We start from the raw sequence: 144,179 nt of genomic DNA on the forward strand, positions 1-144,179 counted from the left end.
CATAAAAATGTTCAAGAAAACTAATTCCTATGATATTACTAGATGAATATTTAATACTAGCAGGACCCGTGGAAATTCCACAGAATAAGAAATATATCTAATCAACAAATAGGTTTTGATAGAGCTAATATTTTTCTGGATAGTGCAAAAAATTAGTTTTTTTAGACAGAAAAACCAATAACAGTGAATATGAGTTTAAAAATAGTATCTATTGTATTTTAAATATAAAACTGACCCAAATGAGATAAATTAATAAGTACTAATAAATACTCAGAAGATATTGTGCTACATAGTTCAATACAAATAATAAAATTATGTTGTAAGAGACAGTTTTAATTTACTCCTTCAGTCCAGCATCTCTTTGCAGATAATATTCTTTTTTTTTTCAAATTTTTTTTTTAAACGTAACATTTCACTGACTTTCTTCAGTGAAGGACTGTTGCATGTAGAAATTACAAGTTCCTTTCTCACACATTACAACAAGGATCATATATTATGATTATTATGATGATATTAAAAAAAGGAGGCTACATCACAGGGAGGTCACTTATTCTTGTCTAGGATTGCCAAATTGGCCTTTTTAAAGACAAATTTTGCATATTTGAATTTTTTGGAAGAAGTTTAATATTCAAATTTGTATTTAGCCTTTTTCAAAGTATAACATATGGACTAATTAAGGAAAAAACAGATTATATAGATAATAATAATCAGATCCTTTTTAGCTAAAAGGATGATCCAAGTTGTCCTCGATGACTATATATCTAAACAATATGAAATTAATACAGGTGTGCTCCAGAGGTTATTTCTTGGACCTTTATTATTCCTGATTTACCTCCCTGATGCAATCACTAGGTGTATCAGAATTTTTGTAGGAATTTTTGACACCCCTAACACGAAACTGAATAAAATATAAAAAACTCGTAATTTCTCTTTTGAAAGTGGGTTGTTTATTTTCTTTATGGATTATACTTCCAAAATAAACTATTAAAGTTGTATAAAAAAAATAGAAATATTATTTTTTATTTTTTAAAAAACAGTAATGAAATTAATTGAATTTTACGAGTTCAGTATTTTTCAATTTTTAAACTTTAAAAATCTATCAAAATTTTTCTATTGATTCTATTTTTACGACATTTTCAGGGTCAATGTGAAATTTTATGCTCTTTCCAGTAAACCGAATATAATATTTTAGACAAACGTTTTTTTTAAAATTCACGCCCCCCCTATTTTGAAATGTCTATTAAAAAGTAAATAATTTATGTGCCAAAGTTATATATATCACAAATTGAAGATAAAAGATCAATAAATAATATATTCTAATTTAAAACAAAAAAAAAAGAAGTTTTTTTTTAAATTTACCTGTAAAGTCCGAAGTTTAAAACCTTTTTTTTTTTTTTTTTTTTTTTAAACCACATTGTTTGTATTTTTTTTTTTTTTTTTTTTTTAAATGAAACCTTGGTCCTTGCTCCTTTAATTGACAAAAAAAAATTAGGGTTTGAATTACATTTTTCAAGTAGTTATAAGGTTGGAAAGACAGGGAGTCGAATTATTCAATATTTTTCACGAAGTTTCTGACACACCTATGTATAATATATAACCCCCTCTTCTCCTGGAGCCGGGCCGCATCCGTCGCTATCCTGGTTCACTGGAGCATACTTGTGATGTACTTCTGGCCGTGTTCGTCGCTCCCAGCTCACATGACCATAGATGCAACCCAGCAGGGCTACATTCTTACTTGTCTAGTGGTGGACCCCTCAAGGGTGATCAGACTCTCACTGGTCACTGGAAAATATCTTCTGCTGCTCAGGGCACGCAAAATGTGCATGACCCTAAGTCCGTGTGGCAACATTGTCGATTTCGGTCGTCACTCTGGCTTCGTGCTGGATCCAGTCTATCTCTTCCATCATCTGGCGTCAGGGCCTACCTGAAATAAACTGCATCTTCATTTCAGGCCGGCAATCAGGAAACAAGGAAAAACTCTGGGACATTTTTATATAACGAAACAAAATAATTATTCATAAATCATTTTACACTTGTTTAAAAGTCGAGTTCTTTGATTCAAGCTTCATGATGCAGGTTGTATACTTAAGTTCCACTAATCAATTTCCCAGCTAAGAACAAGAGCTTTTCGACTTAGCTCTTATGAGAGTTTCGCCCCCCCCCCCTGGCGGGGTGAGAGCGATGTGTACGTCTCGATGCCAGTCAGGAAAAAAGGCACTCTGGACTCTAACTCCAAAAAGTCAATCGTTTTTATAAAATCAGAAATTCCTCCCTCTGCCTTTTTGGAGTTATTCTTCTCTTTTCCATTATCTTATTCTTTTCTTTCTCTCGTGAACTCATTATTTTATTCTTTTCATTTTCTTTTTCTTTTCTCTCTTCTTCGTCTTTCATGACCATATCTCTCTCTAGGTTCAATTTATTTATTTATCTGTCCAACTAACTTATCACTGGCTGGTTATCTGGGTGTTAAAATACAACAGATGGACCCAGCGACAATACCTCCCAGACACCAAAAGAGACCTTTTGAACCCAAGTCATTGTACCTTTCAACAAAACATTGTTTCTTTAATAATTTGAATTGTTGTTCTAACCTAAACCAGAAAACGACCCTGTATTGCTTTTTCTGCCAACTCGAGAATCTCATTATCACATTTATTTATTTCTTTCCCATCGAAATATTCACTATTTCTTCTCTCATTGAAATATTTACTCTTTTCTGTGGACAGGAATCTCATAAACATCTGTTTTTCCTCTCCCATCTTCTCTTCCTCTATTTGAAAAGCAAGATCATCTGGTGTCGCCAGGGATCTCGTCATATCGCAATCATGTCCAAGATGGGCATAGTCACTGATGACACCATGTTCTTTTCTCAATATAAGAGCAAACCGAATGCACACGTATCAAAAGCAGTGGCCGAATTCTACGAAAATGAGCTCCAATCTGAAGTGAAATGGTGCCGTAAATGGGGGGGGGTCATATAATGCTACTAAAACAAAGCTCCTTTCTTTTAACAATTACAAGAAACTTTACAAACCATCGATTGCCATGGCTGATGGCATCCTTAATGAAAGCCTGACATTCAAACTCCTTAGCCTAATATTCACAAGTAACATCAAATCAATTGGAATAAAAACACAGATGCTGCCAGTCTGCTGCAAAGAAGACAGGTTTCCTCTACTAGGCTAAAAAACTCACACCTGCTAGTCTTCTATATCCCTACACAGCCACCATTCAACCATGTATGGAGTATTGTTGCCATAGCTGAACTGGTGCACCAAGCACTAGTCTCCCCTTAAAGATTAAAAAAAACCAGTAGCTTTTAACCTAATAGGTCTCGCACCGTTTACCAAACTCCAGCTCTTGTCTCATCACCACAATCTTGCTTGCATGCCTAGGCATATTTTACAAGTACTTCTGGCAAATGTACTCTAACGAAATTGCTGCACTTGTGCTTCCTCGGCATAAATACTCCTGATCAACTCGTCAAGCAGCAAAATTCCAAAAGTGACAAAACGCATATGGTCTTCAAACAAGGAAAAATATCCAAACGTGTGAGGCACAAAAAGTCATAACTTCTCTAATTTTAATCGGATTTAAAAAATTTTAAAAGATTCTTACTTAGCTCATGAAGCTCTATTGAAATATGTTAAGCCATTTTAATTTTTTCACTACTACTAATAGCTTCTTTCCTTTAATTGCTTGCCTTTGGAATTCCCTGCCTGCTTCCAACTTGTATCAACATGTAGAAATTTAAATGTGATATAAACAAATCTTGCTACTCAACTCCCCACTTTGATGCCCTCTATAAATCGGTCCCTAATTCACAGTAGCCAATTGCATCTCAGTGGCAGCGTGCCTTGTTTGGGGTAATAATAAAAGTAAAATAAATAAATCTGCAATGAAAAAAAAAAAAAATGTTGCGTTTTTTTTTTTTTTTTTTGATAGTCCACTTTTTGGCGTGGGTAGCATTATAAGTATATAAGTTTTTAATTTTAATATATACTTTTATTCATTTTTTTTTTTGTTTCAGAACTTCCGAGAAGAGGATTGACAATTTGTATTCGTATTACTAATCTCATCTTGATTATTATTTTTACGTTTCGGTCGATGTAACCTGAGATTTTACAGGTGTATTTTTCAAACTTGGAAACCTGTATGGAATTTTAAACCAGATAGGGTAGATCATTCTCGTTCTGTCATCCATGACCGGGCAGAAGTGTTAATTTTTATTTTATTTTTATTTATTATTGCCTGTATTCACCCTTCAGTAAAACTCACTTAGAACTGAATCAAGACCTTTATCCGTTCTATCACAAGTTAATTAACACTTCTATCCAGTATCGATTGATGGAAAATAATCTACCCACTAAATATTAAATATAGGGTTTAGTCTGAAATTCTGTGCAAGTTCCAGAGTTCGAAATAAATATTCCCAAGTTTGAAAAGAAGCACCTGAAAAACGTCAAGTTAATTTTGTGAAAATAACAAAAATAATAATCCGAATTAGCCATTTTTTTTTCTAATTGAAGTAACAATACTTTTTTGATAAAATTCCGATTTTAGCCATTTGATAATCTATTTGTCAGAAATGCAGGTTACATATTAAAAGGGTGGATCATCTCCATAGTTAAAAATGATTTATGCTGTGGAATATGCTAAAAGAGTTATGATGTCACATGACTCAAAAAGAGAGAGTAAGAACTGGACGTGTGCATGATCGCCGGGCACAAGATATAACTAATTAGTGATCTTGATTACACTTATTAACACTTATCCTCGAGTGGCCTTTAGGCTTTGATAAATGGTGACACCCTTTAGGTGTGTCAGAAATTTCGTGAAAATAATGAATAATTCCACCTGAGGTGGCACCTCATCTTTTCAAGCTTATAACTCCTCGAAAAATGTAATTCAAGCCCTAATTTTTTTTTTCAATTAAAAGAGCATTAAAAAAAAAAAAAAATAAAAAGTGTTTTTTTTTTAAAAAAAAAAAAAGGTTTTAAACTTCGGACTTTACAGGTAAATTTCTAAAAAAGCGATTTTTTTTTTGTTGTTTTAAATTTGAATATATTATTTATTGACCTTTTCTCTTCAATTTGTGATATATAAAACGATGGGACAGAGCATGGACCATGCTCTGTCCCATCGTCGCAAGGCCGCATCTCTGTGCTTGTCTTACAAGTACTTTATGGAATGTGCTCCGACGAACTAGTAGCATTTTTGCTCCTCGACGTAAATACCCCCCCCCCCCGACTAATCCAGCAAATAGCAACAAAATCCCATCCTTCACGGTTGAGATACCTAGATGCCAGAAAGTTTGTAGTTTCTTCCTTCAAACTGCTAAGGTTTGAAATTCACCCAGTTTCCCTGACTGTACTAACAAGTTGAAATTTAAAAAAAATGTAAAGCGAAAATAGACAACTCGCTTCTCAACTCCCTTCATAGTGCCCTCGTAAATCTAATCCCATCCTTTGTTTGGAGTGAATAAGAGTATAAAATAAAATTTGAAAAAAAAAGTTAATAAAAGAAGAAAAAAGTATAACTCTTACAATTAGTATTGGCACACGAAACTTAGAGTTAGAGAGAAGAGTGCATTCATTGACATGTCTTGCGACTCTTGCGTTTGGTAACAGTTATATATTTTTCAACAGTTTTTCAGTTTTGTAGACTCCAAAATGACATCAAATTATCGATTCCGTAATAACATCTGGTGTTATACAAATTAAAAACAAATAAAAGCTATTCTCGAGGATGGTGGCCTTCTTACAAGGTCGTGACGTACCGTACCTCCACCATTGCAGGAGATGAAAATGCGCAGTTTCGTTCGCTGCCGCGCCCTTCTCATTTGCGAGGGCATACCGGGGATTCCGGTAATTTGTCACGTTTTAAATTCTTACATAATTTGCGTTATTATGCAATCTTTCCTTTAATTAGAAAATTATGAACTTGAGTTATCGTTCTACCTAAGGTAGCCTATTTCTTGTCCAGTTTATAATGATGGCGACTATATTTTTCTACGTACTTATCCAGAATACGGCTAGTATTATTTTTTTTAGAAAGATTTTTCAAACTGTATCTTTTGGTTATTGTAAGGTGAAAATACAGAGTAGTTACAAAAATGCCCTCCCCAGGTTAAGAATGAGTTTTTAAATTATAACGTTATCTCAGCGCGGTCCATAAACTGCACATGTACCTATTTCAGCGTTCCGCCGTTCCACGTGTATGGTGAAACCTTCAAGCATTTTAAAGGTTATTATTGCGTTTGTTTTACAATCCACAGAGATTCGGAAAAAATATAAATAAATAAAGAACAAATAAATGTTACCAAAGGCAAGAAAAGTTACTCTTTTACCAAGCTGGATAAGTTTTTAGTCTCTCTTTCTCTCTCTCTCTCTATATATATATATATACACACACACACACACACGTGTGTGTGCGCGCGAAATGTTTATTCCGTTCGAAAAACACTGCGTGGTATCTCAAATCTTTGAAGACTGGAACACGAGTTAAAAATTTAAAATTATGCAAAATACTGTTAGTGTTTGAAAACCACCCAGTAAATCTCCCAAAAGATTTATTGCGTTGGGTTTTAACAGTATTTTGTATAATTTTTAAGTCATTGTCGAGACTTCAAAGATATGAGATACCACGCGGTCATTTTTGAACAAAGTAAACATTTTATATTAAATAAAAATAGTGGGTTTGTATTACTGTACACAGATTCGAAAAAGTTGTCAAAAAACAAATATATAACAAATAAATGTTATCAAAGGCAAGATAAAATACTAATAACTTAACCAGCTAGGTAGAAGAGTAACTTATCTTGTCTTTGATAACACATATTACCACTTTTTCGAATCTGAATTGTAACACAAACCATTATTATCATTTACCTCTTTTTTTTTTTCAAATAAAACTAAGTTGTTTGGGACTAATGCCAAATACACGTCGAAATCCATTTCATTCTAAATAATTTAGTTGACTGAAATAGGAATCAACCAAGAGTTAACAAAATTAAATTAATTAATCAATTAAAATAAATAAAACAAGCAAATCGTTACGTAAAATGAATGACGGTTTATAAGTAAAAAGAATGCGTTTTACGCACTTACATTTTTATGGTAAAGTGCCACTGTTTGAATCCGAGAATCAAACATCGGTTTCAGGCTGTAACGCAATGATCTTAGCATTGCCATAATGTTAGCAAGCTTTGATATTTTGTACGAAAATGTTTGTTTGAGAACAGATCAAAATGTCGTGTACAAGCCGCCCGGACAAAAACAAGCATGAATGTTTATATAATAAGATCTAAACGGAGAAAATCACTTTACTATTTCTAGCAATAATTGCGTATCTACAGTTATTTATTTATGATCTTTATTCTGAATACACGTATTTTTCGTAATAATTTAATATTTTAAGTTAAAAATAATTTTCGTTGGTTTTGTTATTTGATAAAATATACAATTATGTGATTTATTTTTTTTAAAGAAATGTAAACAAACTATTATAAACTACGAAAGTACGGATACGACTTTCTGAAATGACCTTAAACAATACTTTGAAATTGAGATTAAAAACGTCTGCTCGGAATATTTATAAAATGAAAACCGATACACATCCATCAACTTTTCGAGATTAAATTACGCTTGGTACTTCTAAAGTTTACGAACCGTTTTATTTTTTAGATAAACTTTTCCAGTTAAATTCAATTTCTGCAGTAATTTTTAACAAAACCCATCTGAATGGTGTTTACTTTAAGCGAAAAAAGTCAAAGATAAGGGGCTGTAACTCTTACATGACTGGACGGGACATTGGCAGGGTTAACATCGTTTATCTTTCATGTGATTAAAATTTAAATTGATTGCACGTGTTACTGTTACACTGACAAAATAATTTCTTTTTTTTAAGTCCTTTTTTTTTGTTTTTAAGATTATATAATTCTTTTGGGTAATGTCCTAAATTAGGGTCGCTAAGAATGTTTCAATTTAAGGAGGGGTAGATAGATAACTTTCTGTCTTAAATTAACGTTGTTATTTTAAACCAAGTACAGTAATATATAATTTATTGTTTTTCTTTTCGTTCAAAATATAATTCATTGTAAAAATACTAAACATTTCGGTAAAAAGGAAATATCGTTCAGAAATAAGCTATAAACAATTTTGGGTAACTTATGCAACTTGTTTTTCCTTCCCATTTGTGATCGATTTGTATTCAAAAATGTTTGATATTTTATATCTATCTAATATTTTTTTTAAGTTTTAAGCATTGAATACAAACTTTTATTTCTATAAAAAATCAAAAAATTAAGTTTGAACACGATAGTAATAAATTCAAGCAAAAAGTTTAATAAACATTTCTATAAAAATTGTGAGATTTCTCTCACAAGGGTTTTGCCCTCGGCAGAATGGAAGAAGACCAAACAGAAATTACAAGCTCACCTTAAGACTTCAACGTAAATTTTATTAAAGTAAAAAAGGTCCATGTTGCAAAAGATGTGTCATCTTCAGCTATCTGCCACTATGGGCTGGTAACGACCCCGAAGGGAATAATAGTTTGTCTTTGATAAAGGCTGGGTAGAATTCCTGACAAAGGCTGGGTAGAATTACTGACAAAGTAGTGCGCAGGTTGGAGATGTTGAGGTGTCTTCCAAGATGAATGCTGCTAGCTGGGCATACACGAGGAGTCCTTCGATTCAGTCCAATGGCGGACAAGGCAGGTCAAACTGTGGACCTTAATTTCGTCTTGACAGACATTAAATTGTAGCACAAGTGTGCAAATATAAATTCGCCCTACATTGCATTGGTAATTGCAATGATAAAGTTCCGTTTCACGTTTAGGCATTAAAACGTCTCGAAGCAACAAAGTTTCGCTGCCTCGATTCGAGGGAGAAATCCACGTGTGTCCAACTCTGCATCTTTCTGGATTCTGATCTGAAAAGGGAATTTGGCGCCGAGGGTGATATCCCGTCTGCAAAAAATGATTAGGGGTCTTTCCTCCTACCCAACAACTTTGACAGACACTGTTTAACAGTCTTAATCAATCTTTCCCATGCTCCACCATGCCAAGCAGAGTAAAGGGGAATGGTATAATGAACAATAGTAGTTGATTTGAAATGTTCTTTAAATTCATCAGAGACAAGTACGTTTGACAATATAATACCCGATGCCAAGAATGATTTAGCATTCAAGTAAACAGTAGGACATACATTTTGACATCCTGATTATTATTTTTGACAAAAAAGTGTTGAGTAAAGTCCACACCCACATATTTGAAGGGCCTGACAAAATTTACCCTATGAGAGGGCAGTTGAGACCCGGAGGGAGCCTTGTATGGTAGGGAATTGATTCTCTTACATATGATACAGCTACGGAGAAGATTTTACCGCTTGTCTCCCTTGGGGGAGCCAAAAACCAGATAGCCTTAATTTGCTAAGGGTAGAATTTGCTCCCATATGACAACAATTCAAGTGAGATTCAATAATGACCAATTTGGTCAGGTGACTATTTTTCCCTAACAGTATAGGGAATTTTACATTATATGGAAAAACATCGTTCTGAATGCGTCTTTGGGTTCGCATCAGTCCATCCTTATCCAGAAATAAGCCAAGGGCCGTCACCCTTGCGCGTGCAACTTTATTTGTTGGTTGCTTGAAATAAACCAATTCCAAGGGAAAAGCTTCATTTTGCATATGAGAAAAAAGCAACAATTTAGCTCTTTTAACGGTGTCAGTCTTTCGTGTCGTAATTTGTCACCGAATCTAACAACTTTTTCTAAGACATTAATCGCCTTAGTTAATGTGAAGAAATAAGATATTTTAATTGGTAAACGACTCTCATTTGAATCAGCTTCATCCGAGAACATACATGTTACAATTTTTTTGTTACTGTCGTTAAGACAGGGTAAGGGAGATATGGGCCAGCAGACGTTAACTTGATCAAAGGCCGGTAACTCTTCCTTAACCTTTGCATTGAAATTCAAAAATTTAGACCCCCTCACTGAAGAGAATTATGTACTTGGGGAGTTTCCATGCAGAACCTCCCAAACATTTAATTAACCAGAGATTATCTATGTGTGGAATAAGGTCCAGGCCAATTATGCCGTGAATAGCAGACTTATTCAATTCAGAGTATCCAGGACAAAGACGAAAACCCTCTTTAGTCAATTTTGACGTGATCTCATTATTTGTCCACTTGAAATTTTAACCTCAAATCATCTGCAAACAAGGAAGAAAAAGGAAATGAACTCTGATGTCCCAATTTAAGAGACACTTCCAGCTCCCTAAGTGTTAATGAATTAGTCCTTACAAGAGTATTAACAGGCATTTCCATCATCACTGGTTTTAATTTATTCCCGGGACTTAAACGGTTTAGAATTATGCCAGAAAAGAAGGATTTCTGGCTACCCATATCCAAAAGACAGTAAAAATAGACTGGGCACCCTTTCTCCTTCATTGATATTTTGAGTACAGGAAATATACATTTTTCCTGTCCCGATAATGATGTACGTCCCACAAAGGATTTGGGACTTTTTAGGCACATAATAGAAAAATGGTTCTTAAAAACACAAACGGTGCCAGGATAAGGAGAACCCTTTATCTCATTGCAAACAGTCTCAGAGTGCTCACCGAGGCACCTGATACATAATTTGAGTCCTTTGGCTCTTATAATTTTGGAGTCAAAGTCTCGATATTTGGAACAAATTTTAGTCAGGTGATCAGTAACCCTACATAATTTACAAAATTTATTAATCTCGCCATTATTAACGAGAGTTGTTATTATTAACGAGAGAGTTATTATTACTCTTTTTTGAATAAATCTGTTTAGGCTCGGAACTCTTCGCCATATTAGATTTTGGATCCGAAGAAGAAGGCAACATTTTTGGTGGGCTATTTTCTTGCCTCGGCACAACTAATGGTGATGCCATCAATTTATCCAAAATGTCGAAAGTGTACGACATGATGGAAGAAAGAGAAGGGAAACGTTCGTTAGATTTGTTCATTAGCTCTCTGTGCACACTGTTTGGAAATTTAACAAACAGAATGTGCACAACCATAATTCCAGATGTAGAATTATCTGAAAAAAAATCTGTACTAAAGGACTTGTCCATCTCAGTCAATTCAAGCTTAACGCGCTCGAGAAAAATCTTAAGGTCTTTAATCGATAAAAATTGCTCTGGTCGAGGAATAATATCCTCAAAAATTTGATTCATAATTAAAGATGAATTTTAAAATTTCCCCTTCAAACAAGCCAAGGCCTGCTCTTAATTTTTGGGGTTTATATCCAAATTGGATATGAGATGGAATGTCTTTCCCGTCAATTTAAATTTTAATAAGAGTAATTTATCCGCGTCATCCAAATTAGAAGTACAAAATTCAAATTTTCTAAGGAAGCTACGAATTTGAAGTTATTTGAACTCAGATCCCCACTGAATAGAGAGCACTCTAATTTCATTTTCATAAGAACAATAGCTTTTGACTTTCCCTGGTCAGGTTCGAAACAACTAAATTTCCACTAACTCTTGCCATAAATTCACGTCTTCTCACAAGTAAATCAACTATAGGCGAATCCATCATCAATGTAATTTCAATAAAATCTAAGACTATGCTAATAAATCTGTTATACGATAAATTAGTAACAATTACAATTTCATTAAAGGACAAAAGAGCTCAGTTCACAAATTTCACAACTGAATCAAACATGCAAGGTCAAGAGAAAAAATTTCTTTTTGCCAAATTCAACAACGCACAAATTAAAATAATAATGCCAAAATTTCCTTTGAAAATTTCCTGTAAGATTATGCTGTTAACAATTTTCCATGCAAAATACTATGAATTCTGTATGCATAATAAGAAAAATATATATTTAAGATGAAAAAAACATTATTTGTTTAAAAATTAAGAAACTATATGCATAGTGAGAAAAATATATCCATTAAATATTTTAAAATCAAGAAAAAGGTTTCTTGATCTTAATTATATTGCAAGAAATAAGTTCGTTTATTGTTCTCTGACTTAGAATTAAAAAAAAAAACGGTCGCTTGAATAATTATATAACTCGTGCATCAATTGAACAAGAAATTTATTTTAAAAAGCCAAATAATAAAAGACAATGCAGAGACAATAATAAAAGGGCAATGCAATAATAAAGAGAAATTGTAGGAGTGAACCTAAGTGACCTCAGGCCACATACTACTACCATGAAGAGAAGACATTGTTTCTTTAATCCTCTCTTTCTCTAAAAGAACTCAACTAACCAAGATACCCAAAAATCTATTCCCTTTTCTCTTCTGCTGTTGCTGCTCGCTCACCCACACGCACTCTCTCTCTCTCTCTCTCTCTCTCTCTCTCTCTCTCTCTCTCTCTCTCTCTCTCTCTCTTTGACCGATGATTGACCTAAAAAGGATTGGACAGTCAGTTTCCAGGCTTCTACGTTGTCACATGTGTCCTGCGAAGAGCAGACACAGAATTCTAAAAGTATGTAAAAACTAAGAAAATAAAATATTCCTCTCAAGCTAATATTTGTATCCACTTTGTCAGTTATAACAACCAATAAACAAATATTACAAAATATTTAACACACACACACAAAAAAAAAAAACTACTCACAGTTTGAGTTTTTACAGAAAAAAAAAATTCTGAATCAATGCCTTGAACATTTGTGTATTTTCTTTGCTTTATTCTTTTTTTTTTTTTTTTTTTTTTTTAGAAGTGGACGACATTTTCTTTTAGCATAAAGATCTTTTTTAGGCCTTTTTTTTTACATAGGCATCACCACTTATCAAGGGCCAGAGGCCACTCCAGGATAAGGGTTATAGAGTGTACAGTAGTCAATTGGACAATCTAAAAATCGTTAGTAATGGAAATTTGGTAAATTTGTTAACTTAAGTGGAACGGCTCATCAAGAACTTGTATATTGTACCCAGGTCAACTTCATGGTAGAGTTTTTTTTATGAAAGGATATCAAAGCTCAAATGAATCAATTTTGAGATAAATCGTCTTGATTTGTTACTGCATTTTATAAAGATTTTAACGAAGAAACATTTTTTTAAAAAAAGGTGGAAATGTTTCTCTGAAGGCTAGAAAAGGGCCAAATCAAACAGTTTGGAAATATTTTCCAATCTGATAATATTTGATAATTTACTAACCAGCAAAACACCGGTGGTCTTGTTTACATCACGTGACTCAAAACAGTCAATAAGAAGGCACCAAAAAGATAGTCTGCCAAATTGAATAAACCGCCCAAAATTCACACATCTTGAAAAAATCTTAAATCCGTTAAAAAATAAATTTTACAATCTTTTCTTCTTTTTGCTGAGCCCTTCTGTTTTAAATGAAAGGAGCCATTTCAAATGAATTCTGAAGATATCAAAAGATTCAATTATTACAATATTAAAAAAAAAAAACTGCAAACATTAATCAAAGTGGCCCTTCGAAGGTATTCTAAATGTAATAAGCCATTGTTTATTTTTTATTTAAAACTAGCAGGGTTACCCAGCATTGGTCAGGTATTGGGCATTTTTCATTGAGTAATGCATACCACAACACAATAACAAAAAACGAAGTAATTATTTCTTCTAGGACATGCTGCAATTAGACACACCTGCTCTGTCTAGGATATTGAGCACTTTGATAATCTCAAGTCGTTCCCCACTTCCAATAATGATGAAGAATGACGTCATAACCGGAAGTAACCCCACTTTTAACCCCTCCTACTCGAATAAAAAGGAGAGGAGATGAAGTCTGGGAGGATTGTCTATTTAAAACAGTTATCAATCCATGTGATGATAATCTCAAGTTGTCCCCCATTTAACACCATAATTTGAAGAGGAATGACGTCATCACCGGAAGTAACCCCCCCCATCAGCCAATCACCCTCCCTACTCGAAAAAAAGGAGGAGAGTCTGGGAGGATTGTCTCATTAAGCACTCTCCAATCTGTGATGATAATCTCAAGTTGTCCTCCATTTACCAACATAATTTGAAGAGGAATGACGTCATCAACAGAATTACCATCCCTACTCAAATAAACAGGAGGAGATAATATCTGGGAGGATTGTCTCATTTAAACTGTCGCCAATCCATGTGATGATAATCTTAAGTTGTCCCCTACTTACCACAATAATTTGAAGAGGAATGACGTCATCAACAGAAGTTACTGCTCGCCTGCCTATCATCACATCTTACTCGAATAAAAAGGAGTAGATTAATGTCTGGGAGGATTGTCTCATTTAAACCCTCGCCAATCCATGTTATGAAAATCTCAAGTCATTCGTCACTTACCACTATAATTAAAAGAGGAATGACATCATCACTAGAAGTTACCACCCTGCCTATCACCTCCCCTTCGAATAAAAAGGAGATGAAGTTTGGGAAGATTGTCTAATTAAAACAGTCATCAATCCATGTGATAATAATCTCAAGTTGTCCCTCACTTAACACCATAATTTGAAGAGGAATAACATCATAACCAGAATTTACTCCCCTCTCCCCTTGGCCTATCACTCTCCACATACTCAAATAAAGAGGAGATAATGTCTGGGAGGATTGTCTCATTTAAACAGTCGCCAATCCATGTGATGATAATCTTAAGTTGTCCCCCACTTACCACCATAATTTAAAGAGGAATGAGGATCTCATTACCAGAAGTCACTCCCCCTGCCTATCACCCTCTACTTAAATAAACTTATAAAAATTATATATAAAAAATTATAACGTTTTATTTAATAATTATTTTCTAATAAATATTTATATATACTAATCTTAATAAAACCTAAATAAAATTTTATTGTTGCCACATTTACCTTAATCCAATTTATTATATTGTCTTGAAAATTGAAACTTAATTCAATGATTTAATCGCTGGTAGCCACTGCTTTTAATTTTCTTGCACTAAAAAGATTTTTACTTACAAATAAAAATGTAATACTACAGAAAATTGGCAAAATTGATTTACAAATTACAGGTGGCGAGCATCATGTGAGAACAAGAAAAAATGGCTGACACAATAGGGTTACATCTTTAGAGTCTCGATAATGACTTAAAAATAAAAAAAATAAAACAAATTACTGGTAGAAATTCAGCTATTTAAATGTTATGGTAACATTATCAAGCCTTTAAGTTAAGGATAACTTTCGAAACGATCTGTAGAACCTGAAGACGGGGGGGGGGGATTCTTTGTTAACTATTTTGTACTTTCACCTAACAATTTAATAACTAAATAAACTTCGAAAATTTAAACTCTCACTGGAAGTTACATTAGTTTAATATCAAGGACAGAATCTGAGCAAACACCGTTTGCTGTTAATTTGGAATCGGGTACACTTCTGGCTTGCCAATATTCATAAAATTTTTGTTTTGTTTTTGTTTGTTTATGTTTTTTCCCAATTCGCAATTATAACGTTTTTTGTTGTGAAAGAAAATTAGTTATTATTAAAGTTCTGGGTGCTTATGCAGAATAGTACAGAACATGCTTTTATGACATTATTATTTTAAAAATCATTCTCTATTGAGAAAAATCCTCCCAAATTGAACTAGATAGTTTTGGGTTCAGTATTGATGAGGGGGCCTCTAAGCAGCTGGTAAAAATTACAGGTTTTTGGGCAAAAACAAAGAACATAAAAAGGGGACAAACAAGCATAATAAATATTAGTCTTGCTGACTTGGCTAGGGTTATAAATTATGATGAAAGAAAAAGAGTGGAGAACAATTAAATGTAATATTCCTTGTCTCCCCCCCCACCCCACAAAGACTTTTCACACTGGCTCCCTAAAAGAATTAATCAAACTATCTGAAAGCATTGGTGACCGTGATTAGCCCTATTTAAAAATAAAATAGAAAGCTTAGCCCCCACTCCTACCAGTATAAAAGCCTATAAAATAATAAGGGGTGGGGGGCGTAGACCCATTTTAACCTAGAGGAATGGGAGCTAAACCTCTACTTCTCGAACGGTCACTTTTGCCATTTTTACCGGTGCCATTTTACCTAAATTCCATTATTACATAAGGAGTCATTTTGAGTAAAAAGTTAATTTATTTTACCCATCTAAAGTCCTTCTGTTTCACTCGATCTTAGTTTTTGATCGCAATGTCAAGACTGCTACTAAGCTACTTGCTCTACGAAATTGCAGGTGACAGCCATCTTCGTTCAATGTTTACACATTTTAATCGTGCATTTCTCGAGTTTAGGTGGTTAAAATAAATAATTTTTTTTACTCAAAATAACTCATCATATAATAATGTTTAAAATAAGAAAGATTTTTAATGCCTACACGGACTTGTTGGTATTTTTTTTACATTACCCAGCGTAGTATAAACACTCCCATGTTAAGAACATCTTTCGGAAATAAATACCCTCAACCTCCCCATGTTAAGAATGGTTGGGGTGTTTATTTCCAAAAGCCGTTCTTAACATGGGAAGGTTGGGGGTGTTCACGTTGGGTATTTTTTACGACCTGCCCCAGCGTAGTAGGTATTTATTTGCTTCCCCACGTAAGCAAAATGTGACACAAGGTCGGCTTTATGTGAGGTGAAAGGGGAGGGAGGGGAAGGGGATGGTACCTATAGGGTTACCCCTACATGTACCAATAACCAATTGCCACAAGGGCAATGGTCACAAAGTGCAACATCTGCCGGAACAGATGGTATTTATTTGCTCCCCCACTGAGCAAATTAGGCACAAGGCCGTTTTTAATGTGAGGTAAAAACCAGCTCCCCTAAAAGTAGGCAAAAAGGGGGCACTCTGGTTACCAAAAATAATAATTGTCCCAGTATAGAGGGTTTCCCCTCCATTGACTGGTACAAATTATCTTAAGTGCAGTATCTGCCGGAACAGATGGTATTTATTTGCTCCCCCACCGAGCAAATTAGGCACAAGGCCGATTTTTAATGTGAGGAGTGAAGGGAGGGAGAAGGGAAAAAGGGGACCAACTCCCGAGAGGTGGGAAATAGGAGCTGGTTAAAGGTCAGGCATGTGGGGTTGCCCCCACATCTGGTCTTTGCTAGTCATAGCTAGTCATAGCTTGCAGTATCTGCCGGAACAGATACTACACTTTGCTCCTAGCAAATGTGCCAGGTAGTAACCACCCCATGTTAAGGACGGCTTTCGGAATAAACATCCCCCAACCTCCCCTCCTTAAGAACGGCTTTCGGGGTTGAGGGGTGTTTATTCCGAAAGCCGTTCTTAACATGAGGAGGTTGGGATGCTTATAATACGCTAGGGGGGGGGGCACGTCGTAAAAATTTACCCTACGTTGGGTAGTACCCAACTTGGGTACTCTCGTAAAAAAAATACGTACTTGTTTTCTCATATCACCCACAAACTCTATTTAGTGACATTACCCACTAATCTGCACAAGCACTGAATACTATCATTCTGATCAATAGCCAGCCAGCCATTAAAGAATGGGGAAAATAGGAATAGACATTGATTTGATGTATCGCGGAAGTGACCTTAAATTGGTATGCCGCAGTAAAAGCGTGATTATGGCGGGAATTTGAACACGTGTTTCTCTCCTGGCAGTTAGAAATTGTTGTAAAACTCGAATTTTCTCTTGCAATATGAGTCAGCAACTAAATGATACCGAAGTAGATGAGTTCAAAGGTATCTACACGATCATTTATAACTTGTTATTCGTTTCATTTTTATTAATATGTCTTTGTTTACTTACGTGTTGATTCTGCTTAGCTTCTAACTTGTCTTGTGGTGTTTATTATTTACCTACATTATTTCCTCGTGGTTGAAAAAAAAAAAATCAAATATTGCGTCTATTTTTTTTTTCTCTAATGTTACTATTCAAATTAAGATATTTAATTTTAATCATTTAAGTTGTTTGTCGAATTTTAGGTTCCTTTCCTTCTACAACTGAATAAACAAAATAACCAGAACCGGAATCCTTTCGTTAATTTCTATTCTGTAATAAGACAAACGGGTCGAGTAACTAAAAAGTACATTTAAAAACACGTATTTATTGTTTCTTATAATAATAAAAAAGGAGCTTTGTCCAAGTTCTGCATGTTTCCGTTTTTTTTTTTTCCCCCCGACCGTTCTGCTTCACGGTGAGTACCTTAAAAAAAGTCCGTTATGATTGTTTATCTTTGAAATATATTGGTAAATTTTTACTTTGACTGCAACTCAACACTCACCTTTAAATTGACGATTTTTAAAGGTTTTCGCATCTGAAAACGAATACCACATTCAAATTTAGGACAGACAAGTATTTTTTCCTAGATATTAAAACATTTTTCAAATATTTTACTCAATGAATTTCAGTGGCCTGGCCGTCGCCATTCTTAATATGGGAATGGGGCGTTTTGTAACACGCATGCGCATTAGTACTTGTTCAGTTGAGAAAAAACGTTACCGCCAGTGAAAATAGGAGAATAAAGATCTTAATATCTAGAAAACTATTTGTCAGCCTCTGATTTTGAATGTGATATTCGCTTTCAGCATACACGAAAACCTATAAAAGCCGTCAATTTAACGATGAGTTGCAATTAAAGTTTAAAAAAAATATATACCGAAATATGGGTAAATATGTTATCTTGAAAAACAGCCAAGTTCGTTTGTTTATTTTAAAACTGGTAAACATTACCCAGGGTAGACTTTTTCAGGGCATTCATCGTGAATCAAAACGGTCGACAGAAAACGGAAGTAAACAAAACATGCTAAACTTGAACAAAGGAGAAAGGGTTTCTACGAGCTTCATTAAGAGTTTGCTTAGCGTCTTTTTAAATATTTTCAAAATAATTTAATATTGATCTAAAATGTGTCGTTAAAAAAAACGCTTTTTATATGTTAGTTAAATTTTCACTCTTTCTATTTGTATAAAGTTATGCAACCACTGTTTCTCGCATTTACGTAACTTCTACATTGTTTTTTTAATATCAATCAAATATTTATTGAAAAAGTAAGTGTAAGAAAGATCCTTACATCATATGCCACTTTACCTTCTCTGCAAAAATTAGATACTACTTTTTTAGGCGATTACGTTGTAACCAGGCTGAAAAACTTGGCGGTTAAAAACAAAACAGAACATTTCAGTGCTTATTATGCAGAGAAAACACTGTGCTATAATAATAACGTTGCCATTTAGGAACCTATTGTTTACATGGTAAGAGAAAGGGTGTTTTGTAACTATTTTGTACTTTCACCTAACAATTTAAAAAAACAAAACATACCATAAGAATTGAAGGTCGACCTAGACGAGAGGATCCAAAATGGCCGACCAGGACTGAGATATGACACGTGCCGTTGTTTCCTTAATAAATTATTTCAGTTAGAGCCGATGAATTGTCAGATATTTTTTTTTTTTTACTTCGTTTTGTTTTGGTAAGGTTTCATTATTATTTAACATTTATTTGTGTGTAAGTTGCTATTTATTAGTATAAGCTCGAGCCGTTGTTTCCTTAATAAATTATTTCAGCTAGAGCCGATGAATTGTCAGATATTTTTTTTTTTTTTTACTTCGTTTTGTTTTGGTAAGGTTTCATTATTATTTAACATTTATTAATACATGAGATATTTCTTCCTAACTGAAATAATTTATTAAGGAAACAACGGCACGTGTCATATCTCAGTCCTGGTCGGCCATTTTGGATCCTCTCGTCTAGGTCGACCGAATTGAATTTAACTTGAAAATAAAATAAATAACACAGTTTGTATTTTGCATAAGTAGCGTATTTTCAAGTTACATTCAAGTAGTACAGTATATTTTGTTTATTAAATTGTTAGGTGAAAGTACAGAATAGTTGCAAAACATTCTCCCCCTCTTCATGTTAAAAATGGGTTTCGAAATAATAAAGTTATTTCAGTACGCTATCTTCTTTGCATAAATACCAACCTTCCTTACCCCTAAGTTCGGATGGCAATAGACCTCACCCAGACACACAATTTTCAAAAAAATTAAGAAACGTAATTGGATATAAAGAAAAATTGATTATATCTCCTTATATATGTTATCTGGTTGGGAAATGGATGATCATTTTACGTTCAATTTAGGTATATTGAAGCTGTTGGCTCCCACAGACGCTGCCACAGTTTGTCAACTAGGTTTGTATGCTTCAAAGCAGACACAATGAATGCACATTAGTATAAATATTAGTTTTTCTGTTTTTTATTTTGTTTTTTTTTTATTTGTATATAATGTAAATCATCATTTATTTCATGTTTAATAAACACTCTTAATAATATTTGTTGCTTACAAAGTAAAACATACTCTCCCTTAACATTAACCTTAAGTAGGAGTGGCAACACCTCCACTCAAAGAAACACAGGCGAATGAACCGAGAAAAAAAAATAGTTATCAGGAAACAAATTGCTGTTTGCAAAATAAAAATAATTACAAAAAAAGGAGGGGAGCTGAAATTTGCACAGTGACCGCTACAAAAAAAAAAACGACAATGTGATAAAATATGGCAGCATAGTGTTTCTTCGATATTAGAACCAAAATCGAAATATTGTATTGAATACAATATTTTGATTTCCACATTATAATCTGAAAAAACTATATCCCGGGGTTATACTGTATTTCAATTTTCGAATTTCGCACTAATAATGAAGACTCGATGGCAGCATCTTTGGGAACCAATTGCTTCTCAGTTTAAATCTATATACAAAACTGATCACCCACTCTAAATTCTAAGCTATATATTTTCAAGTTTTTGCTGCTAATTTTTTTTTTTTTTTTTTTTCAGGGTCTTTGCACATGATAGCCAAAAATAGAATCTTATTTTCCGTTTTTGGTGAACTAGTATATCGTATAAGGCAACTATAATATCAACAAAAGCAAAACGTATATATACGAAATGCATTACAGGCAGTTATCCAGAAAAAAAAATTGTTGGAAAAAAAAAAGTTATTATGTAGAATATGGACAGCATTATTACTGGTATGTTCCGGACAGGTTACGTAACTAGACAGAAGGTGCTGAACAAAAACTTCATTTTTTCCCCCCCTGAAAACGTTTTACAGAAATTGCTAGCAGTTAAACATTAAAGAAAAAGCATATTATTAAATAACAGTCATTGTATGGTAATTTCAACGGAAAAAAAAAAAAATAAGGTACTTGTGTAGTTTATGGACCATGCTGAAATAATTTTATTATTTAGAAGCCAAGCATTTATTAGTATTAACAAAAAAAACGAAAAATTTGTCAAGAAACAAATGTACAAATAAATATTACCAAAGGCAACATAAGTTACTTTTCTACCTAGCTGGATAAGTTTTTTGTGTTTTAACATATTTTAAAGTTTATTTAGGTTGACAAAAAAGTAGTATCAAGAACATAAGTTAGAATGACAAAAAAATGACGGGCATGAAACGGTCGTCTTTGGAGTTTTGATAGTCTCAAAAATCGAAAATTAAATTAAACACTGATAAAAATTGGCCGATGAATTTCACTGCCAACAGTTCATCTCTAATGCTACTGTTAGCTTTCTACAAGTTATTCTCCTGAAACATTTTCTCCTGCCCAGTTGTAAAATACGTTAAAAAAACAAAAAAAAACAGGACTTTGGTGCCATTAGCCAGAAACAAAACCAAAAGCAAAATTTTGTAACAGAAAAAATTAAAAAAAAAAAAAATGCTGCATGATGGACGTAAACTCGCAGCAGTTAAATTTGTAAGCAAACACATTATCGACCGGACTATGATGACACAGATGTTATGACGCTGCAAATTTAGCTTTTTAAAATAAAAGAACCTGCGATTTACAAACAGTATCAATACCAACATTTTTACCCGAGTTCCACTCTTTCAGACAAAATGACATTTCTACGTAAAATAATTGACAATTTTTTCTAATTGTTCAATATTATGTGTCTGAGAGATTGCTCTTTTTAACGATAGCACGTTCATGCTGCTTCGATGCAGTTGACAAAAGTTTTTAGCAGACAGACAAACGCACTAATGCACACACACAAGCACTGATGGCTGAGACTTATATAATAGATGATGAGAACAAGAGAAAGAGGGTGATAGATACATATTAAATACCAAAGAGACTGAAATATTGTTTTAAAAAACTTGATGTTGGTCAAGTAAATCTGATCTTTTGCACCTGTCACTGATTGCTTTGACATGGCTGAGATTTTATAAACATCTGTCCATCTCCGCAAAGCCAGAGATCACCATCCTCGTCATGTTTTCCATAACACATTTTTCAACTTTACTCCCCCAAACAGAACTCTTATCATTGTGCCACAGTTTTAGGTATCGTAATAAGGCAGGAGACGCAATCCCCTCTCCAGTGGCTTATACATCAGTGTGGTTTGCTCTGGTGAATCATGCAGGCAGATAGTATGCCAACGTAAATTTTGCAAATTGTTGAAAGTTACTATAGGTCTATAAGGGCCTATATACAGGCCTACAGTGAAGAGTCAAATGTTTGAGGTCAGTCATTTGACAGGGTTGTGCCCTCCCTCTTACTCTTTTCAACGATGCGATCGATTATATCCTGAACAAAGCTTTTCAAGGTCATGAAGGGGTTGCGGTTGGGTGAAACATAAGCGTGTCTAACCTTGTTCACGCAAATGATATTTTCTTGCTTGCATCGATTGGCAAGGAGGTACAAGCTGTGCTCAGCCAAGAGCAGACTGTTGCTTGTATCAGGGCCTCCAAAACAATGGTCATGTCCTTGCTGATTGACCAAGGGAGTAGAAAATGGAATTTCCTTATTTTCTTTTGGTTCTGACATCTCCTTTCCTTGAATCTATTGTGGAAAAAGTAGATAACTCCCCCCTCCCCCATTCATATACAGCATTTGACATCCTGAAGTAGATCAAATAAGATGATTTGTGATTTTTTTTCTTTCACAGCTATTCTGGAGAGGTACAGCATCGATAACCATAAGGAAGATCTTGTTCAGATTCTGCTTTCAGATAACACGGATGACCATTTTCCTATTGTCGTGGAGTAAGTTTTGCTTTTCTTTTTTTTTAATTGGAATTGACATTTTGAACCAATGATAGACTACATAATAAAAAAGGTACTCATGCAGAGAGTGATCCGTGCTGAAATGATGTTTTTATTTAAGAAGCCATTCTTAACATGGGGAGGGGAGGGTGTTTTGTACCTATTCTGTACTTTAACCTTACAATTGAATAAAAAAAACATAAAACTTTAATTAAACGTGGAAATATGATTTAGAAAATAGCGCGGATCACTCTGCATTAGCCCCCCCCCCCAAAAAAAAAGCAATGTCAGTAGCATTCAGGCAAAATTTAATTTTCTGTTTTTGTAATTTTTCATATAAATTTTAATACAGGTTCATAATCCCCCTGCAATGAAAAAGTAAAACTACCAAAAATAAAGAAAAGTCTATATGGTGTACACCAAAAATCATGCAAATCCATCAAGTCATTTTATTTTCAAAAAAGAAAATAAAATTTTATTGCTTAACTGACGATCTCTCAACCTCATTTTGCAGGACAAGGGAAATAATTTCAAATAATTCAAACTTTTGTGAAAGAAGTCATTCAATGCTTTTCTTCATAAAAAAATATAAAATTACTGGATCAATTTACATGATGTTTAGTGTATAATATTTTCTTTCCATCATGGATACATATAATATTGAAATTTAAAAAAAAATTTTTTCATGAGGGAAGTTATGAACTAGCACCTAAATATTTTCATCTCATCGGTTCAACATTTTATTCAGACTGTTAAACTTTTAGAGATCATTAAAGATAAATTTTGTGGCTGATTTTATTTGTATCCCCATGTATGTACACTATGTTACCATCTTGGATATATCTTCTTCGTTGCTGGCATTTACATTGGGATGAATTGGTGATTGCAAATAGCATAGCATATTTGAAATATTAATTTATCAACTCAATTCAATGTAATCATCACCAGTTAATTGTTTAAGGTCTTTTAATTATCATCTCCTTATTCAAGAAACTATGGAGAAAACCATCTAACATGGCCACCTATAATCTTGCTTTTGTCTCTTTCCAACTGCTCCAACTATTGAGTTAACCAATAAGTTTGTTCGTCTTTTTTTTTTGGGTGGGGGGTATGCTTCTATCAGTTTATGGAGAACCTGAACATCAAGTTTAGAACTATAACAGAATTTATGCAAATCATTTTCCACACTCGATTTGGAAATCTTGGAAATGTCTGCAGTTTGTCTGGTTGTCAAACGGCAAGCTTGTTCAATTACGGTTTTCACTATTGATCATTTTTTAACGAGCCAGAGCGAGGAGCATCTTTCTCTCAAAAATTTATTTTTGGAAATCTAGCAACCCATTTCTGGCACACCTGTTCTATGACAACATTCTCCTCATACAGAAGGCATACAGATTTCTATTGCTTTTTCACCTTTTATTAAATAAAAAAAAATCCTAAAATGTCGGTAGTGGTCTTCTTGATCTTCCAATTCAAGGCCTTAAATACAAGCAAAAATGTAAGAATTCTTCTTCTTTGGGGTTTATTACACATTGATAGCAACATAGCCATTACACCAAATACAGAATTCGAAGAATAGGAATATAAAACGATCATATGAATGCTGGAAAGATGGCTGACTCAATATTTAAAAAAATAAAAATGTTCTTTAACGTATCACATGATTTTCTTTAACCAATCACAAGTCTTCCTTAGTCTCTTTTTACTTTCTAACATTATAACCAGTGAATGTGATTCACATTCAACTGAATATCCATAAATTTTTAATATTCAAAATAGTATAGTATTCAAAGCCAAAATAAGGTCAAATCAACAGTTATATACTGACTACAGGGTGGAATGATAAAGTTGTTGCCCTAAAGAAAACAATACTACAGCTTTATTTAAAAACTTTTATTGAAAAAAATCAATTCAGGTAACTTGAGGATGTAGTAGAGGCGGCATCTATTCAATGTAGCCGCCTTCAGCCTCAATTACTGTCTCGATATGGGTCTAGAACTGGGAGCATGCCTTTTCCATAAGCGCCGGTGGGGGCTCGGCAAATACTTGGTGGATGGCAGCAAGCAGGCTGGTTTTGGTGCTGTGCGAGTTCATGTTGGTGATGTTCTCGACGTATGACCAAACAAAGTAGTCAAGCAGGTTCAGGTCAGGGGAGGAAGGGAGCCATTGAGAGAAGGGTACAAATTTGTAACACTCCTTCTGAAGCCAAGCCCGGGTCTCTTTGGACTTGTGGGCTGGTGCCAAGTCCTGCTGCCACACCCAGGGTCTGCCAGCAACCACCTGATTGTACCAGGGAATTAACACACTCTTCAGCACATCCAGATACACTTTGGTGTTGACTTTCAAGCCGACTTCTAAGATGTGAGGTGACATGATGTGGCCCTCACTTGAAACCATACCAAAGACCATAACCATAGGTTGTCCGATGCGTTGAGCTGTGCCCTTAAGTGTCAAATCGTCCGGATTTGCATTTTAAAGGTGCTGGCAATGGTCCTGTTGTCATAACTTGGATTGGTAGAGAGCATGAGTTGTACAATGGCACATCTCCGATCGCACTCATTGAATATTGTGTCACTTTCAGACATGATAGAAGCTCCTATCGCTCTTGGGATTTGTATTCAACTGGCCAACTAGTAGATGGTCTGCAACACAAAAAGAAAACCGGTTTTCATTAAACAGAAATGGAATCATGTCATCTTTTCTACAGAGACAATTTCCACCCTGTAACTTGTCTAAGTTTTGCTCATGAATGGCCAACAGTGTTTGTTTTATAGCCATTCAGTGACCTGCTTGAAATGTACATCTCTGCATTGCAAACACATCTACATACACTTTAAAATCAGGGAGGGGTGGTTAGGTCTGGTGAGTGTGAAGTGCATTTATAATTACAAATTCTACTGATGAGATGATTACTAAAGCGTCCTCTGTGTATCATTGAATGATGATAAAACAAAAGCTATTGAACAGTAATGACTGAAACTTTGTGGACAAGTCAGGTATGAAGTGAAGTTTATTTGTTCTAAATACGATTGTATTGCAGAAAAGATTATGAATTTTATTAAAGACTGCAGGAGGGAGTTTTTTTTTTTTTAATTTGTTTCTTTAGTCACCCTGGTATTATTGGTACTTTGCATCTACCCTCATTTTGATTAATTTCTTTAATTCCTATTTACACAGTGCTCCAACCTTATTTGAGAGTAACATCCCAGTTTTTGATGTCTTGATTCATAGCCCAGTTCAGTTATTGCCATTGTTTGATGATGCGTTGGTCAAAGCTCAGAAGGCAATCCATGAAATTCATCCTGAACGTTCATATATGGTAAGTTATTTTCTAATTAATTTTGTTTTAATCATTTAATTGGCATATAAGAAATGATTAATTATACCCAAAATGTTTTTTCTAATTACATAGGATTTTTAAAATATCAATATTTATCTCCCTTGAATAAGGGTAATCTAGACTTATTTCTCCTTGCAGAACAAAGCTTTTTTTTTTTATGCATGCATTTGTTCTAGATTCCATTGCCAGCCTTTTTTTTTACATTCAAAGTAACTTTTGTGTTGCAACTGCCTGTGTTGAGGGTAAACGGAGCTCTGCTTAGATAGATATCAGTTGAGGATAACCAAAGAAATGTTAGGCTAAACTAGAAACAGTTAAAAATGACCTCAAGCAATGTCATGTTGAAACCGTTGTAAATGATAAAATTTCATGGAAAAAAATCACTTTTTATCACCATGGCCAAGGTGTCATCCATATCTGATGTAGAAAAGTATAATTCAAGGTTAAAGGTAGTTCTGTCGGTGGGGCATTAGAATATGCAGACTGCTCTCCCTGCAGAAAGTAAGAGTCCCTCAATGGGTCCATCTGTTCGTCGTAGGTGGCGACTGTGGCATCTAGTGGTTGAAGGACTTGGAAGATGGGTTTGAGAACCTCTTCCCCACACATCACTTTGGCCCTTTACCTTGTCTAGACGAGCAGGTAGATAGGCCTGATCCAATCATTCGGCTGGTCAGGTCAAACTCCAACGTCTGCTAAACAAACTGAGAATTCAAAAATTAATAAAACAGAAATCCTCTCTCACAAAATAAAATGCACATAACCCCTCCCACCCCACACACAAAGTAGATGTTATAAGGTGCTGGCTAAGGGTTAATCAGCAAGTGAAGAACACAAATTCCAGCATGGTTCTAAACTAACCATTTTTTCACTCAAGATTTGGGTAGTGAAACAAATCTGGTGACATGCTTGGGATTTCCCACTTAACTGAGTATACTGCCCTATGTAGCTCTAACTCTGTCAAGGTGAATGGGTTTCCCCCTATACAGGTCCCAATACCAGACTCTGTGGGTGAGGAACACAGGCAAAGAAAGTACGAGACAAACTTATGTTGAAACAAAACAAAAAATTCCTAACGCTCCTTATCGGATTCTGAAAGTGAAAAAAATTTGGAATTCCCCAAATTCTATATAATAGAATCACTGAGAGAAATTCTAATGTCTTAAATGTCTCCTTTTCTAATCCAAAAAAAAGTACTGTTAAATAAAATTAAAGCCAAAAATGGTTAAAAAAAAAAAAAAAAGACAAAAGATGGCAACTTATTAATCAAAACGATAAGCCAAAACCTAGAAAAAAATGAAAACCTTTGATAACATTAGCATTAAAGTCATCCCACACAATAGACTTAATCAATCCAAAAGAGTTATCTGAAGCAGGAAACTATCACTTGCCTCACCAGAAGAAATCCAGAATGAACTGAGCAACTAAAAAAAAACAAAACACTTCTTTAGCCTTAAATGACCATACAGCTGTTAATAAGCCAATAAACTGAGCAATCAATCAATCAAGGTTAAAGGTCTCCAAAAATAAAAAAAACATGAAATAGGAAGTTTAGGTCACTTTATAAGTATCATTATTTGACCAAAACAGTAGCGTTGTTGTTGTCGTGAACATGTAATTTGTTTACCTAAAATTAAATAAAAACATCAGTAAAACAACTCACTAGTTATTGAATGCTGTCGGCAAGACAAATCAGCTACTTTAAACAAATATATTCCTATCGTGGGACATATCAGGAATGTTCCTCATTTAGGATGCTTTCCTACACTACAACCACTGATCATAACTTTGGTCGTGGTTCAGACAGGGAATACACAGCCAGTATACTCACATTAAATATAGTTTTGAGTACCTTAAAAAACTAATATTTAGTAACATGAATTCAACTGAGTTATTTTTCTTTATTTTATTTTGTAGACAGTGAAAGAAAAGATCCATGTTCGTATTTCGGCATTGCCTGACTTTCCAGAATTGCAAAGGACATCCCTTCCGAAGAATGCAGACATAGGAAATTTTCTTTCAGTTACAGGTACAATTGTTTTACACACACACACACACACACACACACACACACAAACACACACACACACACAAACAAACACACACACACACACACACACACACACACACACACAGAGAGAGAAAAGAAATTAAACAGGAAGAAATCATAAAAACGAGAGATTTACTGTTTTTGTTCAAATCAATGGGAAAAGTGAGGGGAGGGTATAGAAAAAGGAAAGTAAGTTCTTGTCAAGAATTCCCCCTATATTCAAAAACAAAAATAAAGAATCTGTATGATATATGTACTTATGATGAAATGAAAATATTGTTGGGGACAAACTGTTCGCAGCAGACACGGAGAATGCATTGAAGTTTGCGTAGGTCACTAGTCTGCATAGGCCAAGTCTCGCAGCCATACAGGAGAATGGTGCAGATGAGAGCCTGGTAGATTCTGACTTTGGTGTTCAACCTTATCTGTTTCAAGACCAGAACTGTGCTAAATAAACCCGCAAATTACCCTCTGGCAAAGCAAAGAACTTGGAAATCAACCCGCTAGATTATCATGAATCATGGGAAGCAACCCATTGTAAACATGGATAAAATGACATATTTAGTGGGTTAGTGGGCAATGCATGCAATAACAGACTTGCTGCAAGTGAAAAATATTTAACTAAGAGAAAAGAGACCACACAAGAAAATGGAAATATCTCTGATTTTAGGTTTGGCCACCCAGAATTCCATTTGTCCACTTGAGAAAGTAATGTTCGCTTAGATACAAGGTTAGCTGCTTTTATCATCTATAAATGAACATTGTATACTACAACCTCAGGTTTCTCATATTGATAATATATAGGGTGAAACAATAAAGTTGTCGCCTCAAAGACTGCAACACTACAGCTTTATTTTAAAACTTTTAATGAAAAAATCAATTCGGGTAACTTGATTATGTAGTAGAGCTGACATCTATTCTATGTAGCCGCCTTCAACCTCAATCACTGCGTTGATACAGGTCCGCAACTGGGAGCATGCTTTTTCCACAAGCGCCGGCAGGAGCTTGGTGAATACTCAGCAGATGGCGGTGATCAGGCTGGCTTTGGTGTTGTGGGAGGTCATGTTGGTGATGTCCTCGATGTATGACCAAACAAAGTAATCCAGCGGGTTTAGGTCAGGGGAGGAGGGGGAGGCAGTGAGGGTATAAAGTTGTAGCACTCCTTTTGAAGCCAAGCCTGAGTCTTTTTGGAGCTGTGGGCTGCCACACTCAGAGTCTGTCAGTGTCCACCTGATTGCACCAGGCGATCACCACACTCTTCAGCACATCCAGGCACACTTGAGTGTTAACTTTCAAGCCAACTTCTAAGATGTGAGGTGGCATGATGTGGCCCTCACTTGAAACCACACCAAAGATCATAACCGTGACCGGAAAGTTTTTCTTCATCACCCTGGGCACATCTCTGTTATTCGTGGCAATCCAGTGATGCATTTTGAGGGTGCTTGCAATAACTTGGATCAGTAGAAAGCATGAGTTGTACAGTGGCACATCTGCAATCTCACTCGTTTAGGGATTAAAGTGTAGCATCTGTTCTTCAGATGCTACACTTCAATTTCTTATTCTCTGTCAGTGGAGGAGAAAGAGTCCTTTACGACTGAGACAATTTTTAATTTTTGTTCCTTTTTTCCACGTTAAAAAACAATCCTGGTGTCTAACTCTGTCCCGTGGGGAGGCATTGTAAATAGGAACTAGTAGATGGTCTGCAACAAAAAAAAAAAAAAAGAAAAAGAAAAGAAAATCAGTTTTCATCATATGGAAATGGAATCATGTCGTCTTTTCTGGGGCGACAATTTTATCGTTCCACCCTGTAGATATTATACAGAGGAAAACTCTATTTTGTTGATTTTCGGCAATACGATTTTGATGGCAGTTTTTGCAAGTTGTCACTAGGCTCAGTTTTATTTAACTTTGACGATCTAACAAGAATTGTTCATATTATTTGGATTCTACGAAGTACTGGTCTCGGCTCGTGACCTCCGACCTACTTCAGGTATATCATGTCTGGAATCTTTTTGTCTGCACAGAATTTCGAACGGAATCCTTCATTTAATCCAATTTAATTTAATAGCATCCCATCAGCCATGAGTAATTTGCAATTGTATTTTGAGTGTTTTTAGGATGCTACATTTAGAAGAGTGTAACGTTTTATGATTGAATTTTTGCCATATCCACTAAGTCATTGGTCCTTGTGGACAATTCTAGTATGAATTTTAAGAGTTCTAAAGTTATTTTGTTTCTAGACTTATTATCATATATCATTGTTTATACTATATATGTTTTTTTTTTTTAATGGAAATTGCTCCAGACAAGACATGAAGCCACTTGATGTAAGGAGTTAAAATAATAATAATAATAATGATAATAAAAAATACTACTTCAAAGTCAAAAACTTGCCAACAATAAATGTTAGATGGAATAGATTCTAACCTAGAAAACAGCAATTCTTCTCTTTGTCAGAAACATCGATCCTGGAATGTGAGGACTAAAGGACAAAATAAGAGAAGTGAGAGTTACGCGATTGTCAAAAGTAAACTCAAGGTCCACTTTCTACTCTTCTATTACCATATAAATTTCTGTGTAGCTTAATTGCCATATATATATATATATATATATATATATATATATATATATATATATATTTTTTTTTTTTTTTTTTCTTCCAGGAACAGTGATCCGGACTACTGTCATAAAAATGCTGGAATATGAAAAAGATTTCATTTGTTCAAAGTGTAAACATGTCTTTCAAGTGAAAGTAAGTATAGTTTATCTTGGAATTTATTTTTCTACACTTTTGTAGTAGTAATGCTACCAACAACCTCACCTCAAAGAAGCAAAGAATATGCTTTCTCTGCTGCCAGAGCAGAAAAACCAGTTGAAGACGCATGTTTTAATGTTTTATGGAGAAGGACGAGATAAGTCATATAAAGTGACAAGGGTTGCTGAACATAAATGACCAAACTCTTGGGGGGGGGGTCAGTATTTCGCTCAAACTTGATAAGTAAACCTTCATCAGCAAAAGAAGTGCACGTGTATAATAGAAAACTGTGATCAAGGAAAAAAAATACCCCCCCCTCCTTTACAAAGAGTTCCAGTGCTTTGAGTAATAATTCTCCAAACTCTACAGAACAACTTTTGGCGGACCTGAACCCCCACCCCCACCCCACCCCAAACTGCTTTCAGAATAAACACCCCCAACCTCTCCCATGCTAATGGCTTTCTTTTTTTTTTTTTCTTTTTTTTTTTTTTTTTTTTTGCAATTTTTTCTGTGGATTATTATTGATTGAACACTAATATATGTAGGGTGCAGAGTGATTCTCATTCAGGTCCACCCAGCTTTTCTGAATTCCTTGCATACTGTCTAAATCAGTGGCTCCCAACCTTTTTAAGATATTATCAATAGTCCTGATATTGTCATGGATTTTAACTCTCATGTTATCTTGCTCTATCCTCCATCACACTTGGCAGGTCTTCATAGGTGCATTGCAAGTCCTCTCTTATTTGGTGTTAGTTTTGTATCGTCTCCCATTAGACCACATCTCTGTTTTGGCAACCACAAAAGAACATCACTGATGATTTCGTCCTTAGCTCTTCAACAGTAATGAGCAAATCTAGCTCTTTCTGTTCCTTTTGGGATCCTACCTCCAGAAAATGTTAAGAACAGCTCTTAGCATTTTAGTGTAGACACCATCAAGTTTCTTTTCCAATTTTTTTGTAAAAGTTCCAGCAAATACTTCCACGCATAAAATGATTTAACAATTCCTTTAAAGAAGTCATGTTTCATCTTTGTAGGAAGATTTGACTTTCAAATTGCTTTCCCTATGTCCCGACCTTTTTGATTTGCATGTATAATTAATTCTCTGTGCAATTTTGCTTTGAAACTTTACTGCCAGAATAGGTAAACTCCTCGACATTTTTGAGATGTTCAATTTAGGGAGGAGATATTTCCATGTTGGTTTTAGAATTGAAGGTTTCCCTCAGCACCAAAGCCACCAGAGTCTAGACCATTGATGAGATGATTGACCCTTTTGGCTGAGGTAGGGACCTAGTTCTGTGCAGTTCTAGGAGGCCCACCCTCCCAGGCTTTACCAGAGAAGATGGACCTCAGAGAACATTCCTGAAAAAAAAATTTGAGTATAAAAGATGGTCAAGGTTGTACTTATTTGCTTCCCCACTGAGCAAATTAGGCATAAGGCCGTTTTTAATGTAGGGACGGAAAGGGGGGGGCCAGCTCCCGATGAGTGGGAAATGGGAGCTGGATAGTGACAATTGGTATGAAGGGTTTCCCCCACATTGACCAAGGTCTGATATGTGGGGTTACCCCCACATATGATCTTTGCTTGCAGTATCTGCCAGAACAGATACTACACTTTGAGGTATTTATTTGCTCCCCCACTGAGTAAATTAGGCACAAGGCCGATTTTTAAAGTGAGGAGTGAAGGGGAAATGGGGACCAACTCCCCGGGGAGTAGGGGAGCTAGATAGTCACAATTGGTATGAAGGGTTGCCCCTACATTGACCAAGGTCTTATATGTGGGGTTTCCCCCACATATGGTCTTTGCTTGCAGTATCTGCCGGAACAGATACTACACTTTGAGATATTAAATCTTTTATTCATGTTAAAAATACAGTCAAAATCAACGATGAACAAAAAACTTAGGCACATGGCCAACTCAAAAGGGAGGATTTTGGGGGTCGTTGGTCATCCTTGTCACTCCAGAACTAAACAAAATCAAAAGTTTCTCCCAGCTAGTATCTTCTTTCTCCATAATACCGCATTCACCCTTTCATATTGGGGGACGTCCTACTTAACTCCCAGTTTTTAAAACATTTTTTATTGACGTGTAAAAACAAAAAAGATAACAATAAAATGGTACAATAATTCATTTGTGTTGAGCCACGTCAAGGTTCTAAGAAAAAAAATTATTGAAAATGTAAAAATAAAAAAAGTTTCTATTTACAATACCTCCCCACAGGGCAGAGTTAGACACCAGGGTGGTTTTTTAATGTGGAGAAAGGAACAAAAATAAAAATTGTCCCAGTCATGAACGATTTCTCCTCCACTGAGAGAAAACAAAAAATTGAATGAAAAAGTTAATTAAAAAAAGAGAACGTAAAGTAATATTAAAATAATAATAGATATATTTAAAATATTTCCAGGTAATAAAGATTAAAAATATTCAATTATTTATATTGAGGTACATTCGAAATATGGCAGTTTAAAATAAAATAACAACACATCTTATGTATATACTTCTTTATTGGTAAAAAATAATTTTCAAGCTAAATTATCTCTGACCAGATTTTTATTTATTCACTTTACTCTGAAGTTCATTCTCATCATTTCCCACGTTTTTTTTTTCCTATCCCTATGAATTGAGCCTGCTACCTGAACTGTTTTCTATTTTACTAGCATATGAACTCTTCTCCATTCTTTCAACGTGACCAAACCAACAAAGTCTCCCATTCTGTATGCATCTTCCTATATTGTCCAGGTTTTATCTCCCTTTGAGGTCAACAGATCTAAGCTTATCTTTATTGCACATCCATTGTATCATTCTCATATAATTTGTTTCTATTCTGTGCGTGTCCTCAACCCTCAAAGCAATTGCAATCTGTAAAGGAAGTCAAAAATAAGGATATATAAAAATAATTGAAGAGTTTTTAATTTTTTTTTTTTTATTTATTACATTTTTTTCACCCCAAACAAGGCAAATTGCCACTTTGGTGTAGGGGGCTACTATCCGGGGCAACAACTACTGGGGTACTATGTAGGGATTTGGGCAGCAAGATGTCGGTTCACGTTACACTTGAACTTCTGCACGTCAGTACTGTTGGGGAAGCAGGGACCTGGAATGGAATTCCAGAGTCTAGCGGTTCTGGGGAAGAAACTATTGGAGTAAAAAGATCTTTTATGAAAATTTTATTATTGCAGGCTGCGATTGAACAATATTATAGCTTGTCTAAGCCAAAGAAATGTCCAAAGCAAGATTGCAATTCTGTGAATGTATTACCAGTTGGTGAACAAGGTGAGTTTTATGATATACTAGGTTTACCTTCCTAGTGTTTTTCCCAAGAGTCTTTGTACTTTTATCTTTTGCTTTCTTTTAATTCAAAATATGCTCTTCTTCCCCCTAAATATTATTAAAAACACTTTTAAAAATTTAAATCACAGCATCAATTGATCATTAAATTATAATGAAACTAAATTGTCTTTAAAACTATAACTAATTTTATTACAATAATGTTGTTTAATATTTATGTAATGAAAAGATTATTTATAATTCATGTGACCGAAAGATGTATTTAAGCAATTAATTCCTATTTCAGTCATGTAAATTATTTTGATTATTTTGTGTTCTTTTTTTCCCCACAGTAAAGATGTTTGTTTTTCACATAAGCAGCAACAGTCCTCTTTTCTTTTCTTTTTTTTTTTCTAACCAAAAATAAAATTACATGATGCACAAGGTGGCGTTCAAAAACTAAAAGCAACAAATTTGTCTTTTATGCTGCCACTTCAGATTCACAACATTGCCTAAATTTGTATAATTTCATTATCCTTGTATTTGAAGTATTCCAGGTTTGCACGCCTACATCAGGCACATGCCAACCATGACTGCTTATTTCTGTATTACCGCAATTTATAAAACTTTCAATCTTTTGCTATGTGAGGATTTTCTAAGAATTTTAAATCCTTTCAAGGAAAACTACTTTTCAGAGGAAAAATTGTTACTTTCCTTTCATTATAATGAATGAAAGCAAAAAGTATTCATTCTAAATGTTTTTTTTTACCCGGAAGAAGTATTTTCAGAAAGAAACATACATTGGGTCTTATTTTGAAAAATCCATGAGATAACTATATTTTAGATATACTAGACATATGCATGACATGTAGAGTCTCTATCACTGATTATTCTGATTTGATTTCGTTAAAAAATTTATAAACTGTGAACATATTTGTTACAACATTCTTCTAGCATAACTAAAAAAATATAAGTTTCTTTACTTCTGTTAGATAAAAACAGGTTCATCTAGAGCAGGGGTCTCCAAAGTATCTAATCAGGCCCGCAAAGCTCTTGTGGAAAACATTCAGGGAAAACATAAAAAATTGAAAATGTGTGAAAATAGTGTGGTAGTTTTTCTTTTTGTTCAGCAAATGATTAAATGAATGAGGTTTTGAAGAATCGGTTTCACTAAAAAGCAAAGCTAATGATCAAAACACTATAAAATACGTCCAGTTCATTTTTTTTTTTTTTTTGACCCACATAGCTCTCAAAAGTCAGCAATATGACCTGCTGTTCAAAAACTTTGGAGACCCTTGCTCTAGAGAGTAGAAACATTTTGAATTTAACAGGGAAGTAACTATCATCTTTCTTGCCTCAAAGATATTTTGAGAAGAGTTATGTACCTTGTGTTAATTTTGAGAGAGCAGATTTCAATGGGTGTGCACCACACAGCAGCTTCAGTTAATGTCTTCATCATAAAAGTAATTTCTTTCAGTTGTAAATATATTAATAAATATTATTGTTGATTAATACCTAAGACTTTTTTATCCAAATTCATTTAATATATTCGTCTTATGTTTCACAACATCACTTCAATAACCAACATGGTCACATCAACTTCAATATCGTCTCTCTCTCTCTCTCTCTCTCTCTCTCTCTCTCTCTCTATATATATATATATATATATATATATATATATATATATATATATATATAAACTAGCAGTTCAACCCAGCCCTATGTATTGCTCATAACTTTATGTCCTTATGTATTGTAAGAAATTTCTTCCCTACACACCCAATTTCCTCCCTGCAGATAGCAAATGAAACTCCACAAACAAAAGCCATACCTTTTCAAACTCAAATTTTATTCAAGATGTATCAGTAAATTAAAGTTCTTTGGTTCATGGTAAGTCCCTTGCAAAAACGGTGGCTGAATTTGCTATCCATACACAATGGAGCCTTTAGTTATGATTCCTCTGTGTGAATGTTAGTTCAGGTTTCCTTTTAGAAGGATCCATGTTGTACATGGTTTAACACGGTGTGAATGTTGTCGCCCAATATGGCATATTTTAGGACCTTGTGGTCTCTGGAAGAAATAGGAATAATTTCCCATAATCAAATATATCAAGCCGAACACTATAGAATATCTTCATTGGGTAAAATAAGTTCAATTATGTTGTCTCTGTATTTAGAGAAATGTCCTTCGTCCACCCACTGCATGGTGTCCAATGAACGTAAAATCCTGGCACTCTATGATGAAGCACTGCTGTGTGAGTCCTTTACTGTTTCGTGTTCATTGTCAGACTAAAAAATAACGCACATGTAATACAAATTGGCACCAAACTGGCGCATTCAAATTGAACCAATCAAAGACTGTCTAGCAAATCATGTTAGGCGGGCAAACAAAATGGCGTTGGTTATGGAATTTCTCACAGTATATATATATATATATATATATATATATATATATATATTAAAAAGTTTGACTCATATCCAGGTAACCTGCGTCTAAAATTTCAAGTGTTTAGACCCAAAATTGGTGGAGGAGTTTGGTAGAGTCTTCAAAGGTGAACTCTTTCAACTTTGACCTTTGGCAGCCAAATTTTCGCCCAAAAACTGATTACCCTTTATGTAAAATTTCAAATGTTTAGTCCCAAAATTGGCTGAATAGTTTGCTAGAGGCTGCAAAGGTAAAATCTTTTGGACCATAACCTGTTGGCAGCCAAATTTTCGGGCAAAAACCAATTCAAAAGTTTTCCCTATATATGAATACACTTTATGTAAAATTTCAAATGTTTAGACCAAAAATTGGCTGAGTAATTTGATAGGCTGCAGAGGTCAATTTTTTTTTTTTTAACTTGACCCCAATTTTGACCCCCTAACATTTATTATTTTGGGCTCAGATCAAATTAAAGTTTAGTCCATGTCGAAGTAACTTACATCTAAAATTTCAAGTGTTTAGACCCAAAATTGGTGGAGGAATCTGGCAGAATTTTCAAAGGTCAAATCGTTGAACTTTGGCAACCAAATTTCTGTCCGAAAACCGATTAAAAAGATTTTCCCAAATCTCCATACCCTTTATGTCAAATCTCTAGTCTGTAGATTGAAAATTGACAGAGTAGTTTGGTAGGAAAACACACACACACACACAATTTCACTTTTATAAATATATAGATATATAAGTTAAAAAAAAACTTATTTTCCCATCTAATTTACATATATTTTTATGGTATGTGCAGAACACACTATGTAAATTAGATGACAAAATAAAGCAGTTAAGAAGCAATGCTGAAATGAATCACTTTTTCTATTAATGTTGAGACGATGAATTAGAAATGGAAAAACTCAGAATTTTGTAGGTATCTGAATTGGAAAAATTTGTGCTTATTTTTCGATGCTCAAAATGCTTCATTTTTTTAAACTTAATTTTTCATTGCTGATCCTAATGATAAAACGATAAATATCTAGTGATTTGAAAATATTGGTGAAACTAAAATCTAAAGATGATATTCTACAAGTTTACACATTATATGCACATATTGCACTGTTTTCTTATGGTAATCCAAAAAATTTTAAAAAAGAACACAAAACAATTCTTAACTAACTACATTTTTATAAATTTAAAAAAAAAAGAGTCAGAATTGGTAATTGTATCAGATTCAGGAATTTAGAACAGAATCGTTAATTGTATGGAAATCTGGGAAAAAGATTGGAATTATCTCATCACTACTTTCTCTAAATGTTCAGTGATTTAAAAAAAAAAAAAAATATTAGATTGATTGAATGAACATACACTAAGAAAAAGGGCCATAGAAATATATTTCTACTAGTATATAAAAAGAACTTTGACTGCATGTGAGTTTGTTCCTTATGGACTCTGAAACGGCTGGGTCAATTTCTTACGAAATTTCACACAAATGTACTTTGTGTTTGGCAGTGTTCTTAAATAGGTTTTCTATCGAAATGTCTTTGAACGGTATCAATGATTGAAAAAAATCCGATAAAAGAATGAACCGGCGATTTTGACCAAAGTTAACACCTTATGCAGCCTAACATCACAAGTGTCTTTGAAAATTTTAATTACCACACAAGCAGAAAGGCCTGGTAGATTTTTTGGTATGATAGGGGTGCATTCTAAATGAATGTTTCTGTTTAAAGCATAATTGAACCATGATACTTGACTTAAACTTAATAAACTTTAATTCTTTAATCACATTCATCTACTGTATTCAAAGCTCTTTCATTTCACTCTGTTTATAAACAAGTTTTATCGTCATTCGAAATAAGAGCACATTTTTTTTTTGAGATCCCATATATATATATATATATATATATATATATATATATATTATTTTTCCTTTTTACCATGGGATCAAAAGGAGCAATTCCTGGAAGATGCAAGGATTACCAGGAAATAAAGATCCAGGAACAAGTTCAGCGATTGTCAATGGGTACCATTCCTCGTTCAATGTGGATCGTTGTAGAGGATGACCTTGTGGACACCTGTAAAGCCGGCGATGACATTACAGTTTGGTTAGTCTAAATTATTATCTTTTTTTTTTCTCTTCGCACTCACAAATTTTTCTGCAATTCAATTTGTTCTTTTATGAAGCTACTCAATGTTCTCATAATGGAATGTCTAGTTTTATTTCATTAGACGTGTTTTGTTGTATGGGATCAACAAAGAAATTCTTCAAGTTTTTTTTTTTTATATTATTTTTTCATGTGCATTCGTGCATACTATTTTTATTTTATTTTTTTGATAGAATAAATGAAATTTCCAAGTAATCTCTTCCTTAATTATCCTGTGTATTCACAGGACAAACACTCTAAATATGTATTACAAATACAAGTATTTGCAGGCTATCACTGAGATTAAATTTATTAGCTCAAGACACTGTTCATTGTTAACAAATGTCTTTCCTTGTTTTGTGTCTGCCATGTTTGATCAGACTATGTGCACATTTTACAATTTGTTTAAGCTTTGAACAAACTATGCAGTTCTTCATCGTTATCTTCAGTAATTTGGAAAAATTCTTAATCTCTCGGGGAAATAAACGCATCAATGAATTTGTCTGCAGATTTTGATTCTTTAATTTATGGTTGTTTTCAGACAATTCATGAGGCAACCATTTTCTAATTTTGGAACCTTTCCAAGTTGTTAAAGATGATGATGAACAGTTGTATAGCTTGAGGAAATGTTCGCTGTTAATGCTTGAAATGATATTCCAAATTATACATGAAGAATCCTCATGATTCCAGAGTAGGGTGGTGGAGATTAAACTGTTACTATTATAAATACTAATTATAAACATTTATAGGTTACAGTACTATTTGAAAGTGTAGCACCAGATTTAGTATAAAGAGTCCATGGAACTCTAGATGTAATGTTAAGTATAGTAATCATTCTTAAATAAAGCTCTGATAACCTTCTGTGAGAGCTAAATTAAAATGCACCTTTTGGGTTGCTATACATTTTGCAGATCTTAAGTTGTAATTTATGTTTGCCTATCAACAATTTTATGAGACAACCATTTTTTTTCAAGCTTCGAAAGCTTTTCCAAAGTTGTTAAAGATAATGATAATGAAAAGTTGTATGGTTTGAGGAAAACTGCATTGCTAATTCTTTAACTGTTACTGTTAAGTAATATCACATAGATATCTTCATCAAATTCAACTGGGTGCCACGTTTGGTCATCACCTTCAAAATTGTTATTAGTGATCAAAAGTATACTACTGCTGCTTTTACTATTAATCATAGCAAACACTTAGAACCTCTAAAAATATTGTATAGATTTTTAATGAATTATGCATAAAGAACCCTTATGATTTCTGAGTTGGGAGATTAAAATGCTACTATTATGAATACTAATTATAGAATTATACTGCATGATCACATCGGTTCCTGTTAGATCATCAAAATTAAGCAACATTAAACCTGGTCAGTACTAAAATGGGTGACCATTTGAGAATATCAGGTGCTGTATGTGCTCTCCTCTTATCTCAGCCGTCTTAGATTTCTCTTTGCCACTGGAATCAAGCTGTGATTACTCATTGATGATAACCAGTTTTGTTCCCTGGAGTCTGAGTGACAAGTCTTCCCAGACTTCCAGGATTCTTTGCCTCTTTTAATAACCATTACAAATCACTTTGTGACATCACAAAAAACTTTTATCATTGATTTTTCTGGAATTTGAGTGGCAGTAAGCCTCTCCAAGATTCCAATACTTTCCACGTTCTTCTATTGTCAATCTATATAGTATTTTCTCACTCTCCTTTTTTCCATTCTCTTTGACCCTTCACAACCATTTTGTGAGATATCAGCCAAGATTGGCGCCACCATCTATTTATTCTTTAGAGGAAGGAAGGGGGGGGTCAGATTTTGAGATTTCTGTCACTTTCAGTTTCTTTCAATTTGTTTAACGTTTTATTCTTTATTCTTTTTGCTCCATTTCTATTTCAACTTACTGGTGGCTTGTCAGTGCTATATGGGTTGGTTTCCACATTCAAAGATTTTCCTTAATATTTCAACTGTTGTTATTATTAGTAGTAGTACGTGTTTAGTTGAATCAAGAGAAAAATGAAAATATTGAAAAAAATTATCTATGGAGTTAAGTTCTCCTAAAAAAATTTCACTTAATTTGATCAAGTAGATTTTTTTTTTACAGAGGAAAATCAAATTTTAATGAGATCGATTGTCTCATGGCCATCTTGTCTATTTCGCAGACGAGGTGGGGGTGCCTTTAAACGAAAAATGAATTAACAAAATGAAAAAGGAATTGAAACAGGATAGAGAATCTAAACTAAAATTTTTATCTAGGTATTTTTTCTGCTCGTCAAATTTTGACAAACTTTAAGCAGTGATAGTTATTTCCCTTAGCGCCTCCCTCCGCCTCATCCGCAAAATATTAGGTTGGTGCAAAAACAATATCGTTTTCTCACATATGTTGCTTTTATATGGTTTCTGAATTAATTCATTGATATATATATATAGTCGTGTTATATATCATTTTGAAGCTCTATTGAATTGTGGTATTCATTACTATTCTTGATTTCTTTGTTCATTTTTTTGCAGGCTTTTGGACAGCATCAACAAAATTCAAATCCACATGATTTTCTTGTTTCAGTTCAAACTAGGCCAAAAAGCTGCCGAGACAGCTCGTGATATGCATTTGGTCCAGAAACCACTAACGAACGTGTGGCACAACGGTAGCTCAAGAAATTTCACAATGGTGACGAGAGCCTCGAAGATGAAGACAAACATTTCCTCGCAAAACCACACAAGAAGTTACTGTCGAGGTCGACCACTCAACAGTTGTTTGCCATTTAAAGCAAATAGGGAAGTCAAAAAAGTTGGATAAATAAGTGCCGCATGAATCGAATGATAATAAAAAAAAAAAATGATCGTTTTGAGGTATCTCCTACGCTCTTTCTGCGCAACAAAGACGACCCGTTTCTCGAGCGGATTGTGACATGTGATGAGAAGTGGTTTCGCTATGACAACTGGCAACATTCAACACAGTGATTGGATGCCGGAGAAGCTCCACAACACTTCCTGAAGCTGAAATTGCACCAAAAAGAGGTTATGGTGACTGTTTGGTGGTCTGCAGCTGGTCTCTTCCATCACAGCTTCTTGAATCCGGGCAAAACAATTATGGTGGAGAAGTACTGCAGACAAATTGACGAAATGCACCAGAAGCTCGAACGTATGTGCCCGAGATTGGTCAATATGAAGGGACCAATTCTCCTTTATGACAACGCATGCCTGCATGTTGCTCAAATGACCCTGCAGATGCTGAACGAATTGGGCTCTGCCTCATCCGTCATATTCACCGGGCCTCTCGCCCACCGATTACCACTTTTTCAAGCATCTCGAAAACTTCCTGCGCGAAAAATGCTTCAAAAGCCAAGATGATGCCGAATCCGCCTTCAATGACTTCATCGCTTCCAGAACTCTGGATTTCTATGATAATGGATAAATAAACTTGTTTTTCGTTGGCAAAAATGTGTCAATTTTAATGGTTCTTATTTTGATTAATAAAGTTTATTATGAAAAGAGTTATGATCTTTTGAAGTTGAACGTGAAAAAACATTATTTTTGCACCAACCTAATAGGCAAAATGGCTGGGATACAATTGATCTCATTAAAATTTTATTTTCCTCTGTAAAAAAAACTGTTTGATTAAATTAAGTGAAATTTATTTTATGAGAACTTATTTCCGTAACAGGACATAAAATATAATTTTATTTCAATATTTTCATTTTTTAATGTCTTGATTAAGCTAAACAAGTACCTTATTATTATTATTATTATTATTATTATTATTATTATTATTATTACATTACTCTGGTGCTATCAGATCAGGCTGTTTGAAAATACTAGCTTCCTGACCTAAAATGCACCAAACATTGTTGCTTTTCATTTCCTTTTGCAAATCTTTCATGTTCTTTAAAGCCATAAACAAAAGCAAAATTTTTCCTCTCTCTTTTTCTTTATTTTTCTCCTTCCCCTTTCTTCTATTCCAATGGTACAACAATTTGCCATGGTTGACAACCTATGATGCATAAGGATGGCTGAGCAGTCCATAACCCTGGAAAGTGGATATGCACATTTTATTTCACTTTGACCTTTACTTGGGCTAGACGGGCAGTCGGAGTGGCCTAATTTGATTAAGCAGCTGGTCAAGTCAAATCTTACCGTATAAATCTGCACTAACCTACTCATAACAATTAATATTCCTATTCCAATCTTCACTAATAACTACTAATAATTATCTCTCAAAATATGATGGAAAGCAGTGACTGAAGATCAATTGTTTAATTGAATATATAAAAAACTTGAAGCACAAAAACTTTAACCAAAATGATTGGCTATATTAAATAATTCAAAAAAGGTTTGATATGCCATGAAACAAAACAACAAAACCAAACATCATGAATAAATATTTGAAGATATAAAGAACTTGATGCATAAAAATTTTTACCAAATAACCAGATTTGGCATTAAATATCCTGACAAGGATCCAAAAACAACCAAACCAAATGTTTACTTTACAGTTTTTCCCCCCTTCCCTGCTGCATGACACCTTGAAGATACTTCCTGGCAAATTTCGTAAAATTATAAGCATTTTCTTTAGCATTAGTAGTTGTAGCATCAACTTATGACACATTCAAGTGTACTTCATAGCCAAATTTGGTGCAATTCTCTCAGATAGTTTTGGAGCCTATACATGACTAATACATAGACGAACAAAAAATATTCAATTGTGCATTCAATTATTCTCAAATAATATTGTTAAAAATTTCATCTTATTAATTATTATTTTAATTTGTTTTAGCGGGATAGTCATGCGCCGATGGCGTCCTTCAACCCCAGATATACGTTGTGATATTGAACTTTTTATAAAAGCCAATCACATCCAAGTGACCAATGAGAAAAAAAGCACCCTTCTTGTCACCAAGGAAATGGTAATAATTAGTTTTTAAAAATTTTTTTTATTATTGTTATTAGTAGTAGTAGTAGTAGTAGTAGTAGTGTGACCATGCTGTTAAAAAATGATGGCAAACATTTTTTTATTGGTTCTCTTTCTTGCATAATACTTTTACACAATGCAGACGAGTTTTGTTGTTTGATTGCAAATATTGGCGCTTCCATATTATACAAATGAAAAAAATAAAATATTGAATTTCAAGTGAAATAAATGGTACTTACGTAAGTGTCAGGTCTGAAATAGTAATATTCCCAATAATTACGAAAATTGATAAGGTAGAAAAATAATTATTAATGAAAAAATTAATTTGTGAAAAGAAGCAAAATCACTATATTCCGCTTACTAAAAAGAGTTGGCAGACGAGATAATTAAGTTCTGTTGCTTTCGTCATGTGATGAACGTAATTCAAAATGTCAGACAAAATTCTTCCCCATATAAACTTTATTGAAAACAGTTTTTCATTAATAATTATTTTTATACCTTATCGTTTTCCATAATGTTTGGATATGTTATTATTCGCGACATGACAATTATGTAGGCACCATTTGTTTTACTTGAAATTTAATATTTTTTCGTTTGTATATTATAGAAAACGCCCAAAGATTAAATAATTTTGTCAATAAACTAGTTGTGTGCTTGTGTAGTTTTTGGATTTATCAGGCACTTGTTAGGGCGATCATTCTCTATGACTATGGAACTTGGCCAATGAGAGCTTCAGATCTCAAAAGTTTCATTGTATTTGACTCTTTTGAATTCTGCAGGTTCGCTGGCATCATTTTGTCTCCCATACACAAATCTGGACGTGATGCAAGCTCATTCTTAATCAAGTTTTTTGGTTTGGCCACGTTGTGTGCCACAACACAGGAAAGTTTGTTCATGAAGCAATAGCTCAAGAACTACTCCAAGATTGGCAAAGATGCTTGGGAGACCAATTGAAGACGTGGTTACTCGCCATCAAAGCTGATGCTGAAGAACCTACTTCTTGTCTACAGTGTTTGCTGTTTGTCCCGAAACTGGCTGTGCATAACTATCTTGGCCACTACAGACCATCATATGTGGTTTGATTTCATTTGGGATGTTGTGTGTTCTATGGAAAGAGCCTGCTCTTCTCATCCTGGTTGAATGTTATTAAATCATGTATTTGCTTGTAATTTAAATTTAAAAAAAAATTTTTTTATGTACAAAATGAACAGAATCTACTGAATGAATAAAGAACTATGTCCTTCTCTCTCCTTAAAAAAAACATATGGTACAATTTCATGACTTCTCTCCCCACCAAAAAAATAAACAAAAAGAAAAATCTTTGCTGTACATACCCTTGATGGAAAGAAAATATTTTATATAAAAAAATCATGTAAATTGATAAAGTAGTTATATTTTATAAAGAAAATTATTTTTAAGCAAATTTGAAGTTTTTCTAATGCAACACCCCTCCCGATGTTAAAAACGGTTTTTTAAAATCTTACAGAAGTTTGAATTATTTGGAATTATCTCCCTGGTCCCGTAAAATGGCATTGAGAGATCATCGGTCATTGTTCAACCATAAGATTTAATTTTCATGCTTGCAAATAAAAGTACTTGATTAATTTCAATGATTTTTGGTGTATGATATTTTCTTTCCATCATACCATAGTTTTTTTTCAGTGCTTCTATAACATGATTCCTACCATCATTTTTTGTTCCTACCTAAGATGAGAGGAATAACAGACAACCCAATACAAATAGATGAGGCCAGATTTGCAGGATGTCAGAAATACAATCATGGACGTCTTTTAGCTGGAGATGAACCTGCTGAAAAAAAACATTGGAAATCCTGTTCAAAATCATTGGAACCATAGCACACGCAACACACAACATTAAACAAGTTTTTGTTAATTGATATTTTTTGCTAAATTAATGCTTCAATTTTTTACTAAATTATTGCTTCAATTTTGCAATATTGACGACCAAAGTTTATTCTAAGTTTGTTTTATGGATTTTTCAGCATGTTTTATAGAATAGAATAAAATAGTGTCAGTCAGGAATCACGCTGTAGTAGAATTTTGAGGGTAGGAATCACACTATAGTATCATGGCTGTTCTTTATTCTTGGTGTTTTTGTTGTTTCATTGGAATGGGGTTATAATTTTGCACCAAATATACATGTTTTTTTTTTTTGTTCTAAACAAAGGCAAATTATTTAAAAAAAAAAAAAAAAAAAAAAAAAAAAAAAATCCGATTGTTATCAGAAATGATTTTGACCTGGTTAAATTATTTTCAGGAAGGAATTCAAAATAAATTATTGATCCAATAAAAAAAATTGTCTAATTACAAATCAAAGCTATTGATGATGAAAATTAGAAAGCTAACTGACTTTACTTTATTATATAGAAGAAGAAATAGGATTGGTTCTTGTACAGAATTCTCTCTATATTAAAAAAGCAAGAATAAAGAAAAATCTGTACTTGTGACGAAACAGAAAATATTATCTTCCAAAAATCACATAATTGATCAAGTAGTTTTATTTTCATAAAGAAAATCATTTTTAAGTGATAAATGGAAATTTGTAGGAATTACAACATAAATCTGGTATGAATTATTGTTTAGTTATCTTCTTTTTGTTTCTTGATATTTCTTCAAAATGTCGATGTGAGACAGTCACTTCTCAGATACTCATAAAATTAGATTTTCTTAAAACTACTTCATTTTGTGATTTTTGGAATATGATTTTTTTTATCGTCATGTAGATCTATATTTTTGTTTTTTAATATAGGGGTAATTCTGAGCAAGAATCAATAGATGATGTGATGTCAATCCTCAACATCCAAAAAGGTAAATAAAAAGAATAACATTAAAGAACAAGCTGCACTTGTTATCACTTTGCAAAGTTTACTACTTAAAATACTTGAAATAAAATATTTTAAATCATAAACACAAAACTTTCATAATTTTGTAAACAGGTTTACAAAAAATGTAAGACCAAAATCATGCCCACTCAATGTATGACAAACTGTTCCTGCAGTTTGTCATATAGAAACAATGTGTAAAGTTGCTTGAATCAGCAGGAGCCAAATCAAACATTTAGTCATGCCAGATTTTGGTTGTACATAAGGAGGTTTACTAAAAATATACAACTAAATAATGTACTATTATTTGCTCCTGCTACTGATTTGCTATTGAAGCAATTTTGACATGATGAACTGCTGGGTTTATCAGCACAAAATATTGTAAAAATTTGCTGTGGTATTATTAAAATAAACAATAAAATGAATTTACTCACAAGTTTCAGCCGAGAGGTTATTTTTTTTGGTAAATATATTTTTAGATTCATATAAAAAGTATGTACAATTATTTTTAAAAATATTCTCTCTTACGACAAATAGTAAATAGATACATAGGTATTTATTTACATAATGAATTCCTTAAAAACTGAAACAATTTTTTTCCAATTCTGTGTGCCACATTTTTTTTTTTTTTTATAAAAAAAAATAAACAGGTTTATTTTTTTAGATTAGTTGTGCTTTCAATTTACTAATTAAGTTTGCAGGTTGAAACAAGTAACGTAGAAAGCAATACAAATGACGACTCAACAAACAAAGGTAGAAAAAATAAGAAGTGTATTAGGAAAAGGTATATTTACAGGATATTTACATAATGGTGTCAAATAAGAGAGTCCTTGCTGGAGAAACATATCTGCTCTCGGCGGCCTTCGGTGGCTTCTTGTGAACACACACTCAGACTAACTTCCTATTTATGTGTAATTACTATCCACATATGCAAATGAATGTGTGCCACCACAACACCCTCCTCCCAAGATTTGAAGTCGCACAGATTTCAATATCTTTTTCTCTTGGGATTTAACATTAATGGTTCATTAAACTTTCTTTTTCTACCTGATCTTCAGGGTTCAGGTGTATATTGAGGCGGTTCCAAATTAAAGGATTCGTATATGATGTCCATGGTTTCCTCCTCTTCGACTGCTGTTGTATAATCACCATCTTGAATGTGGCGTTTTTTTATTTGATCAGGTGCCTTTTATGTATATTTTGTGGACCTTTTTTAGCAGCTCATTTAAGGGAGCTCGCAAATTATGCATCCCTTCAATAAAAGATTGGTAATAATTTGCGAGTCCTAAGAAACTCTGCAAGGTTGTTACGTTATTAGGTGCTGGCATGTTTTTTATTGCCGCAGATCTTTCTGGGTCTGGACGTCGCCCATGTTTATTTGATATATGTCCAAGATACTTAATTTCGCTCATACAAAAGTCGCATTTATTTTCTTTTACTTTAAACCCGAATTCTTGTATTCGAGTGAATACTTGTTTTAAATGCTCCTTATGTTCTTCTAGGGATTTGCTCCTGATAACAATGTCGTCCAGGTATGCACATGCGCACTCAATACCACTTAGCATGGTGTCCATCGCTTGTTGAAAAATGGCAGGCGCTACTTTGATGCCAAAGGGCAAGCGGTTGTATTTGTACAATCCCTTATGTGTGTTGATGCATAGTATTTTTGAGCAATTCTCCTCGACCGGTATTTGTAAATACGCGTCGCTCAAGTCTATATTGGAGAAGATATTACCACCATTCAACTTTGTGAATATTTCCTCTGGGCTTGGTAGAGGGTAATGGTAATCTTGTAATATGGAGTTTAGACTTGTCGAAAAGTCTGTGCACACTCTAATTTCATCATTCTTTTTCTTTACATATACGGTAAACGGAACATTTCGCTTTTTTCTAAAAATTGGGCTGGTGTTTTCTTTAAGTTCAAACGAGGCCTTAAATTTATTGCAACGGCCTAATTTAGTCATAAATACATCAGGGAATAATTTTTTTAAGTCCTCTTTTATATTTTCTGTTGTTGGAGTAGTACATTCTATTTTTTTACAGAATGTATTAATTGGCTTATCCCAGAGTCCAAATTTCTCAATTAAATCTATTCCAAACAGGTTTTCACTATTTTTCAATACGAACATTTTTAATTTCTTCGTAATCCCTTTCAATTTTATCAGAAGGATAACTTCTCCTTCAAATTTTATCTCACCACCAGTTACCGTCCGAGCTGATTTACTTGTTTTCATCATGGTTGGTTTACCCAACTTTTTCCATGTATTCAAGTTTATTATAGAAATATCGGATCCTGAATCCAGTTGTAATTTTATTGGCATTTTAAATATTTCCGCTTTTATGTATTTTCGCCGATTTTTGTCTAATTTTTCATTTGATTTTGTTTGCTGTACTCTCTTTCTGGTGAAATCTTTATATCTGCAACAATCGCTTTTGTGTCTGACTTTCTTGCAAATGTAGCATTTTTTTCTTCTTATAAGGGCAATCCGATTCCCGATGTCTTTCTGCGCATCTCTTACAGTTATATCTAAGAGACTTGTTATATTCTTTACTATAATTATAATTATTATATTTAGAATATCTCGTTCCGTTTTGACTGCTTTTATTTATATAGTTCTTGGTTGGTGTGTATGGTTTTCTAACCTTTCTTACATATGCCACTCCGGATTCTTCTATCTTTTTTTAATCCATTTTTAGTGTAATGGCCCTTTCACAATCCTCTGCTAATTTCTGAAGTGTTAAATCTTGCTCAGCTTAGACAACACTCGTCTGCGTATTTCTGCATTTTTCGTGGAGACTAACCCTTGTGCGAAGATTAGGCATTTGAAATCTTCTACTGTTAGTTCTGCTAGCTTAAAATTATCACAGTTCCGCTAGCTTAAAATTATCACAGTTTTATGCGTATGTCAAATAATCTTGGTTGTCCATCTTCCTTAGATTCATACACAACAATCTCTTATGAAAAAGAGATATATTCGGATTAAATAATTCTTTTAGTAATTTTACAGCTTCCATGAAATCTAATTCCGTAGTTTTTTTAGGTAGTATATAATCTACAAACTTGCTGTGTTCTGTTACACCCAACTTCCTGAGTAAAAGGCTCACTTTCTGGCTATTTGGCCAACTTTTGCAGTCCAGTTGAAAGACATCCTCATATCTTGTATAGTATGCTTCAAAAGTCTTTTCTTCCTCCCGCACATAATTAAATGTGTCCATGCTATTAAATATAGTTGTATGCGAGAAATTAGTACTGTCGACATTTTCTCGATTAGTCTTTAATAGTTCCAGTGTTTTAGCAAAACGTTCACATTGCCTTTCTTCATATTCAAATTGTAATTTCTTCTGCCTTTCTTCTTGTTCCATTTGCCATTTCAATAATTTCTCCTCTCTACGTGCATCTAGCTCGGATTGCGCCTTTTGTTGCGTCTGCAAAAATTGCATTAACATTCTAGATAAATCTTCCATTTTTTTTTTTGTATCCTTCAGTAGCAGTAATGCAGTTAGGAAGAAAAATTGTACAATTTCACATGCAACACAATATCCGTACCATATAAAATGGCTTGTGTTACAAAAAAAAATTGTTCATAGTTCCTGTTTTCAATAGTAATATCGCTGCTCGAATAATATTTTCTCACTTCGCTAGCGAGTCAAGCTCATCCAACCACAACATAAGAACTGAGGCTTTTGCTGAAGCCACAAAATACGATTTACTTTTCCGTTTTAGGCATTTCCTAATAAATAACAGCCGAACTTAAGTACAACTCTTTCCATAGAAAAAAAAAGTTTTTCAACTCTAGTCACAATTGAAAAAAAATAAAATGTATGGACTACATTTAAATTTTTTTTTTACTGTCTTATATCCGTTATCCAGTGACAACTTTAGTTTTAAAAAAAATCTTTCCTTGATTTTAGTTTAACTGGTATTTTTTTTTTTTTTTAAATACTGAAGAGAAAAATTTGGTTTACCAAAAAGTCTTTAGTTGGTATTTACAGCAGTTTAGGAAATCCACTGGTGAACTTTTTTTTTCTTCGTATGTTACTTCCTTGTAATTTAGTAATACGAATCTGTTCTTCGTAATTTAGTAATACGAGTCTGTTTGTCGTTTTACAAAAATTCACTTTTACAGTTTGTTTGTTTTTTTTTTTAAGATGGATTCCACGGGAAACGGCGTAAATCGTTGCTTTTTTTTTTTTGCCACGTTCAAGTTTTTTTTTTTTTCTTTGAGACTGCAATTAAAGGTTTTGGTTTGTCTCTTTTTTTTTTTCCCCCCGACTAGTATTTTAGTAAATAAAATACTATTAATTGAGGTTACTTTTTTTTTTTTTTTTTTTTTTTTAACCTGAATGTAGTTTTTGTTCTTGGAATTTGGGAAACAACCGTTTCTTTCTTTTAGTGTTGTACTTCGCGAGGAAGATATTTTACAGTTTTCCAATGTTTGCTGAATTATTCATTTTTTCCACTTGAGTCGAACATCTCTTTAGCATAAAATCCGTTTTTACGACTATTTCATTTGTCAAAACTTGTATTCCTTAGAAAGGTCAACCGTTGCGTTGTACTTTTTTTTTTTTTTTAGTGAGTTTTTTCCATTTCTTCGTCAAACTGTTATATTTGACGTTCATCCTCGTCGTCACTGTTAAGTTTTCAGGTTGAAACAAGTAACATAGAAAGCAATACAAATGACGACTCAACAAACAAAGGTAGAAAAAATAAGAAGTGTATTAGGAAAAGGCATATTTACAGGATATTTACATAATGGTGTCAAATAAGAGAGTCCTTGCTGGAGAAACATATCTGCTCTCGGCGGCCTTCGGTGGCTTCTTGTGAACACACACTCAGACTAACTGAGTCTTCCTATTTATGTGTAATTACTATCCACATATGCAAATGAATGTGTGCCACCACAACACTAATCATGCATGACTAAAAATTAAACACGATTTTATGTATGTCTAATTAAATCCTAAAAGACTGAGATAATTATTTGGGGCTCTGTATTGTAAAAAATAATTTTCAGTCATTAAGAGTTTAATTAGTCAAAGTAACTTCAACAATTTCAAGTTTAATTTAGAAAACAAACAAATAAAAAAACAAGCAATAGTTGATAATAATGATAAGGATTTTTTCTACTTTTTACAAAGATTTTCTAGTGTTACATTGTTATTGTGTTACAAAATTCAGATTTTAAAGAAAAATGTCAATTGTAAAATATAATTTGCCAAAAAAAAAAAAAAATAAATAAATAAATTTGTTTATTATTATTTTTATTTCTTTTTACAAAGATTTAAAAAAGAAAATTAAGAATTTGACTTGATAGGGAATTTTTAATAAAAATTGGGAGTTTTCATTAGTAAATATCTTAGGTTGTTTTTGTTTTACAGCATATCAACCCTTTTCAGGTTATTTAATGCCAAATCTAAAGATTTTGAAGAAAACATTTTTAATAGAATATATTTGTTGTTTTTAAGTCGGTTTCTATTTAATCCATAGTTGGGATCCTAACAGGTACTACCACTCCAGGTCAGAGTGGACCTGGGAGCAATGGCAATTAAAGGGTGGCTCCACACTCCCCAAAGCCCGCAAGCTGGGGCCTCATCACTGGATATAGTGTAAGGTCATATCTAGGACCGATAGCTTTTTAGGTTTGGATTTCAAAAGATATTTACCAAAAATAATCTCTTGAAACTTCTGAGTAAATTTGTTTTATTGTTTATTAGAAGATTGTTTTACCATATTTTATGCTGATGGACCCAGTCAATCACTTGTGTGCGAAGTTGGCAATTAGTTGTACATTGATCGTACATAATTTTTAAGCGTACATTTTTAGTAAAATCGTTGTAAACACAAAATAAAAACTTTTGCATTTATTTATGTCAATAAATATTGTTAATATAAATATGAGGAGTGTTCCAAAAGTATTGCATCTTAGTTTTTAACTTAAAAAAAAAAAAGTTCAAAAGCTTTAAAGTATGGAAGTGGTACCATTAAAATAGTGAGATTTTGTGCTCCAGAATTTATTTTTCTAGATAGTCCTCACCATTCTCAATACATTTTCGCCAGCAATGAACAATGGCTGTGCATGAACATCTGGAGCACACTTTGTCACTCACATCTCTTTGAAAGTGATGAACCCATCTCCTAACTCTGCTAACATAAATTGTATCAGCTTCATAAATGTTCAACAGGCACCGGTGAATGTAAATTGGTTCAATTTTTTTCTGCATGAAATAATTCAATGATGCATCTCTGCTTCTGATGCATGCTCATGAAAGGGGTTGCTTTCTTAGTCTCACTTTGTCAATATTTGCAATAGAGAGATGAAACTTTCAGGACATGAATGCATAAGTTCAATCATCATAACAATATGCAATCCCTTCTGATCCATGCAGGCAGGATAAAAAAATAGGAGGTATTACTTTTGGAATGCCCCTCATAGATAAGCATGAACATTTTGATAATTTTTATACAAATGTATTTTTCTTTTAAATTTGACCAAGAAGAAATCATTTTGCCTGTGCAATTGTGTGTGTGTGTGTGTGGAGGGGGGGGTAATTTACAATTTAGAAATAGATTGCAACTTGTGGAAAATCCAGTCAATTTCTCTAAAGAAACGTTTGGAAAGGAACACTTAAAAAACAATTATTTTTTTTTCTGGAAATCACTTCTAACAAAACAAAGCGACTTTATTTAAGGAGCTAAAAAATTACTATCTCAATGTCAAAGACTTGCCAGTGATAAGCGTTTGATGGAAAAGATTCTGACCCAGAAAACAGCAATTCTTCTTCCTTTGTCAGAAATATTGCTCCTGGAATGTGAGGACTAAAGGCAAAATAAAGGAAGCAAAAATTATGCAGCTGCCAAAAGTAAACCCAAGATCCACTTTCTATTCTCCTTTATTGAGATCTATTTTTTTACTAAATGGTCATCAAGGCCCGAGGCTATTTGAGAATAAGAGTTCATTCAGTTATGATCACCTCCACAAGTGGATCTGAAACAATGGATTGAATGGACAGAACAATAGACCGTGCAACAAGTATTTGTTCACATGTTGTAGGTGGTTGGGAAGCAGACTTATAGTATTTTGTTCTGCAGATAGGATGTTCTAGGAAACAGGCTTTGTTCGTAGAAGTTTCATTTGTTTTTGTTTTTTTTGTAAGGAGAGAAAGGAAAGTTCTTTGTTGTTGTAGCTAAATGGTTCTTGCTGTGAATGTTTTACAAGGGGTGCTAGGTTTTGGAGCTCAGTCGAACACCTCCCATGAACATAATGATACAGTACAGACAGGTTAACACCATCTCTTCCGTGCGTAAGGGGCTTAAGAGAAAAGAAAACATCTCCCATTAGATTGGAGAGAGTTGTTAAAAAAATATATTTTCAATTTGTATAGAATTTGGTTGGTTGGTTGGTTGTTTTGTTTTACGGCATATCAACCCTTTTCAGGTTATTTAATGCCGAATCTGGTGATTTTGAAGAACGATTTTTTAATATAGTATATTTGTTTTTTAAGTCGTATTCTATTTAATCCATAGTTAGGACCCTAACAGGTACTACCACTCTGGGTCAGAGTGGAACTGGGAGCAATGACAATTAAAGGGTGGCTCCACACTCCCTAAGGCCTGCCACTGGGGCCTCACCATCGGATATAGTTTAAGGTCATATCCAGGACCGTATAGAATTTGCAGATATATATTAGACAAGTAAGATTCTCCAAATTTCAATTTCTTTGAATAACTAGCAGGCCGTCTGGCATTGCCCGGTTGTAAAATACACTTAAATATATTTTGATTAATGTAGATTTCATATTTATTATTATATTATAATGTACCCAATATATAATAATGATTTAAAAAGTAAAAAATGACTTATGTGCTACCACCGAGAATTGAAACCAAAACGTTTAGTTTATGATTTACTTTTTCCTTTGACGTTAATGCCTGAGTTATGAAGACATTTTTGCTGCAGGGCTAAAAATTAACACATGAACCAATGGCTATTACGTTATGCATGCATATTTGTAATGCTATCGTACAACCTTCACCTGGCAAATTCTATTTTTTTAAATTTTCAGACTTTTGCACAGATTTTCCCTGGCTAAAACCTAAATATTAAGTTTTGCATGGATTTGAGTAACCTATATATCAAGTTTCATTTCTATAGACCAAAAACTGACGAGAGTTTGGTAGGCAAAATTTTTTTAACAAAGAAAGAGCTTTGTGTTTACTACAACTGTTTTACGCAAATATTATGCAAGTATAAATCATGTAGAATATCTGCCTGAATATAATTACATGTAATAGTTAACTAAAGATGATCATCCTGTAAGAAAACCAAAAAAACTAATAGGGAATTAATTAAAATGAATGTTTAAAGGAATATGCAAATTAGCTAGATCTTTTGCAGATAAATGCAATCCCACAACCCATATATAAGAAAATTGTATTTTCTTTTTAATAGAAAAATAGAAAATAGGGTTTTTAATATGAATATTAATACACAAAACATCCCAAATTTATAGGAGTATAGATAGATAGATTTGAAGATATATCAGGGACATCCATACACATGTCGCACACAGAGTTCCTTAGGTACATTTAAAAAAAAAAAAATTGTTTTTTATTCATTTTTACTCCAAGCAAGCTACATTGCCACTTGAAACATAAGGGGCTATTATTTGGGATCATATCTAACAGGGGACTGTGAGGATTTGAGCAGTGAGATGTCTGTTCACAGTACATTTAAACTTCAGCTGGTTAATACAGTCAAAGAAAGCAAGAAATGAGGGGGGGGAATTCCAAAGTCTAGCAGTCTAATGGAAGAAACTATTAGAGTAGAAAGCTCTCCGACATGTAGGAACATGAAGAGATGGTATTTTCCTGCTTGTCAGCTTAGTCAGGAGTGTGTATGTTGAGGAAGTCACATTCCATTAAAGTACTTGTTGTATCCCTGTGCCTGTTTTATATTACAGCAATGGGACAGATTCGTTGTTCACAAGGCCTTCAGTCAAAATTGACAAAAGGATATAGCAAGTACTTTTTCTGTTGCCAGATCATCCTTGAAAATATTATTAAAGGTTGTGCAAGCATAACTTTCAATCAATCCCCACCCTTCTCTTTTCTCCTGTTCAAGCGATCAGCTGATGATTTAATGTAGGAGATCAAAGGTGGAAACCAGTAACTGACGATGAGTTAAACCCTTGACATGTGTTGAAGTGGATAAGGAGTGACTGACAGGCGTTTTCCCTTCACTCTCTTTCTTTCCTTTTATTATTATGATTATGCAAGAGATGGTTAATGGAGTATCTCACTCTCACTGTTGATTGCTATGATGAATAGTGGCTGATAATGAAAATTAAAATAATAGAATTTAAATTATATTTAATAAGAAAAGGTATAAAATTGTCTTTTTTTGTATTCTAGTCATTCCATTGTAGCTTGCAGGATTCAACCATCTTCCGTCTCTCAGGTGAAGACCACAATTCTGCTTTAACATTGCAGAGCAGAAATGAGCAAACACTGATTGACGTTTATTCCAAGATGTTCAAACCAGTGGTACCAAAATTAAAGAGATTTGTCGTTCTTAGTTACAGAGTGGGTACAAAACTATAGACATAGAACTGATCAAAATGAATGTGACTTTCGTGCCCCCCCCCCCCAAGACCGTGCAATTGTACCTGAAATGGTACATTTGAAGATTCCACATGAGGGTGTACAATTTCTCACGCACGCAATTGAAGTGTTTTTATTTGTATGAAATTTTTACCATAGCTATTAGACATTAATTAAGAAATATTCTTATTTGGATTCTTCAGGCTACATCTTGAGTGTTATTTTCACGTTTTGGTCGATATAACCTCTGGCCTTCTTCAAGAGTATCTTCATGGAATTTTGAACGGAACACTTTATTTAATCCACTGGGGTAGCATGCTCTTTTTCCATCAGTCATGAATGACTGGATAGAAGTCCTAAGCAATTAAGTCCACAAGGACTCTGCATAGTGGATAAAGCACTTTGTAAAATTCAGTTGTAAAGTTACTCTCTTCTGGAAGTTAACTGTTCGATTCACAGTGTGGGTGACACTCAAAATACAATTGTGAATGACTTAGGACTTCTACCCAGTCGTGGCTGATAGAACAAGTGCATGCTACCCTCCCCCATGGATTAAATAAAGGCTTCCATTTGAAAATTCCATGCAGATTCCCGAGTTTGATTGAAAGATTCTCAAGTTTGACAAAATACATCTGAAAAAGTGATATCTTGTTACGTTACATCAACTAAAACAATGTAGAAATAACACTGAAGATGAGAACAGTAGTTGGAAGAATCTAAATAAGACGAATAATGAGTCCTCATCTCAAAAATTCAGAAACGTAATAAGAAATATTTCTCCCAATTTTTTTTAATTTTTTTTTTTTTTACATTAAGTTATTTATTCTAGTGAATTGTCTTTACTGTAAAAACGTCATCCTTTTAACATTTAGCATTCCTTTTGTAGAGAGAAGAGTTTTATTCTTTCTGGGAGAAATACAAAGATCAACCCCTAACCGGCCGGAATCATATTCTGATGAGTCTCTGCCCACAAGTTTATGGTCTGTATGTTGTGAAACTAGCAGTCATCCTTGTACTCACAGGTGGCGTTCAGGTAAGCAATGATTTATTTTTATTTTGAAAATTCCAATAAAGTCTTGACAATGTTTTTATAAAGTGTTATTTATATGTCTTGGACGGTTATCTTCATTGGGATTTTTATATTCACAATATTTTAGCTGTTATACATTCCAGCCTTTAAACATGTTGTCATGGAATTGTTATTTTGTATTTGTTCTGTACTTTTTTTTTTTTTTTTTTTAGCTGCACTGATTTGAAGATCAGCCTGTCAGTGGGGCAATAAATTCATCGATTATAACCCCATGCAAAGGGGTACTCCCACCCTCATCTTTACCCAAATGTAGAGCAACCTGTAGGATGTGTGTCATGATTGTGATGTCTTAGAATTGGATCCTTGTACCTGAGCCATTCTTTCACTTCGGCCCTTACTTTGGCTAGACAGGAGATCAGTTGGTCACATCATGCCCTAATATTTGTTTTCATTCTTAATCCTATTATTCAATCTGATTCTTCAAAAAACAATTACAACCTTATTTCTTCCTTTTATTTTTTTCTCCAAATAAAAATACTAGAAGTTAATGCCTGAGGATAAGTAAAGAATATTACCAATACCAATGAGTAATGTAATGAAAGTAATGTTTTTCTTATAGAGTAATGTATTCACAGAATATGAATAATTATCCTACCTTTATGCTTTGTCTGAAGTGATTTCATAAAAGACAATAAGGAATATATTTCCAAAAGTCATTTTTACCAAGTGTAATGCAGTGTATTCTGAGAGCGATATATTCTAGGAATATAAATAATTCAAATATCTATTTAACAACTTTATTACGCATCCATCAAATGATCCATAGATGGTTGATATGCCATAAAACAAACCAAACCTAATTAGTTTGGTTGTCTTGTTTTATGGCATATCAACACTATTTGGGTTATATATATATTATTTAATTGGAATTCATTATTGAGATGAGTATTATTTATTTATTGTGGACTATTATCTTCATCTTTATTAGTTGTTGTTTCACAACGTTTCGGCCAATTATTCCTCTGGCCTTCGGGGCCTGTGGCGCAGTGGATAGAGATGTTGAATCTCTATGGTTCCAGGTGAGAATTGTCTGAAGATAGTGGTTTCAATCCTACCCAAAGCCGGCCAGAGGCTTACTTGGCCAAAAACGTGGTGAGACGACAACAACTATGGTGCTCAGGTCAAGCAACTGACCTTTGACTTCCTTCGGAAACTGTGCCTCATGATGTCTAGTCGTCCGGGAAACCTCCACATTAATTCTCAATGCCTCTGTGTAGAATTCTGCTGAAAGCAAAAGGCAAAGCTTGCATGCCCTAGAAAGAAAGACAGACAATCGGGGTTTTTTATCTACTAAAAATTAATTTCACAAAAATTACAGTTCTTTTTTACATATATACAAAATTAAGTTATTAACACATTGTAAGTTCACAAATCTCTCTCTTCATCACTGGATTACTACTCAGGATAGCGGAGAGGGAGGTTCAGGTGTCAGGAGCTGTTCTTCTCTCGTGATTTCGGCGCAAATCTCCAATCTCCAATCTGTCCCCCAAAAAATGGGTGCTTGTTTTTATATTTAGGGACCGGGTGGGTCGGACGATCCACCCAACCAATCAGCGATACGTTTCCCGGGGGATTCTCATATACATTTGCGTGTGTGCACTTCCCCAATAGTCTAGAGTTTTACAATCTGAGACCAAAATGAAATCATCTTCACATGACCTGGGAGGTCAACCCTTGTCAATTTCCTTGCTTAGAACCCAGGACACCTGGGCCGGAGTTCTCCAGGCCAGACTAATGTCATTGTCCCTTATTCTAACATTTCCTGTCATTTGTTTTCAAACAATAAAATATATATCTGGCTTTAACAATAAAATAAAATATATATCTATATATTTTAATTCAAGTATTTTTGATATCTGCTGTTGTCCGGGATTCAATTAGACAATCTTAGCATATTTTCCTCAGGTCCCTCACGTCACAATTGCTGAGAATGCAGTTAGGAGATTGAGTTCCTATCCCATTATGGTTACCACCTGATGAAGGCCAGAGGAATAGTTGGCCAAAACATTGTGAAACAACAACTAAGAAAGATGAGGATAATAGTCTGCAATAAACAAATTACTATTTGGCTTATTTAATACCACATCCAGTAATTTTGGTAAAACATTTTATGCTGTAAGTTTTTTATATCTTCAAATATTTATTCATGGTGTTTGGTTTAGTTGTTTTGTAATGAGAAATTGTTATTTTTATTTTGACCTTTGCTGAACATGATTTGAGTTTTGTTTGCAAGAACTGCAGGCTTGTGGAATTCTCTTCCTACTGATTGTTTTCCTCTTAGCTGTAGCCTTGATCTTTTCAAGATGTAAGACCAACAGGCATCTCCTTTCTTTGTGATAATCATTTTTCTTGTTAGCTCCTTATATCAAGTGGCTTTATGTCTTGTCTGAAGTGATTTCATAAAAAACAATAATGAATTTCCAAGAGTCATTTTTACCAAGAGTGATGCAATGCATTCTGAGAATGATATATTCTAGGAATATAAATAATTCAAATACCCATAGAATTATATTTGACATTAAATAATCTATAGATATTTGATATGACGTGATACAAATCAAACAAAACATTTATTCCTCTGACCTGGTCTTACTTGAGATAGAAAAAGAAAAGAATCACCAGAATTCCAATAAAAAAAAAAGCATACAATTTATCTTAACTTTATTTAACAATTTCGTTAAACAGTCTAGGAATCAAATGGAGTTAAACAAGAAGGTAAGATGAGTCGATTTGGTTGCTTTTCTTCAGTCATGATGTAATGATTTGAAAATACTGCCATTGTTGTTGTTGCATGAATCATCTTCCTCATTGCATCGAGGGGAGTCTACAGATCATCTCTCAGGATTGTTGTTGACCATAGCTATTGTTATCCTGTAATATTACAGGTTTTACTCACAACACCAAGGCTCAGTGTTGCATACAAAGTCTGAAAGTTTGGCCTAGAACACACAAAAGAATGCCAGACAAGGTATGATGCCACTTGATGTAAGAAGGTAACAAAGACAAAAGATGATGGTCAATACCTATTGACTTTAGACTTGAAAATAGCCAAGGCTATAGGTAAGAGTTAAATAGTCAGCAGAAATAGTTCCACAAGTTCTTGGAAAGAAGATATTAGAATAAGCAACTGTATTGCAGTGAAATATCAGAACAGTGAATTGATGGAGACCACTAGAACCAACAAGTTAAATGCAACAAAGGAAACAGGCAACAGATCAGATAACTCTGAAGAACACATGCCATGATAGGGCAGGTCGATTTTGGAACCCTGGTGAGACAATGGTGATGATAGTTGGGGTTTGACATAGAAAAGACCTACACAAAATATTTTCCTCCAAATCGTTATCTTTGCTTGAGGAAATGACTTTAAAAGTTGAAAAATTGAAGTGATTAAAAGTTTTTCGGTGAATTTTTAAGAACGTCCTGTCATCAAAATAATCCATACTGTTAAGAAAATGGAATCATTATTTAGAATATATTTTAAACCACATTTTTAAATAAAATGAGTGAGGATAATGAATTAATAAAATAAATATTAAGTGTAAAGGCAAAATTGTTTTTTTAAAAATAATAATGACCCAAGTTCGATTTTTCATTTCAGGAACTTTTTTGGGGTGGAAACATTTTAGATTTCACCGTTGCAAAACACACTCGTTATTGATATTGAAAATTAACGTTTGTTTATTATTTAATTTGAAAACATTACGATTTATGCTTAATTATTTCGAAAGGAAAAACGAAAAAGATTTGTTTAGAATATATATTATATTTCAAGTTTCTGCAGTGAATTTAAACATATTCATTTTATCTTTTTTAGTTTGTGTTTCTATTAGGTTGGTGCAAAAATAATGGCATTTTTTGACGTTCAAATGAATGTCAAAAATATTATTTTTGCACCAACCTAATATTTCACATCAAATTCTATTTGAAATTTTTATTAAAATATGGTAATACTCCAGTTTTATATTAAAACAAAAAAAGATAGTCCATACAATTTTATTCTACACATTCTTTACAAAACATAACCACATAAATTTTCAAGTTTTCTACTTATTAAAAAAATACTTTGCAGAAAATTAGTGTCAAATTTTAATTTCTTTTATTTTTAGGGAGTAATTGTTTTTAAGCAGTGTTTTTCTTCTAAAATTATAGTTTTAAAATCAGATCACCCACAAAGATTAATATGAGTAAATAAGGAAACTCCTTTAAAGGTTTTTCGTTATTTGTGCATCTATCTTATTGTGCTAAAATAACTTTGTTATTTAGAAAGCCATTCTTAATATAGGAAGGAGGTTGTATTGTAACTATTCTGTACTTTCACCTAAAAATTTAATAAACAAGAATTTCATAAAATTAAATTTAACTTGAAAATACTATTAAAAATAGCATAGTAACATAGATGTACAAGTACCTGGTTTTTCAAACTCTAAACACTAAACGCCCGTTTAAAATGGCACAACTACAGCAAGAATGAATCTCTTTATGGATAAATTCATGTTATCGAAGGAGGAGCTAAAATCTGCTAAAAATGTCTAAACTAAACACTACTATGCCTGTGATTTGGTTTGGTCCTCTCTCTTCAATACATCTAATTCAACTCTACAAAGTTTTTCATTATTTCTTATAACTAGCACTTATTTTTTTACGTATGAAACTGAAAGATAGCCTAATACAGTTTCCTTCAGTTATAATCCATTTATTTATTTTACTTTTCATATTAGAATGTCAGTAAAAGTATGAGGTTCAGTTTTAACCCGTGGTTCACAAAATTTGCTGGTCCATCTTGTCATTTGGATGAAACAGCACCTTCAAATTCACGACGTCATCCAGTTTAGTTATTTCCTCGAAAACAGTTATCCCCACTTAAAAAATAGTGAGATTTCTAAGTTAATTGCCAAGGAAATAATTAGTATTCGGCAAGCAGTCAATCCACAATTGCCCTTGTTAGGGTAACATTATATAGGACAGAAGGTCAATATATTTTGCTATAAGAGGGCTAAACAGATTGATAGGAAATCTCTTGCAGCAATCAAAGTGAAAAGAATGAAAGAACAGTTAGACAGACTGTTTGATATATCTTCTTGTAGCTGTAAACTTTCTGTCTTGAGATGTGATGACTTTGCAGTAAAGTGCAAGACAGAAAATTGTCAAACAAGGCACATAATCTGCACTTAACCTCTAACAAGGAGGTAAAATTAATTCTATAGATTCACTTGCAATTATGTTTCATTTTTGTGGAAAATAAAATAATATATTGGTGTTTATTATGTAATCTGGCTCTATTATAAAACATGCAAATTTTTCAATTTTCAGGTTCCACTAGAACTGCCATTTACAGCAATTTTTAAATTAATTGATGGAACAACAAAAAGCCTAAGATTTACTGGTCCTTTGGGGAAACTTGTATCAATAATTATCAAAATTTGCCTCAAGTAGAATTCTAAAAAATTAGTGTCCCTCCCGATCATCATTATCTGACAGCAGAAAAAACAAATAATTTAAGTGTGAAGACCAGAGGCTACTTTTTGAGTATGCTGTTGGCATTTCTTGTGGAGAAGTTAACTTAGAAAATTGGGCCCTTGAATCAAGGAAGATGGCTAACATAAACCACAATATTAATGTGTTTATGGACTAGAGTTGTCTATCCTCAAACACTATGATAAATTAAACATTTTGGTCAAATTTATCATCCAAGTCTATGCAGTTAGTTGGTTTGAGATCAAAACCAACAATATTTTTTTTAACCAACAACAGTATATTTTAATATGATTCAGAGAACAAAACAGTTAACTGAAATCCAAATTACTGTTTTAAACTGTTCCAAATATCGTGCTTTTGCACTACTTCCGGAAAATATAATATCGATGATAAACTCAGATGAATTGGATGTGAGAGAAGAGGGCATTCAAAGGATTTTGTCCATTAAGTAAATAAATATTTATCCTTTAAATTTTATTAGTTTTCTTAATTTACTCAAACAATAGTTAGTTTTCATATTACATCGCAAAAATATAAAAAATAAGTGTTTTCAAATAATTGTTTTGCTTCTTTTTTTTTTTGTTGCTTTTTTCCAGAAATAGTAAATAACTAAAAAAAAAAAAAAATGAAAAAGATTACTACTATCAATTTTGCAGCCATACACTGTTCAAATTTGATTGATTTTTCTCAAGAAGTTGTATATGGGCAGGAAGCAAGACATAGACACATTATTACAAAGTCATTGTGCCAGCAAATTAGACCTTCATTTTCCTCCAAAGGAAATTATAAAGAACAAATTAGTTCTATTATAAGTTTACATTATTGCCTCCAATAAAAAATTAAAATACATGGTTCTGTAACTTGTATCAAGTTGTTATATTGTATAATACGTCTCCACATATCTTTTTCAATTGTGAAATTTAAAAGACTTAGTTGCTAATTAGCTTTTTTTTTTTACAATTTTTGTTTAATCAATGCAATAAAAGTTTAGATATTTTGCTAGTTATGATTCATAATTAAAATTATAATTCATGTATTTATTTTTCTTTCAATGTATTTCATATAAATATATCAATTTTAAATTTCAAAGTCAGTGTTATGAAAAATGCTATGAAAGTGAAGGATTTTTCAGCATTTTTCTACACGATTTTTAAAATTAAATGCTCAATTTTCTGTTCAAGATGGAAATCTAATTTCTAGTATATGTTCTTATCACATCAAATCCTAACTATCATCACCAGTGCCATGTTGATTTTCTGAAAAAAGTTGCAAATCGACCTGCCCTAATACCATGATAGTACAGTTTAACCCGGATATAAGGGACCCGAATATAAGAATGGATTTAATGAGATTTTGTCTGGTCCCAAATTAGAGCCTGTGTTAATGTATAGGATAACCCGAATATAAAAAAACCCATACATAAGTACAACCCGAATATAAGAGACATGTAAGGTCCCAGTAAGAAGTATCTTATATCCTGGTTACACTGTATTTAAAAAAAAAAAAAAGAAAGACTGAGATTATCCACACATTGTGAATTTGCCATTCCACTCCTGACACGTTCTTGCTTGCCCACGCAGAGGCAGATGACCAGGGGACAACAGATTCTGATGTGGATTTTTATCAGTCACGAGAGCTGCCTTAGCTGGATGGCTTTGACACATTACTATGTTGCTATCACCCTTACTATTGTGAGGAAGGGCTGGATTTGTGTGTGTGCAGGGGAGATAACTGTCATCGCATGTCAGTGGTTTCCGTTTTAAAAAAAATATATTTAAATTCTTGTTTATTTTTATTTGGTTTTGTAGCGTCAAGACATAACGGGAACTCAAGTGCGAGGGGAAATTCATTTGCTGTTGGTTGGAGATCCAGGTTGGTTGAAATCGATTCTTCTCCTTTATAGTGTTCTCCGATTTACGCTTCACACCCTTGCATATTTATCTACATTTACCTAGCATGGTCATCGGTATCGTCTGGGAACATGAACAACAATATAGAACAGTTATAAAGTGTGTAATGTAACATCTCTCTACCTTTATTATTATTATTAAATGCCCTTTGAAGAATCTAAGATCCTGGATATGACTTTAAACACATCCAGTGATGAAGGCTCATTTGGGAGCTGTGGAGAATGTGATTTACCCCTTGGTTATCCTTGTTCCAAGGTTGACTTTGCTCGAGTAGCACCAGGTGCTACTTGAGCAGGCTGTCTGAAGATATTAGCTTTCTGACTAAAAATACACCAAACATTGGTATTATTGTTTTTTGCCTTTCCCTCTGCAAAGTAAAAAATTAAAACAATTTTCTTCTATAAAACAAGCCAAATACCACGAATAAATATTTGAAGATATAAACAACTTGAAGCATATAAACTTTTTTCCAAACTTACTATATTCGGCATTAAATAACCTGAAAATGGTTGCTATACCATAAGATAAAAACACCAACCAACCCTTCTTCAACTGAGAACAGAAGTTTTGGTAATGGTGCATAAAAGGAGACAGGAAGTTGGCACACGCGTCTCTCAATGTAAGTATGGAAGCACAGAATCAATACAATTTTCGATTATATTTTATGTTTATTTTTTTTAACTTAATTAAACATAGTTATTTAAAAAAAATATGCGACTAAAAAAAATAAAACAATTGATAAAAAAAGTTTATGTATTTTTATAAATTTTTTGTTAATATATTTTTTCAAATATTTAGGTTTTGTTTTTTGGGTTTTTTTTTTCAAATATAGTTAGTTCTTTTATTTAAACCTATGTAATCTTTTACAATCTTTTTGTATCAATTATTATTTTTTATTTTTTAATCACATACCTTTTTATCAATTTAAAAAATTTTTTTATCTCATATCTTTTCAAATAACTGTTTATTTAAGTTAATATATTATATATTTTGTCAAAGTATTTAAATATTTTTAAAATATATTTATTTAAAGAAATATAAAAAAAATATGAATGTGTCACAGTTTTAGCAGTTTAAAAAGGGGAATGGGCAATAGAAAATAGTTTAACAGTTTAAAAATGTGAATATTTCACATATGTTAAAAATGCTAAATTCAAACAACATAATAAGTGCGAATAGATTACACAGATTTAAATAATAAAACTATATTTGAAAAGAACAAAAAAAACAAAACCTAAATATGCTTGAAAAAATATATTAACAAAAAATTTTTTAAATTTATAAAACTGTATAAAAATACATAAACTTTATCAATTGTTTTTTTTTTTTAATCACATATCTTTTTATGCGATTAAAGAAGAAAAAATATAATTGATAAAAAAGTTTACATATTTTTATTATAAGGAAGTGAAAAAAAAAGTAAATATAAAATATAATTGAAAATGGTATTGATTCTGTGCTTCCATGTTTAAATGAGAGATGCGTGTGCCAACTTCTGGTGTGTTAAAAAGTTCCTGTCTCCTTTTATGCACCATTACCAAAGTTTTATCTAATATTGGAATGATTTATTGGAATTGGGCATCAGAAATATTTTAGCCAAATTTCATATTCAAAAACAATTTAAAAAAAAAATTTTTTTGTTTTTTTTGTTTAAAAGTAAATTTTTCTATTTCTAGTATTAACAATAAAATGATAAATACTTTTTGCTTTTAAAGTACACTTAATACTAAAATTTGTAGATTATTCTGATGAATTTAGGTAAAAATGGCACCAGGTGAAATGGTACGCATGCTTAAATACAAAAAATTGGCACAAGTGAAAAATATAGATGTTATTTTCACAATTAGTTTATCAAATTATTATTTTCAATCAATTGCGAGCAGTTATAGTCAGCTAATACAGTTCTAACTTCCAGTGTAGTGCCACCGGAAGCAGTGACAAGGCAATTAAACTCCTTCACTTTTATTGTTTTTCAGTATTTCTATTGTGAAGTGATTTATTGAAATATAGGTGCAGCTTAGATAAATAGGTCCTGCAGACAAGCCTCGTTCTGAAAAATCTGAACAGTTACGTCACGTGACATGTGACACTGGTGCTTCTACCATTATTGACCCTTTTTATGTTGACTTACCTTTGGTTGCAATTATTTATTTATTTATTTTCACTTGTTCTTGTTCATTGTTTGTTATGTTTATAGTAATAAATGTTCGAAATTTCTTTGAATTTTGTCTTTCTTTAATTTTTAATTCTTTAAATTGCTTCTTTTTTAATTTTTTTTTTTTTACTTTTAGCTTAACTCGCTTTTATATTTCACCATTTCGTTTTTTAGTAATAAATGCTTCTCTACATTAAAAACTGACCTTGTGTTCAACTCTATTCTCATGAGGAGACAAGTAAATAGGAATAATATGGTGGCTGAAAAACGTTTTTCGACCCCCAATAAAAGCATTATAATACATGTAAACTCTGAAGAATTTCCGCCATGCACCCTTGTTAACAACTAGCCACTACTTGTGTTTCAAACTTTAAAAAAAAAAGAAAAGAAAAAGCGCTTTAAAATAGTAAAAGCACTAAAGCTTTTTTCGTTTGTTGTCTTTTTTTGGAAGGGGGGTTTGAGGCGTCCCTATTATCCCAAAGAACCAGCTATGTAAACACTTTACAATATTTTTCAATAATTAAAAAAAAGTTCTTTATAATAAATTTTTATTTAAAATAAAGAAATTATTTCCTAAAATATTTTGTTTATATGTTTACATTTTGTTTTTAAGTAAAATTAAGAAATTAATTTAAAAAATATTGTTTATATCCATCTTCATTCAAAAGGGTTACTTTTTGGTAGCTTCGGTTGTTGACCTAAATTTTCCAAATGTCAGAACAAGGCTTGTCTATGGGGCCTACTTATCTAAGCTTCACCGAAATATAATATAAGAAAAGTACATTATCGAAAAGTATACAATAAGAATTAACAAAATTATACAAATTTTATCACACAACATATAAAAACATGTGCGATACCTTGTCCTCATCAGTCGCCAACCAGGATGATAACACGGTTTCAGTAGCTCAAGGCGGTATGATCCCAACATTGTGTGCCATGAATTTCTTCACCTTTCTCCTCTCTTTTGGCCATGTCATCATCTCTCACATAGGCCCATATGCACATGTGCATAATGAATAATTAAATAAACAATTATAATTGCATGTAATATTATACAGTTGGTCCAGGCAATGCCAAGTTAGTTGGACGATTATCACTATGATCGTTATTGATATTTGTAAAAATCGAAACAGAAAGAATGTTATCAAGACGAGAGGTATTTTTTTTTAGGATAAAAATTATTTATGTTAAAATAGTTCCCAAAAATGTTAACTTGGTGAAAAAGAATGTTAACTAACGTGAACAAAACTACATGACAAAAGCGGATCATCTGATTTGTGTCTTTCTTTTAGTAAATTTGTAGAATTAATGACGTACTGAGATAGTTTAGAGATACATGTAGAGAGATTAGTTAGCAGACAAATGGGAGTCTTGCGCTCCATGGTTTGGACTTGATGCCCGTGGAAGTCAAAGAGGCGAAATAGCATGGATTCCCTGCTCAACAACGATAGCCAACCCCAATGTTGTGTCCTGTGAATTTCTTTTCTTTCGTGTTCCTTTCTTGTTCTTGCTGTGTCATCGCCTTTCACACATTGGTGACTGCTGAGGAAGTGTACTGGCTCAAATAAAACAAGAGAAAGAAAAACAGACGCTGATACTTTTTGTACATATTAGTTGCACTCTGAGTGTGTGTGTGTGTGTGTATGACACCATCTACCCTCTGAACTCAAAGTCCACATCCACATCGACATCTATTGTTGAGGTAATAGATTAATTAATTTCTTTATCTAGATCTCCTAGATATCTTGATCTTGTCTAAACCGCAGTCTGTGTTCTACTGTGTATAACTTGCAATTGTCCTCAACTGTTACTGTTTTCAACTGTCACAACCCCAAGACTTCTGTATACCGTTCCTAACCGTTGCAAAAACTGTCTCATTTAGGTCACTCCTAAATGTGATCATAAACTAACTCTAACCATATTGATCTTCTTTATCCCAATCATCATCACTCCTTGACCAACAACCCCACCTCAGCTTCCTTTTGTCTTCCTTCGTGAACAACTGCCTATCCATTGCCTTCACACCAACCCTATTTCCTATACTTTTGTTTTTCCTAAATAAGCTTATTTGATTTTTTTTTTTTTCCTCTTCTTAAACCTTGGGGGAGAGTGAACCTCGAGAGTCTCACAGGTTTGTTTAGAGAAAAAATGAAGTAAAATAAGCTTTACAGCCTGAGCATTGCATACGAAATGTAATTAGCAAAACAAAAATGGAAGTAAAAAATGCCCCCAGACAGCACTGATTAGGTACAGCCAATTTAGTGATAAAAAAATAAATTATAATTGTCTTTATTTTTTATTTCTTTAATTTTTCGTGCTTATTTAGAATTAAACCTATTTTAAAACCTGTCATAATGTACGTACTCATCACGGAACAAAATATTATATTCCAAAATGTACATAAATTAATCAAGTAGCTTTATTTTTAATTAAGAAAATCAAAATTTATGAGTAAGCAAAAAGGGACTGTCTTGCCAACCATCTTAAAAAAAAAAAACGAGCAGATAACTCCACAATAATTCAAGCTTGTGCGATCAGCCTTGTAATGCTAATGATGTAAAATTGTTTAAAAATGATTTTCTTTATAAAAAAAAAATTGTTTGATGATTTTTACATCTTTGTTTCATGACAAATATGTATATCGCAAATATTTTTCTGCAATTTAATTTTTAAAATAGGTTAAATTCTAAATAAGCGCCTTTAAAAAAAAATTTTTTTTACTCCTATTACCTCCAAATAAAGCAAATTGCCACCGAGATATAAGGAGTTACTGTGAATTAAGGGCTAACCTACAGAGATATTCTAAAGAAATTTTTTTTTTCTTTCTTGCTAAATGTCTTAAATTTCTCGTTTTGAAAAGTAAATATTTCATTTGTTTTCAGCTGTAGGGAAATTATGGTGGTTGTTTGGAATAATAACAAAAATCCAAAAATTTAATTTCAACTAAAAACAATGTTATTTACTTAATTGTCATGTCAAAATTAGTAACATGTTACTACATTACATAAAACATTTACTTTCATGATTCAGCGATCCACCATTATTCTTTTGAAATGTAACTTAAACAACGGAAGTAACTCAAAGTTTGGAATCTATTTATTCTTTCAGTAAAACTTGCAATTTTCTTCAATAATTATTTTTCTACTTTATCAATTATTGTAATTTTTAGATACATGACTAATTTCAATCTGGCAATTAAGTAGATAACATTGCTTTTAGTTGAAATTCAATTTTTCGCTTATCGTTATTTTTTCAAATAACATATTAAATTAGGAAGCCTTCTTAAAAGTATAAATGATTAATTTTGAATTTTGATATCTGACATTAGATTATAAAAGTGAAAAAAAAAAGCCACCTTCACTTGAGTTGACTTACAAATGAGAAATATTTTTAAAACCCTATACAGATAACTACTTCAACTAGTTATTATATCAACTGAAAAAAAATCTGTTGATTAATTTGAGAATATTTGGTGACTAGCTGTACCTGTGCAACCACATCCTCGTCCACTCAACAACCAACGACCCCCAACGTTGTTTCTGTGGTATTCTTATCCTTTGCCTTCTTTTTTAGCTGTGTCATTGTCTCTCATATTAGCAGCTGCTGAGGGGGCACGCACAGGTTCACAAGTATAAAAATAAAATAAAAAAAAAACACAAAATGCACAACCTCCAACTTCCATCCTGGAAATATCAGTTGCACTCTGGGTGTGTGTGTGACACCATCAACCTTCTACATGCTAACGTCTATATTTACGTCTTCTGCCAAGATCGTGTTTGTCAGTCGATCTGCCACAATTTGCATTTGACTGTCTAATTCGCTATTGTCCTTAATAGTCACAAACCCAAAGCTGTTTATAAACTGTTGCAAAACTCATTTTTGTTCCCATTCCATGCTACACCTTGATTAATAATCCTATCTTAGCTTTCTCTTGTGTTTCTTTGCGAACAACTTCCTTTTTTTTTGTTAATAAACTTCTTTTATTTAATTTCTAATACTTTGGGGGAAGGGGGGGGTTAATAGTATCACATACTTATTCAGTGTTGCAAGAAAGTCATTTTAGTCTTTTAATATTTTTTTTATTATATTCTTCAATCTAAAGTATAAATTACTCCCCTTGCTGTTTTTTTTTTTGTTTTTTTTTTAAGATGATTATGTAAAAATATTTCATACTAGCAGTTTTCTGAGTGGGACGAAATAATTAACAGAAAAATAAATTGCAACAAAATTTGTTATATTGCCAATAACATGGTACAACAATAACAAATTAAAATTGGTTAGCCAGAAGCAAAGTTTGATTTATCAGTTAAAATGTTATTTAGGTCCAACTTATAAAATCTAACTCGACAACTTCATATGTTAGATAGTGATATTAATTTTTTTTTCTCTTTCTTGAAGGTACCGGTAAGTCACAGTTCCTGAAATATGCAACTAAGGTGATGCCTCGGGCTGTTCTTACCACAGGAATTGGTAGCACTTCTGCAGGTCTTACTGTTACTGCTGTCAGAGTAAGTAATTTTAAGAATTTAGTCCAAATGATTGATATTTTATTTTTCATCTTTGATTGATATTCTTATAATTAATTTATCTAAAAAAAATACATTGTTTGCTTGGTTTCAAATTACTAAAAAAATATCTTAAAAATACAAAGCAATTTGTGTGATATATTTCATTATTCAAATGTGTGGTACTTATGGAGAATAGAGATTGCTTCACAGTCGGCATATTTAGGTCAGGTTACGCAAACTCCTGGAAGGTACGAAACAAACCTTTGTTTTTTTTTTTGTTTTTTTTTTTTAATTTTTAAGAAAACACCAAACAAAAACTTTGTTTTGTTTACTGAAAACGATGGCCAATGTTTAAAACAGTAACAAATAGTTAAAAATTAAAGGAAAAGTATAATTATAATCGAAAACAGTCATTGCATGGTAATTTCAATGAAAAAAAAAGGTAATATCAATCATAATAATCATAATATTTTGCAAAATTAGTTGTCAAATATGTCCAAGCCATTTTGGATAGATTTGAATGCTGAGCTTTTGGTGATTGTTGATTCTAATTTTATCATGCAAGCGCTATACATTCTTAGTACAAGGTTCATTCCAATTTGGAGAATTATTTTTACACTTCATTTCAAAAGTATATTACTACCAGATAATATTTAACCTTAATTAACATGTATAAAGTATAGACAGTGTTCTTGCTATTTCTTTGATTTGAATAACTTTGTTAACGAAAGGTACATACTTAAATCTGTTTAGTCAGTAAGTTTTGGCATGTATTAGTAAAAACAAAAACTTTATTTTCAATCAGTTTCACTGATTTTATATTTAATCCTGATCAATATTTGACTTTTTGTTAGTCATGAATGGAGGAAAGAAAGGTTTTCACTCATTAATTAATCATAAAATTTTATTTCCTTATATCTTTTTAAAGTAGAGTTTCATATTTTCTGTTTTGTCTTCCATGATTTCTAAATATTTCAAGTCAGATTATTGTTATTTAAAAACCTGAAAGCACAAAAATTTTGTGATTTTTTTTTTTTTTTTTTTTTTTTTCCTTATAATAAAAAATCAATGGCAAGTGTATTTTATTCTTCAGTTAATCAGAAATGATAATAATATAAAAAAAAATTACTAACGCAGTTGTATGATTTTATAACAGTTATGAGAATTATTTTTCATCCTGGTGTGTTGTGCTTTTTTTTTTTTTTTTTTTTAGGATGGTGGTGAATGGATGCTGGAAGCCGGTGCTTTGGTTTTGGCTGATGGAGGAATTTGCTGTATTGATGAATTCAACAGCATCCGTGAAGCAGATAAGGCAAGCATTCATGAAGCAATGGAGCAGCAAACAATTAGTGTGGCAAAAGTGAGTGGCTTTTTAACCCTTATCCTCAAGTGGCTTTTGGGTCTTAACACATTCGCTGCTAGCTATAAATCTATTCAGTTTATTTTCGTTGCCAAGGGTACAAGTATACTCATAGTTAGCAGCGAATGTTTTAATAAGTAGTGCCTTCTGTTACATGTCTGTCCAAGGATATGAACGAGCAACAAATTAAAAGAAAAAGAAACTAATAAAACTCAAAGTTAAAATAAAGAAATATTTATTTTAACATAAAACAAAACAATACAAATAATATTTACAAGTAAATACACTTACTTAGTATTACTGCTACTAGCTTTGAAAGTGATTATAAGGTCTATAACGTTGATAGTAAAAGGGAGATAACTACTAACTTAAAAATCAAATGTTTCATGTATGGGTAAAATCTAGTAATAAGAATATTGAAATATAGTTCTTTGATCAGTGAGGAATATACAAAAATCTTTGTATTTACCGAAATTCCAATTTCTTCAAATGATGCAGTGGTTAACTTTTAAGGAGTTTTTTTCAGTTGGATCCTAGAAACATTACCAGAGTTCTTAACAGCAAATCAGCAACTTAATTAACAACTAATGCAGTAGAATTTAGTAGTAGTGGAATTTTCTTCATTATTCCAGATTGTTCCTTTTTATAAGGAAAATGGAATGTCATAACACTTAATTTATCTAAATAAAAAATAATTATTTGCTTTGTTTCAAATTACTAAAATCTGCTGTAAAATGCTCTCTCATAACACTCCTCAGTAAAAAATATCTTTTTGATAATATATGAAGCCAATGCCCATCTGTTCATACAATGAAGGCTTTGCTATTTTGAGACTGATTTCAACTAAATTTTCAAATAGTATTACGGTCATCCCTGGAAATCATGTCATTATCGACTTTTTAATCTTTTTTAAAAAATGTTACACAAAGGCAATAGTTTTGTGCTATAATTTTGAAAAGATGTATTAATACAAAAACATTTGAAAATGGTGTTTAAAAAGAAAGACTTCATAAAATTACATTTAAAAATAAACAATCCTGAAAATAAAAAGAAAAACAACTAACTATATATCATCATTGTGATCCCTTTTCATGCAACTTCGGACTTCACCAACAGAAGGTATTGGCTATGGGCATTACATCCACGGCTGAAGAAGAGCAACAATTGTTTCAACAAATCTTTCAGAAAATCTCTAACTGCTGCAATGGGGCAGACGCATTCTAATCTGGGGCAAAGACACAAGAACATAACAGAACTTTAGATATGGTATTAGGCACATTGAAAGAAAACAACCTCACAATTGCACAATATAAAAGCATATTCCATAGTAAAGAAATCAAATTCCATGTTTTTTTTTTGTTTTTTTTTAGTGTTCAATACAGGGATCAGACTGACTCAAAAATAAAAGCAATCGGAAATTTAGAAATTCCTAAAACATTCGGGATATTCAGGGTATATGTAGTTTCTTAGGTCTCATCAATTACCTTGCAAAATGTGTTCCACAACTGGCAACACTCGGTGACCCTATATAAAGTTAATGCAATAAAAAAATGGAATGGCCATGGATTGAAGAAGAAAATTTTCAATTCAAAATAAGAATAGACAACAATGTTATACCTGTTGCACAACCGATATGAGAGACACCATTTCATATTCAGTTTAACATTTTTTTTTAATATAAAGGGAATATTTGCTTCTTTTTTGAATGACATTTTTAAACGTTTGTTTTAATCAATTTTCCAAATTCTAGCAAAAAACTGTTGCTTTTGTGTAAGAAAAATAAAAAAAGAAGCAAAAGAAATCAATAATAACAGATAATTCCTAGAGATGACCTTAATACTATTTAAAAATTTAGTTAAAATCAAAATAGCAAATGAGCAGCAACTTTATAAATTATTGTTGACCAAGGAAATAGTTTATTGAGCCATGAGTTTGCCAAGTTCCAATCCACTGACTTCAGTGGAATACTTCTATCAAATGAGGCATTTATTATTTTTAAACAAAGAGAATATCTGTTGGGTGTTCTCATTGAGATATTTTCAGCTTTTTGCATCCACCCTCCCTCTTCCTCTGGCTAACTGCTCTCCAACATTCAACTCCACTCTTCTTTCTCCTCTTCAAGCTATTCTCCTCTCTTTCTATTCTCCTGAGATTGCTTTATCCTTGGCTCATTCTGGTCTTTTGTTGGTGGTCATTGTTCAGCCGCCCAGAGGACACATTCACTGAACATAAAATACAGCTGCTCTCCAGACACAAAGCTGACTTCAGTGAGACATTTCTATCAAATCATTTACTTTTTAAAACAAAGAGAATATCTTTTGGATTTTCAGCAATAAAGTGGTGTCCTGTGACCGATTTATTCAGCATTTAGCACTATAAAAATTGGAAGTAAGTGCTGGTCTACTCTGCATTTGAAAATGAGCTATACTTACATTGGGATTCAAACTCTGTGGTTTTATTCCTTTTTAAATATTTTCTTATTTTTATGTCGGTTTCTATTTTCAGGCGGGGATGGTTTGTAAACTGAACACAAGAACCACTATTCTTGCTGCTACGAATCCTAAAGGACAGTATGATCCGGATCAGGTAATATCTCCCCTTACACTTTCTTAATTTTTCTTGCAGATCAAAATAAAGCAATTTCAGTTCACTTACTAAAGGATTGATTGTTTTTGCTTGTATTTGTAGAGGTCTACGTAATGATGGGCCAGATCTCTTCTTTTTTTTTTTTTTTTTTTTTTTCTTACACAGTGATCACCACTTATCAAGGCCCGGAAGCCACTCAGGGATAAGGGTTATTGCAAGTACATTACGTTAGTGTGGAAATTTGATGAAGTGTTTACTTAAGGGGGCGGTTCATTAGGAATTTCGATTGAGGAAGTCTTTTTTTTTTTTTTTTTTTTTTACACAGTGATCACCACTTATCAAGGCCCGGAAGCCACTCAGGGATAAGGGTTATTGCAAGTACATTACGTTAGTGTGGAAATTTGATGAAGTGTTTACTTAAGGGGGCGGTTCATTAGGAATTTCGATTGAGGAAGTCTTTTTCTTTTTTTCTTTTTTTTTTTTTTTGTATCCTCTTGAACTGCTCCAATGTTGTTTACATGTACGTCGATGGATAACCACATTGGTAATGCCAAGTGCTGTATGTAAAACATGGTCCTTATGGCTTTGCCAGCAGAGATCCGGTGTAAATTTGCAAATGCAACATAACAAGCAGTCCTGGGTTATTAATTGTGATCTGTACCGACCAGACACTGACTAGTGATGGCAGATCAAATTTAGAATTATTTGATTAGGAAAGAGGCAATCTATTTATTTTTGCCAAGAAGCAAAGTTATTGCTTTTGTTTAACTTATGTACTAGCTGGCTTCGTCAACTTGTTATTACTTTTTTCAATAAAAAAAATATTATTTCTGTTATCATGAAGATAATTCAATGAAAAATTAATTAAAAAAATGAAAATGATATTCTTTTTGTTGTTATAAAGAAAATACAATGAATAATTATTGGACAATTTTTATGAAACTTATTAAAAAATTTCAAATCAAGGAGAAAAACATTCATTGTAAGGTAAGTTTTGTAAATAAATATTTATTTTTTGAATAACAAACAACTGATAGAAAACAAAAAATATTTTAATGATTTTTTTTCTTTTATTTCATTATAATGAAGATAAATATATTTTTTTATAATAAACGAATGTTAGCAAATAAGTGTTTTCTTAAATGACATTGGTTATTTTGATTTTATTAGTTCAGCATTCGGGCATTTTATGAAAAACTGTCCAAAAATTTTTTACAATAGCACAGTCTTTATTTTGCATTAGTACCCACAATGTAATTTCTATTCATTACTTGAAATCAAAGAAGAAAAAATATTCAATAAAAAAAAGAAGACAACTATTGCTTGTATTATGTGAATCATTTAGACTACTGTTCTCGTCTTGAGTGTTATTCTCATGTTTTGTTCAATGTAACTTCCGACCGTTCTTCAGATGTCTCTTGTTAAACTTTGGAATCTTTTTACTGAACTCCGGGAATCTGTATGTGTCATATATATGTAGTTTAAATTTCTGTGGTCAAATTAGGATAAAAAAGATATATATACATATAAAATATATTCCCATCACGCACACGTCTTTTAACCATATCTTATCTATTGCATGCTAATCATACCTCGTCTCTTTTGACCCAACCACATCTCCTCTTTCATGCTAATCATATCTTCCCTCCATGACTGCCAACTCTATATGCAAATTAATGCATATCTAATCCCCCCCACCCCACATGATCCTTATGGATCAGCTCGTACAAACCCATGTCCAGGGCCTCCAGAACAGCTAGCCCACACTACACGGCTAAGCACACAGCTAGCCCACACATCATGATGACGCCAAATAAAAAAAATCCAACTTTAATTGTATTTTAAGTCTTCATTTAAAGGCAGCAACTTTTTCATTGAAGTCGACCAAATCGCATTTTAAGTTTTTCATTTAAAAGTGGCGTCTTTTTTCTAGAAAATCGAACTGAATTGCATTTTAAATTCTTCATTTAAAAGCGATGACTTTTTTCTATAAAATCCATCTGTATTGCATTTTATTCTTCTCCATAACTTGATGGTATTTATCAATATCATTCTGTTGTTCTTCCGAAAGCTGCTGATATATTTCCTGAGCTACATCTTTCAATCGTAGTGGCAGGACTCGCTCCACTTTGGTTAGTTCACACAACTCACAAGTCAACTCTGGATCTTCTAACCATTCCATGATTGGAGTGTCCGTTGCTGCACCACCGTATTCGGCAATTAGCCGAATGTCAAATTGTCTATACACCATAGTTCTAATAAGGCTAGAATAGTTTGTGGTTAAATTGGAATAAAAACGTATATGGAAAATATATTGGCATCATGCACACATCTTTTTACCACGTCTGTCTTTTTCGTGCCAACCACGTCCCGTCTTTTTCGTGCCAACCACATCCCGTCTCTTTCGTGCCAACCACGTTCCGTCTCTTTCGTGCCAACCACATTTTATAATGTCTCTCCAGGTTTGGCAACTTGTCCTATGCAAATGAATGCATATCTAATTACAATTTCATTAAAATCTAATCTATATATGTGAAGTCTCTATCGGTCAGTTGGAGTTTTAGAACCACTTCTATTATCTTCCCTAGAGAATTTTTTCTCATCATAATAGGATATGTTTGAAATGTTACAGAATTGTTCCTAGTCTAGGGGTATCGGAACACCACAAACATATCAATGAAAAATAAGAGTAAAAAAAAAGATAATTATTATTAACGACTCTAGTTTTCTTGTGTTTTCCTTCGGTCGAAGTTATAATAGGGGGTCACCTCTCATTACATCCCAACGTTGTGTTATAACTGAGTTAAAAATAACGAGCGTTCGCTATTTATAGCTATCTCTAGAGAAGGTTCGGGAATGAACGGCTTAGAATGCTTTTTGTTCCATGTTTTTAAAATCTTCAGAGACACTAAGAAAAATGTTTTCCATTCAAATTCTTGAGTAATACTTTTTATATTATTTTATATAATCTTTTATTGTTATTTCTTCTTTAAGATTGTACTTACAGATTTGGCAACACTTCCATAGTAAATTTTACATAAGAATATACTTTTAGATTTTATATAGAATCTCTAATTTTTATTTCTATAGTGAACACACAGACATTGAGTTATTTAACATTTAATAAGGACCTTCAAATCTTTTAGATTTTTGCACTTTGGAAATTAGTAGGTTTTCTTATGTTCAGTTTAATATTCGCTAGGAGGTTTATTGTTGTGTATTCATTACGTATAAACAAATTAACAACATTGTTTGTGCTTTTTCATTATCAGAGCGAAATTTGAAATATTGAATTTCAAGCGAAATCAATGTATCTATTGAATTGTCATGTCACAGTAATGAAATATCAAAAAATTATGAAAAACGATAAGCTAGAAAATTTATTATTAATGGAAACAGTTTTCAAAGGCGATTAGCAAAAATTGAGTCTTGCTAAATTGGTGTAAGATTTTAAAATTTTTCAGAAAATAATTACCTCCCTTGTTGCGATTGAAACTCTCTTGTTTTTTTTTTGTTTTTTTTGCAAAACTCAATTTTTGCTAATTGTTTTCGAAAACTGTTTTCATTAATCAGTATTTCTAATTTCGCTCTAATAACAAAGAAGCACCAAATTGTTTTGCTATATCTTATCCTTATTTCTATTCCAGTCAATATGTGTAAACGTTGCCCTGGCCAGCCCTTTGCTTAGTCGTTTTGACTTGGTGATGGTTTTGTTGGACAAACAAAATGAAGAATGGGATAAAGTTATTTCCAGTTATATTCTACAAGGCAAAACTCCTGGTGGTTAGTGTTTTTTTGTTTTTTTTTAAATTTTAATTTCTTTTTTCTTTTGAAACTCAACCCATAAAAATTCAGAAAGGAACCTGCCAGTATTAACCAGTAGAGCATTACTATTATCAACTGAGGGAAGAAGGATGTTAACACAGTGTGATGATGTATGGAAGTGAAACCTGGCTGATGAGGGTTAGGGACGTGCATGGTATGGAGATAAATGATACAAGACTGGTACAATGGATGTGAAATGTGTGTGTTAAAGACTGGTTTAGAACTGGCGATCTCAGGAAGATTAAATCTGGACACAATAGGGAGATGTGTGCAGAACAGGTGACTTATGTGATATAGCCATGTTGAAAAAAATGAATGAGAGTTCTTGAGTTAGTAGATGTAGAACAGCTGAGGAAGCAGGGAAGACCAAAAAAATCATGAGAAGAAGTGATAAAAAACGGATCTGAGAGAAAGAGAGATAAATAAAGGCCTGGCCAGAGATAGGTTAGTTTGGATATCAATTTCTCCATCCAACACTTGTCAGTATGTAAAATGGTCATTAAACTGATGATGATGATGATGATGATATAACATGGTAACTGATCATGTTACTACTACAACTACTAGTACTACTACTACTACAAACGTTTGTAAAAAAAACTTTTAAATCATCAAATTAGTGGATGTTTATTATAGCTTTTTTTAATTTTTTTTTTTCTAGGTGATATGGAAACTTCCGAAAAAGATCTCTGGTCAATGGATAAAATGCAAATTTATTTATCAATGATAAAGACTATTAATCCGGAACTTTCAGAAGATGCTAGCTCGTAAGTAAGAATATAAAAATTCTCTTTTTAATTTTCTATTTGTACAAATATTTTCAAATTTATTTTTGAAAATCAAACCCAACACATCTGGAGATCCTGAAATCACTTAATAGATATTTTTTTATTTGCATTTTTAGCTGAAGTTAATGAGTTTCGTTCCTATTTGCTTCAGGTTGTTAGATGAAAATTAAAAAAAAAATTTTTATTAAATAAAAATATTTAAAATAATGATCAAGTAGAAAAATAATTATAAGTAAAAATAAAATTCATTGATTTATATAGATTTATCATATTTGTCGCAGAGTTCCAGGGAAGTAACTGCAGTTTATGATTTCCCTTGTTTTCAATTACAATCCACCATTTCAAAATAGAAAATGGCAAAACACTAATACCTATTTTTTTAATTTTTTATTTGTTAATGGTGAAGATTTAAAATTCAAGGGAGGTAACTGCGATGTATGATTTTGATAAAATAATTGGACTTGAAAATCTGCCATTTTAAAATAGAAATATGGCGGCTGTCTTTTCTGTTTCAATCATCATAAAATTTATTTTTGTTATTAAAAAAAGAAACAAGTACTTAATCAATTTATGTGATTTTTGGAATATAAAATTTTCGTTCCGTGACGTATACATGCATCATAAAGATTTGTATTTTAGTTGAATTCTAACAAATCTTTAATTTCCATGTTTTTTTGTAACATAGTTTGCTGGTAAATCTTTTAATCAATCATTTTTTTGTAATTTTTACTAATTTCAACATGACATAAATAATGAAATAAATAATGGCATTATAAATATGTAATAGTGTTGGGTAATCCAGATGCCATGGGAGTGAAGTCAAACAAAAGTCGGTCACAAGTTTGGATGCAAGGCCCGGGAGATTACGTCAAAAAGGGGTCAAATTCTAGGACTTAAAAACCCTGGTCAGCGAATTTGACCCACATTTTTTAAACAATACATGGTTGAAATGTTAACACCATCTTAGCCAAATAAAAAGATATACAGGGAGAAGCAGTTTGGAGATGAGAGAGCGATACGAGAGGGTGCTAACAATACATTTTTCTTCACACCACCATCACTCTCATCACGCATGCCACTAGACTTGTCAAACTGTCATTCGAAAACAGAAAGGTTATATTTTGAAATAAACGAAGTACTTTTATAACAAGCTGTGTATGTTTTTATTATCACTATTTTATGTTAAACTTGTGAGGAATTATATTGCTTGATATTTTTAGGGAGTTTCTTTCCAAAACAGATGATTATCATTGTGTGTATTGTGTCATTGCAAATAACACAGTGTGGTTGAAAGAAAAATAAAAGGAGAGTAATGATGAAACAATTGTTGAACTTATATATATGCTTATTTTTACGGTTTGTCAAATTAGGATATATGAACCTGATACATAAAGGGGGTGAAAATCAGACATAGTTATTTATGGGAAAGCTACTGTAACAACAACAACAGCAGCAACTTGGGTCAAAGAATCTGCAGAAGATAGATTTGATTGGTGAAGGAATTATTAAGTGCACATGTTTCAAACAAAACGTAAACGAAAGATATCTATTCAAAGTAAAAACTTAAAATAAACAAATGTACTCCCATATATATTTCTAAAAAAAAAAAAACTAATAATAATTGGAGTTGAACATAGATTAATTCAAGAGAATTTGTGTGGTTACCTTGTTTTTTGCCTAGACCAAATGCTACTTTCTTACTTGCATGCTGGTCGATTCAAAAAGGCGGTGTTAAGGTCATAAATACCTCTTACCAATTAGTTACAGAAGAGGACATGGTAAAAGATGAATATCTTTTCTGAGTTTACACTGGCAAATTGCAAAGGGGAATAACTCTTACAGTTATAGTTACATTACTTATCTCAAGACAATTAATAAAGATGTATTGCTAGGATCAACAAATAGAGATAAGCAATAAATAGTGTGCAAATAAACATGAATTACTTTGTTGTTGTAGTTTTGAAAGCCTGGGCTGGTGATACTAGATCAAGCTGTCTGAAGATACCGGATTTCTGATCTAAAATGCATCAAGCATTGTTTTTTATTTTGTAAAACTTAAGTTCTGCAAAGCCAAAAACAAAAACAACAATTTTCCTCTACAAAACAATCAAACTAAACACCATGAATAAATATTTAAAGATAGAAGGAACTTGAATCATAAAAGCTTTTACCAAAATGACCAGATTTGGCATTAAATAGTCCAAAATGGTTGATATGCCATAAAACAAAACAAGAAAATCATGGGAACCTGATGCTGAGACCAGAGGAAAAGGGCCATAGAAAGATGGTGTGTTTCTAGGAGCTTAATGTTGTAAAGAAATCTGGACACTACTTAAATCTGGGTTAGTGAAAGGCCTGCCAAAATTAGCAGCCAATTCGGCTGTGTCTTATCGCTTGGTCCTTCAAGCCAGGAATGAGAAAGCTGTTTTGTAAATTTGTCGAATGAATAGAATTTAGATATAGCTTCTGTTTCTGGAAGTAGAAAATCACGTTCTCTCACTGGCTAATAATGATTCAAGGGAAATGACCAGAATCTGATTCAAGAAAAATAATTCTCTGATAATTTTGAGCCGACACTGGAATACAAAATTGAACAATTACATAAAAAGGTTTTTTCATAATTTTGTTTTTAGATAATTTGAAAAGTTGATGCTTTATTGATGGTAATAATAATAAATATTTTCAAAGACAATTTTCAAGAGAGTCTGTTAAATGTTTTTAGCATTTTTTTAAATATAAGATAATGGTGAACGCAAAGTTTTCTGACCAGATCATTTTATTGGGAAAGTAATATGCAGTAGCTGAAAAATTGTGTATTTTGCTGAACATGGAATGGAAATAGGTCAAACGAAATGAAATAAAGTCTTTTTGTGACTTATATAAAATAATCTATTTAAAATAAAATGTTTGTTTCACAACAAGAGAGTAGTAGAAACAATGGCTTAGAAGGAAAATGGCCGATGAGTTCAAGTTTTATGTAAAAACTGAAAACAATTTTCACTCCACTTATTCAAATCATAAGGATAATTGTTCATAAGAAAAGTTTGCTTCATTTAAAAAAAAAAAAAAAGTTTTATTTAAACCAAACTTCTTAATGGCAAGCATTTTATTTTTTAAATAAGGAAAAACCCACTGTTCCAATCCAATGTTCAATTTTGGAAGGAACAAACTTTCCAAAATGAGACACTGTGGATTAGTATAAGAAAGGGAGAAAAAAAATCCAAGTTATATATTATTTTTTTGGTAGGCATTTTGTTTTTTAAATAAGCAAAAAAAAAAAAAATAGTTATATTATTTACAAAACATTTTGTTCGGATTAAGATTTTTCCTATATTAAAAAACGATGTATGATTTGGGAATTTAGGATACTGATCTTTCCTGTCTGTAGTCAGTGAAGAAAAAATCCTTTTAGACTGAGGTAATCTTTATGCATAATAAAATCACACATGTAAGCAACAATTATAAATAAGAAAAATTTTTTAAATAGATAATTTTATTTTCGAATCCTTTGGTAAATTTTATTTTTTATAAAGAAAAAATATACTTTGCTATTTGCTTGCTTTCTCACAAGAGCAAAATAAAATGTAAGGGACAAAATATATTTAAATAAATGGATGTTGTGCAGAGTTCATATCACACAATTTGAAAAAGGTATTTTCTGAGTGTCTTTCATGCCACAGGAATTCCTTCAGATAGGAATCTAACTGAGATCTACAACTGAGCATTGCATATCATGAGACTAAATTAAAATTTAATGTTTAAAAATATTAATTTATTGTTGCTAAGGTTAATGTTTTAATGAAGAATTAAATAAATATTGAATTGTATTAAAAACCCACATAGACAATCTTTTTGAAAACTGTCCTAGACCATTTGGCTAGGAGCAAAATGTAGTACATGTTGTGATACTACACTTCATCTTTATAAAAATAAAAGATTGCCTCAGTCTAGAAGGCTTTCTCCCTCACTGACCACGGATAGGAAAAATCAGCGTCCTAAATTCTCAATGTCAGTTTTTAATTTAGGGAAAATTCTGTTCCAAATAAAATGTTTTGTAAACAATATAATTTGTTCTTTTGGTTTTTTTATTTTTTTTTTATTATTATTTAAAAATAAAAAATGTCTACCAAAATATAATATGTAACTCCGTTTTTTTTTTTTTTTTTTTTTTTTTTTTTTCCATACTAATCCAGAATACCTCATTTTGGGAAGCTTGTTCCTCCCAAAATTGAACACTATGGATTGAAACAGCGAGTTTTTCCTTATTTAAAAAATTAAAATTACTGCTATTAAAAAGTTTGATTGAAATAGTTTTATTAAAAAGTTTGTAGATACATATGATAAAAAAATGCACTCTACATAAAAAATAAATCTTGCTGGTGAAAATTCACACAAGTTGGTTATATATTGGTTTACAGGTGCCAAAATAGTGTCAATCGAAATCTGTCCTTTTCGTTTCTCTTGTTTTTTTTTTGTTTGTTTTTTTTTGTTTTTTTTTTTTACATGGTAATCACCACTTATCAAGGCCCGGAAGCCACTCGAGGATAAGGGTTATTGTGTGTACAGTAATCAATGGGATAGTATCGTAGTAATTGTTAGTATTGGAGATTTGATAAAGTGTCATACTTAAGGGGACGGTTCATCAGGAATTTGTTTATGTTGGACTTGAAAACATCCAAGTTGGGAAACAGGCAGACAGAAGAGAGTTCCACTGGCATGCACTACTAAGAAAGAAGCTTTGTTCATGGAATCTACATTTTGGTTTTGGCACAGATAAAGAGTTTTTGACAGCGGTTTCAGCTAGACAGGTGTTTATCGTGAAAGATTGGCGAAGGGGGACCAGAGATTGGAGCTCAGAGCAGCACTTGCCATGAAAGTAACGATAAAACAAAGACAGGCTCATAACGTCTCTTCTGTGGGAGAGGTTGCAGGGAGAGACTCCCTTATTGGTCTCAGTTTCCACCATCACCGATCATCACCTGACACTCATTAACCTTTTATTCGTGAGTGGCCTCTGGGCCTTGATAAGCAGTTCATCTATCGTATATAAAAAAATTTCCGAAAAACCCCTTGCATATCATCAATATCCTTTGTCATCAAATGTAAAGTTTTGAGATGGTTTGGTCTCAGTGTGGGACTATGAAAATTTTGGTTTGAAAGCATAATACAACGAAGTTCAGTCAAAAAAATAGAGAAAATAAAAGATGGATAGACAACATTTGTGAATGGACGAACATGAACATAAACCATTTGAAAACGTTGGGCGAAGATCGTAGGGCTTGGAGGACATTCAGTCATGTTAGTGCATACGTCGCAACTAGCAGAGAAAATATTTCATGTCTCTATATGTTTAGAAGAGTTATTTCCGTTTGAAAACGAATAATAACAATGAATTATAATTGTTTTGTTTTTTTTTACTTTTTAATATTTCGTTGTATCAGTGGTTACCTATTGTTTTTTTTTGTTTGTTTTTTTCCTAGAGTGTTACAGGCTTACTATCGTGCACAGCGATGTGCAGATACTAGAAATGCTGCACGGACTACTATGCGTTTGCTACAGAGTATGATTCGACTCTCTCAGGGTAAGCGTATGATACATTATTTTAATATCTCTCTGGCCTTAGTGATAATTTGCAGTTTTACAATATCGATTAAGTATGTATGTGATAGTATGGATTTTTTTTTAATCATCACCAACCCTGAGCTGGAACTGCTCAACCACTTTAGATTTGGTACTTGTACTGTTTAATCAAGACATTAAAAAAATGAAAATATCGAAAAATGGTTATATTGTACGTATCCGTTTTGGACTGAAGATCTCCGAAAAAAAATTTCATTTAATTTGATCGAGTAGATTTTTTTTTTTACAGCGGAAAAACATGTTCTTATGAGTGCGCATTGAAGTCAGCCATTATGGAATTTGTTAAACACGCCATGGGGAGATAACTCCATTTAAAGCGCCGACACTCCCTCCCCTATCTTTAATACTAGCTTTTCTTCCTAAAAATCGAACCTTTTGCTCGGTATCGTAACAAAAAACTACTTGATGGAATTAAGTGAAATTTTTCTTCTGAGAACTCCGTTCCATAACGGATACGTGCAACATAACCTTTCGATATTTTCATTTTTTTAATGTCTTGATTAAACTGTACAAGTACGCTAGATTTAATGGATTCTCTTTTTTCTATAAGTGAGTGCAGGTAGTACTGAAAGCAGCTTTGATTTCACAGCAACTATTTTGTTGAAAGCAATTGAAATAGTAATTTCGGTGAAGAATGGTGGCAGCACATTTAAGGATGTACCATGGAGGGTTGTTTGGTTTCTGTTGAAATTTCTTGGAGGGTATGAAGCTCTCAATACCAACGTTTAACCAATCAGTTACATTGGATATGTTACAGAACACATTCTTTACAAACATGGAATGCAGAGTAATTTCTGATATGAGAGATCTGTGGCTGGACCATCAGTCAGCCATCGAGTATCTATGCATTCTGCAATAGAAAGGGACAATAGAGATCTTATTTCACTTTATGGTTGCTATCTATAGTAACCGCTCAGCAAGGTTGAATAAAAGGAGTGTGATTTTTGCTTGAAAATCAGTTTGCTGTTGCGTGTAATGTTTGTGTGTTTTGAATGTGTATTTGTTATCTCGTTTTTGGACTGTTGTTTGTGAAGAGCAAAAAGAAAAACTAGTATTACTGCTGATATTAAGAGCAAACGTCTTTCCTGTTGTTGTAGAAAAAAAAGGAAGAAAAATAATTTGGCACCCTATGTGAATACTGAAAGTTGGCCTTTTGCATGTTGTTCTAACTATAATTTGCACAACTGAAATAGCTTTTTAGTGGAATTCTGCAATTTTTTTTATCCAGAAAAAGCGGATTTCCATTTAAATTGCTAGAACCTCACACATGTGACGTTTTAGCTTTTTTTATCAAAATCTACTTTTTTCTTTTTTTTCTTTTTTTAAATACTGATTTTTCCCTTTCATGATAATTTTCTCTGAAAGCTGAAAATGTTAATTTTGTGTTAAAGTCTAAAACTTGAAGAAATTCATGATTGTGGTGAAGGGGAGTTAGATGACTTTTGTTTCATCAAAGAAAAACTTCATGTTCCCCTCCAATCCACTTACGTGTTACGTGTCTTTCTCCTTATTTTGACATTCTTAATGAAATTGATTGAAGAGTTCTTCAGGAAAGAAAGTTTTTTTTTTTTTTATGTTGCCCTCTCTCCACAAACACAATGGGATGTGGTCCCTAAACGGGGAAATTCATCTTGATTTTAGCTTTTGGGGGCCATCAGCTAATCAAATTCTTGCGAATGATTATATATGAAGAAAAAGAAACAGCTATTTTGTTGTAGTGTTTTGGCATAACATGTTTGAGTTGTTATTTGGTTGTATTTTTATTTATCTCTACATAAAAGGATGATTTGTTCCTTTTTCTTTTGTGAAGCCCATGCTCGACTGATGCTACGAGAAGTTGTGACAATACAGGATGCCATCGTTGCTATCACTTTGATGGAATCCACAATGCAGGTCAGTTACAAAAGACATTTTTAAATTTTTGAGAAGACAGATGTAATTTAATCTTTACAAAGCGTGAATCTACATATTTTAACAGGGTTGTCAGATATTGTGTGGGGTTCTTATATCTGGATTACAGGAAAAAAAAAAAAAAAAAAAAAAAAGCTAAACAATTCGCTTATTTTTGTAATTTGAAATGTTTAAGGTAATTTTAAGATAAAATCAGAATTAAAATACTTATGCGCCGGGTGAAGTTTGAACCTACAACCTCTGTTTATAAAGTACAATCAATTGAACCACTGTGGCAATTAGGAAATGCAGACATTTTTAATAAGAATAAGCAGCTTTCTTCCTTCTCTCTCTTCTTATTTTCTCCTTCTCATTCTCTGCTTGGAGTTTACTTATTTTTAATCTAATAAGTCATTACTCATCAAGACCCAAAGGCCACTTGAGGGCAGAGATTAATGGTTTGTGCGTGAGGAAACAAACATCTTTGAAGATTGCAGATCCTGATTGGATTAGGCATAATTTGATTACTTAATGAGACAGCTCAGCAAGAATTTGTTAATATTATACTTGGAAATGATCATGCTGTAGCCAGCTGTGATATTGCGTTCTCTTGGAAAGAGATTCTGCTCATGAAAGTTCTGTTTAGCTCCAGGTACAAAGAGGAAGAAAGCGAAAAAAAAAATGAAGAGTGGTTGGTTGAGTTTTTGATGTGGATGTTTTACAGTGGGGATCCAGAGATGTTGCTCAGTTGCGCAACTACTACAAAAATAACAATAGAGTAGAGAAAGACTTTGCAAATAAGGGAAGAGTACATTCGACCCCCACCCCCACAATTTGATTTTGTGCAGGTAAAAGAGAATGCTATCCAGATGTGGCTCCATCTTAGGATGTATTTGGCTCTTATACAGGTAGAAGATAGCATTGGGAGTGAGATACATTCTGGAGTGATAGAATGATCCAACAAAGTGACATTAACTTCGATTACAGTTCGAACCCACAACCTTCGTCTGTAAGTACAGCATGCTAATCGATTGATCCGCTGTGGCAACATAATTAAATACATAAGCCCGAATAGGCAGATAAAATGGTGATAACATCCTTAAAAACTAGGAAATGTAGACTAATAGCTGTCTTTAAATCACCTAAAAAGTGGCAGGAAGTTCCCTAGACTGTCGACATCGTTTTGCAGCTGCTGATGGAAAACACATTGAACATCTCACATTTTTCATGTTTTAGCAATGCTTCTGGGATCATATAGATGTCAAGTGCCCCAAAATGAGCACCAAACAAAAGGACATTTTTTTTTTTTTCCATAACATCAGATTTTTAAAAACTTTTACTAAGTTTTTTTTTTGACGTTGCCTTCTCATCCTTTGAAAAGGGGTTAGTTTGTTGCTACTCGCTTGAGTCACCCTTACCAGGAAATGCTGATAAGGCTGCCCAGGCAAATTTTGTTCAGCTAGAATGCTCTTCCTTAAGCATACTGGTTTTTCAAATCTCACTTTCCTGACCTTCTGTCACATCTTTGCACTGTTGGAGGAAGATGAAATAAAGACAACAAATAATAGTTGATTGATAAAATGTTCAATATGCAAATATCAGGAAGTTGTATCGAATGTCCTACTGGTTTGGTAGGCTGAGAGCAGGCTGAAGGCTTTTCCACAAATAGTGGTGATGGAGCGGCACTCATAAAGCCAAGCCAAGTCAATTCACGATAATCCTTGGTTGTACGGAGCCTATCATTCTACTCGTCTTCATGCCGATCAGTCATAACTCTGATCTATCAAACACTGGCATGTTTTGACTGATTGTTTTTTTGTTTTTTTTTGTTTTGTTTTTCAGTCATTTTCACCTCCAACAACCACTTGGATGTGTCTAATGTCTAATAGGGAATTGTGGGGACTTGAACAGCAAGATGTTTGTGCACATTACATTTAAACTTCTGCAGGTTACAATCAGATAGCAGGAAACAGTGAAGGAATTCCAAAGTCTAGCAGTCCAAGTAAAGAAACTATTAGAGTAGAAAGCTTTCTGGCATCTTGGAACTTTGAAAGTTAAGGGGTGTGCTTTTGCTGCTTGTTGGCTTAGTCAGGTGTGTGAACACCAAGAGGACACAAGTGATATGAGTTCATCAGAGCGTATTCTATTAAAGTACTTGTAAAACAATCATAGAGGTTTGACACGGTTGTACAGACTTGAAAAGTCCTTGAATTTTGACATCAAAAGGCCTTCTTACTATTATTACCTTGAAAATATGAAAAATGTCTTGAAAAGGCCTAAATACTATTAAATTATTTTTTTAGTTTTGATAAAAATACCTTTAAAATATTTTTTAAATCTTGAGAATAAAATCGAAATATATTGTTCTGAAATTGCATAGTATAATTGTGGATACAAGAGTTACATCCCTTTATCACAAAACTATCTTGTGTAGTTTCATGATCTGTCTATTTTTGTTTGCATTTATAATTTAATTAGAAGTTCAACTCAGCTTTGCTTGGGCCCTATGTATTGTTCATAACTATATGTGCATATTGTATATATATATATTAAAAAGTTTGACTCATGTCCAAGTAACCTAAGAAAATTTCAAGTGTTTAGGCCCAAAATTGGTTGAGGAGTTTGGTAAAGTCTGCAATGGTCAACTCTTTCAACTTTGACAGCCAAATTTTTGCCCAAAAACTGATTAAAAAGCTTGCTGCATGTCCGTATACCTTTTATGTAACATTTCAAATGTTAGACCCAAAATTGGCTGACTAGTTCGTTAGAGACCGCAAAGGTCAAATCTTTTGAACTTTGACCCCTTGGCAGCCAAATTTTTGGCCAAAAACCGATTAAAAAGCTTGCCTTATGGCTGAATACACTTTTAGACCAAAAATTGACCAAGTAATTTGGTAGAGATCTCAGAGGTCAAATTTTTTTAACATTGACCCCAATTTTGTCCCCATACAATTTATTTTTTTGGGTTTCAAATCAAATTCAAAAGTTTGATCCATGTCCAAGTAACCTACATCTAAAATTTCAAGTGTTTAGACCCAAAATTGGTGGAGGAGTTTGATAGACTTTTCAAAGGTCAAATTGTTGAATTTTGACCCCTTAATAGCCAAATTTCTCGCCGAAAACAAATTAAAAAGATTTTTCCAAATCTCAATATCACTTATATCAAATCTCGAGTCTGTAGACTGAAAATTGCCAGAGTAGTTTGGTAGGGAAATGTACACACAGAACTTCACTTTTATAGATATATAGATTTGGAGGGAGAGAGTACAAACGGGAGGAGTAGTGGCAGCTCTATAAATAAAATAACTTCACTCTCCCCTCTCTCTAAAAAAAAAAAAAAAAACTTTCCTTGCATGGGTGGGACTCTCCAATTGCGAATCACCTCTACCCATCCCTCCAAAAAAAAAAAAAGAAAAAAAAAATTGTGATAATTTAAAATTAGGCTGGCTGGGCCAAGAAAAAAAAATAGACATGTGCAGCAGCTATCTTGGTTGGAAATTTAAAAGCTGTAAAGAGAGTTAATATTTGAGATGAAATAAAAAGTATTTAAGACTACTTAAAAATACTAAAAATGATACAGGTAGATTGAAAAGTAACTTTTATTGGTTATGGTAACATTTATTTGTTATATTTTTGATTTTTTTATCACTTTTTCAAATTGCTGTGGATTGTAAAACAAACCCCAAATTTTGTTTTGAAAATTTGAATTTTGTCTGGAAAAGGCCTTGAAAAACTTTGAAAATGAACATTAAAAATCAGTACGAAACCTGTTTGAGCTTGGCTGATAGTGCAGACCTATTAGATTTGAGACTCTTTTTTTTTGGACTGTCTAAGAGGGAGAGATTAATGGATGATGCACCAACCCAGATATGGCAATGATACTCCATGCATGGGCAAATGGTGGCTTTGTAAAGATAAGAGATTTATTGCTGATTCTGTTTATTGATGAAGAAACAAGTGTTGATACAAGTTGTATTTCATATAAGCAACTTGCTGTTTGCAAAGGAAAACACCATCAGGCCATCAATTACCCAATTGACCCTTAAAAATGTTTCAGAGCTGGTATGAAAGTCATGCACGGGGGTCTTGTGTTCTGGCTATGACATCATGAGCAATATGTGAGAGGCTGGAATGATCTGTTTGTTGACTTGGAATAGGGCAGACATCTTGTGCTCATATGCCCCCCACCCACCCACCCACCCTCATACTTTACTCGAATAATGCTGCCTTTGTACTAAGATATAAATATTCTGTTTCTTTGCGATAAGTTCTTAGTGATCTCTCTTGCTTGTTGTTGTTATTGGTTATTGACTTGGAAAAACAAAGATGGCATTTAAGACAGTGTGTCCATGACTGGATTTAGGTTATAAGTAAACTAACAAAATGGGGGGAAACCACATACTTTACATGAGTGGATTTTTAATATTATTAATTTTTTTTAATGAAACGTAAGTTGATAAAATTTTCAACTGGTTTCATCAGAGTTCAATTTCTTTGGGCAACACAACTTTAGAGAATATATTTGTTTTCTGTCTTCCACAAATTTCTTTCAAGGCAACTGACATATTGTGTTCACGTTGCAGGGTGCTGCTCTTTTGGGAGGAGTCAATGCTTTACACACAGCATTTCCAGATGATCCTGAGCAAGAATATCAAATTCAAGGTAAATTTTGCATTAAGGTTTCTTTTTGGACATTTTCTTTTTATATTAGCTGTATTGTACCTGGCATTTCTCTGGAGTCTTTTTACTTTTATTTTTTTTCCATTTTACTATTTTCTTAATCAATTTATAAATTATTTGAATAGTATTTTGTCATTTGTTTAATTATTATTCTATTTGATTAAATTTTTAACTGAACCAAATTGTTATAAAACTAATCTTGATGTTTTAATCTTTATAAAATTATGAAATTATTGGGTAAAATAACTTCCAAAAATGTCAATATCTGAAAATTTGCTAATAATGTTAAAGTCAGAAATTACTTTGATTCTTGGCCAGAGTTTCTCTTATATTTAAAAATAATCCTTGAAAATATGGAAAATGCCTTGAGAGGGCCTTGAAAATCGTATTCTTTATGTCCCGTAAAAATTTGTTTGCAATATTAAAAATAAAATAGAAATGAATACTATTAAATTACTTTTTAAGTATTAATAAAAATACCATTAAACTATTTGTGAAATATTGCAAACAAAATTAAAGTACATTGTTCGTAAATTACATTGTATTATTGTGGATACAAGAGTTACGTCTCTTTATTACAAACCTATCTGATGTTTCCCATATAACATCAGGTAGCTTTGTGATGAAAGGGCGTATCCAGAATACCGGAAACTCAAAATTTAAAAGTAAAATGAACACCGCGTAGAACAATCTACAATGAGGACAATAGCAACATTTAATTGCGTTTGGTTTACTAAATATAAGTGGGTCAGGGAATGTAAATATGATTGTCGACAAGCATATAGTTTTGTATGTAAATCAAAATGACTTTGTTGTCAATTAAGTTTTTTTGGTTTATTATATCATTGTTTATACATACAATTTTCTTTTGAAAACTTAAACTTTTCTGAAGAAGGCTTTGAAAAACTTTGAAAAGTCCTTGGAAGTTGACATTGGAAATCTGTACAAACCCTAAACATAAATCTAGTGATTACTGCTTCTATATTTTTTGTTGTTTACTATTGAAATATGTCGCCATGTAAAAAGTTTTGAATGGGATGCAATTTTATTTGATAGAAGTTGAATAGAAATATTTTTTGTTAGTAAGAACATGGGTCAGATTTCCACAAAGAAAACTGAAAAATCATGATAAAATAGTTTTTTTTAGACAGTATGCTACGAATGAGAATAGTTGTGAAAATGATACAACTCTTCCATATTATAGAGACATAATAGGTTATGTTTGCTAGTGATAACAACCCTTAGTCTAATCAATTTAGTTTATATTTTTATGATATATATTTTTGTTTTCATTCTGTAAAAATAAATATCATTTTATGACAAGAACATAAGTCAGTTGTGAGTCTGCATATCTCTATCTGACAATGTAAGGATGGGTCAAATACTTGTCTGGAAATTACTTCTTCAAATGTACCCAAAATTTATGCAATGCAAACATTGATAATTAAAAAAAAAACTATTTATCTGATCAGGCTGACATTTTACATGGTGATTAATGTTATCAAAGAACATCAGATTCATACATGAAAATTTGGAAAAATGGGAAGTTGAAATTCCATCAAATTTCGACCGTGACGAAACTTGTCATGGTCAAAACAAAAGGTTATATAAGGTGTGGGACTTCATTGGCTACAATATGGGCCAAGTAGTGAGTCTCTATGATTAAAAGAACTGAAGTTATTGCCAAAAGTGTGATTTTTCACGTTTTCTGTGATTTTGATCTTGAGCTAGATATCACAAAATTATGAAGGAATGTTCAATAAGTAATGCCCCTGACTCATTTCTTATATCAGTAGAGCAAAAAAACTTGGCACAGTTATTAGTTTTTTCTCTACATAGGACCCACCCAGAGTTACGCATTTCTCCCACTGTTAAATGCATTCCTGGAGACCATTTTTATAGAGAACCTCAGATTAGTTCTCCAACCATGATGTGACTTTGGAAATCAAAAGGAAAAGGGGGGGGGGGGTAATAGTCACATGCCCATGCTTCTAATCTGGCGATATACGCATTGTGGACCTGAGCATTGTCTTGCTTCTGCAAGACACACACTTTGATTTTGGTAGGTTCTCTTAATTTCCTCCAAAGTGAAGCATAATAAGCTCCTATAATTGTGGTACCCTTCACCCGGAAATCTGTCATCATTACTCCATCATGGTCCCAGAAATTGACCTTGTCAGCGGAGGGCTTCTTTGGGAGTGATGAGTCCAAGTGTTTGTACTGCATTGACTGGGCTTTAGTGTCTGGGTCATAGTGATAGACTAAGGTTTCATCTTGTGTAATCAGTTTTTTGAAAAACTTTGACTCATCATCTTGAAATATTATCAAACTCATCCCTGAGCACTCAATGCATTCTTGCTTTTGGGAATCAATCTGGCAAACACCTTATGCATTTGGTCATAAATGATAGTTTCAACAGACCCTGTACTAGGTCTCTTGGGCTATTTGGTAAATAGTCACTCATTAATCTTCTAAAATAGCAGCTTTAACTTGACTGACAGATGCTTCATTAATGGCAGAAGGGTTGGGGATGACCAGGTCTAGGAGCTGTTTCCACAGATTTCTAACTATATCTGAATTCACGATGCCAGCATTTTACAAGGTCATATGATGGGGCATCATTTTCATACATTTCTTTCATTACATTAAATCTCTTATGGTGTGCGTCTTTTCAAATACAAAAACCAGATCACTGCATGACTCTAAACAGGCTCCGTTTCACACCTGACAGTTAAAAAAACCTGTAAATCAGAAACCACAATTTGTTCAGAGCTGTATTTTGCTGCATAACCCATAAAGATATAAATTAATGTACATGCAAAATTTCAGCTAAATCAGATAACTGGAAGTAGGTCAAGGGCATTACTCATTGCGCGCTCTTATAAATCACTTCTAAACGATATTTTGGCCAAGTTTGGTGACGATTGGTTGAGCAATGTGAACGCTAGATTATACCCAAACAAATTCAACTGAAAACATGACCTTAAGGTTTTGGTTTATTGAAAATGTTTTTATTTTCAATTTAAGTACATTCTGTTTGTTAAAAAAAATCCTTTTTATTTTACCAGCTGAAATGGTTTTGAAATTACTTCAACTCGAACATCTACTCCCAGATGAAATGGCGCCTTCACAGCCAAATTCTCAGTGTGATCCTGGTTCATATTTGTCTCAGACAAGTTCCACCCCATTGGTACCACATTCTCCTCCAATTTCTAATGCAACAAAGCATAAACAAGGAACATCCTTACATTTGAGTGTAGATTTGCATAGAGACGAGGCAGAAACCAGTTTTGATTTATTCAACAATCCTTTGGATGAGAGTGATGACAAAACGAGCGAAAAAAATATCTTAACTTGCGACATGGAAAAACACTCAGGCAAACAAATTTCAGGAGATTCAAAAGATTTGGAAATGGAAGAGGCTCAAAATGATGTTCTGTCAAATCCACTCAAGTCAGGTCTGAAAAAGACAATTGAAAACCGTCTGAACTTATCCTTGTCTCATTTTAATCCTGGCACTTCGTCTGGAATTAGTGGTCTGCTTGACAACCCAAATAGTGAGGATGTTAAAGAGGGGCTTTTAGCTGGGCTGGACGAAGCGGACACAAAAGCAAAACTTACATTCACTACAAAAAACAAAGGAAAACGGAGAAAGAACTGTGTTTCCAAATTGAAAGGGATGATGCAGCAATCAAGAGAGACAATTCCAGCAAATACGACTGAATATGAGAAACAAAAACCAAAAACAGACGTTGTTTCAACAACAGAAAAAGAAGAAGCAAATAGATTGTCTGGGAAAGTTAGACAATTGTACAGTAACTATGAGCGGAGGAAAAATAAGTCCACGGAAAAAACAAGTCGCGAAAACAGTTTTGATGAAACCATTACAGATCAAACTGTAAATAGTGAAAATACAACTGAATCGGGGATATTTAATAAAGTACAACCAGATGAAACAAAGAAAGCCTTAGTTACCACTGATGAGAGACGGCAAAAATCTTCACTGAGTTGTCATACAATTTCAAAACTGATGAAATTTGCTTTCGATGACTCGCGCACTTCAAATCTCTCCACTTCATCCTCGTCCGTATCTAAATCCAATGAAAGTTTAAATAAATCTGACGTATCAAACACTGCCCACTCACCAGCCACTTTGATCCCTAATCCTCCATCTTCATCTGCAGAACCTATTTTGTCTTCTCCGGATTCTACAATATTTCCAAAGTCAAATGAAACAATTAACTCTTTTACAACTGATCTTCTATCTGGACATAAATGGCATACTCTTCCAGTTGATAACAGTAATAATATTAGCCAAGCACAGGACGGTGACGATTCAGCAGGTGTTGACTCTGTGCAGACAACCCCTTCTCCAACAGTACATACTGCTAAAATATTCACGGTTTTAAAACATAAAGAGCAAAATGAAGGACCATCTCATATCGCCCCAGATGAAGATCTGAACACATCACCAATATCTTCAAACAGACAGTTAAACTTTACTCTACCATCGCAAGCAGGTTTCCCCGGCAGCTCTATACATGTTTCTACTCCGATTCCAGCTACTCATAAAATAGCAGCAGCTGCCAATGTTACAAAAAGATCGTCTTCAATGTTTGAAATTGATGACGACGATTTAGATTTGGACGATGATTTGGACTTTGAAGTTGGTTTTGTACAATCGGACCCAAAACGGACACGGTTAAAATAGACAATTTGATTCTTCTGCGTTGGTGGTTTTAAAATTTGTTTTGTGGAAGATGCTTCTCTCAGGATTTGTCACTGGTCACTGTTTTCTAGAAAAAAACAAAATGTATTATACAAAACAGATAAAAAAGAACGCCCGGCTCAATAGTCACAATAAACGGTGTCTGGTCACATTTGTTTCCTAATGTTAAAAAACTTCCTGTTCTAGGTTGCTTAACCTCGCTGTTTGCCAAGTTTTGTTCCAATTATTATTTATTAATTTATTAATTATTTAGGTGAACAGAATAGTTAATAAGGCCCTCCTTCCTCATCATGTTAAGAATGGCTTTCTAAATTTGCAATTTACTGATTGTGCTGAAATACTAATGTTATTATTTAAAGATATTTTTAACATGGATAAGGGGCTTTTTTTTTTTTTTGCTTTTTTTTTTTTAAAAAACTATTTTGTACTTTCACTTAACAATTTAATAAATTTGAGGAACAATGGATGCAGTTTAATATCAGGAACTGAATTTGACTGAACACTGTTTACTGTGGACCTTGAGTTAGGTGTTCTTCTGGTTTGCTAAATCGTTTATTCCGAAATTCTTTCAACATTTATTCTTACAATCAGATAATGTGGCAGACATTTTATTTTCAATTCTAATGTTTTTTTGTTTTTTTTTTTTATCGTAATTTACTGAATTTTTCATCTTTATTTTATTTACTGAACATTTTAACTTTTTTTTTTTTTTTAGGAGAATAGAAAATGGATGTCGGGTATACATTCAATAGCCTCTAATTCTTTTATGTTTCTGACAAAGGGAAAAATTGCTGTTTTCTGATCGGAATCTATCCATCTGACTTATCATTGGTTAGTTTTTGACTTTGAAGTAGTTTTATTTTTTATTTATTTATGATATCAAGTGGTTTCATGCCATGTTTTGGAAAATTTTCCATAAAACAAAAAAAATTCTGAAAGTTAAATGTAATTATTACAACATTGTTTAATCATAAAATTAATTGTACCAAATTGTTATAAAACTATAAATAATTTTATTAAGCCAATATTGTTTTAATCTCTATTCATAAAATCATTGGATGTAAATAGCTTCTAAAGCTTTCAATTATTTAATAGATGAGGATGTCAGTAATTTTAAAACCAGAAATTACTTTCTGTTTGACAATTTAAATGCTTCCAAATTCAATTCAACTTTCAAAAGGTCATAAAATAATTCAAACTTTTTCAACTATTATTAAATTAAAATAGCTGACATTTTAAGAAGTGTGTTGTGATTTGCTGGAAGTATTGTTTAAGGGATAAAAGGTGTTTTTGAAAGCTTAACAATGGAGGAATGTGCAGTTGTAAGCAGATAAATAAACAAATAAATACTTCAATAATATTCTTTTATTTACTTGACTGTAGGTGTTGCTTTTTTCTTTTTCAACTGTAGATGTAGGTATTTATTCCAAAGATTCTTTCAAGTGCATCGATCGATGCCTCCCTTCAGTCTCGAAAGACAAAGGATACCTCTGTAGGTGCAGTTGCGCATGTAATTGTGAGGCAACGGTCGCACAATCTATAACCACACTTCTCCTGAATCGACAGTGGCAGAGAAGACCAGGACGACTGGAAACAATGCCGAGATAATCAGAGAGCACATACAGCACCTGGAAGTCCCAAATGGTCACCCATTGAGTACTGATTAGGCTCAACGTTGCTTAATTTCAGTGATCCATCGGGAACCGATGTGTCAATGTGATTCCAAGTGCATCATTCATCATCAGTGGAGAAACTTATATCCACTCTCTAAGCTGCCAACTGTAAAGTAGCCATTGTTTAGATTTTTTTTTTTTTAAATTTTAATGCAGAACAGTATATCACCTGAAGTGTCTATCTGTCTTCCAACAACTCATAGGGCACACATACTTCCACTGTGAATAACACCTGATTTTGTTACATATAAACCTGAGCACATATTACACCCACCTCCAAACAATCCTGAACTAGGCTTTAAACTCACAAGACTTGGACACAACATACTAGACATCATCCAACGTGAACAATCTAACATCACACCCAACCTCACTAATGCACAGGCCCTGTCGGTGGGGCATTAGAATACGCCGACTGTCCCCCTGCAGAGGGTAAAAGTCCCTCAATGGAGGTCCTGGATATGACCTTAAACTATATCCAGTGGTGAGGCCCCAGCTTGTGGGCTTTGGGGAGTGTGGAGCCACCCTTTAATTACCATTGCTCTCAGGTCCACTCTGACCCGGAGTGGTAGTACCTGTTAGGGTCCCAACTATGGGTTAAATAGAAACCAACGTGAAAACAACAAATATATTCTATTAAAAAAATTTTTCAAAATCTTTGGATTCGGCATTAAATAACCCGAAAAGGGTTGATATGCCGTAAAACAAAAACAACCAACCAACTAATGCACAACTGCTCACCCTCAAAAACCTAAAAGATAAAAATCTGATATTCCTATCCTCTGACAAAGGGAAAGAATTCTGCATCATCAGCCAAGATACATACGAATCTCTAGCACTAGAACACCTTAGCAACGAAACACTATATTCTCCTACCACAAACATCTCTTCCACAGATATCGAAGATCATATCAATACAGCCTAGACCACAATATGCAAAAAAAGAAACATACTCAATAAATACATGTGAAATATCATTACAAGAAACAGCAAACTTCCCAGATTCTACCACCTAATAAAAACATACAACAACAAGAACCCATCTACACAAATCAGACCCATCGTTTCAAGCATAGAAGGACCATTATAGAAAACATCCTGGCTACTATCACAGATACTCAAATCTCTACTTTCCACCTATTCAGGTCACGTTAGCAGCTCTGAAGAAATCATACACAGACTACAGTCATCATGAACCTGGCACCTTCAACACAATAGATACGCCTTCAGCCTAGATGTTATCTCTCTTCACATCAGTACCTGCACACCCAGCTGTGGACTTAATCACAGAATACATCTCATATAATAATATATACTGTTTTAACCTCACCAAGGAAGACATACACCAACTTCTAAACATAGTAGTGGACAACACACAGTTCCAATATAAACAGAAAACATATAAACAAATACCAGGACTTCCCATGGGATCCAGCCTATCCGGACTTCTGGCCATAACATACATGAACAGACTAGAATAAGACACACTACTTAATTATCAATCCGACATCTTCACGAGATACGTAGATGACATTCTCATCCTAACATCATCTCGTGAGGAAGCTAATAAAATATTCATTAAGTTCCAAAATGCAGACCCACATATTAGATTTACCATAGAACACCCTAACACATCCAGACATCTATCACTACTCGATTTCACAATCTACATCACAGAAACAGGTCAAATAAACACCAACTTCTATTAAAAAAATCCGACATTTTCGTGAACTATAAGTCGGCATTCCCCAAACAAAAATTAGTTATGCTACAAATGAAAAAAAAAAAACGCATTCGCAGCAGATGCGCAAGTGAAACGGACATGATCAACACCATTGGAAAATTCCAACAAGTCCTCCAGCAAAATGGATACCCCACAAAAACCATACAACACATTAAGACATTTAACAGAAAACAAACACACACAGTAACTAACATATGCTTTCTCAAAATACCACATTTTAATGATAAGATAGTTACAGCCATACGCAAGGCCATTCGCAAAAAAATAATAGACGTACAACTCACACACACCAGCCCAACATTAAGACAACACCTATCTAAAACCGGAACTTCATCTAAGAACAAACCATGCTCATCATCTAACTGCCCCATAAAAAACACAGGATTATGCGAACGCACACTTTCAGTATATCAAATTCAATGTAAAATATGCAATGAATAATATATCAGAAGTTCAGTAAGACCATTACATTTCCAAATTAAGAAACACATTATCACCAAGACGTCATCTTTCTACAAACACTTATCTGGAAAGCATAATCCCGATAAAAACATAACCGTTAAAATTTTAGCAAATGATAGGAATCTGGGAAATCTCAGATTAAAAGAATCAATACTGATTGAAAAATTAAAACCAGAAAAATCTAACATTAAATTATTAAAGACACAAACAGACTAATTACTTTTCTAATACGGTTTCAGTGATAATTCATACAGTAAACAAAAAAAATGAGAAAAAAATAGATATAATTATTCCACAAGATCAAACCAAGAAAATTGATCAGAATATAGAATTACTTCCTCTAGATTAGAAAATTGGTAGAAAAATAAAAAATAGAATTACCTTCCTTAAAAGCTAACATAATCTAAACAAATGAATAAATAAATACATATAATTTTCCCTTAGATCTAACCATAAATTAAAACAGGAATATAGAATTACTTCCCCTAGATCAGAAAATCTATAGAAAAGGTAAAAAAAAAGAAAAATATATAGAGAATTATCTCCCCTTAACAGTTAACCTAATTTAAACTTAAAACAGTGTTTGAATATTAAAAAAAAAAAATAAATAAATACAACAGCCGCTTTACAGTTGACAGCTTCGAGAGTGGATATGAGTTTCTCCATTGATGAGTGATGCACTCAAAAGTATTTTTAGGATAAATACTTACATCTGCAGTTGAAAAAGAAAAAAGGCAACATCAATTAGGTAAATAAAAGAATATTATTGAATTATTTGTTTATTTATCTGCTTACAACGACTGTACATTTCTGCATGTCAAACTTTTAAAAAAACAAAAAACAACACCTTTTAGCTGACATTTTTTTTTTTACTCTATGCCTCCATTCCATTTCAAGAGACAATGGATGGTCATTTTAAGTGTAGCTGTGTGAGTAATTGTGAAGCAAGAGTTGCACAGTCTACAACCATACCTCTCCTGAATCGGCACTGCTTGAATCTAGTGGCAAGGAGACAACTGGAAACAATGCCAAGGTAAGCGGAGAACATATACAACACCTGGAATTCCAAAGTGGTCGTCCATTTTAATACTAACCAGACTAAATGTTGTTTAATTTTGGTGATCTAACAGGAACCGGTGTGTCAGTGTGATTATGCCGTATATTTTTTACTAGTGAGTCTCTCATCAAGGCCCAAAGATCATTCGAGATTAAGAGTTAAATGAGTTGTCAGTTGTCAATGAACAACACCTTGATTCGATTGGAAATGATGGATGAAACTGGTTATTGAAGTAGATGGCTCAACAAGAATTTGTTAACATTGGACTTGAAAATGACCATGTTGTAGTTGGCTGGGAAGCAACACAGATAAGTTATTGGAAAGAAACTTTGTTCATGGAAATTCCGCTTAGTTTTAGGTACACATAGGAAAAATCCAGATATATATATATATATATATATATATATATATATATATACTTTTTCACATCCGAGTTTTTGACGGTCTTCATTATTTTACACTTCTTGCATACAAACTGGCAAACTGTCAACCTACCAGTACTTCCACTGCATTTTTGTTATTGATTAATGTTTTTTTTAACCATAACAAGTATTTCCAAATATTAGAACTTTATTTAGCATATTTACCAGGAAGTGTTTTGTCATGAAGCATCCTTCTTTTTTTTTTTTTTTTTTTCCAAATTTATATAGACTTTTTTTCTTATAAACTTACCATACAGAAATCTTTGGTAACTGTCAGTTTGTATTCGGATTGGGGCTTTTGTAGTAACACAGTACCAAATTGAAAGGTGAATTTGAAATGGTAAAACGTATGCTATCGAAAAATTTTATCAAATCCATGGTCTACCTTTTCTTTCTTCATGTACATTAATTATAATTAATTTTTAAGAAGACAAATTTTCTTTTGAATTTTCGGATATAGTCATCTAAAGTTTTATACAAGCTTGTTACTGGAAACGGTGAAGAATCATAATGGTTCTTCTGTTTTTTTTTTTTTTTGTTTTGTTTTTTTCACCTCTGCATGATTGTTCTTATTTTATCTATTAGGATTTTTAAAAAAATATTTTTTGCAATCTTTTCCTTTACTATTAGGATTGAAAACACCTTTTGCAATCATTTTCTGATCAATTTTTTCTGATCAATTATATTCTGTATTGGGTACATCTTTTTATGATGTTTGATAAAAATAAAAACTTGTTTCATAAACATATTTTATTATAAAAGTTCAAATAAGTTTTCATTTTTTATTTTTTTTACGTTTTTAAGTTTAATTTTTTATTAAGTTTTTTTTTTAAGTTGTTTTATTTTTTTAAAGTTAGATTTAAAAAAAAAAACCACTCATTTCATAAACATTTTTTATAAAAGTTTAAATAGTTTGATTATTAAAGTTTTATTTAAAAACAACTCATTATAATAAACATATTGTAATTATAAATTATATAAAATTAAAATAAAGAGTAATATAGTTATTTTAATTTTGTTATTTTTATTTTTTTTTATAATGAAACGCTAACAATTTTTCCCCTTTACAAAAAGACAGAATAGAAAACTAATATGGCCATTCCTATGCTACTTTTTTTTTTTACTCACCATTACTACCCAACAGTCCAGCGTGTCTTCCAGCATCATTACTCAAATTTCCTCAACTTTTTCTAAATGCTACATTTTTACCACCAACCATCACTCTCACCCACATAAACCAACAATATTTTTCTCTCTTTATTTTTACAAAAAACTCTAAATCACCGGTTCTTTTATTTTTAGTATTACTTTCATACGATACACCAGTTAATTATTCCACTGTCTTCATTTACTTCCTACATATTATGTTGTTATTACTCTACAAAATGATGAAGCCTCCCATTTAATTGTCAGAATGAATGATAGAATATCATTTGAACACCCACCTCCACCTCATAATCAGCTGTTCTTAGCATCATGGAATACGATTTATGAACACAAACAAAAGCTTCCCATCTATCATTTTCACTTCACTATATCAATAACAAACACCTTTTAGTTACTGATATTACTGTACCTTACCCGACTCTTATTTTAATTTTTTTTTTTTTTATGCAGCAAAACATGTACATAGACTATTCGTTATGGTTACACTTCATTAAAAAAAAAAAAAAAAAAAAAAAAATCATGGACACACAAAATAAATTTCATTACAATTTACTAGCGTCAACAGAAACTTTATCGCATTGCTTCAATGGCATTTATTTTCAAATCATCACCAAATCTGTTTTTACACTTTTGTATATTTTTTTTTTTTTTTTTTTTTTTTTTTTTTTTTTTTTTTTTTTACATTCTTACACTTTTACTATTTACTTAACAAATAAAACTAAACCAATCAGCACAGTCCATTGTTCTACTTGGTCATATTCTTTCTACTTTTTCGACAACATACAACCTTCAATGTTACTTTCTTCATTATGTATTCTTCTTATTCTTTGTAGTTGTGGGCCGCTATCACTAGACTTTTGTTTCTGACAATTTTTGTATAGAAATCTATACAAAAATTGTCAGAAACAATATTGTTTCATTTGTGTTTATGTGTGTGTGGGTGGTGGTGGTGGTGGTGGTGCTATGTTTTGTGGCACAATGGAGAGCGCTCCTTTTGGGAAGGCTGTGGGGGAGGGGGGTCTACATTAATGAACCTTGTGCCTAACTTGGTCTGTACTTGTGAGGTGCTAAATCCCACCCCCACACTGTAGAGGTCCCTAGATGTAAAAGATCTTTTTACTCCAATAGTTTCTTCCCCAGAACCGCTAGACTCTGGAATTCCATTCCAGGTCCCTGCTTCCCCAACAGTACTGACGTGCAGAAGTTCAAGTGTAACGTGAACCGACATCTTGCTGCCCAAATCCTTACATAGTACCCCAGTAGTTGTTGCCCCTGATAGTAGCCCCCTACACCAAAGTGGCAATTTGCCTTGTTTGGGGTGAAAATGTAATTAAAAAAGACAAAAAACAATTAAAACAAAAAAGAAATGGAAAATCAATAACATCAAATATGACAATCTTTTTTTTTTTTTTTTTTTTTTTACATAGGCATCACCACATTATCAAGGCCAAGAGGCCACTCAAGGATAAGAGTTAAAGAGTGTACAGTAGAAATTGGACAATATAGTAATCATTAGTAATGAAAATTTGATAACTTATATCGAACGGCTCATCAAGAACTTATTTACGTTAGACTTGAAGACAACCATATTGTAGTCAGCCGGAAAGCAGGAAAACGGAAGACAATTCCACAGGCGTGCAGTTCTAAGAAAGAAGCTTTGTTCATGGAATCTACGTTTAGGTTTAGGCACAGATAAAGAGTGGGGGGAATTATTGATAGTGTTTACAGCTAGACGAGTGTTTCTTGTGAAAGTTTGGCGAGGGGGGACCATAGATTGAAGCTCAGTCGAACACTTTCCATGAAAATAACGATACATCAGAGACAAACTCGCAACATCTCTTCTGTGAGAGGTTGCAAGGAAGAGAAAAGGACATCTCCTACGAGGCTACGAAGTCTATTTTGAACTCTATCAAGGCAGGACAAGTCCTTTCTAGCAGCTCCTGCCCAGATGTGGCAACAGTATTCCATCCTTGGACGTACCTGGCTCTTATATAGATAGAGAATAGCATCAGCAGTGAGATATCTACCGGATCGATAGAAAGATCCCACCATTTTTCCAGCGGCCTTGGCAACAGATTTGATGTACGTGTTCCATTTAAGATCAGGAGTAATGATCAAGCCCAGAAGCTTGTCAAAGCTTGAGGCCTCCTGAAGACGAGAGCCATTCATTTCAAGATATGGATCAGAATGTTGATGATGTAAAGAGAGAAGCTTGGTTTTAGATGCATTAAAAATAACCAGCCACTCCTTACCCCATTGTACTACATGCTCAAGATAAGAGGAGAGAGAATTGGAGAGAACTTGGTCGTTTACTGTCTTAGATGTGCTACCATAAATGGTAGTGTCGTCAGCATAAATGTCTACAAATGATGTAAGGATGTGATTTGGAAGATCATTAATGTAGATCAGGAAAAGAGTTGGGCCCAGGATGGACCCCGGCATTAATACTGTGAGCTTCTGATTTTTGCCCCTCAACTACTACTCTTATGAACCTATCAAAAAGAAATGATTTAATAATTGAGAAGACATTTCCAGCTATACCATAACTAGAGATCTTATGAAGTAAACCTTTATGCCATACCCTATCAAAGGCCTTAGATATGTCAAGAGCAATTGCCTACCGGAAGTCTTATGAATATTGTTTTATTTTTTAGATAAATAGGTTAGAAACATTTTTTTTTCGCTTAATTAAAAACTAAGATGTTTATGCATAGAAGTTATCGTGCTGAAAAAAAAATGTTTTTATTTAGAAAGCCATTTTTAACATGAGGAGAGGAAGTTGTTTTGTAACTTTTCTGTACTTTCACCAAACAAATTAAATTTCTTATTTGATACACAACAAAACCAATGGCTTTACGCTTAATCACTGCAATTTTTAACACTTCTTTGGCAGGGAGGGGGTGGGGTTTCAATTCTTGACTTAGCAACAAAACAAGTTAATCAAAATAAAAACAAAGTAACTCAGTGTAGAACGATTTCTCTTCCTTGAATAACACCAGAAATTATGGTCTTATGATTGTTTAACATGCTTTTAGAAATTTTTTCGCATTAAGGTAAACTTCATTTCTTAACTTTGAGACCTCTTCATGAACACAAAACAAAAGTATCTTGGTCAAGAAGGTTTTCTCCGTCATTGAAATTTTTGGTAAAACTTTACCTCAACTGCCTTTTACGTATTTCTTACTTGCACGGCCACCAACTTGGCCACCAATGTTTCCATCAAAACGAAATTACCTCAGTCTGTAAGGATTTCTTCTTTATTGCACAAACACCAGATCCAAGGATTTTAGCAGGGGAGGGGGTGGTCATGAACATATGCAAACTTTTTTAAGCTAATTAACCGACTTTTTAATATTTCTGTTTACTGTTTCACATTTGCTTAAAATATTTCTTAGTAAAAATGTATATTCTTTACTTTCCATTATAGCATGATAGAACCACATTCTTTTACGTTAATTTACGTGTTTTTTCAGCATTGCCTTTTTGTTGGTTGGGATCTCAATTATTAGCTTACGGACCACTTCATAAAAAAAAACTAACCGAAATGAGCCCAAATCTGTTCTGACTTTGTGCTATATTTTCACTGGGCAATGCCAGTACACAGGTCCTCCTAGTAATTTCAATAATTTGATTATTGTTTTTTTTATTTTCAAAAATCGTTTAACAATAAAAATAGTGTTTACATTATTACGTGATTTAAAATTTTTTTTAATAATTAAAAAAATTTAATAATAAAAAAAAAAAATAATAGAAGAGTGACATTAGTTGACTATAACTGAATTTTCATTTAAAATCAATAAAAGTGAAAAACTATATTTTTGTTATTGCTTAACTCCTTAAAATAAAACGATTTAAGTTAAAGGCGATTATTACAATGAATAAATATTTATTATTACAATGCACAGATCTGAAAAAAAAAAAAAAAAAGATGATGCTTGTTCAAATTGACACTTATGGCGGCAATTAAAATAAAGAAAATACAGAAAAGTCTATGATGTACGTACTTATTACAGAATGAAGATGTCAAATTCCAAAAATTATATAAATCGATCAAGTAGTTTTTTTTAAACTAAAGGAAATCAAAATTTACGATTTTAGTGATTTTACTACTAAAGTATATTGAACAAGGCTCATTTTTTACCTTGACACTTGTCTCCCCCATTTTATCAGATTTCATGATGGCCAACGAAAACACTACAACTCAGTCGTAAAATTTGATTTTCTTGAATAAAAAAAACTTGATCAAATTACATAATTTTTTGAATATGGCATCTTTGTTCTCCAATACATACATCATACAGACTTTTCTGTATTTTCTTTACTTTTAATGGTCGCCTTAAATAAGCACCAAAAAGATTTGTCATATTTAAATATCATTTTAATCAGTTTCATTATTTTAAGACTTCTGTTCAATATAATCATCTTTTAATGTTAAGGAATTAAGCAATAATTAAAAAAAAATTTTTTTTCACTTTTGCTGATTTTTTAAATATACAAGAATTAAGAAAATTTGTCTTAAATTTAAATTAATTTTTATGTACGTGTATAAAAATAAAAATAATCTAGAGATTTGTGACGATTTACAATTGTATAGGTTTTAGCACTCCAAATCAGTTTCAAATTGGTACCATGCAAGTACCAGAGCTCTTTGGGTTGTTAGTAAAAAGTATCTGTAGAGAATTAAACAAAATAATAATGAAATAATGGAAAATAATGTAATATTTTATTGGTGCTTATGGCAACAGGATTGTTAATCTAGGGGGATGGATAACTAGTATTGATTAAGCACAAATAAACATTTTTCAGGAGACAATTTAGGTCTCTAAAATAATTAAACAATAAAACAATATTAAGAACTTGTTTCCACAACTCCCAAATAAAGTTAGTTCCGGAAATGGTAGTGCACGATCCTTTCCGCAAATGCTGAATGAAGTTAATCCCGGAAATTGCCAAAGTAGATTACAAAAAATTAAATAAATAAAAAATAAACGAAACAAGTGAATTAAACTAAAAATGAAACAAGTCCTGGAAATTGCTAAAGGAGTTTATGAAAGAAAAAAAAAAAACTAAAATGAAAAATAAATTAGTGATTATGATTAAGAATTTAAATAAATAAATTAAAAAAAAATGAGTACATATATATTATACCTGAATAATACTAATGAATTAATCAAAAAAGGAAACAAGCTGCTTAAGAAACTAAAAATGAAACAATGTTAATTAAAAAAAATGGTTAAACTCATTAATTAATGTACACAAAACAATACAATGTAAATAAACCGTAACAATGAAACAATGTAAATTAACCAATTACAAAAATTCAATAAATTTGTTAATTAATGAGAAAAAAAGATTCAAGTCAATATTCAACCTAATTAAAAGACAAAAATACAGAAAAATCTTTGACTTATGTACTCATTATTGAACGAACATGTAATATTCCAAAAATTAGCTAAGTTGATCAATAGCTACCTCTAAAACACACCACAAATTTACCCCTTTATATGTAACACAATGTTACTTGATATATCTTGATATTATCATCATAACTTTTATACTATTTAAAAGAAGCCTGAAATAAACTAATAATTAAAAAAATAAATTTTCAGTGTACAAAAATAAAAAATGTGAGACTAAAATTGTGTTTACACTATCGACGCCTTAAAACAAGGTTCCTATATAGTAGTAAATTCTAACATACTCGTGTTTAATAAATCCAGCAAAAAATCAACTAATGGTCAGATTTTCATGAAATTATCTATTATACGTTTGGCTTCATTTATATTTAAAATGCTGTTTTCATAAAATATATGAGAGGAAATATATTCTCTATGTGTTCCCCTCTCCCCTTATATTTCATTTTACGAAATCTGAACAAAAAAAATTATAATTGAGAAAAATTTCAACATGTAATAAAGCTGAAAAGTTTTTTAAAAAAACTTTTCATATTTATTTTTTATGTATTAACATGTTTTTCTGTTTTTTTAACTTGAATTTGCAAATAAAAAATGGAAACAAGTTGAATATTATCATGTGTTGTAAAAAGAAGTGTTATTTTTCAATAAAATGTACTCAATTGAACTGCAAAAAGAAAAATTCTCCAAAATAATTTTAAAAAATTTAATTTAATAATTCTCAAAGATCAGTTTTAAACATAGAAATTAGAGTACAGTTTTACCACTTAAAAAATATTTTAATATAAAAATGACTTGTCATCTGTAAAATATCGAACTCACCAATTTAAAAATATATTGTAAAAATGATTTATTTGATATTACTACCTTAGGTTTTTAATGGCTTTTTAACCCCTAAAATACAGAAGCCCATAATGGATAAGTTATTTATGTTAACTATAACGTAAAACATTAATACATTAGCCATTTGAATACACATATTCATTGTATGAAACAGTATTAGCCCTGTGGATAAATAAAAGCATAGATATTCTATAATAATAAATATAGTGTTTGTGTAAAATCAAAATCTATTAAAACAAAACAATAGCAAAAAGATGTTAGTTCCATTATTCATTTTTAGTACCTTTGACCATCCATCACATTTACACACAATTTAATTTATGCACAATATGATGATGTCACTGATTTTGCATAAAAATTTAGCAGTTTTACATAAAGAAATGATGATACAGAAATTTTTAATCAAATTTTATAAGAAAGCGAGATCTGTTTTGAACCGCCATGTTTAATAAACAAGGAAAAACAACTCAATTTGAACTACTATGACTAAAATCAGCCTTCTAATGGCTACAATTTACTATTAACATTGTTAAAAAATATTATATATATATATATATAAAGCTACTTGATATGATATATAGAATATGACATTTTTGTTCTGTGACAGGTATGTACATCATAAAGATTTTTCTATGCCTTATTTTTAATTATTAGGTTGAATTCTGGATGAGAACCATCAAAAATTATCACATTGATCCTTGATTGCAAAAATTATAATTGTTACTGAAAAGTATTTGTACAGAATTATAATAATAATAAAATAATTGAAGGTAATGTAATTATTTTATTTACCCACCAAAATGTATTAGATATTAAACTGGGACATCACAGAGTACAGAGTGACTGAAGCAATTAAAAAATAGTTAACATTCTATAACACAAAACTTCATTTTTCTTTTGTTGTTGTTCTCAATTTTGCTTCTATTTATAAAGGGAGATAGTTTTAAGTTATCTCCCTTGAAATACCTTTTATTACCAATCAATTTGCAATGAATTTAACTTCAAAAAAGTTATTTTGAAATGTTAAAAAATAATTCACAAAAAAAAAGTCCATCTCTTTGGAAGGCGACACACAGACACACACAAAAAATTATATATATTTTTTTATATATTCAAAAGGTTTTGTGTACCTCTTTTGACATTATAAATAATGAAGATCATTTTAAGAATGGTAATTTAGCAAATTCACCAGAAGGTGAGATACATGTATATATTTATCTACACACATATCCATCCTCCACTTTAAATATAAGCGATAAGATTTCCGAGATCACTTGAATGTTTGAAGAATGGCAAATATATCCATTTCTGATTTTAATAAGCCTGAAAAATAGTCAAGTTAAAACAGTAAGCCAATGAAAAATACTTAAGAAAAATTCTACTTTCTATTAGCGATATCACCATTCAGAAAAAAATATATATATATATAATATGGGTTGCAGTGTAAATGCCATTTTTATGCTAATTATTTATAGCTTATTTGTAGTAAGCATTTAAATTTTTTTCTTTGACTCTAATCCATCATATTAATTTTTCAATCTATTAGAATATATTTTTGTTCCATTATATGTTTTAAAAAAATTAAAAGGCGTTCTGGTGCTTGTCCAGAATTTCCTCTATATTTAAAAAAAAAAAAAAAAAAAAAAAAAAATGATGTACGTACCTATGACGAAACAAAAAATATCCTATTCCAAAAATTATCCAAGTAACTTTATTTTCATCATGAAAATCATTTTTAAATGATTAATGGAAATTTGTAGGCATTACAACATAAATCTCGTAATTTTGAATTATTGTTGAATTATCTTTTTTTTTTTTCTTTTTTTGTAACTTGTGGTTAAGACAGCCGTTCTTCAGTTACTCATAAAATTTGATTTTCTTATCTAAAAATAAAACTACTTAATCGATTTGTGTGATTTTTTTTAAAAATATAACATTTTCGTTTTGTTAGGGATACATACATCATACCGATTGTTCTTTATTTATTTATTTATTTTTAATATATGGGGAATTCTGGACATGAATTGATGTTATTTATCTCAAATCAAATTTAGATATCAGAAAAAAAAAGAAATTAAAAAAAAGCATTAATATGCTGAACACTGTATATTATGCATCTTTTTGTCTGTACAGTCTTAACACTTTCTGTTTAACTACAAGTTTTCTACACAATCTTCTCAGTATTTTTTGAAAAATACTGAATTTATCTGTAGCTTTGTCTGTCCATTTGAACACCATCAAGACTATACAGCACTATTTAGTTGTACATATTTGTTGATAATCTCAGTTTTTACCTGATATCATACGTGGTTTCAACTGAGAAATAACCTGTTTTTATTGAAAGTTGAAACATACATTGTAATGCTTCACCGGGGTCATTTGTAGCAGAAATCACACATCTTAAATTGTTAAATGCAATAATTTGGGACACAGTTTCTTTATCTTATTTAGTTAGTTTCAGGGTTTTATTGATTTTGTTTGTTGCTATGTATTTGGTCTTCGAACCATTTAGAGTTGGACATACAAAAATAAACCAACAGTCTGCGTGAGCAAAGTATGTCTAGAAGGAAGAGTGAAAGGGTGCAGAAAAAGGAAGTAAAACACCAAGATGATGTTGTTTAACAGTGTTAATAATCTCTGCTTTCACCTGATATGTGGTTTTAATTAAGAATTAGCTTCTTTTTAAAGAAAGACATTTTTGTTCAATAAAATTTTAATTTTTTATCCATACCATAAATTTAGGGATTAGAAAAAATAGGGTTATACTCAAGATTATCTATTTGGCTAGATAATTAGACATGGTCAACTGGTCAAGAAAACTATTCTTAACATTTCATAAAAGCATTCTATATTGCATATCTTGAAGTGTTGGTTTGAGATCAGGACAGATTGTGGGTTATATTGCCGAGTTCTGTATAACTTGTAAGGAATGTATATCAAATAGGGATGTATAAACGAGGGGGATCAAACCATGTCTGTTATATAGATGTCTATGTAATGTTCATTGTGTGTGTGTGTGTGTACAATTTTAACACATATAATAAATAGATATATCAATCTTCAACAACAGGACATACAACATTTTATGAACAAACATTTTCCTTAACAACAAAGGGACGGAACATCTGGGGGAATTATATTTTGCTAAACAGGAAAACATTACCTTCATTCATCTGGGGATCTTGGTTGATGAACCAGCTAAAGCTGAAATGAATATTCCTTCTGGTTATATTTCAGACAGCTTTTATTCCAAATGTTTTCCTGTTGGAAGATTGCATGCAGATCCTTATCCTACATTCTTGCTATTTCCCTGCGCCCGATAGATTCCATTGCTGAACGATTCCCAACCAGCAGAGAACTGGCCTGTCCTATCTCCCCCTAGCACTATTCTCTTCTAATCCCTAAGTCTGCTTGTATATGTTCAAACTAATCCTTGGTATGATGCAATTTGACTCGCATCTATTAACATGTGACTTTTTGAATCACGTTTTTCTATCTGTTATTCTAGAAACTTGTTTTGTTTATCCACCGCATTCTTTCCTTGTTTCTAAGTTAACCTAAATATTTTACTAAACATTCTCTCTGCATAATTTTTTCTAACAACTTTTTTTTAACAAAATAATAATAAAGTTCATTATCTAACATTTTAACTTTTTCATAATAATAGTTGATTTTCTAACTCTGATATTAGCAAGGCAACCTGATGTCACCCTGGCATAATCTAATATTTGGGCACTTCACATAATATGCAAAACTTGTAAAGACGGATTGAGAAAATGGATTAAAGGCTTACAGAAAGATTTAACATTTGGTGTGCCAATGGTTTGAAGGGAGTAAAGAATAAAATATTATGATTTATTTTTGTTATATCAATCTGAAAAGTGTAAAAACAATTGCTCCAACCCTCAAATGATGTGTGCATTCAAATAAATAAATAAATAAATGATCTTAATATATAATCTATGATAAATTATAAGTAATGCTTATTGTTGGAAGGAGAGTATGAGTTGATACTAGATAAAAGAAAATGGCCAAATTTTATATCTTCTAGAAATTTATGAGACTTTTTAGCCAATTAAAAATGAACTCAAGTTATAGACTGTTGACTTAAAATGAGTGCTTTACACCAAATTGATGGTTGAATTTGTGCTCTTTTTGCATTAAATACTAATCCCTTACTGTGAATCTTATGGATACGGTAATAGTTAGTTAGCTGCACCTTATCTATAATATAAATCTCATCAGTCTGTTTAAATGTATGTATGTATGTATGTTTGTATATCTGCCTGAAACTTTCGACACAGGCAATGGATTTTCATAAGATCAGGATCCTTTTGAAGCTTGACCCTTTGGACGACAAATATCGAAAAATTGCCTAAAAACATTAATTCCTTCACCCTCAACTGGGCACTTTTCTATAAAGGTGGACGTTGCTTTTTACGCAGATATTTTCGACAGTCATCTCCTCTTTTCGATTGATTAGCCTTAATTTAAACCTACGTCACTACCAGTTTGGTGATGGGCGCAACAGCAAAGTCATTACTTTTTTTTTCACATTCTTTTCCTCCTTTGCAGTATGGGTTTGAGCCTGCCTACTACCACTTTTTTTTTTTTTTTGCTCAACACATACTTCAAAACACCGGGGCAACGTCTGGCACCCAGGCTAGTCATACATACAAAATTTCATCCAGATCAGTTCGGTAGTTTCTGAAAAACTTCTAGAATAAATGTGGTATTGTGGTTACTAATCCTATTAATCCTTAACTGTGTATCAAATGGATACCATAATACTTAGTCCGCTGCACCTTATCATAAAAGTCTTTACAAAATTTAAACCAGATCTGCCTATTAGTTTCTGAGAAAAAGTGGAACGGATAGATAGATTAAAAGAAATATGATATAAGTACAATTCAAATTTCATGAAAACATTAAAAAATAAAATAATTCCATGTTCGATACATCAAAAGTCTGACCATATAAGAAAAAAAAAATGGCCCATTTGGATTCAGCCTATTCAAATGACCCAAAATCACTTCTTAGCTTCCTGACAGTTAAATACGTTGTGCAAATAACATGCAAGATAAGAACAGTAGTTCGAATCTATCTATATATCTATAAGTGAAAGTGTGTGTGTGTGTGTGTGTGTAAATTTCCCAACCAAACTACTGTCAATTTTCAATGTACAGACTCGAAATTTGACATAAGGGGTATTGAGATTTGGGAAAGTCTTTTTAATCAGTTTCCACTCAGAAATTTAGCTATCAAAGGGTTAAAGTTAAACGATTTGACCTTTGAAAACTCTACCAAACTCCTCAGCCAATTTTGGGTCTAAACACATGAAATTTTAGATGTAGGTTACTTGGACATGAATCAAGCTTTTTAATTTGATTTGAGCCCAAAACAGTAAATGTTAAGGGGTTTAAATTGGGGTCAAAGTTAAAAAAAAATTGACCTCTGCTGTCTCCACCGAATTACTCAGCCAATTTTTGGCCTAAACATTTGAAATTTTTCATAAAGGGTATTCAGACATGCAGCAGGCTTTTTAATCAGTTTTTGGGCGAATATTTGCCTACCAAGTGATCAAAGTTAAAAGAGTTGATCTTACCAAACTCCTTTGCCAATTTTGGGTCTAAACACTTGAAATTTTAGATGTAGGTTACCTGGACATGAGTCAATTTTTTTAATATATATATATATGTATACATACACATAAAGTTATGAACAGTAGATAGGGCCCGAGCAAAGCCGGGCTGAACTGCTAGTAATGTAAATAATATGAATTATCAATTTTTATCTAAAAAAATTCAGAAACCTGATCTTCATGTATAATTTATGATAAATTACTTATTGTTGGAATGAGGGTATAAATTGATACTACTAGATAAAAGGAAATGGCAATATTTCTTTTTATTTGAAGAAATAGTTTATACAGTTCAAATTTCAGGAAGAGACATAAAAAACAGAAAATTTCATTTTCAATATTTCAAAAATCATCCTTGAAAGGAAAACAATTTTTTAAACCAGCATATTCAAATTATCTAAATTCACGTATTAGCTTCCTGACAGCAAAATATGTGTTGACCAGTAATATAAATTGGAAAGCCAAAATATATATTTTTAGTTAGAGGAGGTCATTCTCAACTGAGACAATTTTTATAGGTAATTTTTACCAACTATGACGCCTTGGTACCATAGCACAATAAGACCAAGCTTTCTCATCACATTGATCCCTCACGTCACAATGAAGTAAATAATGGATCAGTTTTATATAAACAAGTGATGGGGCGATTCCAATATTTTTAACGATTCCGATACAATTACTGATTCCGATTCATTTTAAATCTCTAACTATAGATATAGAGTTGTTATATTCTTTCAATAACTGCAGGCTTGTGGAACTCTCTTCATGCTGACTGTTTTCCTCCTACTTGGTCTTTTCAAGATTAAGGTCGTCTTTGTGATAGTCATCTTTCAGTGTATATTTGATTTATGTTGTGTATGAAATTCTTTACATTGAAGACAATGGAAATGGTTCTAAATATCTTCAAACTCCTTAAAAAGTTAAATGCATATATTTAATTTTAATGAAATTTAAATAATTTTTAATTCATTCAGAGAGTTTTCAGTTTCTTCTGACTATATCAAGTGACAAAACAAGAGGCAGTTAAAAAACAAAAAATTTAATATGGCGTTATGAGCAAAGTGTAAAAGAAATGTTTCTCATTAAATCCCGGGCAACGGATAAAGGGGAATAACTCTAATTTTATAATGTATTCAAAGGGGGGAAAGAGATTTCATGTTAGTACTTAAAGAATTGCTTCCAAATAAAATGTATTGCTTGTTAGAATTGCTGCTCTGATTAACTTATGGTGCACTTATACCATCCTCAATGAAAATACTTCTGCTAGCAGCAAAATCCCGCCTATTCCACTGTAGATTAAAAAAACATGTCTATGCTAATAGTTTTTTTCTTCAGACCGCTTGCCTTTGAAATTCTGTCCTGATTATACTAGCATGCAAAAATTTAAATGTTATATGAACAGACATTTTGCTGCCCAAGACCCAACCCATTTGACCCCTATCAAAGTAGCCCCACATGTCCCAATGGCAATATGCTTTGTTTGAGATGAATAAAAAAAAATGTTTGTAGAAGTGCCGTTTGCAAAGCAGTGTAAAAAAAAAAATTTTTTAAAAGATGGAGGTTAGTATATAGCAGAATTTCTCTTGGAGCTGCTTTGTCATTGTAAAACCGGGGGAAAAAAAAAAAAAAAATTACTCAAATTTGGATCTGGCCTATGATTTTTTTTTTTTTTGTTCACAAAATTAAATTAAAAATTTTCACCATTCTAAAAGTCTTTTATATGTCCTCGCATTCAAATGTTATCCAGCAAAGGGTTAATTTGTAAATTTATGCAAAAAAAAAAAAAAAAAAAAAAATCAATACATTTATTTTCAATAAAATTTTTTAACCATTTGGGAAATTTTAAGTAAGATGGCCCATAGAGTAAATGTGGTATTATGGTGATTCATGATTTTAGTTAAGAGTAGGATAAACATTTTCTAGTCATGGTGACAAAAGGATGACCAACACTTTTAAATGGTCTTGTGCCTAATTTGTTGTTAATGTAAATTTTAACAATATTTTGTATAAATAAATATTTCACCACATCTTAAATCTGAGCGTTTTTCTGCTTTTTTTTTTTTTACCTAAAAAATTTGTTGTTTCCTCAGATTAAATTTTACTTAAATCCTAAAAAAAAAAATGACCATGATGACACCAGCTAATGTATCACTGCATAATCTGGGTATCAAAAGTTCACAAAAAAGTCAACTTTATTAATACATTATTTTGGGGAAGCAAAAAAAATTCAAAATGGCAGCCAAAGTTGGATTAATTTAATGATTTTCTGAGAAAAAATAATTCATAATAAAAATAATAGTTTTTAAATCCTTGTATTAAATGAAGCCCGATAAAATATCAGACGATGTAATTAAAACATATCAATTGAACACCAAATTATTTAAAAAATAAATATGTTAAAGAAGTTAATGTTCAATTTTTCGAAGTGGAGGGGTTAATTCTTTGGAGTAATAGAATCAAGAACCAAGAATATAAGAAATTTTTAAAAATTTGGTTTTAAACAATTAATATTTAGCATGATAATTCAGAAATTAAATGTAAAATGCCCCCCACCCCAACTTCATTTTTTTTTTGTTAAAACAAATAAATAAAAAAAAAATAAAAATTAGGGAACCATTTTATGTTAAATTTATATAAAGAAAATTTAATCCCTATACTAAAAATAGATTTTCTTTTTTTGCTTATATTTTCAAAATGTGGTTCTTTATTCGATTATTCTAAAAAATATGAAGAAAAAAAAATCAATATCGAATTTCTGTACCGATATATCAATTTCTTTTCTTTTTTTTTTTTTTATTATTATGTATTTTAAATGGATGGCATAAAGAATTATAAAGGTCGGTTTGAAGGAACTCTGGTTGCAGAAGAGACTTTCATACAAGAACAAATGATTTTGATTGTTGCAATATAAAACTGTGGAACATGAAAACAAGTGTAGAAAATACATTTGAGTGTGTATGGATAAAATATACAATATGTTACGAAAGACAAAATGCAAAAACAGATAAAATATAAACAAACAAGAAATTGATCAGTTTCATTTGGTAAATTAATGTTTTCAGAAAAAATGAAGATGTCCATTGATCAGAAGAAAACCGATCATTTCTTTTTGTGTTTTTAATTTTTTTCCATTTTGATTTTCACTCGTATATATATGCATAATAGTATAAGGAGGTGTATATTATGCATAGATTTTCAGTACTTACTTCAACAGTTCTCAATACGTGAGTAGAGCTAGGCAGAAGGTATGAAAATATATTTATGGTAATTAAGCTACACAGAGGCGTCCGCATTTCATCCCCGTAGGTCTAACCTTAGCCTAAAAATATGAGGATGAAACACAGATGCCTCTGTGTAGCTTAATTATCATAAATATATTTTCTATATATGACAATTTATAAAGCTTGTGTGAACTTTTAAATATTTATATTTTTGGAACTATATACAAAATTCATATGTAAAAAACTATATAAGCTTATTATTTTGCTTGTTATCCAAAATATTCATTATCATTCATTTAACCAATTATATTTAATCCTTGTTTGAAAACTGAACAATTCGAGGGGAATTATTTTAACTATAGAATCATATTATTCTTTGTATGATCAATACATATATAATAATTGCTAAATTCTTTTAACAGACAAAAAAGCAGCTATTCTAAAACCAAACTTTCACACACACACCATTCAGAAGAAAAAGAAAAGGATTTTATCAGCTTAATAATGATTTTTCTGCTGGCGCCGTTCCATCTATAACAAAATATCCTGCCTGACAAATAGCACTAATTCTAAGCTTTTAACATATAATGGAAAATTATGTTGTATTTCTTCTGTGTTTTTAAACACAGAAGAAATACAACATAATTTTCCATTATATTTTCCATTATTCTTTTAAGAATGACAATACACTAATATATGAAAATATAACAATATATCTGTTGTGTCCAGAGAAATGGGTTGTCGGAATCATGGAATATTTGAATGAAAAGTAAACCAGCTCATTTTAGGTTGAATACTATTTATTACAGTCGAAACACCAAGTATATTTACAGCACGAATATGCACGTGTTAGCGTAGCCCGCCATATTGTCCATTCTCTCTTCACTCTCCGGTCTTTTCGTTTCATCTATCTAAGGGCAATAACTCTTTCTTCCTTTATTAGAGTTATATCCCCTTTAGCTTTTGCTCGCTATAACAATATCTTTATTGTCAATGGCGGTTATCGATGGTTAGTTGTTAGGAGGATGATACATGCACGGGAATTCAGTGGGTTGATTCTTCTTGGGTTCAAATCGTCAACCAACTTTTCAGTTATTATATAACCATTTGTGCCCACCCGAATCACCCCTTTGGGATGGTATCGTGACTAGCCACACCTGATAGGCGTTTTATTTAGCCATTGTTGTTTCACTGGATTGACTTGATTTTGATTAAACTTGTGTAATTTTTTACCAAAAATTACCTTTCAAAAATCATACTTTTTAACTTATCTTCAATAAATAAAGTTTGTTGCTTCTTCACAGCACTTGCCTGTAACAGGTTCATAATTTTATTCAAAAGACCTTTTGGTACCTTTGATAATTATTTTATTGTTCTTGCATTTGGCCAGGTGCATGGTTTTGTTAAATTGATTTCTCGATAAACACAGCCTAGGTATTGAACAAGATGTCAGGTTCATAATTTTTATTCAAATGACCTTTTGGTACATTTGGTAATTATTTTTTTTTCGTTTCTTACTTGTTGTTGTCGCCAGGTATAAGCTTTTATCAAAATGATTTCTCAGTAAACACTGCCTACATATATAACAAAAGTAAATATAACTAATCATATTAACTTTGAAGTCACTACTTGCAAGCACAGATTTCCATTTACACCGAGTGACCTAATGATAATATCATATTGTTATTATTTTATATGATGATCAGTTTATGTTGTTTTTGCATTTGTCGGCAGGTGCACACTTATCAAAACAATTTCTTCATAGTCACAACCTAGGTATCAAACAAGATGTCAGGTTCATAATTTTTATTGAAATGACCTTTTGGTACATTTGGTAATTATTTTGTTGTTTCTTACATTTGTCGCTAGGTATAAGCTTTTATCAAAATGATTTCTCAGTACACACTGCCTAGATATACAACAATTCCGCTTCTTTTTAACTTTTAGCCTTATGTGGAAAATTCCACTTTTAATATTTTTTACACACCTGCATTCATCTTGGTATACTATATCATACTTTATAAAGTGTACATTTATATATATATATATATATATATATATATAAAGTGAAATATTCCTCTATTTGATTGACTAATATCTTCATGTGCAAACACTGCAAAAATAATTTTTTTAAAGTCTAGGTGTTTCTCCAATTTCATCGCTATATTTCAAAATTATTATTACACAAAAACCTTATGATATATTTTTCCTGTTAGTTAAAAAAAAAAAAAAAAAAAAAAAGGTTGTACACCATATTTATGCAAATTCACCTAGTACTTTTGCAATAAAATCATTACAATGCAAATTTAGGAAGTCATTCTTAACTTGGAGAGGGAGCAAGGGAGAGAGAGAATCTTTGTTGACTCTTTCCTTGCTTGAATTTAAGTTTGAGTTAATAAGGATAGCAATGGCTGACAAGAAATTTCACCAATAAAATTTCATTTTTGCAACAAAAGTACTTGATAGATATTTGTGTATCTTTTTTTTTTTTTTAAATGTTATGGAATTCGTGCATCTTTCGCCTGACTCTTTTGAAGATGAATCACATAAGGATTTTGCTTTTACTTTGATACTATCATAACTACGATGAGGATCTGTTATTTTCATCAAAATTGGAAATATGTTCAAATTTTCACCAGCTATGGCCAAATAGCTCCACTGTTTTGTGGATTGCTTTGGGAAAAGAAAAAGCTAAGGGAGTAAACCTTTACAAAAATCTGCTGTGGGTCCCAATAGGCAGATGGTGAAACACTACAACACTTTTCCTGCAGCTGCACTGGCTCTAATTGTATTGGCTTACTTTTTCATCAGAAACGCTGAGAGAGAGACCTTGTTAACTGGGCAAACCTGGGTCTCCTTATCACCTACCCAGACCTGTATCTGGAGAAGCAACCCCAGTTTCAACATTAGAGCCACAGCAGATGCTGCAGTGCACCAGACTAGATGTAGAACATCATTGTCTCATTAGACAGAAGATTGCCATCAATCTTTTTTAAACCTAACACAAAAGTACATAGTTAAATTTTTGTGCTATTTTGTTTATTTTCTTTTTATAAAAAGTTTTAAATATTAGAGTGAAACTGGAGAATTACTCAAATCTATTATGGAACACACTGAAGATATTGTTTTGTGTTATGGAAAATAAAATTCTTATCAATTTCTTAATTTTTAAATTTAACCCAATTCAACTAATCGTTTCTATTGTTATTACTAATGTCATAGACATAGTTTGAGGCAATCACCTTTGAAATCCTCTTTCTGCCACTGATTACCATGCATCATTTGTATTGGGTGTCAGTCATTTCTCTGACTTTCTTCTTATTTTCAATGCTCAATAACACAGCAGATATGAGTGTTCATTTCATTTTGACTTATACTAAGTAGGAAGAGTTAACTGAAATATGAGGCTGTTTTAACTTCTTTCAATCTCGTCTCTCTGTTAAAGAGAGATAGAGATACTAATACATCACTCACTCTCTTTCTCTCCCTGTGATTCTTTTACTCTTTCCTACTCTCTGATGTTCATCTCTATTTAATGATACTATAATAACAATGTTTACAACAAGATAGGGAGACAACTTTTTTTTACCATTAACAAGAAAATAGTCTTTTTTAGGGGGTAGTTGTTGAAATAGGTTTTGCACAATAATTTTTGTCAAATCGAAACTTTAATATTATGAATTAAAAGAAATAGAATGGACACAGATAAAATAAACTTATAACTAACCCTAAACAGTGAATTTACTTATTTATATGGAGTTTAAGGGTGGATGGGAACAGGGGTTTCTTTGTTTCCTCAATTTTTCAGGACAGTGTCAGGACATAGGTCCTGCTAGTTAAAAATAAAAGTGCATACAAACTTTATAAACTCCTTGTGTATTATTATATATAATGCTCATCACTATAATAGACCAAGAAATCTAACATTTGGAGTTTGAGTCTCTGATTAGAGGCAAGTTTTACAATCGGTCAGCAGAGATCTTTTTTTCTTTTTAAAATTTTTTTTTACCCTAAACAAGGCATATTGCAACTTGGAAGTAAGGGGGGGATTACTATTTGGGATTATGTCTGATAGGGAACTGTGGGTAGTTGAGCAGTGAGATGTCTGTTCATATTACATTTAATATTCTGTGGATTAATACATTCAGGGAAGCTGGAAACAGAGGGAAATCCAAATTCTAGCAATCTGAGAGAAGAATCTATTAGAGTAAGGATGAGATCGAGCGAGCATAAATGTGATTAGTTCATCAGAGCACATTGCATTAAAGCACTTGTAAAACAGTCACAGGGATGCAAAATTGTGGTGATGGGCCAGAGGTTGGAGCTTGGCTGACAGACTAGATTTAAGATTCTTTTTGGACACTCTCTAAGAGGGAGAGACTAGTGCTAGATGCACCAGCCCAGATGTGGTAACAATACTCCATGCATAGGCGAATGATGGCTTTGTAAAGATACAGGATACTCTCTGGTGTACTAACATTTTACTCTTATTGATCCTAGAAAATTCTGAAAAAATTCTAACCATGATCATGATTAACACAACTTCTAAAATGTCTATGAATTTGTGTTAATATATACAAACTTACCTGTGTTTTCTTTCATAGAAATTTGTCGATAATTGTAAAATTAATCAATTAACTCATTGTGGTTCTTTACTATTTGTTATGTAAAACATAAAAACACCAAACTAATCTCACAAGAGAGTTTTCCTTGTTTTTAACTGCTATATCAAGGATCTTAAAAAAAAAAAAAAGAAAAAAAGTCACATCACATCCAGTAAAAGACCTCATTTGCGCAATCACCTAACGTGCTATAGGGATGGTCATAATATACACGTGTGCATAATGAAATAATTACAGAATGCTCAACTACGTCAGTAAGAACATACGTATATATATATATATATATATATATATATATATATATATATATATATATATATGGTGTCCATAAAGTCTTTAGATAATTTTATAAATTCATTAAAATATTTTAAGTGCTATCAAAATAATTCCTTTTGCATAAATATTAATCAATTCAAAGGTGATATTAAAACATTCATAACAACTGATTAATATGTAAAAAAATTTTTAATAGCATTATTCAAAATATTTTAATGAATTCATAAAATTGTTTAAAGACTTTATGGACACTGTGTGTGTGTGTGTGTATATATATATATATATATATATTAGTGGTGGGACGATTCCAATATTTTCCTCCGATTTTGATATAATTATTGATTATGTTGTAAATTATTGATTCCAATTCTTTGGAAATCTCTATATATTTAGCTATAATATATTTTTTTGTCTTATTTTTTCTGATTATTGTAAAAATCAATGTAATATATGAATATATTTTTGCATACATTAAAATACACTTGTGGAGGGCATCTATAGATTTTAGCCTTGCTATTAGTTTAAAATATTTATTTTATTCAGAAATGGAAAATTAATTTTTCTAACAAATACATCCACAAAAGAGCAAAAGAATAGTTTTTGGCATCGGACAATAGGCACAAATTTTTCTGATTTTTCTGATTCCGATTAATCGTCCCAATACTAATATATATATATATATATATATGTGTGTGTGTGTGTATTATTGAGAAATAGCAGTCGTTGACATTCAATACAAGGCTGTTTATTTTTAGATTCATCAATCAATAAAAGATTACAATATCCATGCACAATTATCAGGTTCAAATATACAGATTTTCACGATTGCATCGCTTAAATTATAGCATATTTTTAGTATGTACCTAATATTTACATATATAAATTTCTCCATCTTTTATAATTACAGTTTTTTTTTAATATATTCTTTTTTTTTTTTTTTACATACATTTAATTTTATTATTATTATTGAAATCTTATTTCATTTCTTTGTTTTTAAATTAGAAATAAAATATATTTTGTGGCTGCTATTTGTATTTACTATCCATTTTTTTTTTAAATTTGAAGAATAACAACATTGAAACTGTTAAAAATATTACAATTGAAGATCTGAAGAAACAAAGCACAGAGTCTATTAATAGGTAAATGAAATGATTAAAACAAGATTAAATTAAAAGAAATCCTAAAAAGAGTAAAGCGTTTCAAAAATCATACTAGATTATGAAACAGAAATGTTTTCAGAAAAGAAACCAAAAAAGATGATTGTGAAAAAATGGAGACCGAAATTTGATTAAAAAATGTTTGCGTCAATGGGTTGTATATTTCTTCTTTTTTTTTTCTTTCTTTTTTTAAATCTAAACACAAAAATATTAAACATCAAGTTTCTTTTTTTTGCTCCATAGGAAAAATATTTTCTTTGAAGCATATTTGGTCATTTAAAAAAAAATATATATAGATATATATCAAACTTCAATTTCTGTCCTCCCTTATTAACAGAAGGAGAATTATTTTGTTTGTTTTGATAGAAATAAATGAAACATTTTTTTTTATATAGTCTTTGCAAGTACATATAAATATATATGCATATTTATATCGTTTTATTTTATTTGGTTGTTCATTTTTGGCATTGTCTCACAAAAGTAATTTAAATATGTTTTCTTTAAATCCAGAATCAATCACAGGATTAAAAGAAATCATTTGAAGAAACACCATTTTTTTTCTTCATTGTCAGGGTGTCTACATATAAATATATATGCATATCTTTTATGTATCTTTTTTTCATTTGCTGTTGCCTTTTATTTATTTATTTATTTTGGTATCGTCTGACAACTTTAAATCCATTTACTTTAAATTTAGGATCAATCACAAATTTAAAAGAAAAGTTGTATTTTATATTTCTTTGTCTCATCATTCATCACATTTTTTTTTTTAGTTTCATTTAAAAAAAAAAAATCATTAAAAGAGTTTTGTTATTTTTTCTTTTTTGTAAACTCCTCTTTTTCCCAATATCTTAGCTGTCATTACTTTGCATATCGGCTGTTGTCACAGAGGAAACAGGAAGCGAGGAAATGTCTTTTGAACAATGCTGAAACCAGATCCGAAGGAAGCCATCACATCTAGCCGTAAGCACTCATCCAAATAAGGGAGAAGGGGAGGGGGGGTCAAAATAAGGAATTACCGGGTAGAAGAGTTATTTATTAAAAAAAAATTTTGTTTCTTCCTGTCTTTAAATTTTAACCCCTTACTGCTGAGTTTTTTTTTCCCGCCAAATTAGCAAGTGTTAAACAAATGCATGTGACTTCATTACAAAAACATTCATGGAGGTGCTGATGGTGGTAGTCATAGTGGTAGGTGGATGATGAAAAAGAGCCAGGTGTTTCAGTTGTATGAACTTTAGCTAACTGTCCTGCCACGATACCTTGCGGGTATCATACAGGGCTACTGGGATCCTTGAGAAGGCCCATCAGTATACCAGCTTCTTTAATCTGCAGAAAAAAAAAAAAAAAAAAACGGGCAATATTAAAATATAGGGATAAAAACACAATCATAGATATTACTAAAAAATTGTTTTTTTTTTTTTTCTCGATCTGACATTGATATTAAAAGCCTACTTTTTCTATTTAAAAAATTTGTAAAACACTTTTTTAATATACTCAGTCATGGATATGCGAGCAACTACACGAGTAATTTGCATGTTTCTTTGAAAAACGAGCGTCAATTACTTATTTTTTTTATGGTTTCTTATTAAATGATGTGTGCTATTTCACTATTAGCTGAATTCTATTTATGCACAGTTTCTATACTCTGCATAATCACATAGAATTTAAGATGAAAACATTCTAGCATATGGAAATATATATATATATATATATATATATATATATATATATATAAAATGACCTTGTCCACGTGTATATGTGCAAAAAATCTCTATAAAACTCCTCTTTGAATATTTGGTTTACAGAGTTGAAATTTAATATATAGGGCATTTAGATCTGAAACACACTTTCAATTTGGTTTTTAGTCATTAAATTGCTACTAAGGGGTCAAAATTGAAAAAAAACAAAAAACATTGACTTTGGACTGATGTCAGTTGATTATGTTGTTTTTTTCTTCTGAGCATACGCTAATTAAAATTATAAGTTAAACAACATTTCTTTTTTGCCTTTTTTTCTATACATATGGATATAGGTTATATGCCAACAGATAAGGCTGGAGAGCTATATCTTTTGGTTTCAATTCTAGCTGATGGCACACAAGTCATTTTCTTTCTACTTTTGAAATCACTACAATAAATTAGGTACAATATAATTGAGAGAGAACTGGTTCTATAATAATAAATACAAAATCTGCCTGAATTAAAGTATAATATTTAAGTGCATTTTACGACCTGCTAAGCCACCTGCTTATATATATATATATATATATATATATATATATATATATAAAATTTTAGTCATTCAATGAATTTAACAATTTATGATGTGAAATGTTTGAATTTCAAATAAAAAGATTTTTATTATTCTATGTAAGACAATTTAAATACTTAATTAACTTTTAATTGTGATTTTCCATGTCTCACTGACTTTAGCAAATAAGGTGTAAACCATTATAACTATTTGCTAATATTTTCTCCTTTGAAGAGATGGTAGACATCAAAATCCTATAGGATAAGGAGTTATAATATTTCAAATGTATTTTTTCTCTTACATAGAATAATAAAAATCTTTTGATTTGAAATTCAAACATTTCACGTCATAAATTTTTAAATTCATTGAATGACTAAAATTTGATTTATTTGCTCTATCTTGTATATCGAACAATTCTTATTTAGGTGGGATAGTACTTATAGAATATTACTGCCAGTAATATCTTGTAAAACTTATAATCACAGGTTTTCATACTAGTTGATTGTTAGATAATTTTATTCCGACGTATATATAAGAATGCCCATTCCCGGATAGGTAAAATAAATTCCTCCTCAACAAAGTAGTTTTGCACCTCTTATGTCCCCTTTCGAAGATTAAAATCAATATACGACTTTAGATGCCACTAAAACTTATGTTTAGAATCCTTATTACAATTTTGATTAAAATCTATTCCATGATTTTTATTCTAGAAAATGTCTAAAATTTAAGGTTTAGGGTCTTAAGAATCAGGGAATCTTGATTAATTTAATCCTTATCCTCGAGTGGCCTCTGCACCTTGATAAGTGGTGATTCCCTTGTAAAAAAAAAAAAAAAAAAGGTAGTAGAAACGTGTGTCACAAAAAGATTAGAGACAGTACTGTAGGATAAGAAAGATAGTTTATGTGTATACCACACTGAAATTCGTACATGAACATAGCCATATTGGCTTGTTTGTATTCACATCTTAGTCGAACCCCAAGCCCAAAAGCCGAGTGAGTTCTATTGAATCCCAAGAGAGAAGTTGGGGGGGGGGGCAGACAGGTGCATTCCATGTGGAGTTGTTGTCAGTCCAAGATCTAGGAAGAAAGAGAGTGTGTTGCCAGTTTAACTTTTTATAAACTCGGTCACATGACTGAGAGCTGGCTTCTGATTGGACAAGCCAGGAAGGAAGTGTATTCAAAATCTCCAGCCATAAGAATTCGCTCCTGCTTGTGTTCATTGCAATTTCATCTGCTATACCTCTTACACCTAACAGCTGTATTCCCAAATTCATGATAATGGATTAATTAGTTTACAGAGTGACTTCTAATTATACACATACATAGGAGCTGCTAGAACGGACTTATCCTGCCTTGATAGAGTTCAAAATAGACTTCATAGCCTCGTAGGGGATGTCCCTTTTCTCTTCTTGGCAACCTCTTTCTCACAGAAGAGATGTTGCAAGTTTGTCTCTGTTTTATCATTATTTTCATGGCAAGTGCTCAGCTGAGCTCCAATCTATGGTCTCCCCTTGCCAAACTTTCACAAGAAACACTTGTCTAGCAGAAAACACTGTCACTAATTTCCCCCACTCTTTTTCTGTGCCTAAACCTAAACGTAGATTCCATGAGCAAAGCTTCTTTCTTAGAACTGCACACCTATGGAATTGTCTTCCGTTTTCTTGCTTTTCAGCTGACTACAATATGGTTGTCTTAAAGTCTAATGCAAACAAGTTTTTGATGAGCCGTTCCATATAAGTTAACAAATTTACTGAATTTCCATTACTAACGATTACTATATTGTTCAATTTTATTACTGTACACTCTTAACCCTTATCCTCGAGTGGCCCCTTGGCCTTGATAAGTGGTGATGCCTATGTAAAAAAATAAAAAAAAAATAAATAAAAAAGAAATATAGTGAGAAATAGTTGAAGTCATAAATAAATGTAAATGTATCCACATGTACACACAGACGTCAACATACATACATACATTTTTCAGTCTATCAAGCTTTTTATACGCTTGCATTATTAAGAATAAATGTTTTGTTTTCGGTTTCTTAATATTATATTAATATATATTTTCATAGTCTATCTTAAGTGACCGTTATTTATAAATGCATATCAATACACACTCACAACATAACTGTGTGTATGTGTATATATATATATATATATATATATATATATGCACAAAATAAACCCAATACAGACACACATATATTTATAATTTTTTATTTTTTAACTAATCATTCTTTATGTGTTTAATTTGTTTTTCATTTTTATTCTCCGAAGCCACATTTATATTATAAGTATAGCTATTTTCCTTCACTGTGGTAATCCATTATATATTATCATCGTATCGGATGGGTTACCTGGACCAAATCAACTCTTTCCCTCCACAGGTTTCTACCTTCTATGGCTTTAGGAAGATCTTCAAGTTGTAAGCCAGTGTCTTCTGTCAATTTTGTGTACATCTTGACAGGTCTTCCTACTTTATTGGTTCCGTGTTTAGGATCCCACTGTATCACATCACTGATGACCTCATTTTACTTCTGTAGCAATGTCTGGCATATCATGTTCTTTCTCTTATTACTGAAGAGATCCTGGGCAGCTGACCATACAGACAGTTAATGGCTGTGTGTGTTTTACAGTTTAACTTTCAATATTGTATTATGGTCCACTTATATGATGACTGATACATGTAGTTTATACTTATAAACACACAATTTGATAGGTATAAGTTTAGTATATTTTAAAGCTGGGTAAGTAAAGTGGCATATATAACTTGATATTAATCAATGTGTAGTATATGTAAAAGTTGTGCAAAACTTCATTCAAGGAATCAATTTTTTTATTAACCAACGGGGTTACCTTGGATCCTAGAAAAGAAATTAATAGTAAAAACAAATAGAAAGAAAAAGAAAATTTTGTAACATCTTTCTTCTAAAGTTTCAAGTTTTTTTTTTTTTTTTACATCTCTGAACCTACACACATCCTGAAAATACTTTTTAAAAAAAATTTTTTTAAGTTATTTTCTTTTTAATTTAATTAAGTAAAATATTAGTTCATCGTTATCTGTTCATTTGACATGCTGATATGCATTAGATTCTCTTGAATATCTACAGTGTCGTGCCATCAGATGTATACTACATATTCTCTACTGCAACCTTGCCCCTCTGGAGTATAAGATCTACTGTCTACTCACCGGAATGTTGCCTACAAATTATTTCATGGTCCTTGCCCCATCGCGATGTTTAAATACTGCCCTGTACTGTGGCTGAACAAATCAAGCCTACAACAACATACATTCACATTAGACCCTCTTCATAATCACACTAGCGTTTGCTCAGCAATCTTCTTTCACATTGTGTTCTGCAGTCCTGAACGTGCTGCTTCAGAACTGTGTGAATGAACATGTATCACTGTCAAATTCTTGGAGTTCTGTATTGGTTAACGATCATGATGTTCCTAAATTTTATGCATTCTCTAATTAGCTTAGTAGCCTCTGTCTATTGCTAACATTTCTATCCTGTCGCAGTTAACAACCTAATGAAGGCCAGAAGAATAGTTGGCTGAAACATCATAAAACAACAACTATAAAAGATGAGGATAATAGAAATTAAAAGAAATGAAATTAATTTATTCATTTTGTTGAAAGACAAGGCACATACATAAAAAAATATGAAACAAAAATAAAGAAAAATCTTAATGGTCTATGTATCCGTGGTGGAAAGAAAATATTGTACATGAAAAATCACGTAAATTGATCAAGTAGTTTTATTTATATAAAAAAAAAAAAATCATGGCTAAACAACAATCATTTGATGCCATTTCGCAGGACAAGGAAAACGATTCCAAATAATTCAAACTTTTATTAAATTTTAGAAAGCCATTTTTAACCTGGAAAAGGGTGGGGGTTAGCATTGGAGAACTCAAATCTGCTTAAAATGATTTTCTTTATAAAAATAAACCTACTTGATCAATTTATATGATTTTTGGTGTATGATACTTTCGTCCCATCATGGGTATGTACATCAGAAATATTTTTCTTTATTTTTGTTTTTCTTGAGGGGAGGGGGTATAGAATAGCACCTTTTTTCTTTTTTTTTACTTTAAATAAAATAATATACAACTAATTGAGTAGAAAGTAGACCCTGGGTCTTCTTTCAGCAGCCTCATAACTCTTACTTTCCTTATTTTTTCCTTTAGTTCTCACAGTTTAAGAGCGACGTTTCTGACAACAAAAGAATTAGTATTTTCTATCCATCTAACCCTTATCATTGAGTAGTTTTTGACCTTGAAGTAGTATTTGCTTTTTCAGCTTCCAACATGCTTTGCCTGGAGCGATTTCGATTAAAAAAAAAAAAAAAATGAAATAGTTTTAAAAATCAGTGTTTAAGAAATGTTTAAATGTAAATTGAATTTGTTAATTGTAGTGCAAGAAGTGTCAAATACTAATGTATTAGTCTTGAATAAAGAAAACGTATCACAAAATGATCCTACTTTGGATACTATTTGTCTTTTTGTCTCAAATATGGCAATTTCGTTGGATAATGAACATAGATAATGAATCAATGAAAATGGTGTATATCAGGAAGTCACTAAAGGAAATATTGATCTGGATATAATATGTAATCAATTGAAATTTCAATTTAATTTTAAGAACAAAGACCGATAATTGCTGTACTTGACTGGCTAGTTAGAATCAAAGCAATCAAGAAATAGACCAGCTTTACTATATAGAAGCGAAGAAGACTAGCATAAAATCTATTAGTTTAATATAAGTGTAAATGTTGAAATTCTTATCTGCAATGTAATATATATCTTTACTTACCTGTCGAATGTCTTCTAAGCAATCCTTTTTGGCCTGTCGTAACAAGTCAGACTGTCCTCGTAACATTCGGACATTCCAAGCAAAATTTTCAATAGCCTTGAGAATGGGAAAGAAAAAGTTTAATATACTAAAATAAAAGGAAATTTTCTTTAATTAATGCTGGATGCTTTTGGGGTGCTGTTTTGGACATTTTTGATAAAGGATTAAAGATTTTTGAAAACTATTATGAATTAATTTTTTTTTTAAAGTTTTACCTATAGATTATTTAGATTCTTTATTAATTTTCATTTTATTTGTAATTGTTCTTGATTTTAAAGTGTTTTTCAATGTTGAATTTATAATTTAAATCATAAAATATAAAATACCTTTTGTATTTTTATTTTTGAACAACAAAATTCTTTTAAATTCCATTAAATGTTAAAAATTTAAATTGGTTTTGTAATGTTTTTTTTAGTTTTATAAAATTAAGTTAATTTTAATTTTAAAGTTTTAAGTTAATTTTAACTTTTTTTTACAATTACATTTTCATTGGAATTGTAAAATATTTTATCACTGAATGAAAAAGAAATAGATGTTAATTGTACAAATAAGCAAAACTTCAGAATGTTGCATTCAATGTATTTTTTCAAGAAATTGAAGTAAATAAAATTCTAACAATTGATAATTTCAAACAAAACATTCCAGTAATTTCTTTCAAGTTGCTTTTTAATTAATGCCTTGGATGTATTTCATGTGGAGAAATCTACAAGATTTAGTTTGTTCGTTCAATCAAGGATTATAATGCTGCAGTTATTTCTTTTTGCCTTCTTCCCAAGTTAGACAAAAGGTCAAGTGTGTGTTTGATGAAAGTACCGGGTGTTCCACAAGTCTTGAACAAATTTCAAGACTTTATATCTACTGAACTATATATGTTAAATGAGAGTGAGATGATTTTAAAGCTAAATTTTAATATTACTGATTAAATATATATATATATATATATATATATATATATATATATAATCAGTTATATTAAAGTTGAACTGCTTATGTGAAAACAAATAAAGAGTATACCTTGCCTTACTTCAGTATTGAGAACTCTTATATTAACCCCGTTACACTTCATTGGTTACTCAACCTATGGAAAACAATCTCAGATTGTGTGTGTATATATATATATATATATATATATATATATATATATATATATATATCTCGGCATGCTTTTTATATCCTTAATAGTTTTGGATAAATTTACTGTCGAAATGTGTTCACGACTTGTGAAACACTCTGTATTTCTATGGAATGAATTGGAATCGAACTTGGCACATCCAAGTCATTAACTACTTAGCCCCCTGGTATCATTATTTTACTTACCCCCATTTAGAGAGATTAGACACAACGTCAGGTGTGGGTTTGATGAAAGTGTTTCTGTGGAATGAACTGGATTCGAATTTGGAACAATCAGATTATAACCATCTCGTCACTATCACCCCCAACTTATAATGCCCCAGTTATAGACAAAAAAGTTTCCAAACAATTTTAATAAGAAATTTATAAATGTTTGAGAGTATATCTATACCTTTGTAGTTTTCTTTCCCTTCAGTCCAGCTTGCAGACACAAGTTATCCAAGTCGTCATGCCACTGAAGTCCCATCGTTTGGCAGTTATTCAACTGAAACAGCAATAGACATTTTCATTAGAATTTATGAGACCTGCAGAAATTCCATGGTGAATTAAAGTAAATGGGTTTTTAATTTTATCAATGTTAAGTTGTGATCTGATCACTTTTGTGATCTTGCTACAATAAAGCAACACAAGATGAGTACTTGATGTCAATCAGTTAAGCTCTGCATGTGTGTGTGTGTGAGATATTGTTATGTAGCATAGAGAGAGGAATCCTAAATGTTGTCTGTCGCTAGCTTATCTAGTTACGTCAATTTCCAGCAATTTTCTTCTCAGCCTGGCTTTGACTCCAATCTCTTTGATCTTTCATAGGAGATTTGTGAACCATCAACTGTCACAAACAAGAAACTGTCATCAACCATCACAAATTCCAAGACTGGCTTTAAGCTGTCAGTAACAGTTGTAAAGTATTGCAAAGCTCACTGCCACTCCTAAAAAATAAGTAATTATTATTGTTGATCTACACAGAATCGTTTGTATCCAATTTATTTCTTCATATTTGTATCTTGCCAGTCATAAAAACCACTTAATTTCAAATTAGAAAAATAAAAAAAAACAGTATGATTTAAAAAAAAAACAAACAAAATGCAAGTAATTAGGCAATATCTTGCCAGTACAGCTAATAATTGATAATCAATTTTATTTGCGGTTTATAATTTGACATAAGAATTAAAAGGTATTTTCAAATATGAATTCAAGCTTTGGCATAATGCAAAGTAAGTTGTCAATAACATTAAAGCATTGGGAGAAAATTTAATATGTTCAGCATTGAATAACCATATGCAGTAACATGGATATCAATCAACCCAGATGAAAGCCCAACATTATTCTTGGTGTTAAAGTAGGGAACAAACATAAGAAAACCAAAAAAGAAACAAACCTTTGTAATGATCTCTTCTGCACTTTCCACAAGAGTGCGACAGTGAGTCACCAACTGAAAGATGAAAACAGTCAAGAAATAAAAAATATGTTAAAACGAGGAATAAAGTATCATAGAATATACTTATATAGGACTAGCCTGGGTGCCTGGCGTTGCCAGAGTATTTGGAGGTGTGTGTTGAGCAAAAAAAAAAAAAAAAAGTGGTAGTAGGTAGGTAAGCTCGAACCCGTACATGGAAGGAGGAAAAGAATGTAAAAAAAAACCCTGATTTCTTTGCTGTTGTGCCCATCGCCAAAATGGAAGCAACGTAGGTTTAAATTAAGGCTAGACAATCGAAAAGGGGATGACTTTCGAAAATATCATAAAAAAAACCTCGGCCCCTCCCTGCAGAAAAGTGCCCAGTTGAACATGAAGGAATTAATGTTTTTGTCCAATTTTTCAATATTTGTTGTCCAAAGGGATCGAGCTTCAAAATGATACCGATCTCGTGAAAATTCGTTGCCTCTGTCAAAAGTTTTAGGCAGACATACATACAAACATACATACATACATACATACATTTTAAGGAGCTCCTTCAGTCTTTGATAGACTATAGATACCCACGAAGGGCTGCCTGCGCGTGAAATTTTTGTGGTAGGAGGTGTGCAATCTCCAACCACACCGCTCCTGAATCAACATTGTTAATTACCAGTGGCAAATGAAGTGTATGTACAGGACGACTGGAAACAAATGCCGAGATAAGCAGAGAGCACATACAGCATCTAGAATTCCCAAATGGTCACCCATCTGCTACTACCCAGGATCAATGTTGCTTAACTTCAGTGATCTGATGAGAACTGGTGTGTCAACGTGATTATGCCGTGCATACATACACTTAAACAGACAGGTGAGATTTATATTATAGATGATTGAAAAGTCACTTCCTATTTAAAACCACTTATTTATTCATATGATCTCATTTCTTTTTCAACTTTTCTTACTAGCTGGACACACATACATATATCCATAAACTGAGTATTGGAGAGCTCATCGCCTTTGTTCAGTCTTGAGTACTAATTAATACCTCCTGTAAAGGTGCCTGTGCATGTAATTGTGAAGCAAGGGTTGTGCAATCTCAACCGCACCTCTCATGAATCGGCACTGCTCAATTCCAGTGGCAACAGGACGACTAGAAACAATGCCGAGATAAGCGAAGATCACATACGGCACTTGGTACTCTGAAATGGTCACACATTCTAGTACTAACCAAGCTCAACATTGCTTAACTTTGATGATCTAACAGGCATTGGTTTGTGTATGTATATATGTGTATATATATATATATATATATATATATATATATATAACCTCAAAACATTCTTTCTATGGTAAACAACTGATGATCCATCTATATATAAAGTAATAGTGTTCATGTGTGTGTGTACAACTCTCCTACAGCCCAAACCACTGGACCAACCTTGACCAAACCTGGCATGATGATGGTCTCCAACCTAGGAATGGTGCACACCATTTTAAAAGGTTACAGTCAAGGTCATAGCCTATATACTTTCCTAACAGCTCCACACCAGTGGACCGATCATGACTGACATGATGATGGTCTCCAACCTAGGGATGGTGCACACTATTTTTCAAGATCAAGATCAAATGTTAAGGTTGAGACTTTGTTGTATGTTAAGGTAGCCGCAAAGCAAGTACCCAAGTGTACAGCAAAGTCTCATGCAAAGCGCGGGTATCTTTGCTAGTATAATAATATTATTAGAGTTACAGTAAATTCTTAGAACAAATTCATTCAGTGATTGAAAGTGATTAATTGACTTATAAAGAAATTTTCCAATGAATGACTTAAAAATTTGTTGTTTTTTTTTAGTTTTGAAGTTTGAAAAACTTCCAAGACTATATATATATATATATATATATATATATATATATATATATATATATATATAGTCTTGAAAGTTTTTCAAACTTTAAAACTAAAAAAAAACCAACAAATTTTTAAGTCATTCATGGGAAAATTTCTTGGTCTTGCACAAAAAATTCTTGGTCTTCTTTGATAGAAGGAAATCCAACAGAGTGCTCGATTATTTAATAAGTGCATAATATTTATTAATATTACAGACTATCAACATTATGTTCTTTTGAGTTTTATGTACATTGAAAAATATTCTGTTCTGATTTTGAAAAGCTGAAATGTAAATGTGTTAGAATGAAAATTACTTACATCGTTGAAGGAATACATGGCTTTCTTGACAAGATCTGGGAGCATAAATTGAGATCCCCGATATTCTAAATGTGGATACTGAAAATAAGGTGAAAATTTTAATAAAATATAGAAATGAATATGTAAAAGCAGGAAGCAATAAGCAACAAAATACATTTACATAAACAATAGAACTTGGGTGCTTATGTATTATAATTGGATATCAAAAAAAGGCATTTGAATTAAAAATCATTATCACGTAACATTTGAAGTAAAAACATGATTACATGATATGTGTAATGTTGAAATTTGTAAAAATTCCAAAAAATTATGAAACATAAAATAATTTAAAAAAAAAACAAAAATTTTATCAAATGATGCAGTTTTATCAGTTTCTTCTATTGCAATCAATTCCATATGACAAACTGACTTATCTCCCTTGTTTTTCAGTAAAAACAACCCACTTAATGACAAGTAATATGGTTTACATCCTGAAAGCTGATGTACTGACTATAATTTCGCATAGGGTCAGTAAATCTATTGCTGGGAGTTTCCTCTCTAGAGCAATAGCCCTCGAAATATAAAAGGCATTTGATGGGGTTTGGCATAAATGTTTACTTCACAAGATTTCCAGCTATGGACCATCCAGAACTCTCTTTGCAACCATTGAATCTTTTCTCTCCAATAGGTTTTTACAAGTCGATGGACAGAAGTCCGAAATTCAAAGCACCAATGCTGACATGCCTCAACAATCCATCCTGTGCCCAACTCTCTTTCTTATCTCCATCAATGATCTCCCAAATAGCATTCTAAGTTCAGTTCTTTTCTCATATTTTTCAATACTTGAATTTACATGCAAGTCTTTTAGGGTATACAATCAAAGAGTTGGCCTAAGGTATAACCAAACCTCTGCACATTACTGACTCAGCAAGAAATCTGTTCCAAGCTAAAACCGTTTCTTAAAAGCCCACAGAGTTTTATAAAATCTCCATTTCAATTTAAAATTAATCTTCTCCTTTGAAGCATGGGGTCATATGACAGTTTCCCCATTTTTTTTTTAATGCATTCTTTTGCATTATTGTTGTATTCTGCAAGATCTTTCAAGCTTAGTAAGGTTAGTAAGTAGAGAGCCGATAAGGCAGTGTGGTATCGTATGGTTTCCTCTCCACATTTGGTTCAGTTTGATTCAGTTTTGTGGCATCGACTGATTATAGCAACTTTTGATCGCCCATATCTATTTCCAGGATGCCAATGAAAATACTTAACTCAGCAATTCATGAAACGCATTAAAATCAAAATGGATATCTTTCCAATTCTCCACACATTTTGTTGGTTTTATCATTCTTGGTTCAACATCCGTTTTACATGCTGGATGAGATTGCTTTAAGAAATTGACTTCCAAAGTAATCTATCTTTATTCAGATCTTTATGTAACTCTCTTCTCCTCAGAATCATTTTTATCAATTCAACCCATTATTTCCTTGGCCTGCTACAACTGCTCTCCATCTACCGACCCAAGAACTCTCATTCATTCTTTCAACATAGATCATTGAAGTTTGCTCTTCTGCAAACATCTCCCTAGACTTTCCAGATATTATCTTCCTCTGAAATCTAAACCTGTCTTGTTGCATTGTATGATTCTCTTCTCCACATTCGCAAATGATTGGGTCAGTTTTGTCGCCCTCATCTGGTCATAACTTTTAATCAACCCATTCCTCATTAATGTTGTCAAGTGGTTGAGTGTCTGTCACTGGAAGCAGGGTGCTTTTCAAACGAGCAAGAGGGCCTCAAAGAGATTCTCTGACTGATCTCTCTCCCTGAAATGTTGCTAACAGTTGATTCATGTCCATGAAAGAGATGGCATTCATCACTGACAGTTTATTAAAATTAATGTAACTGTTATACTTACTGAGCCTTTCATACCCATGCTGAATTGGTCCCCACTGGAATTGACAACACGGGAGGCCAAGAGTCGGACACCTTGTTTGATATTGGCGATAGGTTGAAGGCCACAAATATCTTTGAAAGAAATCAAGGCATCGTGTACAGTATCACGCAGTTCAAGCCCTTCCTTTAGGGGTGTCACAGCATTCTGAAATAAATTGAAATAAAATTTTATATTTAAAATATATAAAGTTTTATACAAAAAATATTTTTAATTTTCATTTATTAAAAGAAACCATATTATTTTGTTCATTGCTCTCATCTTTGTTGTTATTTTCACAACATTACGGCCAATATTTGAACACTCACCAAAAGGTTGGAAACAACACTAGACAGAATGTACACACCCGTATGTTATGAACAGTATTAAATATATCTTCGCGAGATCATTCTACGAAGCAGCAACTTTTTTTAAGGTGGGTTCCATTTATCAAGCTAGAAGACTACTCACACCTGAGAGTATACTGTACCCCTACAAGACCACCATTTGCCTATGCATGGAGTATTGTTGCCAGATCTGGGCTGGTGCATCTACCACTAGTCTCTCTCTCTTAGATAAGGTAAAAAAAAAATATGATATAATCAGTCCCACTTTATCAACTAACACGTACATATCCCTGACAAACCCGTCTAGCAATAAGATCTCACCCCTTCACTGTTGATGTCCCTTAATGCCAGAAAGCTTTCTATTCTAATAGTTTCTTCCCTCAAACAGCTAGACTTTGGAATTCCCTTCCTGCTGCCTGCTTCCCTGGCTGTACTGATATGCAGAAGTTTAAATGTAACAAACAAATATCTTGTAATCTTTTCTAGACATGGCCCCAAATAGTAGCCCTTTATGTCCAAGTGGCGATATGCTTTGTAAGGGGTGAACATGAGTAAAAAAAAAGCACAAACCTACCAGCCATATCTACTACCATCAGGGAACGACACCTATGATTTGCCAGTCACTGCCAAAGGAGCAAGCAAATTATTGCTGTGGACTCCCAGCATGGGTGTACGAGCATAGGACAACCTAGATCCACGTACATTCAGCAAATTGGATATAACGCCAACTGTAATCCTGAAGAGCTGATGGGGGGGGGGGGATAGTGAAAAAAAAATTACCCTACCAGTAACTAAGTCTGAGTGGTAACTACCTCTTAAAATACCTTTCCTTAACTAGACTCATAAAATCATATAATCACCTAAGAAATAGACCGCCCCCCCCCTCTCAAAAAAAAATCACAATTTATATTTTATAGCACCCCCTCCCCCAACCCCCCGATCAACTCTCATAAAATGCTAGGATCATACGTAAAATTTATATGCATAACTGATACTCCACTCTCAATTCTAAAATGCTTCTTTCTCTTCTTTCTGTCAAGTTTTTCAGAGTGATCTCTGTGAAGCTGCTTCCCAACTGGCTCTAACAGTCGTTTTCAAGTCTAATGTAAACAAGTTCTTGTTGGGCTGTCCTCTTAAATAATTAAGCCCTGCCAGAGTTAGAGTGGAGGAGGTCGATTAACAGTGTCAATTTACAATATCTTTTCTCATACTGAAAATTTTAGCTTCAATTTTTTGCTTTTAAGTTAAATTCAGTTAAAATGAGCATTTTGCATTTTTTTATAGTTTATTTTGAAGAAATAAACACAAAAAATATGGCCGTTAGCAAAAGAGTAATCCCAAATGTGTACGTGGGAGAGGGAGTGGGGCAGAAAGTCATTCTTTGATCAAAGAAAAGTCTTCTACCCCCCCCAAACCACACTGTGAATCGTTTGAAGTATGGCATGAGGTAAAGTAAAAAAAAAAAATCGAAAACAGAGAGAAAAGAAAACAGAAAGAAAGATAAAACAAACGAGAGGAAGAAAGAGAAATAAAATCAAGCCAAATGATGAAAAAGAAAGAACAAAAAGGTATGAAAAATAAAAAAATTAAAAAACCTTTTTCTAAATTAAAAGAAAAAGCAGGTTCCACCTATTCTTATTTACAAAAAAAAAAGTATAATTTCATTAAAAGTGGACATCCATCTCACATCCACGATTTGCCATCGTACATGTCATATGGAGGGATTAAGAGCACCTAATTAAGAAATTAAGAGCATGTAATATGTGTTTGTTTTTGAATTATAAATATTTTGACTGCTTGTGTAGGGGAATAATGAAGATGAACAATGGTTGCTAAGACACTGGTGGGTGACTTCTCCTTAGGCAATAATACCCAGACAGCGAGCGGCAAAAGCCGTGGCTACCGAGAGTAAAGAAGGCCGATGCACATGACAGCGTAACATCACTTCCTGATTAACTTGTAGGTATAGACAGTTTCCGGTATTCAACCACATGGTCACGCTAACAGATATAAAAAATATGGCTACCGATTGTCCATGGCTACCAATATGTGTTACTGATTGTCCATGTATCTTTTTAGAAAAAGAAAGAACAATTTTCCATTTGGATAATAATTATTATAATTGCACATTGGGATAATTTTAATTAACAAAATATAGTAAGTAAATTAGTTTTTGAACCTTTAATTTCTATTGGAGAAAGTCAAATATTTCATTTTGTTACTTTTTTTTTTTTTACTGCAAAACAAACACTTTTTTTTATAATATTTTTCAGTCCATTCTTTTAATAATAAATAAAACTTTTCACTGAGTATTTCCAAATATTTTAAAGTTCGCATTTTAACAGTAGTTTTTTTTTTTTTTTTTTTTTTTTTTACAATAGGTGAATTTTCAATATTTTAGCACCGGGTGTAATTTATTTCTTTGACATATATTTAAAACTCCAAGTTTTTGTTTTTTATACCATTTTAAGTGTAAATACTTTACATGACGGGTTTCTTTTACTATACACAGATTCCAAAAAGTTGTCAAAAAACAAATATATAACAAATAAAATATATCGATAAACATTGTATGATTTTCGAAGCGATTACATGTTTTAAAGTGAGTAAAACCAATAAAAACCTTTCTAGATAGGTAGAAGAGTAACTTATCTTGCCTTTGATAACTTTTATTTGTTATATATTTGTTTTTGATAACTTTTTTGAATCTATGTGTACAGTAATACCAACCCAAAATTTAATTTAACTTGAAAATGATATTTAAAATACATGTGCGTACACTGCACAAGCACCCTTATTATTATCATAATAATAGTAATAATAAAAAACTGGTGTAGATGACATCAACTGGCGCCACACCAACTAGTTTTGAAGGGTCAGGGAGGATGGAAAGACCGAGGTGGGAGAGTGCTAACTATATCTCCACTGGAAGTGTGCAGTTCAAATCTGGTAATTGTCACCCAAACCCCAGGAAACACCAATGGCCGATGCCAACGAGAAATCAGTGACAACGGCTGTTGCGATAACATGCAATCATCTGCACAAATGGTCAAAAGGTGGAGAACACTGGAAATCTAGGGAGACTTGTTGTCACTTGGTCTCCAGGGAACACCACAAGTTACTGCCAGTGAGCGATCACTGATGATCGTCTGTGAGACAACTAATACGCTACATATTTTGATGAAAAACATGGGGAAAAAATGGACATAGAAGAACAGAAAAACAAAACTTTAAATATAATTTCTGTATTTAAAGTAATAGTTATTCAAATATTTCAAAATATAATCTTGTGGGCAAAATCCAGCTTCCCAATAAGTGGCAGTCTGGATAGGAACAAAAATAATCTCAGTCATGAAAGATTTCTCCTCCACCGACCGAGGACAGAAAAGGTAAAGTGTAGCATCAAAACAAATACTACACTGTGATCTTGTTCCGAAGGCCAAAAAATATTTGTTTAATGTTTCTTTAATTGTTTGTTTCCTAACTTCATAATTCAGTTTTATCAGTATTAAATTGTATATTGCTTTAAAATTACTTAATTTTACATAGATAATATTTATATTTTATATTGAATAACGTTCAGTTTCAGTATTAATTGAACTGTGTTCCTTTTTCTTTTTAAAAATGTTTTATTGCTCTTTTTAAAATGGCCTGCATATAGTACTGACAGTCTGACAAATCTTACCTACATTGCCTGCAGACATTTTTCAGTTATGAGGCCTTCTTACTCTCGGTGGCCATGCAAAAGCATGCTTCCCCCACAGTGGGTCAAAGTCAATGTGAGGGAATGCAACGTGACACTAGGAAACCGAGGATTAGCCTTAATTCTACCTTACATGGTAGAGGCAGTTCATGAAAGTGGGGAAAAAAAAAACAAAAAAAAACCTACTTTGCATGGTAGAGAATATTTATTCTCCCATTCTGAGTGTATTCCAGCATTAGCGGAATATCCGCATAGTATCTAAGATAGAGATTCCACCATGTTTATGAATATTTGTATTTGTGTTGTGTTACTTATTTTCATTGCATTTGTCGATGTGTTAATAAATGTATATCTTTGTACTTGGGTTCAGTCTAGTCAGTCATTGTACATTATTTATGCTTGTTAAGTATTTTCTATTTCAGGTTAATTAAATTAACTATGAGATGCTAAAACTGACAACAATTGGATTTCCACACCTTTTGAGTTCTTAAGAAACAGTGAGTCTCCGTCAAAACGTTATCTATTTGTCAAGTAAAATGCACATTTTGTATTTTTATGCAAATAAATATTTTTAGACATTTCTTCAATGTTCAAAACATTGATTTAGGAATATATATATATATATATATATATATATATATATATATATATATATATATATATATATATATATATATATATATATATTAGTGTTGGGACAATTCCAATATATTTCCTGATTCCAATACAATTATCAATTCCATATTAAGTTCCCGATTCAGATTCTTTATAAATTTCTAAATATTTAACTTTATAGTTGTATTTTTTCTCCAATTACCGTAAAACACACATATTAAATATGCAGATATTTCCCTAAACGTAAAAAGACATTTTAGCTTCACTGGTAGTTTAAAATTAAGAAGTATTTATTGTTCCATCATTATTACCAGCAATGGAAGATTTTGCTTTAAATACAATAAAATGAAAAAGAAAATTAAAAGATTCGTTTTGGCATCGAAAAATCGGTACAGATTTTTCCAATTCCGATTAATCATGCCAACACTAATATATATATATATATATATATATATATATATATATTAACATTTCAGCCCGGCGTTGCCCAGGTGTTTGTAGGTGTATGTTGGGCAAAAAAAAAAAAAGTGGTAGTAGGAAGGCAGGCTCGAACCCGTACCGTGAAGGAAGAAAAGAACGGGAAAAAAACATGACATCCTTGTTGTTACGACCACCGCCAAACCGGAAGTGACGTAGGTTTAAATTAAGGCTAAACAATCAAAAAGAGGGGATGACTTTCGAAAATATCGGTGAAAAAAAGCGACCCCTCTCTGTAGAAAAGTGCCCAGTTGAGGGTGAAGAAATTAATGTTTTTAGCCAATTTTTCGGTATTTGTTGTCTAAAGGGTTGAGCTTCAAAACGATACTGATCTTGTGAAAATCCGTCGAAAGTTTCAGGCAGACATGCAACCAGACATACATAAATTTATATATTGGTAGCTCAAATTTTCGACTCGAACTGATTAAAAAGCTTGCTCTATCCCTGAATACCCTTTATGTAAAATTTCAAATGTTTAGATCAGAAATTGTCTGAGTAATTTGGTAGAGACCACAGAGGTCAAATCTTTTTTAACTTTGATCCCTATTATGACCCCTTAACATTTGTTTTGGGCTCAAATCAAGTTATTAAATTAGATCCATGTCCAAGGAACCTATATCTAAAATTTCAAGTGTTTAGACCCAAAATTGTCGGAGGGGTTTGGTAGAGTTTGCAAAGGTTAAATTGTTGAACTTTGACACCTTAACAGTCAAATTTCTGGCCGAAAATGGATTACAAAGATTTTCCCAAA

At 32.3% G+C, this 144,179-nt stretch overlaps 3 protein-coding genes across 4 annotated transcripts in view; 1 reads left to right on the forward strand and 2 right to left on the reverse strand.

Moving 5' to 3' along the window:
• LOC145239765 (iron-sulfur cluster assembly scaffold protein IscU-like) overlaps positions 1 to 7,329 on the reverse strand; it is a 22,601-nt gene extending 15,272 nt beyond the window's left edge. The window contains exon 1 of the mRNA XM_080103194.1: positions 7,110 to 7,329. Coding sequence (XP_079959320.1) covers positions 7,110 to 7,193 — 84 coding nt within the window. The 5' untranslated portion in view covers positions 7,194 to 7,329. The remainder of the gene's footprint in view (positions 1 to 7,109) is intronic.
• Positions 7,330 to 17,450: 10,121 nt separating this feature from the next.
• Positions 17,451 to 96,964, forward strand: LOC145239763 (uncharacterized). The gene is made up of 19 exons (XM_080103192.1): positions 17,451 to 17,595; positions 22,809 to 22,905; positions 26,083 to 26,224; positions 28,160 to 28,271; positions 30,956 to 31,044; positions 34,225 to 34,318; positions 38,676 to 38,829; positions 43,635 to 43,764; positions 57,099 to 57,245; positions 64,589 to 64,652; positions 71,247 to 71,356; positions 72,570 to 72,716; positions 75,222 to 75,302; positions 78,950 to 79,085; positions 79,789 to 79,894; positions 85,396 to 85,496; positions 87,366 to 87,448; positions 92,029 to 92,107; positions 95,194 to 96,964. The coding sequence occupies exons 1-19, from the start codon at positions 17,553 to 17,555 to the stop codon at positions 96,834 to 96,836; spliced, it is 3,558 nt and encodes a 1,185-aa protein (XP_079959318.1). The 5' UTR covers positions 17,451 to 17,552; the 3' UTR covers positions 96,837 to 96,964.
• A 27,161-nt stretch (positions 96,965 to 124,125) lies between these two features.
• LOC145239766 (inactive phospholipase C-like protein 1) overlaps positions 124,126 to 144,179 on the reverse strand; it is a 162,890-nt gene continuing 142,836 nt past the window's right edge. For both annotated transcript variants that reach the window (XM_080103196.1, XM_080103195.1), the window contains 6 exons: positions 138,272 to 138,454; positions 136,384 to 136,461; positions 134,163 to 134,216; positions 133,179 to 133,271; positions 131,618 to 131,713; positions 124,126 to 125,879 (listed from right to left, as the gene is read on the reverse strand). In XM_080103196.1, the coding sequence (XP_079959322.1) occupies positions 125,823 to 125,879; positions 131,618 to 131,713; positions 133,179 to 133,271; positions 134,163 to 134,216; positions 136,384 to 136,461; positions 138,272 to 138,454 (561 nt within the window). In that variant the 3' untranslated portion in view covers positions 124,126 to 125,822. The remainder of the gene's footprint in view (positions 125,880 to 131,617; positions 131,714 to 133,178; positions 133,272 to 134,162; positions 134,217 to 136,383; positions 136,462 to 138,271; positions 138,455 to 144,179) is intronic.

The sequence above is a fragment of the Euprymna scolopes genome, chromosome 19 (assembly GCF_053919585.1).
Source record: "Euprymna scolopes isolate OS-2025 chromosome 19, ASM5391958v1, whole genome shotgun sequence".
In the NCBI taxonomy this organism is placed as follows: domain Eukaryota; kingdom Metazoa; phylum Mollusca; class Cephalopoda; order Sepiida; family Sepiolidae; genus Euprymna; species Euprymna scolopes.

Coding starts and splice junctions, on each gene's coding strand:
- LOC145239763 (XM_080103192.1), top strand. CDS start 17,553: ATGAGTCAGCAACTAAATGATACCGAAGTAGATGAGTTCAAAG. Junction 57,246..64,588: donor TACTCACAGGTGGCGTTCAG/GTAAGCAATGAT, acceptor TTGGTTTTGTAG/CGTCAAGACATAACGGGAAC. Junction 64,653..71,246: donor GCTGTTGGTTGGAGATCCAG/GTTGGTTGAAAT, acceptor TCTTTCTTGAAG/GTACCGGTAAGTCACAGTTC.